This window comes from Camelus dromedarius, chromosome 5 (assembly GCF_036321535.1).
Source record: "Camelus dromedarius isolate mCamDro1 chromosome 5, mCamDro1.pat, whole genome shotgun sequence".
In the NCBI taxonomy this organism is placed as follows: domain Eukaryota; kingdom Metazoa; phylum Chordata; class Mammalia; order Artiodactyla; family Camelidae; genus Camelus; species Camelus dromedarius.
The window spans coordinates 6,358-149,863 of NC_087440.1; the positions used below are offsets into that span (position 1 = coordinate 6,358).

General features: G+C 45.0%; 3 protein-coding genes across 7 annotated transcripts in view; 2 read left to right on the forward strand and 1 right to left on the reverse strand.

Moving 5' to 3' along the window:
- Positions 1 to 11,835, forward strand: part of RAB8B (RAB8B, member RAS oncogene family) — a gene marked incomplete at its 5' end in the record, with an annotated part of 17,496 nt that extends 5,661 nt beyond the window's left edge. Inside the window, 5 exon segments of the mRNA XM_064485443.1 lie at positions 1,980 to 2,057; positions 3,059 to 3,148; positions 4,368 to 4,433; positions 6,710 to 6,760; positions 7,524 to 11,835. Coding sequence (XP_064341513.1) covers positions 1,980 to 2,057; positions 3,059 to 3,148; positions 4,368 to 4,433; positions 6,710 to 6,760; positions 7,524 to 7,616 — 378 coding nt within the window.
- Positions 11,836 to 18,162: 6,327 nt separating this feature from the next.
- APH1B (aph-1 homolog B, gamma-secretase subunit) lies at positions 18,163 to 49,465 on the forward strand. Of its 2 annotated transcripts, XM_031452924.2 has the most exons (7): positions 18,163 to 18,343; positions 19,797 to 19,967; positions 24,552 to 24,622; positions 25,457 to 25,579; positions 36,147 to 36,274; positions 40,243 to 40,437; positions 43,963 to 49,465. In XM_031452924.2, the coding sequence occupies exons 1-6, from the start codon at positions 18,231 to 18,233 to the stop codon at positions 40,408 to 40,410; spliced, it is 774 nt and encodes a 257-aa protein (XP_031308784.1). In that variant the 5' UTR covers positions 18,163 to 18,230; the 3' UTR covers positions 40,411 to 40,437; positions 43,963 to 49,465. The 2 variants fall into 2 exon arrangements, with proteins under 2 accessions (XP_031308784.1, XP_031308782.1); XM_031452922.2 differs by lacking the exon at positions 43,963 to 49,465 and having other exon boundaries at positions 40,243 to 43,719.
- A 5,022-nt stretch (positions 49,466 to 54,487) lies between these two features.
- Positions 54,488 to 111,992, reverse strand: CA12 (carbonic anhydrase 12). Of its 4 annotated transcripts, none has more exons than XM_010995029.3 (11): positions 111,662 to 111,866; positions 104,093 to 104,113; positions 73,175 to 73,354; positions 72,191 to 72,333; positions 69,343 to 69,438; positions 68,440 to 68,503; positions 68,089 to 68,246; positions 66,623 to 66,749; positions 57,366 to 57,398; positions 56,411 to 56,498; positions 54,488 to 55,690 (listed from the first exon to the last, which is right to left on the reverse strand). In XM_010995029.3, exons 1-11 carry the CDS (start codon positions 111,744 to 111,746, stop codon positions 55,621 to 55,623), a joined length of 1,065 nt encoding a protein of 354 aa, XP_010993331.1. In that variant the 5' UTR covers positions 111,747 to 111,866; the 3' UTR covers positions 54,488 to 55,620. The 4 variants fall into 4 exon arrangements, with proteins under 4 accessions (XP_010993331.1, XP_031308781.1, XP_010993333.1 ...); XM_031452921.2 differs by having other exon boundaries at positions 54,488 to 55,693; positions 111,662 to 111,861; XM_010995031.3 differs by lacking the exon at positions 57,366 to 57,398 and having other exon boundaries at positions 111,662 to 111,992.
- Positions 111,993 to 143,506: the final 31,514 nt, after the last annotated feature.

The window sequence follows — 143,506 nt, forward strand, 5'->3', positions numbered from 1 at the left end:
TAAAAATCTTCTTTACAGTGTAGCCAAAGTTAAACATTTGCATTTGAGGCTAGGAGGAGGGAGACAGAGAAGAATACTGTTTGTCACTTAAATTTAAATAAGAACATATATTTTTCTGGGTGTCAGAAGGTTACCTGTAATATAGAAAGCTTTGAGGAATACCACGAAATCACCCAAAATCCCACCACCATAAGAGTTGGCTTCTGTTAACATTCTGCTATGCTTCTTGGATTCTTTTATCTGTGTGTACATGTGTGTTTTATATGATTTATGTTTATGTACATTTATATTTTATATTTATTTACAAAGTTGGAAGCAAGACCCTGAAGGACTTTGCCTACCATTTAAGGAATTTTCATTGAATTATAAGTACCATGGAGAGATACTAAAGGGTTTTAAGCAATGAGGAGGTAACTCTGCTGCCCTTAAGGATAGTGGATTAGAGAGGTGGAGGTTAAGATTGAAAGCAGGGAGACCAGTTAAAGACTGTGACAGGAATCCAGGTAAAGGCTAATGGGTGAGATATGAATAAGGCCATGCGGAAGGGGGTAGCGGGTTAGGGGTATCAGATTGTGGCATTGTTGAGGTGGTTGGGTCTGTGGGACTTGGTGACTGACTGGCGATGGTGGAGATGACTCTCAGCAGTCTGCTTGAGCTGGCTGGCAGGGTTGCATTGCCTTTCCTCAACAAGGAGGAAGAGAGGATTTGGAAGGGACGAAGACATCCTCAGATTTCACTTAGTTGAGTTTTCGGTGACCACAGGAGACATCAGGGAGGCGATGTCCAGGCAGTGGTCTCCAAGGCGCATCTGACCCGGCTAGCTCTTCGGCCTCACCTGGTGCCCCTCTCCAGCTGGATATGGGGACTCTTGCCAAGCTGACATGCTTTGACTCAGTCTAGTGGGTTCTGGGCCTTCCTGGTTAGCAAGATTTTTATCCCATTTCTGCTGTGTCCCAGGCACTAAGGGCTTCCCTTCTTCATCCCAGCCCCTACCCCCTTGCCCATTTCATTTGCTCAGTCCTCAGGCCTTGGCTTTAATGTCATTTTCTCCGGGAACCCTTCCCTGATCACCCAGCCCCTCAGCCAGATCAGGTTACTGTCTTTACTCAGAGCTCCTTGTGCGTCTTCATCGCAGTCATCAAAATTATAATTAATTGTATTACTATTGATTCATTGTTTTCTTTGCTAGCTATCCGTGAGAGGAAGGGGCCTTGTCTATCTTACTGCTGGTCGCATTTAGTGTCAGGCACATAATAGGTGCTCAGTAAATATTTGTTGCATGAATGGACACATGGGTGGATCTCACACTTAATACAGAAGTATGGCCTCATGGTATAGATTTTAGAATAGGCAGCCTACAGGTGTCAGTTGAAACATTTAGAAGATAAACCATTTACAAATATCAGACATGAAGTCTTTTAAAATATGATGACGATGCTTTTCATTAAACCTGTATAACAAATGCATTATATTTTGAATGTCTGTGATTTACTTAGATAGTAACATTTTGATCAATCCGTATAAAAAATAATTTTAAAGTAGTATGGTTATAATCTTAGTATAAGAATAAGAAGCAAGATAATTTCTACTTAGAAAAAACAAGTGCACCACAGAAGTGATAACCTCTTACTCTCATTGTTATCTCTGTTTTGCTTAAACACCCTTCCAACTTTAGTTGGTGCCAAGTCTTATCATATGAGGTCAGGTAGAAGGGTGTATCACCTTTACCATAATCACTAATTCATTAAAGGTTAACAGTGAAAATGTTAACAGTGTATTTGTTTACATGGTGAGACAGTGGAAGATTTTATTTATTTATTTTCGTTCCTCTGTACTTTAAAAAATTTTTTTAGATTCCTTTCATAAAGACAAAAAAGAGGACCAGCAAAGGGTTTCTGGAGGAGAGGAGTACATTGACCTTATATTCTATAGCTTTAAATATATGTAGTACTAAACAAAGATCTTTTTTCCTCTTCTAGGGAATTCTGCTGGTGTATGACATCACAAACGAAAAGTCCTTTGACAATATTAAAAATTGGATCAGAAACATTGAAGAGGTGCGTATGGAAGGAGAATGGACGCTAGAGGAGGGCCCTGCTGGGTGATGGCGAAGGGCTCCTCCTGTCTCGCCAGCGCGCAGCAGAGCTGCCGGGAAGCAGGGCAGGGCCGGCCCTCGCTCTGCGCGGCGCCACGGAGGGCAGCGTCTCCGGTAGCGTCTCCGGTGCCGGTGCCGCCAGTCTGCCTGCTCTGCTGGGCGGGGCGGGGCGGGGGGATGCAGACAGAGGAGCAGTTTCACAGAATTTTAAACTCGGCCCCGATCTTGAAAATAATTTAATCCAAGTCCCCATTTTACACATAAGAAGACAGAGGCCAGAAAGAAGTGACTTGCATGTGCTCATAGAGCCTTTAAAAAGGAGAACCAGGATTAAAACATCTGGTTCCCGATGCTGTCTGTCCCTCCATGCTGTTTGACTGGCAAAAATATATCTTTATCCCAGCAACTTATCATTTTGCCCACCCCCCCAACAGTTTCTTCATCTTAGACATTGAAAATTTGACCTAGTTCCAGATTGATTGGTATTAAAATTTTTTAACATGTTTGATATTTCCGAAAGAAATCTGACTTTGAAATAATGTCGTACGTGTTTCGGTTAACCTACATGAATTTATTGTTTACATAGTTCAAAATCCGAAATGCCTTCCTCACTGACTCACTCGGTACTGAGGTTTTTTTCCCTTCTTTGACCCAAACTGATATTTGGAAGTCTTGTTGTTAGATAACTAGAAGTTTTGTTTCTGTTTGTTCATGTGCAAAAAAGGACATGAGATGACTTTAAGTCTTTGGGAAGAAAAGGCTTTGCACAGACTCTTATGCTGTAGCTTTCCCCCTCCTCCCATCTGTTAATTTTTTTTCTCTGAATCAGGACTTGTGTTGAGTGAAAGATTATTTGTCTTATTATTAAATTTATGGGTATGTTTCTGACAGGTTAGGATTTGTCTATTGAGCAACTGTGTTTTTCTCAGGCTGTTTTTATAACACACAGTTTTCTCCCGGCAGCACGCCTCTTCAGATGTGGAAAGAATGATCCTGGGTAACAAATGTGATATGAATGACAAAAGACAAGTGTCAAAAGAAAGAGGGGAGAAGGTAAATGGGAACTGAATGCGGAAAGATTGGAAATCTACTCATGCTAAACATTTAATTATTGATTTAAGTTTGAAAAATTTGTATATTTTAATCTGTTAAAAACAACAACAAAAAGATGTAATCCGTACTTGAACGGTATGAATTAGTATTTGAGATCTAGCTCCATATTCTGTGTAGTCATGACTCATTCCAAAAGAATTTGCTGTTTTCTGGGAGATAGAAGTTGGTCCTTTTTCAGACTCCTGCAGCTTAGCGTTCAGGCTATTTCTTCGCTATCTATGTGAAAATGCCCAGTTTTGAAGTTAAAATAATTCATTCTCTTTGAAAAAAAATAAGAGGAGAGGTGAAGTTTCAACAGTAATCATTTTCCAGTTCATTATTTTTTTTCTAAGAATATTTTACTACACATTAGATTTAAGCCATTATGGATAAACTCTCTGTAAACTTATCACACTGTGGTTATCATTTAAAGGTCATTTATAGGCGTTTCTCTATTTTGTGCCCTGCAAGACAAGAGTTTATTATATGTACATACTCATTTCTATGACATTTTCCAAATTGACTTAGAGGCTTCAATTTCTCAGTCTTGGAATTTTGCTTTAGCCTTTTTTTAGTGATACATGCAAAATGCATTTTGCTTTTCAATCTGACTGCAAACATTTTTCCTCTAAAAACAGTCCCTTAATCTTGGTGTTGTAAATGAAGTGGAAACTCTTTGAGGGTATTGGAAATGTGCGGGAGTTCACAATTTGCCACGATCAACAGAAACCCAAGAAATGAGTACTCAGTATTTTAAGCTTTTGTTCTGTAATGCACCAATTTATTTTAAAAAATAACGAAAAGTTGTATGATAATAAGTGTTGGAGGCTTATACTTTGGGAGCAGATGAAAGGGGCAAATGAATCTCAAATTAAGGGTAGAGGTACGCTTCTCAGTTTTTATAGTAAGTGTATTAGAAAACTAAAAGTATAATAGAAAAAAGAGAAGTACTTCAATTGTGTTTTGAGTGGAAGTGGTGCCATTTTACTTAACACTGAACAAAAAGGAAAAAATAAATAAATAAAAAGAAAAAATACTTTTGATGATGAAGTTAGATACCTAAATTTTAAACACAATAGAAAAAAGCAAAGAAATTTGAGAACCACAGGAGTTCTGAACTAAGTACTCTCTATGTTTAAAAAACTTGCACTGAATTTAAATGTTTCTGTTTGTCTTTCAGTTAGCAATTGACTATGGGATTAAATTCTTGGAGACAAGTGCAAAATCCAGTACGAATGTAGAAGAGGTAAGAAAGGATGCTTGGTGGTTTGTTATATAGTAGCAGTAGTGTCTTAAGGGCCCGTGTTCAAGCAAGTCTCCCAGCCTTGCCATTTTCTGACTTAGGGAATGTCTTGTGGGAACCCCACTTCCGTTTGTAAACTGCTTCTGACTTTCAGGCGGACCCTGGTTGTTGAATTTCAGCACCCATCCTCCACATGCACTGTATTAGATTGCTCAGTTAAGAGTCACTGAACGGAAGATGGAAGTTCAGTTTAAGTTCAGCTTTGCCCTTTGTGTGGGAAGCTGGAAATCCTGCTCTAGCCGACCGAGCACAGTGTTGTCTGCTCATTTATCATCGCTCGTGTCATCCTGTAGTAGCCGGGAGCCGGGAGCCTTAATTACGTTCATGTCTGCACTCTCTCAAGAGAGAGTTAAACTGTTAGCTTATTGAGCAGATTCCCTCAGTGTACATATTTGAAGTTGATTAAGCCTGATACATTTTAACACAACGCATTAAGCAGAAATAAGAAAGCATGTTTATCAGAGAGCAGTTTTAATAAATTTTCATTAAGTTAACTGTTAAAACCAAATTATCTAAAGTATTCGAAGAACAGATTTTCTTTACCAAGGGCAGAGTTGTTGATAATATTTTCTTTTTCAAAAACATTTTTTTAAGCTGACCATAAAAATAATACATGTACTATGTGTTAATACAGGTAATTAACAATAATACTGATTGTTTCATAAACATTTAGTTTCTCAGGCTATTCACTGTTCACCCGGACATCACGGTTAAAAATTGAGGGGGAGGGTATAGCTCTGTGGTAGAGTGAATGCCTAGCATGCACAGGGTCCTGGGTTCAAGCCCCAGTACCTCCATTAAAAATAAGTAAAGACCTAATTTCCTTCCCCCCAAAAATAATTTTTTTTAATTGAGACTTAGATGACTTTATGGACTAGTAGACACTGATCAGAACGTCGTCTTTGTTTTAAATAACCAATACGCAGTTTTTCAGGTTGGCTAATGGGTGTTAGGAAACAGGCAGCCTCTACTGACTTACTTACTCAAGCATAGATAAGCAGAAAAATGCTTCCATCTGCCTGCCATGGAAGGATTTCCTTCCATCAGAAAGAGAGGAGCCTCTTCAGTCAGCTTTACTAGTGGAGACAGGATCAAAGCTTGCTCACTGAGATGGCCCGTGTAGGTTTGTTCCCACAGGATGGACTCCATACCCTGGCTTCATCGAGAGTCTTCGGTCTCTGTTAGTCCTACCCTGATCACACCTGTGGCTTAGGGAGAACGTTGAACTCTGGAAATACAGAGCTGGGAATTGCCCGAACTGCTTATTCTGGCCAGGTATCCTGCAGAAGTTAGCGGTTTTCCCAGAGCTTTAACTTAGCCTGATGAAACTAGGATGGGCTAACTTAGAAACTTAGACTTGCAGGTGAACGGTGTGACAGTGCGACAGACTGCGAGTGCTAACAGTAGTTACCGTATTGCTTGTTTGACTTGATTGGGAGTAGTCCTTTGGCTCGACATTTTTGAGGGCATCAGGAGCGATTGGGAGGCAAGAGACCAAGATAACAGTGGGTTTAGCACGGAGACAACTGAAGAAGCTTTAAGAGTCTTGGCTATGTAGAAACTCAGTAAGGATGATAGGTTCTCTAAATGTTTGGTTTGGCTTTGGGTCAATAAACACCAGGCATTAAATGTCACTGAGATTCGTCCTGCTTCTATTTGAACTGATTTCCACAGTGGGGAATTTAGCTGAGCTGTGAGAACTGTTGGGATTTTGGAGTGTTAAGACGTGGAAGATTATATATTCTCAGGTATAAGAGTGAAAGCAATTTGAAAGAGAGGAGGTTGGGAGGAGAAGGTAGAGAGTTTTGAGAAAACAGATTTTAGGGCTACTGGGTAATAACCAGCATCTCTCAGGCCAGGGACTGTGCCCCATCATGGGGACGAGCAGATGTCCCAGAACCTGTTCCTCGCAAGCGCTCCTGGTCAGCTGAGAAAACTACCCATGACTCAACAGGTTCATGTTAGAAACTTGTGCCAGATAGTATGTGCAGAAAATATTTGATGAATTGAAAGAATGACAGTTCGATAACATTGGAAAACGTTAATGATACAATTGAAAAATAAGATACAGTGTTCATGTGTTTACTGTAGTTGCAATTATGTTCTTTTCTCAATTCAGAACTTTAATATAATTATATTTTACAGTGAAATAATAAACATTTCTACATTTCTGTTTAAAAATATAAATATATAATAACGAGATTTTTGTTTACTTCTAGGCATTTTTTACACTTGCACGAGATATAATGACAAAACTCAACAGAAAAATGGTTTGTATGACATATAATTTTGTTTTCTTATTTACATTGTTAATTTATTTGATTAAAGGGATAGGCCTGATTATAATATGTTCCCATTAACTCATTTTTTTCCTGACTTCCATTTTCCCCTGGTTAAACTCTGATTCTTATTTCTGTTTCTTCACTTTTCTTATTTCTGAACTGCAGCTGTTTCAGCTAACTCTTTAAGTGGTCTTTAATTGAATTTTGATCAGAATAATTAAAATAATAATAGCACAAATTAAATTTGTAATCTCTCTATATCCGTATATATTTGATCTTGAAGTTGCTGAAGTTAGCTTAAATTTGAAACAATCTCAGTGATGAATCATTAGGACAACCTTGAAAGTTTGGTTTAAGCAGAATCTTGAGTATAATTGTCTGCCTTATGTTACCAGCTCTTCTTACCTCTAACAACAGGATTGCCTCTACCAGTATCTTAACATTGTTTCCATCATTACCCTTGAAACTTCACATTCTTTTGGTTATAATTTCTTTGAACTGGAAATAGAAACTTTCTAACCAATACATTGTTAATATAGTAGGTACTGTCTTAATTTTTTTTTCTTATTTTAATCCACAATTTCCAAAGAAACAGACAACATCAGAGCTTAACTGTTTCCCTTCCTAAATAAACATTCTACTCAGTACACATTTATGGCATGATTTGATATATATATACATTTTTTTTAGATAATTGGGGTCACACCATGAAACTTTTATTTCCTTGTTAACTTTATCTTCTGTTTTCTAGAATGACAGCAATTCATCAGGGGCAGGTGGACCAGTGAAAATAACAGAAAACCGATCAAAGAAGACCAGTTTCTTCCGTTGCTCGCTACTTTGATGGACTCTTTCTGAGAGACTGCAGCACACCTAGAGGACCCTTTCCTGCTTCTCTGAAAGCACAGGTCACCAAGCCTCAGAATCGTCCCGCCCAGCTGCTACTGAGAGCACTGTTGAACCTAGACCTCCCGACACAGAACGTGCAGTGGATTCCAGCCTCACGGCCCATCAAGACAACTGGCTTCTTTTTTCAAATGTGGAAGCAATGAAGTGGAGACACGTGCCGGACTTAACTTGTTTTTCCTTTGTTTTATTGTGTGTTGCAGAAGCTGCTGTCTTTCTTTTTCTCACTTTGCACATCAGTGTTAGCCTTCCCGTGTTACAGCACAATCTGAGATTCATATCTGCACACTTTTGTCTGGTGAGGTTCTAGACAAATTTGTGCGTTTGGGGACGTTTAAAAAAAAGAGTGGAACGTTTAAAGCAGAGGATAATATGCTAAAATTAAAGGACGTTTGGTCTGGTTCATATGGCCAAATGTTATTGCATTGATAGCATTCATTTAAGGGCTTTGATTTTTCTTAAGTAAGAGTCATTAAATTCGGATAAAATTTATCTTCAAAATTCATGAAGATACCCATCTATTCATCAAAGACCACAGTGTCTTTGTTCAGATTGTTTAGAGTTTTGCTTCATTCCTGCCCTTTCTGCCTGAGTCTGGGTAGCTGAGTAAATCACTTTTTCAGTTGATTACCTCTGCCTAATCTCCTGAAACTGTGTTTGGAAATGACCTTAATGTCACTTTTCTTGAGGTTTGTTTTTGCTCTTCTTTCCTGTGTTTGACCTGTTGTAATCACTCAGTTATCTAAAACATAACATTTGAACTTTGTTGTCTAAATGTCAACTTCATGAACTGAAATTTTACATATGCAGAGAGATGGACCATTTAAGGTTTTATTTCAACATCTAATAGTTCTGTCACATCAGGCTACATAATTTGTTTTTTCTTAGATTCACTCCTTCCCTTGCTGGGTTAGTAGTAATTCTTAACAGAATCCCTGTCGGCAAGAGTTAACAGGTTAGACTGAGATTTCGTTCACAGAAAGCTTACCTACAGGGAGAGAGGTTGACCTGCGGACATCAGTTTCATAGAGATAGCTCTTGGTATGGTGAAAGTAATGATTTTTGTTCTGTTTTTATTTGGGCCTTTTTTTTTTTTTTTTTTTTTTTTTCAGTGTGAGTAATTAGACCTAGTGCAGCCTCTAGGAAAAGTCTTGCCTTTTCATTTGAGAAATTATGAGCACAGTTTCAGTTTTACAGCAGCTGTTGTTGAATGTGTAGAACCCAGTTCCATCTGTTCAGGTTTGTTGTTACAGAACTTGGTCCAGCCATTTGGGCCAAAGCCAACCAAAAGCTTAGCTGCCTTTCTCACCGCACACTGGTACTGGCATGCTTTCTATAGATGAAACCGTCACATAAGGAAAAAAGGTATTTAGTGATAACTTATGTGCCAAATTCCTTGCTGTTATTCTAGCCTTCAGTGTCATAACACAGAATGGAGTAATAAAGAGGTAATTCAGGAATAATAATTCTGCTTCCTGTTAGGCCTGTTTCGTTTCACAAAGGCTACCACCATGCTTGATAGTTAAGACTGGGAGAGGAACGTGGAAATGGCTTGCTCGTTACCACAGAGAATTCTGCTCCAGGTTAAGGTGTATCACGAGAACGCTTGGACCAGTCAACCTTTCCTGCTTGTTTGAAAACTTTCGTACAATTTCCCGGCGGGAAATATACCAGAGCTGTTTTTGATGGGTACACTAAACGTATTGTTCACAAATTCCAGCCTTCTTGATTTTTTTTTTTTTTTTTTTTTTTGGTACTTACCTATAGGCCTAAAGGCACCTGTTGGTGTCTCAGTATAATCAGTAGTTCCTTGATTGAAAGTTGACTGTAAGTCTACCATCTTAAAATTAGATATCTTTCTGGAATGAAAAAAATAGTTTCTTAAAAACATCTTGTATTCACTAATTTTCTGAAAAAGATCTCAGCAGTTAAGCTTTCTGGATGGTAACGAAGTGATTTCTAGAAGGCAAGTGCTATGACACCATGTATGAATGTAATTTTCTTAGTAATTTACCTCTGACTCTTTGGTGTCTTAACACTTTGGTTTATATCTCAGGGGTTGTCTGCAAACCAAAACTGACATATTCTGTGGTTAGCCTTTTTTTTTTTTTTTTCCCCTCAACAGAATGCTTTGCTTTTTTTTTTTTTTTTCTTCTTCTCTCTTCTCTTGTCTTCTATGTCTTAATACCTAGTCTCCATGAACTTCCCTTTGAGAGAGCCCTATACAGATTAGATGAGTCTAGAAGTGCTCTTTGAAGTAGCAGCGAACCGGGGGTATATACTCTGTTATATAGAAATAAATCGTCCTTGCTATTTTCTTATATTTAGCTTTGCTACATTGTATATAATTTGAGCTAAGACTGTAGGAAATTCACTTTTCTGCATGGTAAAACGCCCCAATAAATATTCCCCTTTGCTTAATAATGTACATATAGTGCATTATTTTTTCTATTTGTAGATGAATTTAGTGACAGATAATTGTCTGTTCCCTGCTGAAACTGAAGAAACCTAGTTTTGTGTGAACCTTTTTCTGTGGTCTTATGGATAAGGTACATGAAGATTTTTTGCAGCAGTGTTAGTGGTTCGGGGGCTGCATTTTATTATCAGCGTGCTAATTTTTGACAGGAACGGGACTACACCTTTTCAAGTAAGCGTCTGAGGGTATCAGACGATGAAAATGTGCTGTAACTAAGTAGCATGTAAGTCAGTTGATTGTAAACCGTTTCACTGGGAACTGATTTTAGCTATATTTTACTTCAGACAGATGATGAGAAAATAACCCACCTGTGCATCAGTTAGAAGGTGCTCAGGGTTTCTTACTCTTCACATGAACATTCTGTGCAGTCTTTGTTATAAATTTCCAGAAGACTATACTCTTTACTTTGAAGGACTATTTTTTAATTATACCTCATTTAGCTAACTAGTATTCTAATACCTGGTAGAAAAACAGTGAGCCAGTCTTTAAGCATCCGGCATAATTTAGACTGTTTTGAACTAAAGGCATCATTGGAAAAGGTAGGAGGTAGTTTAGTTTAGGATAGAACATACATGTCATATCCAGTAGTGCAAAAGAAGTATTATCTTCCTGTCTCCATTAACAAACTTAGCTGTGCAATATAGATAAATGTTTGCAGAAATTTCTAAATAAGAGATTATAACTCCACTGTACAGGTTCTGAATGCTGAGAATCTGTATTAAGGCTTATACAGTTTTCCCTGTGAACAGTGATACATGGAAGCAGACTTTTCTAGCTCATGTCTTAGATTTCTTTATAAATTTAGTTCCTAATCTTTAAAGATGAGCTTCTAAGCTTGACATTTTAAAACAGCATTTCATTATGTTGGTTTACTTATCTCAAATTTTAAGCACCATTTCTGCTGTCAGGTTTTTAAGAATTTTTCTTGTAACAGGACGTTCCTTTCTCCTTCTTGTTATATCCAAAGAAGGGGGTGAGAGAATGTCTAAAAATGAAATTCTTGTCCTAGAGGGACCCCGAGGGACAAGATAATGCTAATAAAATGTCAAATGCTAGCACAATTTTACAGTAGAATCAGTCTTTTTTCAGACTAATAAATTTAATGGCTGTCATGTTTACTATGAAAAAAATCGAAGTGACTGAAATTTACAGAAATGAAAATTAGCAAACAATTATTTTAGGGATATTTTCAAATTTTACTTCATTTTTTGAAATGCTTGTGTCATACGCAATTGCATTTCTTATTGCCAAGAACTAATAGAACTTCTTGTTTTATTTCTTAGCTTTTTTTAAAATGTGAATTTAATTATTATAATTCATTCCTATGGCCTTACAGATGGGTTTTATTTTGTTTGCGGCTGACACTGTTCCTTTAATGCAAAATACTATAATCTATTTGACTAAAATCATGCCCCTAGTGGGAAATACCTAGTTTTTCCATATAATTATCCTACTGTGTATGTTTCAGCATATTTCACTTTTGCTCCAATGGCTTAATGTGAAAAAGTTCCCGCAGATGAAGTGGACCTGTCATGTGCTTAATCTTCTTTAAGCCAGTTCATCAATTGTGTACTGATACTGATGCTGTGTTTTCTTTTTTAAAGAAAAAATGGATTTTATTCCAGGTGAACTTTTTTTTACAATAATGTTCGTCTAAAATAAAAACTACATGATGAAAATAGTCATGTCTCTCTGAAATGGATTACACAGTTTTAAAATGTTTCTTCTAACTTGCTAGATAAGTGTCTTGAACCACGGTAGACTTGAGATAATTTAGCAAACTTCCCTTCTGACTTAAAAAAAAATGGCCAGTGCGTCTGCTCATTCTTAGTTCAGAATACATGGGGGTTATTCTGTTACAGAACTGCAGACTTAAATTGAACGTCCTTCCCTCTTAGCCCTTGCAAGTTTGGTTTCTATTGTTCTCACGTCCAGTAACACAATTTGATGTCGGTGTTCTGTGGATGTCCCACCCCGGTGCTGGCACATGTTCCCAGTCCTAGCCTTTGTCATTCATCGTTCATCCCTTCAACCATTTGGAACACTTTCACTGTTCTTCTCCAGCTTCTTTCTCTGTTCCTTTTCCCACTCTTGATAGATCTTTCATCTGTCTCACGCAGAGAAGCATCGATCTACAACCACCTCTGCCTCCTGAACCTACAGCCTCCCGTGGGCTGGCTGCACTCTCTCTCCCCTCATCCTCACCTCATGTAGCACAGAAATTCCTCCTATTCCGTGCTTTCTCTCCGCCTCTGTGGGTTCATCTTTCCACCTCTTTGCTGCTTCTCAGGGAACTCACAGCTCTCTTATACCTTCAAACTCTTATCCTGTGTTACCTTGTTTCCCTAAGCGTCTTTAACCCTCCCACCCCGTGGCCTCATGTTGCTCTCACCCACTGCTGTTTCCTCTTCCTGTCAGAGCCAAGCTTCTTCAAAGAGTCACCCATAGCTACTGGGTTCACTTTTTTATTTTCTATCTATTTCTCAACCTCCTCCAGTTTGACTTCCACCCCCATCGTGTCACTGACATCATGCCAACTGTGGCCGAGTTGCTAAATAGCAGATGATTTTCAGTCCTTATCTCAGTTAACCTCTTGGCAGCATTTAACAAGAAATGTTCTCTTCCCTTAGTTTCCTTCCCTTGGTGACAATATTCTCCTGATTAACCACTTATCCAAAATCATTTCATCCTTTTTCATAGTTCTTAAATAGCTCGTGACTTCTGTGGTAGACTGAATAATGGCTCCCAAGGATGCCAGCGTCCTAACCCCTGGCACCTGTCAGTGTTACTTTCCAAAAGGGAGTTTGCAGATGTGATCAAGTTAAGGATCTTGAGGTAGGAGGGTATCCAGGTGGGCCCTGTATAATCCCAAGGGTCTTGATGAGAGAGACACAGGAGGAATCAGAAGAAAACTGCGGTGATGGCAACAGGTAGAAAAGGTGATGTGATGCAGGGCCGTGAGCCCAGGAATGCGGGTAGCCTCTAGGATTTGGAAAAGGAGGGGGAAGAGATTTCCCCCTATAGCCTCCAGAAGGAAATCAGCCTGGCCCTGACACCTTGATTTTAGCCTGCTAAGACTCATTTCGTAATTCTTACTTCCAGAACTGTAAGGGAATAAATTTCTGTTGCTTGAAGCCTTAAATTTGTGTTAATTTGTTTACGGCAACAATCGGACACTAATACAGTTTTCAGTTTTGTATCTTTAGTCCCAACCCTTTTCCAGAGAGCCACTGTCATCTACCCAGATCCCCAAACAGGTAATCAACCTCCAAGTCTTACACGTCCTAACTCCTTACTCTGTTTCTAACCCATCCACTTGATTTCTGCCTCTGTCTTTATTCAGGCCTCCTCATCTTTGCCTAGATTTCTGCTACCTCTCCTTACCAGTCTTCTAGTTCCTAATCTTATTTTCCTCCAATCCTGCTTTCACAGTGCTGACAGGTCATTAAAACTGGAGTCTTAATGTTATGGCCACATTTAATCCTTCAGTGGTACCTCGTACCCTTGGGGGAAAAAGAACCTCAACTCTTTAGCCTGATGAATGAAGTCCTTTGCCATCCACACATCTTTGTGTCCCGGCTTAGATTTTGTCACACCTTCACTCATACACATCTTTTGAGCCTCAGCAGTAACTGTGGTTCCCCAAACATAACGTGCTTTGTCATTCCTTTCCTTCCGCTGCTCCTTCTGCTGACTTCCTGCCCTTTGTCCAGCTAACTTCTCTTTTGAGTTTCAGGAAGGGTTTCTCTGGGAAGACTTCAGCCACAACCCATCCTCAGTTAGAAGCCCCCTCCTGTGTTTACGCAAAGCATCACTCACTGCACTGGATTCAAATTGTCCATTTACTTTCCTTCCTCCACTGGACTCTAAGCTCCTGCAGGAGGGGACATCAATCCATCAGCCACCGCAGCATCCTAGACTGTGCACCCTGAGGGGACTCAGGATGGAGGAAAGCTGGATACTGGCTGTAGATAGTTAAGGCGCACATCAAAGGAATGATTTCAAAAAGCCCAGACTCTTGCATCTTCCCATATATAGAAAAGCACTAAATTCATTAACTTAAGACATCTGGTTTTTCTTTAATTAACAGTAGTCTTTTGATGTTCCAACCACTTGTTTCTGTTTTTGTTTTGCAAAAACTATATATCCTGGCTCCTCCCTTACCTCTTTGGAGCTGTCTGAGAAGCTGTCTTCCCGGCTTGCGTCCTTAGCAAATCTGCCAAATAAAACATAATTCTCAACTTTTAGGTTGTGCTTTTTTTTTTCAATTGACACAAGTAAAATTAACTGATATTAATTAACCTTAAAAACTTGTGTGTGTGTGTGTGTGTATACACCTTTCTAGAAGCCATCTTTAGTTTGCACCATTCCTAACCTCTTCAATTTGTCTGCTTCTCTCCAGACTCCTGCTAGTCTCCCTGATTCATGCCTGCAGATGGCAAAGACCTCTTATCTGGAATCCCATTTTCCATTTTATTTACACGGGAGATCTGATCCTGTCCACTCCCCTAGAGAAACGAAGGACCTGAAGGAAACTCGAAGCTGCCGGCTTTTTCTGTCTTTTGTCCCTCTCCTAACACTCCTAGGACAGCCTGAACTACTTTCTGTCCCTCAGAAATGCCCTGCTCTCTTTCACTTTGAGGCCTTTCCATTTGTCCTTCCATTTCTTCCCTACTTCCTAGCTTTGCTGACTCCTAAGCCAAGACCTGAAAAAGTGGGTGTTACCTTCTTTAGCAACACCTCACCAGTCTGGATTGGCTGTCCTCCCCCTTCCTGTGTATCCTCAGCCACTGCACTTCTTGTCTGGCTTCCCCACGAGACTGCAAGCTCCAGGGTGACAGGAGGTACGCTCCCACTGCCTAGCTTTGTGCCTGATACTTAGCAAGAATTTAACATGCATTTTGAATGAATGAATAAGTGGTTGAGTGGAAATCTTTCAGCACCAAAAAACACCAAAAAACAAAGCTCAAGTGTTAGTTTATTGTCAATCATTGGTAGGTATTTCAAAGCTTTACTGGATGATCTGCTAATGTGTGGTATTGCTTTTTGCACCCTCCCACCCCTCTAGGTGCACACCCAACAATCTAGCCTTATCTATATAGTGTGTGTCAGGCTCCTTAGCCCAGGAGACTTTAAGGGTTTTAATTCCCAGCATCCCTTAGTAAGTTTCTATGTTTTGAAGTCTTTGGAGAAAACTCAGAGTAAGTTCATAAAAACTTAATGAGTCAATAGCACTGCTACTCAGCCTCACATTCCTCACTTGTAAATAGAATTGTTGAAATCAGTGTAAGAGTGCTGTTTAAGCAGCAATGCATTGGATAAATGTAAGGTGCCATCATTCAGAGAGAACTTGAAATAAGTGTAGCTAGTGAATAACTATGAATGCTGCAGAAGACTGTCTCATTGGTGATTTTCACAGTTTGGTCTAGTTACTTTCTTTTCTATTCCAACAGACATCAGTTAAAGATTTTTCTTCGTAGATACGGGAGTAGAGTCATTAGGCATTTTCATTGCCTTCCCATTTTTTAACTGGGCTTGGGGACTAAGACTGACCTGAAATATGGTCAAGATACCATAAGTATAAATTCCCCCAACTTATAGCTTTGCATGTTGAGTTGCCTACTTCTAAAGAATTGGAGGCAGCTTTAACCAACACACAGAGATCTTGCTTAAAATTGGGGTCACTGAAACATCAAAATCGGGATAAAAGAATAAGCCATATTCTGAAGTCATGGCAGTAATTGTAATTTAAAAAGAAGAAGAAGTATAGTTGCTGTAAACTATTAAATTTAGCACCAAGCTTCCTGGGAGTCAAGATAAAGCCTGAATATGATGAGTTAGCTCTCAAGCTGAACATATATGCATTTGTCAGGAGAAACAAAACTTTTTTCTAGACCTGAACTCAAATAGTAAATCCTGGATCTATTAGAGATATAGAATAATGATAATGAAACAGTTTTATGAGCTATGCAAGAAAAAATGTAGATGGCCATTTTGTTATCCGAAAAGCTGGGTTCTCCTCTTGTTGGGTGTTGAGGCAAAAGACATGACCAAGCCAAAGATCCGGAGAAGGAAGGATTTATTACTTGCAACAATTAGGAGAACACTGGAGATCTTTCCCAAAGCATTACCTCCAGAACAGCAAAACTGGTCAAGTTTTAACTACGGGCATATGCATATGCATGAAGGGGATTGGGTGGTGAGCAGAGGAGAGTTCAGCATGGAATTGGGGCAAAGGTTGACAAGAATCCAAGCTTTCATTGATTGAAGTCAGTCATGAGGGTCAGAAAAGGTCAAAGATCATCATCCCTCAGGTTCCAGTTGATATGGTGGTTGAGGATTTAGGCTGGTCTTCACCCCTGAAATAGAACTGGAAGTCTTCACTACTGATACAGTATCTTTGTTATAGTTACTTCTCTTGCTTGATAATAGTTGTTTGTTTCTGCATTCTTTTGTTCCTTTAAGATTATTAATTACTGAGTCCTGTTCTAGGACAGGTATTGTGGCCAGGCTTAGATCACAAAATGAGTTAGACCAAAAGTGGCTTCTTTTAGGTCAAGAAAGCCATGCCTGGTTCTTTTCCTCTGGGGACCTCCTATCCTATCTGCTTATAATTTCTTTTATTAAAAAATCCCTTAATTTACACCAAGGACATGAGTACATTATGCTTCTGTGAAGGCATCTCTGCATGGAGCTGAAGTAATGTAATTGTACTTGACAACTTTGATTCAGGACAGAACCAAAAGAACCTATCTAATGTTGAGTCACTCTATCACTTTCAATTGTTGTCCCAAGACATTTCAAAATGAAGAAATATTCTGTGGAGTAAAAGGAAAATATACATGTCTGTTTTAAATGGATAAAGGTGACATTTTACCATAAAAAATTAAACACGTATCATTTGAAGGCCCATTTTCAGAGGGGAGCCGCAGAACATCTTCAGTCAGGTTCCAACTTTTGCCATTTCAATGTTGATTTCCAAGAGCTTTATTCATGACAGACATTAAGGAATGAGTGGGAGTGGCTAACACTTACATAGCACTTACTATGCAGGCACAATACTCAAAATAACCCAGTATGTATTATTATTATCTCCATTAGGCATGGAGATATATCTGAGATGTGAATGATCAGAGAAATTAACCTTCCGGTTTTAATTTGTAAACCTCTCAGAAATTGTTAATATAAAATAGCAAATGTTGGTAAGTTCCACTCTTTAAATTACTTCATTCATTGAACACATGTGAGCCCCTTCTAGGTGCTGCGTTCGAAACAAAGAACAAAACAAAAGACCCTCACCTCCAAAAGTTTATATTTTAATGGGGGAGACAAATGAGCAAGTAAAAACCAAGCAGGGAAATGTTACTGTTACTACAGGGTGATCAGAGAATGCCTTCAAAAACAACTTTTTTAAAGACATGGCAGGAGTGGGGAACAAATAAAACCAGCTCGCCAAAACAACCCTCAGACGGACAGCTTCCGTCTGTGAGTTATCGCCTGGGTCATCACTATCCCAGTCTGTGTTCTGCACATAGTTGCACGAAGTTCCCGCGACTATACAAATGGCAAGTCGTGCTTTAAAAAAGGCTCCTTTGTTTAGAAATGAAATCCTGCCTACGTCCTGTGCAGCGTTTTTCTTTAGTTGATCTGGAATCTTCCCGCGTCTACGCCCCAAAGCGGGTTGGGGACTTGCCCTCCTCTTGGGCACCTCGCGGCCCTTGGCCTGATGGATGTGCTCCCGTGGTGGTGGCGGGGGCCGGGGATCTACGGCTGCGACCTTAGAATCGCAAGCCAACTGCGCATCTGGATCGGGAGCTGCTCCGCCTCCCCTGTCCGCCCGAACATGAGGCGCGCCCCGCGCCGCGCGCCTCCGCCTCTCTCCTCCTCACCCCGCCCCGCCGCCTGGCCCCGCCCCCCCGCGCCCCGGCCCGGCCCCGCCCCCGGTCCTTCCGCGCGCCCCGCCTCCCGCCCCTCCGCCCGCCTCTCGCTTTCCCCGCTCCGCCCCGCGCTCAAGTCTGTCAGGGCTCGGCGCCCGGCCGTCCCCGCCAGGCCCCTGGGCCGGCTTCCGCGGTCGCCATGACGGCGGCCGTGTTCTTCGGCTGCGCGTTCATTGCCTTCGGGCCTGCGCTCGCCCTCTACATCTTCACCATCGCCACCGAGCCGTTGCGCGTCATCTTCCTCATCATTGGGTAAGGCGGTTGCGCGGGGAAACCCAGACCGGGGCTCCCCTCCCCCGCCGGTGGTACCGGCGGTCCCCGGCGTCCCTACCGGACTGCTCGACCGCGCTGGGCTTTGGAGGGGAGAAGGTCAGGGACGGGGAGGGCGGAGACCCCGCTTCCCTGGGACTGCTCGCCCTCCTCCGAGGGTCGGCGGGAGAAGAGCGAGAGCCCCGCGACCCCAGAGTGCGGGCTCTGGGGAAGGAGCCCACACCGTGGGTCACGGAAAACCCTGGCGCTTGACTGCCGAGCTTTTGCCTAGGGTCCGTAGATGGGCTTTAGTGAGTCACACGTTAAAGCCGAATGGAAATTTTTGTGGATAAATTCATATATGCATCTTTTATTTTTTTGGAGAAGGGGGGTTACCTAATTTCCCTCAGATTCTGACAGGCATTTTTAATCCCAAGCGGGTTAAAAGCCATTAAGCACCTAGGGATCAGGTGCTTTAAAACATATAGGTGCCCAATCGACTGTGTCTAGCGGAGTGGGATTCAGACTAGGGAATGTTTTAAAGTGTCCCAGGTGATTCAGGCGAGCAGCCAAAGGGTAGAAAAACCTGTGAAAACCCCGCAACAGCTGTAGTGCATCTTTTTGCAGGAGCTTGGTAAATACCGAACTCCCGTGGCGAATGTGGTCATAGTCCCAGCAGTCATCTGTCTGGGAGCTCTTACTGGGGCTCCCCTCGACTCTCTCCACCACTGAGTTTCACTTGGCACCAGGAGAAGCAGTCAGGCGAGGCCAGTGATTTCCACTTTTCCTGAACTTTTTCACCTCTCACAACTGTATTGAAAGTGCTGCGTCACACGTGTCGTTTTAAAAATAGAGATCTGGGCACAAATTCTGTAAAGCTTGTTATAATCATTAAAACTCACAGGAATGTTGTGAAAGCCTGGCCTGGAAAACTGACCTAGATCAGAGCCCAGGCTTCCAACCTCTGGATTTTATACCAGTCATTCTGTTAATAGAGATGTAGACATTTTCCTGGAAAAGACATTTGCACATCAATGGGCAAAGCATTAATTAGAAAGCATAGCTAATAATCAAGTTTTCAGCCAGACCGTCCTTGGCAGGTAGTCTGCAGATGTACTTACAAATAGCAGGGTCACGGGGGAAAAAAAAGTTGATTTTTAGGAAAAATCTCAAATTCCTCTTGGACTGTATGTTTTTTGTTTGTTTGTTTTTTAATGGATTGAACCCAGGATCTCATGCACGCTAAGCACGTGCTCTGCCACTGAGCTGTACCCTCCCAGACTGTTGATTTCACCAGGAATACTGCACCATTGATTAAGAACAGTTGATTCATGAATACTTTTTTTGTTAGGAAATCTGTTCCTTCTCAGGCAGGATTTGTTTGTTTGTTTTTCTGCTTTTAAATCATTATTAATCTTGCTCACTTGTAACTTTTTTTTTTCCTCCTAATGTTTAGAGCTTTCTTCTGGTTGGTGTCTCTGCTGCTTTCTTCCTTTGTTTGGTTCATGGCATCAACCATTGCTGACAACAAAGATGGACCGGTACAGAAATATCTGTTGATCTTTGGAGTGTTAGCCTCGGTCCTTATCCAAGAAATGTTCCGGTTTGCATATTATAAACTTTTAAAGTAAGTTAAATGTTTGCTTTACCTTTTTTTAAAACCATTTTTATTTGAATTATGATTTAGTAGTTTGAAACATTAATATGCCGTTGTATTTGAGGTGCCATGTTTTCCTACATAGTTTGACACCAAGGGATTGTACATTTCCAGCCTGAAAATAATTGAGTGCTTTAACTTTTGGATATTCACTTCTTCCTTCACTCATTCAAAAAAGATTTCTTGAAAATTTGCTCAATACCATGCAGTACCCAAGGTACTGGGGATACATCATGATTAAAAAACAGTCTCATAGAGGTAAAATTATAGTGGAAATAGAGACAGCCAATGAATGAACAAGAAAATACTTATATCTTAAAAGGTAATGAGTCCCATGGAGAAAAATAAGCCAGAGAAATAGTCATTGAAACAACAAAACTGTTCCAGTTTAGAATTTACACGTGTTTCTCCTTGACACCACCAAAAGTAATTAATTCTATGGCTATTGTGCCTTCCATTATTTTGACTGTATTCGACGGAAGTGTGTTCATTTTGTGATATGTCATGTGATTTCACGTACATAATAGAAAAATACATTTAAAAAGTTTTTTTTTTTAAAGCATGAGTTCCCTTTGTAGGCCAGAAAGTAGGTTATCTGTAGGATCCCATGAGGATCTCACATGAAACCACCGATTTGAAACACAGCTTGACCATGGAACCATATTTTCTTTCAGGCAGTCATGAGTTTGGCTTTGATTACGTCCTAAGGCTTAGTAGAGTGATAAATGTGCTATGTCTCTTTACTTCTGCAAATGAGGTAATTAAAGCACTTTATGAATTTCATGGATGTAACCAAGACAGAACCTCAACAACATGTCTTACAATAATAGATGATGATTTGTTCTTGCCAATAAGCCAAGCCCTTCTCTATTTTTGACTTGTTGCTTTTAGTAACATATTGAGACTTAATCATGAAGCAGTTTAAATCACAAGTAGAAAACCAGGAAGTCACTGCTTAGAAGCCAAAGTCAGATCTTAGACAGATCTTAGATCTTAGACAAGGTTTAAAAATGAAATTTCCATTAGTTCCTGGAAATATTAGAGATCAACGAACAAAAATCAAAGATAACATTTTAGTTCCCACAAGAATAAAGTATCCTTAACAGATGGGCATTCAGCTGTGGTTGAATGTTTCTGGTTTGACAGTAACTGCTCTCTGCCCTACTTCGACCATAGCCGGGTACCAGTTAAAATTAAATTTTGGAAATGTAGTAACTGTTGAATATATTAAGGTAATCAAAATCTCCCTCTTTCTGACCTTTTCTTTGCACAGACGAATGAAATCTGTCACACAGTTGTCATCTTGTCTCTTTCAAGGCTATTTAAATAGTCCTCATTCACCTGACCCTCAGAAGACATGCATGTGGGTTCCAGACCTTTTTCAGTCTCTGTTTTTTGATGTCAACGGACACACTGCTTTTTGTGGGTGCCCGGGGTTTACCTGTGCTGTAGTGCAGAGAGCAGAGCCCCTCCCACCCTTGACCAGGCACCGTTCTCCTAACAACTCAGCCTCCGCTTTCACTGGATTTTCCTGTCAGCAACATCATTGGCTCGTGTTGGTTCTGCATTTTCACATGTGATGGTTCTAATTTGAAACAAACTTAATTTCAACAGATTCTGCACAGATTAGGGCAGGGGTTTAGGAACCCCTTAGGACTCGAGGTTCTAGAACCTCACTCACCTGGACTGGCTGGATGGGTACCTGCTGTTTCTCATTACCGTGTTTCTTCACTGTTTCCACCTGAAAAGCAGCCTTTTATTGTCACTAACCTAAGGTTCCAAAGGATGACAATTTGAACCTGGGTTGTCATTTTTAAGGAGGGCAGTGAGGGTGTAGGGCCACATGCAGAAGGAATTGTGGCTGTCAGTCCGTGGGTTCTCATGCCAGCAAGTTCAGAGAAGCCTCTTTGGCCTTCTGGGAAAACCAGGTTTGCTCCCCTGAAAGGACTTTAGGGGATTTGCAAGCAGATAGTAGGACAAGCCTGTATTAACAAGTGCCTTTGTTTGCCTTTACAAATGATCGGCAGCAAGCCTATGGAATATGGTACCGTATTTTCCTAGCGAACTTTAGAAATGTTGGGTGTTATATAGTTATGTGTTAAAACAAGTTTGAGAATTATGATACTTTATTCATGACCAACATTTATACAGATCCATTTAAGGTGCTCTCATAGGCTACCCTACATTCAAATATAGGAATTTGGGGCTAATCAATACTTTAATTGTCTCCACTGCCAGAGTAGGTTTTGAACTTTTAAGGTCAAAATTCTGCCTCAATCAAATTTTTGCTATCTGAATTTGGTACCAACATTAAAATGTGGAGAGCTTGCACCAGTCTTTTTACATACATGGAACTGAATAAAAAGTATTTATCATTGCAGCCTAATATAAATATATTTCATGGGTTAGGCCTTAGGAACAGTGCTCCATCTTGAATGAATGAATTGTAACTTTCAGTCTAGCAAAGACACGCACCGAGAGAAATTGGTGTGTGGCCACAGGTGATAGCCCTTTCTATGTTAATTAAAAAATTCCAAATTATGGTCCTGCACATTGCCTAAAACATGCATTAGAACTTTTTTGGCTTGAATTGAAGCTTTGGTAATTTAATTCAGTTGTCTTATAATGTTGATACCATAAATATTTGGTGACTTTAGAAAATCATTTGTAGAAACAGTGTTAAGTCATTGCTATAATTTTTTAAAAGGCATGTCTATTAAAAATTTCTAAAATAGTAGATTTACTTTATATGCATGTTTCTTGGTAATTTTCCTCTACACACACATACAAAATGAGTCAGAACACGTGGGAAAGCTGGTATTATTGATCAGTAGTTTTTCAAAGTTTGTATTTTAAAAATTGAGGTTTTTTTTGTTCTTGGAAACAATGACAAATGCAAAAAAGAATTTTCCATTTCAGTAAGACAGTTAAATTAAGAACACTGTCCCTTACATCATCAGTTGTGTGTTCTATCCATCAGGAATGTGGAAATTGATGGTGTTTTATGCTTTTTCACTTCCTAATGTCAGCTTTGAGAATTGTTGGTGCCACAGACCTTTCTGTAATATATTTGTGATAGCAGTACTTTGTTATACTAAATAGCAAAACCCTTTTTTTTCATTACTGAGCAATTTATATAAAACAGAAATCCTCTAGAATTTATTGATTCTATTGTACCGTTATATCTATTGATGGAGCTTATTGCTGTTATATTGATCTCTAGGCATTCATTAGCCTTTAACAACATTCATTCCTCTGACAGGTAAGTTTATTTTATTTAAGATAAAAATTGGACATTTTAGTTGCTTACTGCTCTGGAGAAGATGTCAGTCACTTAAGTTTTGACTCATGTCCTTGCTACCAAATGATGCTTCCGAATGGACAGCACTGAAGTGGCAAATTGAGTCTAGAATAGTGAAAGATCTTTTTCATTATGCTTATTACTATTCTGGTTGAATTCTGCGTTGCCTTAATTTAATGTGATCACTATTTATATTTCTGTGATGAATAGGCCCACTGTAATGAACATGCATACTTTGAAATTTAAATTAACACAATACCCAGAATATAAGTACTATGTTCTGGTTAATTTCTTAGAGTTAATCTAACTCATTTTTGTTTCAGCACTTGCTGAAAAATCATTCTAAGATGTTTGGTTCCTTCATTGCTTTAATGAATATACTTTACAGTAAATATAATTTAAGTATCCTTTGAGTCAGGATCATTGTTGCAGAGTTTCTCGCCAACAAGGGTTAGTAATAGTGACAAAAATGGAACCGACCAGCTGCACCTTGCATGCCTAACACATTTGCATGGGGACAGAGGGTTATGGTAAGTTTGCCAATTGTCCACGACAGAAGTGTGGATATGATCATTCTGAAGATCATTTCATACTGAGCAGTAGTCTAATATTTCATTCCGGTGTTCATTTATCTCCTTTTCTGACGGTCAGATTTTATTTTCCCCGATTATTTCTTCCCTGAAGCTTGATTGGGACTATGAAACAGTATTTTAGAATTAGAAGACCATATGATTAAGTATCCATGTGACAGTTCAGACCGTCAGTATTGTAGGATTTAAGACCAAGGAGAGTTGAGTGGTTATCAATCATTGGTAAAGGTGGATTCTTTGAGAATTTGTTGCCTGAACTAGACTTTGAAGAACGAGTACATTTTAGATTCTATGAAGTGGAAGCTAGAAGGGAGGGTGTCAGAATGAGTATAACTCAGGTGGAAGATACAACAAAGTACCAACAAAGTGGGATTAAAGATAAATTACTTTGGGAAGAAGAAAGTATTGTGCTTTTTTCCTTATTAAACTCAGTCCCTGATGGTTGTAATTTTTTTCTCTTTGTGAATATCAGATAAAAGGCAAAAGTTGGTTGGAAATTTTGGTTGATTTCAGTTAATTGAAAATTTGCTGGATTTAAATGGATTTTATTTAGATTTAGAGTATAACCTGATCAAAATCTGCATTAAGTATCTGGGTTTTAAAATGTCTTATGTAGTTTTCTGATAAACTACTTCAAGAAATTTTCTGTGTGGTTTTACTTAGAAAAGCCAGTGAGGGCTTGAAGAGTATAAACCCAGATGAGACAGCACCATCTATGCGATTGCTGGCTTATGGTAAGTTAGAACTGCATACTGTCGTTAAGAAAACAAAATCAGACTTGACGTTAAAGCCATTTTTATCTTTTATATCTTTGTAGATTTCAAATAGAATATTACTACTGTTTTGGCCTATTGGTGTACGTTGTTTATTTTTCTAGCTTTTCAGGGCCCATTGTTAATTTTTCTAGCTTTCCATGTAAAGGAAAGTGATTGCAGGTGACCCTTACCTGTGTATCTATTAAGTATTAACCATATTTGACAGATTTTTTTAACATGTATACACTCTAGTTAACAATTTCTAAGTGGTGTTACTTTTACCTTCTCTGGGTTGTTATCATGACTTTGGCTGTACTGGAAGAGGACTCTTCCTTTTAGTACACTTAAAGTTAATACCTCTGTATATTTTTCTTTTGGAATTATGATTTAAAGGTTGGATCCAGGTCCCTATCTTGAGTCACCCAGCCTGACCCAGGGATCACTGTTTAAAATACACTGTCACCCCCTCATGCTTAGTTCCATCAAACTTGACTCTAGACTCTGTTATTATAAATTAAAGCCACAGCTTCAGTATCGGATCCTTCTGTCTCATCTGTCGCTTCTGAACCTTTCTAATCTTTTCTTTGCTACATTTCACTGTTCATTTCCTTTCCTAACCCCTCGCCCCCGCCCCTTTTCTCTCAGTTCATCACTTAAACAAGCACTTACCTTTTCTGAGCTTTCCCCTGCTTCTCCAACAGTACATCCACCCTTTCCCCTTCGTTAAGATAGTGTTCCCTAGTTCTTGGGAATTTGACTTGAAGAGAAATCACATCACAGATAGGGTTTAACAGTGTTTTTCTTCCTCTTTAGTTTCTGGCTTGGGGTTTGGAATCATGAGTGGAGTCTTTTCCTTTGTAAATACCCTGTCTGACTCCTTGGGACCCGGCACAGTGGGCATTCATGGAGACCCTCCCCAGTTCTTCCTAAATTCAGGTATGTGTCTGGTAGCTGTGAATGTTCAGACTTCTGGTCTAAATGATAATTCTTAGTGGCGTTCCCTGGCTTAGAAATTCAAGTGAATAGAAATTTATGTTACACCTTATAAAGGCACGACACTATGAAGGCAAGGACCTAGGAAGATAAAAATTATGGTAAGAGTGTTTTAGAATTTTAGAGTGGAATTTAGCTTGCATGAAATTTATTTTTCTGTTACTGTACTGACAGTGTTACTGTGTAGTTCTGTGATTTGGCTATATGCTTTTTTGGTTTTCTATAAGTTTATTTTTATCTTCAGTATAAGCCCTAATCTTTAGTTTATTTGTCATCTTGGCCACTTTTGGGGTAGGAAGTATAATTTAATCTTGAAATTGAGAGAGGAAGAAATAATTTTTATTTAATGTGAGGTATTGTCCTGTATCTAAAAATGTGTATTTAAAGAATAACAACCCATTTTTCATGTTCCTTAAGAACTGGGACATTAACATTAACAGGAACTTAGAGTCCCTTGTTCCTCATCACTTCTCCCTGACAGGTAACTGTTTTTGTGTTATTAAGTCCCTGGGTTAACCAGGTCTGAAAGTTAGGTTTTTAACATGTATAGATGTTTTGCTTTGAATGTATGTATCCGAAAAAAAAATTCAGTTTTCCTGCTTTTGAACATTAAAAAAAATCATATATTCTTTTAAAAAAGAAATTGAGAGGAAAAAAATAATAGATGAGTTGACCTTTTTAAACCAAAGATGTAAGTAAAAGAACCAACTCATTTCAAACTGCTTTATCATTTACCAGATAAAAATTGTTCTCATGATGCCGTGATCACACATTTGAGAGCTGGTAATATACATAATTAACATAATGTCTCCTAAATTCTGTAAGAATCTTTTAAAAAATAGTTTTAAAAAAACCACTGTGTGTTTTGTCTTCACAAGTTGCATTGTTGAAATAAGTGACCCCATGCACATATTTTTTAAATTAAATTACCATTAATTTAGCATCTGTGCTGAAGTAATTTCTGTCTTCAGGGAGTTAGTCATCTTGTAGGGGGCATAAGACTAGAAAATGATTGTTTGAGTGCAGTTTAAGAGAATAATAGAAAAGATTAAGGCAGTGTGACCAAATCAAAAAACTGCTACAGTAGCTGAGAGTTACATACAGTGCATGTTGTTAGTGACCCCCAAGCCCAGCGGACACCTGCTCACCATTTCAGGTGAGCCTCCTGTCTGGATTACTGCCATGAACCCCCAAATGGCTCATCTTTCCTCAACACATTTTCCATGTGAATCCATCCTGTATGCAGCCCCCAAATGAAATCTTCCCTATACAGAAGTGTGTCACGGCCTACAGGATGAAGCCAAGTCCCTTCACATCTGGCTACAAGTTAGAGCACAGGGAAGTATGTTAATGGGTTGTTCTTATTTAGTGATGCCTCCAACGTAGCAAATTATCTTCCTTTTAAATATTCCATAATTAGAATATTTCTGACAATTTAAAAAAATGATTATAATAATGAGTATTAGGTTCTTACAACAACTGTAATATTAATAGCTGAAATGTATTAGCATCCAATATAAATTAACAAAACAAACAAGAGAGGGTACAGTTACTGCTACAGTTTCCCCTGTTTTCTTAAATCAGTCTTTTGACAACTGCGCATAAGCAGTTGTCTTCCTGTTCTCGAGGGCAGTCTCCTAATGGAACTCATTTTTCTACCAGCTTCTTTCGCTAGGTGGTGCTAATTCCCTTTGGTGAGCTAGACTGTTTTCATAAGATTGGCTTAAAATGATTCTTTGGGAAGAAAGTAAAAAGTGTGCTAACTATTTTAGGATTATATTTGTAATTTCTGTAAATTCAAGGGAAAATTTAAAGAAAATAAAATATTCTAATGTCTTTAGCTAGGTTAGGACGGCAGGCTGATCCCACTGTGAATGTGTACCTATAAAGACTGTGCCATTACTGTGTCTTGTGCTGGAGTTTATTTGTTAAAACATCAGTTTTTGGAGCATAAACTTTGAATTACACATTTAAGTAATTACTTATTACATTTAAAAACAACCCTAAATTTGTATATATTTGTTTGTCGTATATATTACTTATAACTGCTGCTATCACCATTTAAGCGTGAACTCGTTTTTAATTCTTCTGTTAAATAGTTTAACATACTCCCTTACAAATGCATAAATAGTAATCAGAATAAAGAAAATGGGTTCTAATTAGTATATCTGTGTTAGTGTAAGATACATACTATCTGATACCTGTATTACATAGGTTTTCATGTGACAAGTAGGCATAGCTTATAAATTAAATGCATTATAAGTTAATTCTATTTGTAATTGTATAGTACGCTAGCATTAACTTTATTAGAATCATTACCGTGTCTTGGTATGCTGTATAGAGGCAAAGTATGGAAATTGGAGTCTTAAGTTCAAGTGTTACCCTGGCTCATTAATTTAGTATTTTGGGCAAGTCCATTTGATCATTTAATCACTCACTCCACAAATAATTAAGTATTTTTATTCAACAGCCCAGTTAATGTCTAAACCTCCCACTCACAGTGGGGAATAAAGACAAAGAGCTAATTACAACAAAGCGTGACAGACACTGTGATGAGGAGGAGCCACGGGCACACAGAAAACAAGCTTGAACCCGCGCCGGGGTGGGGTCGTGCTTCTCCTTTGCAGTGTTCAGCGCGTTTGTGATTAAGTGGTCAGCTGTGTAGTTCTTCGTTTATGTCTCTCCCCAGCCGGATGCTAAGCCATGTGAGTGCAAGGACTGTCTGTCCTGCTCACTGCAGGATCCCCGCACCTTGTGAGGTCCTTTGTTGCTAGATGAACTCGCAAATATTTGCTGAAAAAAATGAAAGCTAGGCACGGCTTACAGAGGAAGTGCTGTTTGAGTAGAGACTTAAAGGATGAATAGTAGCTAGGCAGGCAAAGCAAGGGGGTTGTCAGGGAGAAATGTTCCAGGTGCAGAGAGGAGGTCTCTTCCTTGTAGGCCTGGAGGTAAGAAAGACATTGTTCACAGAGCAAAGGAAGTGCTGAACTTCCATCTAACCCTCAATTTCCTCATCTTTCAGGAAGGGCAAAAATAATTAGTTCAGAGTTGTAAAAAATTAAATGAAATTAGAGAGCATGTATTTAAGTGCTTTATAAACTGTGAAATGGCCTGAGGGTAGAAATTTTGGTTCTTGAAGTGAAAAACTAAATTTAGAAAGAGGCTAATTTCTCTAATTTATGTGGAACCTAGGTTTATCACTCTGAATTGCCTCCCTTTTGCTTTAGAAGAAAGATGTCTCTAACTAGTACTCAGTAAGAAGGACAGCTGATACTTTTAAGACTTTTCTCAGACCTTTTCATTTATATTATATTTTCTTGGCAGTGCTCTTATCTAGTAAGGTTTTAAACTTGTTAGCCACTAAACCTTTCAGTAGGAGACACCCGTATGGGTCCGACGACATGTGGAGCGTCATGTTCACTTCTGAGCATTGTTAATTAACAAGATTGCTGAAGAACTCAAGTTAGTATAGAAGAACGTTGTCAGGTGAAAGATCTAGAAGCTGTGCTCTATGGAGTATGATTGAAGGAAAGAGGAATATTGAGCTTGAAGAAACGTAAAAGTAAGGGGAGTGGGGGAGGTTCCATTTTTGTCCCCATTTGGCTTTCCACTGTAATAGAGCATCCACACCCTTCCACGGCCTCACAGTGACCCGAATGTGCTTCCCTGCCTCTGACTGAGCTCAGTCTGGTGACACTAACTGGCCAAAATAATCTTGTTTTCAATTTTTGGGATCAGCCTGGCCTTCCTCAGCAAGGCCAGTTCCCTGCAGTTCCCTGGCTGGGCTGGGAGGACGTGCTGGTGGCATTTACTGACCTGCTCCTCGCCCACTTCTCACCAAGGATGCCCTTCACTCCTGGGACCGCTTGCACCAGGTCACTCTTCTGCCTCTCCACAGCACTTCTGAAGAGAATCAGAATGTTTACATCTGGGCTTCTGCACTGCAGCTTCTGGGGAAATCATTCATGTTGTAACATGTTTCATTAGTGTACTCTGAAGTTTCCCAATGTGATTCCGGGAATAGGTTTTAGCCAAATTTCCCAGAACCAGACTTTCCTTATACACATACATGTTTGGAAATCTTTATGGTTCTTTTAAGAAATTAATCAATCCTGAGGTTTATTTTAAGAGTTAGATCTATTGGATTTTATCATCTTTTCCATTATTCAAAAGTTCTTCACCAAACATTTACTTGAATATTTCAGTCTTGAGATGACATTACCTGTTTCAGATGGTAGGCTGCTTCTCCCTCTCTCGGGGAACTTTCTTCTTACACCGAGTGGAACAATGATTTGAAATACTGCTGACTTATCATTTCTGGAGGACTGAAGACAGGTGAACATTGTCTTTAAAGTGGGGTTCCTCTGCACTCTTTCTCATCTCAGATGGAAGCACTTCCATCCTTCTTGTTGCTCAGGCCAAAAACCTTGGAGTAACTCCTGATTCTTCTGTTTTTCTTGTAACTCGCATCCAATCCAACTGCAAATTTCATCTCCAACTTCCAGTTACGTTTTATATATGCTTTATATATGATGTCAGGAGTAGATGGTTTGAGAGCTGGTTTGGAGCAAACATTTAAAGAAAAAGGTAAACGATGGTGCTGAAATTATTCCAGGGCAGAGGCAAACATGGAAAGGTCTGAGTTAATTTCATAAAGTCAATGAAACAGTAATACAGAGTAATAGAATCCTGGGAGCCCACACTCACTGCTTTCTGCCAGAAGGCGGGTCCCCATTAGGAAATGACACCCCACGTTCCTGTGAGCACTGCCTCAGACCCCGTGCCCCCAGTGGCAGCCCCAGCCAGTGAGTATTGGCAAGGTTTGTTACGCAGCGCTTTTTTGACAATAGTTGACCTATATAGACAGTTTAAAATATTTAAAAAATTTTTTCCACATATGGAAAAAGAAGAGTTGACTTGCGCTTCTTCAAAGAGCCTTCCCGGGCTTAACAAGCAGGAGTTGGAGCAGGGTTTCCCAGCCTTGGTGCTGTTGACATTTGGGGTCAGATAATTCTTCATTGGTAGTGGTAAGGGGGTGGCTTGTGTGTTACACGGTGTTCAGCAGCGTCCCTGGCTTCTATCCGCTAGATCCCAGAAGCACCGCACCCCCCAGTTGTGGCGACCAAGAATGTCTGCAGACACTGACAAGTGCCCTCTGGGGCAAAATCACCCCATGTGAGAATCATTGAGTTAAAAGGCAGGCTTGCCTTTGGTTTGAGAAGGAACTTTCCCCCATTGACTGTTTTAATGAAGTAAGGCCCTAAACTGGAAGTATTTGAAGTGGACATTGTGGGATCTGCTTTTTCACTGCACTGGGGACTCAGCGAGGCAGCTTCTGAGGGGCCTCCCAGCACTGACTCTCCGCACTGATGGGCTAATTCAAGGAGAGAATTTCATCGTTCTCCAGCATCTCCCAGGGGGACTACAAACATAACATCATATCCTTGGCAGTCTGTTCAGCTGACCGACACCCTTCAGGAGCATTTTCTTAAGTATGAAATGATAGCTCATATCCTTATTCAGTTATATTCAGATGGCTTTCAGGACATCTCCTTTCTGATCTGGTATTAAAGGATAGTCCTACACCTTTCTTATGGCTTTGTAGTGTAAAATGATTTTCAGAATGTCCTTTTTTAATCTTGGAGAGTGTTATTTGATTCGTGATATATGTACATTTATATTACAATAAACTAGGTCCCAGAATTGTCTTACATTTTTTTTTAAAGCAAAAATTTTAAGTTAAATTTCTATTACAGAAAAGGCATTTTCAAAAACATCAGTCCTCTGGCCTGACCCCTACCCAAGCTAGGTCACTGGAGATCTCTCAAGGATCTGGAGAGTTTCTGCCACCAAGAGGGGTGGAGGAGAGTCTCTCCAGAATCTTGACACCCCAGGCCCTTCTCTTATTTGGAAAAGAAATCAGAAGCCCAGTGGTAATCACGTCCTGCCTCTGGGCAGCTGAGTCTGGGCCTTGGCTTTGGGAAGTCCTCCTCTGCTGTTGCCATCACCCAGCAGCAGCCCTTGGCTCTCTCTGGTCTGGTTCTAGAGATGCTCTGAGTTGTCAGGGGAAGTCAGGTAGTAACAGTGTCCTTGCTGGCTGGATCCAGTATTAGAATCAGTTGCTATATTAGGCTGTTGTCTTTGCAAGGACAGAAAAGTAGATATCAGGAATGAGGGAGAGAGGGACAAGTGGGAAAAGAGAGATATTTATGAATCTGTGTGCTGGAGTGTTTGGGGTATGTTCAGGAAGGATTGAAGAACCAAATAGCAAGTGTAGCCTCTTAAAGATAACACTGAAACATTTTGCTTAGAAATAGATTAGGCTGAAACATTCTCTACCTAGAGATATTTGACTTAAAAGATTATTAGAAGAGGGAGTCCGTTATCACACTAGACAGCTCCAGTTTCACAAAGATGTACAATACTTGTTAGAACTTTTCAGCTTTGTGATTAATATTCCAAAACATTAGGAAGCTCTTCTCATCTGGATTGTAAAAGGATATAATTTTGATATTCTTGGAATTGACTTAGAATCGTTTTTTTTTTCTCCCCTACTTTTAAGAATATTCGGATAAAGCAAATTTTAGAGTAGATTCACTGAAGGACTTCTTAGAATTTTTTATTTAGGAACACAAAGTGAGAAAGATTTAGTTATTAAAAGATAGTACCCTAGAGATACTGTTAGCAAATCCTCGTATCTATTAGGAGTTAATTCCGTTTGCTAGAGGGAAGTATCAAAATGATATGTATGTAGCTCTAGCTACTTGCAAGTGGCGGAACAGCTTAAAAACCCAGGTCTGAGTTTCTAGCCAATGGCAGAGGGAACAAACTGGGATAAATCCCAGTACTCTAAGTAGCACTTTGTAATAGTAAAGGCTTATGGCCGCAGAAGCCAGCCAGAAACTAGTGCCAGCTGAGTAAATCAGCAGTCAAGTAGGAAGATACAACGTTTTAATCAATGCCTGAGAGATCCCCTTTAGACACTGTTAATGAAACAGTAAACTGAAAAGATGGGCAGAGTTCCACGAGACTGTGCTTTGTACACAGTGACAGCCCCAGTGCTTGGACCACAGTGGGCACGGAGTAAATCCCCATGAGGATTAATGAAAGAGCAGAGGAAGAAAGTAAATAAATGTAGGAATAATATAATGTCAGAGGGAAAAATAATCTACAAGAGTGAAGAAGAGTGCATTTTAAAACACAGGAAACTGGATGATTGGACAGGTGTGGTCACTGCTTGCTGCTTTGCCTCACTTTCCCACCTGTTAGTACAACTCACTGAAGGTCCTGGCTTATTCATCTTTGAATCTGGGCACATAGTAGTTATCGTTTATTGAAAAGCTAGGGTTTGCAAAGCACTGTTCTTCCCTGCACATTATTCATCCCTGGGATGTGATTCACATTTCAGAAATAAAAGAAACAGAAGCTCAGAGAGGTTAAATCGCTTGCTCAAAGCCACACTGTGTGACTCTAGTTCTTACACGCCTCATCTTCAGACCAGACTCTAGGTGCTCAGTCAGTGTGTATGCAGTGTTTAAAAAAAGAAGAGTAGGTATCAGAATGAATTCACCAAGGAATGGCATTGAGCTTAAATAAAAGTAAGATTTGGATTTGGTGAAATGGGCAGCGTTGGTGATGAGAGATAGAGTATTAAGGCAAAAGGGACAATCAGTTTAAAAAAAGTAAAAACACAAAGACATAGACAGAGTATAAGAGTTCTGGTTTTCTGCCACAGAGGATATATTTAAAGATTAATAAAGGATAGTAATTTGGGTCTAGCTTGCAGAGGGCCTTGGATGCTAACCTGAGATGCTTGGATTTTGCTTTGGAGACAGGATCAATTCATCAAAGATATTTTTTTTAGCAAGAAAGAACCTTGCAAACAGAAATATTGACCTAGAATTTGGAAGAAAGTTCAGGACTAATGATATCTTGAGCATACTTACCTGAAACTCAGAGAGTAATACTTTTTTGGTTGAGAATGAACGGAAGAGTCCGTAAGTAAGAGCATTTTCCAAGTAGCTGAACTGTAGGACTTGATCATAGAAGGATGATTGGCTGGTTTCAGTATTCATGGTAACACATGCAAATACTGCTATCAAACAAAAAATAATGCAGGAGGCTGCAAATAAGAAAAGAGTTTACTTGGGGTCTTAAGAATTACAATTCGGGAGACACAGATTCGGTAACCTCAAAAGAGTGTTCCAAGGAAGAGAAAGAGTCGGGGGCTTATAAAGACAAAAAGCCACGAGGTTGTTAAAAGTTGCCTGATGAGAATTATGATTGACACTGACACGTCAGAAAATATTTGTCACACATTGATTTAGGGTAGGGGCCTGATGAGTGCATAGACTGTCATGAGTTATTTTAAGGCAAGGCTTCGATAAATATCTTGAGTTTCTGGCAGGTATCCTGGATGACTAAATCAGGTCAAAGGTCAGATGCCATCCCGGCTGAGATATGCCTAAGTAGCACTTCCTTCATGGCCTCCTGGCTCCAGTTTTGAGAGCTCCCTTAGCAATACCGACTCGATTTCAATTTTCATTTCGCGTAGCTGACAAATAGATGACATGTTTATGGTGTCATTGCTTTCTCTTGGCATTTGATTGACATATGGGCTTTAGAAAAACCTTAGAATGTGAGTGTTTGTGTCTATGTAGTTTACAATTTCTACTCTGGTTTTTCCTGACATAGTACTAACTGCTGGGTGTTTTCAAGTCAGCTCATCTCTACACCATCACATAAGCAGGCACCTATCTTTGGGGTAACTTTTCTTTCCAGGGTCATCACTGGGGTTAACGTACATCATTTTAGTTTAGTCTACCATAGTCCTGAAGTTTTTTTTTTTTTTTTAAAACATCCCTTTTGTACTTTATTTATGCTATCACTAGATACAATGACTTGCTTTCCTCCATCACAAGTTGTCTTTTTAATAGTTTGCTTTTGGCTTTGTATAACTGAAGTAATGGACATTTTCCCCACAATATGCTTTCCCCCCACTCAACATTATATTCTTGAGATCATTTATATTGTAGATCACATATTATTCCATTGTGTGAATACACTGCAATTTACCCATTCTGGTAATGATGGGCATTTTTTGTTATTATGAACAGTGCTGATCCACATACATACATATATATATCTTCTCATGCAAATAGACGAGGGTTTCTCTAGAGCAGTGGTTCTCAAACTTGATCGTGCATCAGAATCACTTGGAGGGCTGTTTAAAAACAGATTGCTGGGCTTATTTTGTCAGATTCAGGAGGCCTGGAGTGGGTCCCCATTTCTAAAAAGTTGCCAGTGATCTGTTAATTCGAAAACCAACTGCTTCAGTGTACAGTCAGCCTTCCATATCCGTGGGTTTAGTATCCACAGATTCAACCAACCATGGATCAAAAATACTGAGGAAAAGATAATCCCAGAAAGTTCCAAAAAACAAAACTTGTATTTGCCTGGCTCCAGCAACTTACTTACATAGAATTTACATTGCATTTATAACTATTTATACATTTACATTATATGAAGTATTATAAGTAACCTTGAGGTGATTTAAAGTATTCAGTGGAGGCTGTGCTAGGTTATATGCAAGTATTATGCCGTTTTATGTAACAGACTTGAGCATCTGCAGATTTTGGTATCTGTGGAGGCTCCTGGAACTAATCCTCCAAGGATACCAAGGAACAGCTGTATGGATCTAGCTGCAGGATTGCTGGAGTGAAATAGAGAATGCAAATATTCACCTTCACTAGGTAATCCTAGATTGCTCGCCTGCCCGCAGTGTGAAAGACAACTGTCAGGCTTGCATTTTTGCCAGGCTATGGGTGTTAATGGTATCTTATTATGTGGCCTGAAAAGGAAATCTGTATGCCTTTTTTTTTTTTTTAAATATGAGAACTTTCAGAATATGTAAAACTTGCCCATTTTAAGTAAAGAATGTGATCCAGGACACAGGACACACATACACAGAGTATTCCGTAGAGAAACCTGTGTGTGCTGATTCAGTTCAGTTTCAGTCCCTTAAGAAGAATCTCAGATAATTATTGAAATTTCTTACATTTTTATTCTTCCACTGGCCTTAAAAAGAAATCCAAGGAGGAATTCCACTGTAGTGAGAAGACTTGTTTAAATCAAACATGCTCCTTTTAATTGAGAAATGTTTCTCCTAATTAGTGCAGAAGGCTAACTGGGAAAAGCTGATTAGATACCACAGTAGTTTTATTGCATTCCTCAGAGAAACTCCTTGGACGCCAGATCCAAGCTGACTTTTTGGTTCCACAGTTCACATTCTAGATGAGCAGTTACTGCAGAGTTGACCCCGTCATTTAGAAATGTTGCTTTCAAGTTACCATTCAAGCAAATATGCGTCAGGGTCCTGCGTGTCAGGTGGTGGCTGAGCTCTCACCGACGTGTGGAGCACCCAAGAGCCTGCGTCCCAGGACTCGGGGTTCACTGGGGTTTGGCGTCTGTTGTCTGTGTCCCTGGGTGCTGATGGCTGCCTGTCTTTCAGCTTTCATGACGCTGGTGATCATACTGCTGCACGTGTTCTGGGGCATTGTGTTTTTTGATGGCTGTGAGAAGAAAAAGTGGTACTCCCTTCTCGTGGTTTTTCTGACCCACCTGCTGGTGTCAGCCCTGGTGAGTATTGCCGCTGTGCTCAGACTGTGTTTTGGAGCTCAAGTCTGCATATCTAAAGTGGTAGATTCCACTCTAAATGAGATATGTGTTCCTGGGAAAATGAGGAAATTCAAAACAGTCATTGAAGAGAATGAATAAGTTATCAATAGATAAATCACCTAGGTCTTACCATAGAAAGACAACTATTAATTTGTTGGTTGATCTCACACAAGTTTTTTTTTTTTTTTTTTTTTTTTTTGGTATATGTCTTCTAATGGGTATGGTCAAACCTGAGGTAGTCTTACATTATATTTTGCTTATGTTGTGTAATATGTCTTAGGCAATTTCTGTGTCATTATAAATCCTTATAATATTTAAATTTTAATGACTTTATATCATTACATAAAAATTATATTACAGTTTGCTTAACAAGTGATTGGTCACTTGTTTTTCTACTTTTCGCATTTCATGTATTTTCTAAGCACTATTTAATGTTTTGGTCTGACTTTAATTGTAACTAGTCCTGTATTTACATCAGAACTATCCCTGCCACTGCCTAGTGCAGACCTCTGTCATTTCTCACCTTTCGTATGAAAAGTCTCCTTCTGAGGTGTCCTGCCTCATATTTCCCTCCTCTCCATCCATTTAGAGTTTATATCAGGTTTTCTTATACTGGGTTCTTGTCCTCTGATGCATCTAAAATACAATCTTGTTGCCTTCACTACCTAAAATCTTTTGGTGGTACAGGATACCAAAGTTACCCTTAGTATGAGGTCAACTATATAAAGCCAGATCTTCATGGAAGAAAGACTGGAGAGAGAATGCATTAAAATATTAACAGCATTTATCTCTCGGTAGATTCTTTTATTCTTCATAGTTTTTGGCACGTTCCAAATTTCCTACTACGTGCGCTTTTATAATAAGAAAGGAAGTTACAAGAAAAAGCACATGTCCTTCTTAGGGATCCAGTTGACTACTCATTCATTCGGCAAGTATTGAGTGCCTTCTAAGTTCCAGGCACTGTTCCAGGTGAGCAAGACAATTTGGTGAACAAAACAAAGATCCCTGCTTTTACAATCTAGTGGAGAGAGAAAGGCAATAAGCAATAGACATAATAAATAAAAAACTGTGTAGTATGTTAGAAATTGATAGGTGCTGTGGGAAAACAGGAGAAGTAGAGCAGGTTAAGGGGGATCCAGAGTGTGGGGGCTGGGGATGTTGAGTTTTTGAACTAGGTAGTCAAAGTAGGCTTTATTGTGAGGGTGACATTTGAGCAATGAACTGAAGTAAAGTTGGTCATGTGGCTGTCTGGGGAAAGAGCATCATGGACTAATCAGCCAGTGGCAAATTCCTAAGACTAGAGAACATGCTTGGCATGTTTACGGAAGCAAGGGTGGCCAGAATAGAGTGCGCAGGGGAAGCTAGTAGGAGATGCTGTCACACATTTGAAGTTGGAGAGGGCAGTAGAGATTGGGGGTGAGAACCACGTCTAGATAATGCAGGACTTGGGCTTTTAACTCTTCAAGAAATGGGAGTTATTGTAAGGTATCAGCCCTGGTGAGTAGAGGGAAGTGATTTGAATCCTGTTTTAAAGGGATCGCTTTGCCGTGTTCAGAGTAGACTGTAAAAGGGGAAGAGATTACAGTCATCAAGAGAAGGATGGTGACAACTCAGGTGAGACAGCAGTGGAGGTAATGAGAAATGATCAGATTCAGGACTTATTTTTGAAAGAGCCAATGGTATTTCCTGATGGACTGGATAAGGCATGAGAGAGAAAGAAGAGGAGCCAAGGGTGTCTCCAAAGTTCTTGGCCTGGACAGCTAGACGGATGGACTTGTCATCAGCTGGGATGGGCAGGCCTGTGAGGGAGATCAGGAGTTCTCTCTGGGCACAGTACCTTGCAGGGCCTACTGCGCATCCAAGTGGGGATGTCAGTTAGGTGGCTGGATGAGAAAGTCTGGAGTTAGGGAGAGAAATCCAGGCTAGAAAAGATGATTACAAAGAGTAAGTATAAGCAGACAAGAGAAGAGGCCCGAGGACTAAGCCCTGGGACATTCCAACCTTGAGGCTGGGGAAAGAGGAGGAGACTGTGAAGGAGCAGCTGAGTGAAGTGGGGCGGAAACCAGGAGCCAGGTGTCCTGAAGCCCAGTGCTCCGGGGGGAAAGAGTGGTCAGCTGTAGCAGACGCCGGTGGAATAAACTTCCAGACTTTTTAGACTTTAGCCTATTACTGATCTTACTGGTGAGATCACAGAGGAGCTCCCTTTCCCCACATCTGATGGACATTTTTCTTTTTTCATCTCCGCAGCCTGTAGAAAGAGTTGGCCACCCCTCTTTGAAACATTTCCTCTTCTGACTTGTGAATCAAGCCGTCCTGGTTCCCTCTTCTCTCACTGTTTCCTCTTCTCAGACCTCTTTGCTGACTCTTTTTCAATTAGAGTCAAACCAGTGGGGTGGTGTTGACAGTTTTAATTTGCTCCTTGATGCTAAACAGGATAGTTTATAAATGTCCTCAGAGCTTGGGCTCTACCCCTCTTTTCCCTTCTCTTTCCAGTAGCACCCTGGGTAATCACACTCATAGCCATGGCTTTAATGCCGTTTATGGACTGTGCTTCCATGCTCGTATCTTACTGCTTACCTGACATCTACTTTTTGAAATCTCACAGGCGTGTTATTCTTAGCATTTCCTCTTCAGACGCAAATCTCGCCCATCACTCCAAGCTTACTCTTTCCCCATGGTGAGATAGCATCACCATTTACCTAAGGCCAGAAACATGGAAGTCATTCTTGACCTTCCCTTTCTCCACATTCCATCCATCAGCAAGTCCTCTCAGTTCACATCATCCACTCTCTCCACCTCTCCCACCACCACCCTGGTCTAAGTCACCATCCTGTACTCTCCTGTTCGAGTGCAAAATCATCCTAACTAGCCTCTCTGCTTTCACCAGATCCTCCTTTAATCCATTCTCTGCAGTTTTAAAAATCTAAAATCATTCAGCTTCCTGACCTAAAACACCCTTCTGTGACCTTCCATTGCACTGGGGATAAAACCCACTCTCCCTGCCAACGTGCTACTAGTCCCAACGTGCTGGCCCCTGCCTTCCTCTCTTGTCTCATCTCTGGTGCTTCCTCTCCATCTAGATACATTGTTAATATGGACGCTCAGGCTCTCAGCTGCACTGAACTCCTTGCCCACCATTGGTTCCCTCCCTCAGTCTACACAGGCTGGCTCACTCCTCCTGCATGTCTCAGTTTCAGTGAACCTTCCTTGACCACCCTAAGTGGATCATGTTGTTCTTACCTATGCTGGCACCATCTCAGTTACAGTTATTCTGTCCTAGCATTCATCACAATTTGTAACTATTTATTTGTTGCTTCATTCATTACCTGTCTCCCTTACTAGCGTGTAAGCTCCTTTAGCACGTTGATCAGCTCTGCGGATCAGGTGTCCCTGGGGAAACCCAACTGTCACCCAGATTTGGATGACATGACGATCAGCGCATTAGGATAGGCACTGTGGTCTGCACTGGTACCTCTTGGCATCTCGCCAGTGTTTTTTAAATGAACTTTTGGAACCCACAGCAATTGAAAAAGGGATGCCCTTTCCTCACGCTCCCTTGAATACTAAGGATTTATACTGAAGTATCTTGTCTCACTTGTTTTACAAATTCTAAGAGCCAGTTAACAGAGAAATGCTATAAACTGGGCCCAGGTTATGTAGCATGTGTCTTCTGTTGGGTATTTCATTAGGTCTGGCTTTTGATTACCTTCTAGAGTTGCCATTTGAACATAGCAAAGCAGAGATCTCCGGGCTAGTGTCTGTTGACGAGGTTAGTCGTCTGTCTGTGGGTCCTGGCGCTCTTCAGCACATGTTTCGTGAAGCACACCTCAGCTATTGAAAGTGTTTCCTATTTTCCCTAATCTTTAGTTATTCCACATGTTTAATAAGCTTGCTGTTACTACTCGAGCTGACTTACTTTCCCTCTGCAGACCTTCATAAGTCCACATCATGGCTTAAACCTGGTGTCAGCGTACATCATCATGGTGCTCACGGGCACTTGGGCATTCTTTGTTTCTGGAGGCAGCTGCCGAAGCCTGAAGCTCTGCTTGCTTTGCCAGGACAAGGACTTCCTCCTTTTCAACCAGCGCTCCAGATAACCTCCGAGGACCAGCCCTTCACAAACAGTAAGCTGCGTCTTTAGAGGAAGCACAACTGTGCCTTTTTCTAAAAATCCCTTTTCCTGGTGAAATTTAGAAAAGACAAATACGATGTGGCTTTCATGCAGTGGCTTTCTGAAAGGGATGCACGAGTGGTGTGCAGCTGGCTGAATTTAAGAATCACCTGGGGAGACGGAAGGTAAACTGATTTCTGGGCTCCACCCTCCAGATTTAATTGTCTGGACATATGGTAATTTTTTTAAAGCTTCTTAGATGACTCCGATGTGCAGCCAAGTTGAGAACCATCGGTGTCCAAATAGGAACTTCCTGAGAATACCGTAAGTAAGAAAGAACGGTATGTTTAGCCGTCTCCTCACTCAGCTTGTGTTGAGCAAGTAAATATTTGAATGTCAAATCCTAGTTAGCGTTTGTCTTTTTCAGTTCTGAAGTCTCCCGATGCTAAAGGGCTGTCATCTCTGTGAGCTGTTCTCACGTACTCCGCCAGTGCTGTGTTTTATGAGAGCACGGCGGGCTGTGCTTCTAACTACAGTAATAAGTTGCACTGACTTACTGTGGTATTTCAGCCAAAGTCAGCTACTGCTTATTAAACTACATTTTTCTGTAGTTTTTCCATTCTTGATTTTGCTTTTTGGAGGCATTACATTGTTTTTGAGCATAGATTTGAGCATAAACAATTATTTCCTGACTTCCTGGGAAGATATTATAAAACCAAGAATTTTTGTGCATCTTCTGTTAGTCTTTCCTGGGTTTAAAGCTTCTCATGGGCTCTGCCCCAAGGCGGTGTTTACCAGCTGAGTTCCAGCTGCCAGACCAGTTGGGCTGAAGCCCGTTGTTCTATCGCTGAGCGGCTCTGCAGGTTGCTGAGTGGTGTGCCCTGGGACCGGCTTCACTGGAGCCGGCACAAGTTTACTAAAAGCAGGAGGAAAACGAGCCAGGGTGGGGTTGACACTTCCAGTTAGCTCCTGGAATACTAACTAGCACTTCCCCCCAAAATGGTATAATGGAAAATTGGAAATGTGTCTTAAATTGCCAAATTCATGCTTTTACATAATCCGTATAATCTTTAGACGTAGTAAATGTCTCTGGGTTTTGGCCATAGCATTCCCTCTACAGGAGTATCTAAGGTGTTTGTTCAGCTTCTGATCAACCCTTTTGGTTCCCTTCATAAAGAATTGTGCCTTTACTGACTAGAAATTGTTCTCGTTGGTGGTTTAGTTAGTGGTTTTTAGGGAGCTGGTGGTGTGAAATGGAAATTGCCTACACATTAAAGTGAGAACCTCAGTGAATCCCATATGTACAGCAGAACAGCCAAAAGAAACAGAAGCAGCGGTGAGGGGGCTCACCAGTGGCTGGACAGATGGAAGCGTTTGACAGGACTGTGGTGGGAAGCGTAATGGGCACGCTGCAAATGGAAACGCGGCCAGTCTTTTGGGCTAGCCACATGTCATTCCAGGGACCAGAACCTTCCATGTGAACTAGACCTTTATGAATGAAATCCCCTCTCATGTTTAAATTATTAGAATTTTTCAATTTAGGGGTTTAAGAAGGGTTTCTAGCAAGGCTGTAACAGTCCCATAAGCAAGGCTGTAAACAGTTCCACAAACAATTATAGTTACTCCCCTAAAGTTTACTTTAGCACTAACAGTAATGCTTCCATTGGGGTCTGAGATTTTCCACCTTTATACAAGATTTTCTTTAGACTAGATGAGTCGTAGGTAGAGTCAAGGACATAGCAACTAAATAGTGAAATTGTGCAGAGTTGAAGGGGGACAAGATACCCATTGAACTGGTCCTTGTTCCTTTTGGAGCATGGTGTTCTTTGATGCACAGGATAAGAAAAGTAGAGTTGGTTATTACTGTTGACTTACACATCTCTTAAATGGATAGTCTCATGAAATAGCTGCTGATCTGTACAGTGTAGAAAAATCTGAGAATATTAATATTACTCATACTTGAGCTCAGAGGATGTCCTTGGAGCATTAGTTTAATATTAAGTAAAGAACCCGGGATATTGTGAAATCTCATTTATAAAAACATCTCGGGGAAGAAGAAAACTTTCTTGGATGGTGAGACTGTTATCTGAGTTCAGGAAATTATTTAATAATCCTTGACTACCCAGAAATAAAGGAGCTTTGTATCCTTACTTGTGAGCATTGCCGTAGTCAGCTTAAGCACTATTGTTGCCAGTAGCCTTGCTTTGCCTGGTGCCAAGGAAGCCCAGCAGGAGAATAGTCTTCCTCTGTCGCTGTGTATATATTGAGATGTGCTTTTTTTTTTAATTTTTATTTTTTGCATTTGTTATCTATAATGAGCTTTCTGAGCCGTGATAGCATTTGGAGGGGAGGCGGTGGTGGTAATCTTGTGTGTTCTCCACAAAGGGCCTTCTCAGTTTGGAGGGAATATGGCTGTATTCCAAATTAACCCTGGAACGTGGAGATTGTTGCAGCACTTGACTATCTTGCCATGTGAATAATAGAGACTGATTTTGGCTCTCTAATAAACTTGTATTTATTTTTGACTCATTTGAGTTGGTAGTTGTAACTGGAGTTCTGTTACCTGGATCCTGGCCTACCTGACTGGCAGCTTTGTAGTAACAGCCTCTGAGCATCTTAGTGAAAGCACGACTGAAAGGAATAAATGGTATCTGTAGACTGAACAGAAAGTGACTTTTGTTCCCAATGTTAATATTTTTCTTCTCCAGCACATTCAGTGTTTGCTGAGAGTGACAGCTAACACATCAAAAATGCTAGGCGACCTTATCCGTAGAGTTGGTGCAGCATAAGCAGTCGTGGCAGAAGCGCCCTCCTACCTGGTACTCTCGCCTCAAACTAGCCCCGAGCCAGGGACTGGTGGTCAGAGTGGGCCTGAGGGCTCCAGGGACACCAGGCTGGCAGCCCGCCTTGGGCTTCGGCAGCCTGCTTCCTGGCAAGAGCTCCTTGTGAGTGCTAGCTTTTTGTTGGCTGCATCCTGGGCCCCAGCATTCCTAACTCCAGGTAGACAAAGTAGATGTCACAACAAAATGATTTTAAAGTTCTTTGCTTAGGCACTTTGTTTATGATTGCAATGTTTACATTTCTCATTTAATGAAAGGCTTTACTTCATTCCATTAAATTTTAGTGTTCAGAGGCATGGGCACTGTCTCTCTGCACCGTATGAATCATTTTATTTGAGTTACACTGTTATGTCTTATATGTTTGCAATGTCAGACTTTGCATTCAATACTCAATGCAATAGACTCTTTCCAGACCTGTGTTTTTCAGCGAACAATAAAAAGATTGTTTGTCACTACTTGTTTCTCATGTTTCCTCTTGTTTGGAATAGCGTATCCTTCAGTATCCTTCTCCGGGTTTGTGTTAACTGTGTTAATTGGGTGAAATATCTTCAGGAACCAAGGACTCTTTGGTCCAACTGGTAAGGTAACGGAAAAAGTGCACGCTCCTCAGGTAACAGCCCAGATTCATGTACATTTTCTTTGGTGCCTCCACACTGACATTGTGGCTCCAGTTTAATTGTGAACTGTTTGGTATTTAGTTGGAGCAGGAATTTCTCGGTGACCAGCCTCAACACATGGAAACCTCCAATGGAAAGAACTGCAAATTTTATCTTCATCTCATTGAAAACGCTGAATAGAAGGAACCACTCAACTGGCGTATGGTCTCAGCCTCGGCAAAAGAATTGGGGACTTGACACATTCTAAGGTGACGACGGTAGATTATGAGCCCTGAGCAGGTGCTGGCTTTAAGGTCCAGTAATTTGTAGGTGGCACTTGTAGCTTGTGTGGGTCACTGTAAATTCTGCTTCTACCTAATAGTAAAACTGTACATACTTTCAGTGCTTGAGCAAAATCAGAGGTGGGGTCTACAGTGTTTAATCAGGGCTTATCATGCGCAGAACATTGTGTTAGATATTGAATGAATGGAAAAGAACCAGATGGTAGAGATCTTTGTTCCCAGGGAATATATAATCTAACTGCTGAGATTAAAACATACAAATATTACTTTAAGGCAACTACAAAATACACTACAAATTATGATATAATATAAATAGTGCGAATACGTAAGGTGATACTTACAAAGTTTTAGGAGTGGATGAAGGGCACCAGGGTAACGGATGTACATCAAAAGGCGGGGACTGAGGACGGCTCGCTGGGGCACTCCAGTTGACAGGTTGGAAAGGGCAGGGAGAGTCGTCACTGAGGAAAGGAGGAAAACCAGGAGGATGAGAGCCAAGAGGAAGCATGTCAAATGCTGCTGAGCAGTGAGGAAGGTGGGGAGTAAGAATTGGTCGTTACATGTGGGGAGGTGGAATTTTCTGGTGACCTTGAGAAGAGCAGTTTCACTGTATGGGTAAACACCTAAATGGAGTAGATTGTAGAGACCGGGAGATAAGGAAGTAGGCGCAGCATATGGCGTATAGATAGCCATGTAATTTTAGTTGGGGAACGGGATGATAGCCTGAGGAGGATGTAGGGGCAAGAGAGGGCATTTCCTCCCTTCCCCTCCTCTCCCCTTTTGTATTGCTTTTTCCCCTATAATGTATAATATATTATAATATATCATATGATACTGTAACAGCATGTTTATATGAAGAGGGGATGATTCAGTGGAAAGGGAGAAGCTGATGCTGCAGGAGAGGGGATAGTTGCCAAAGCAAAGGCCCTGAGAGGGAATAGAGTGGAAAGTTTTTAGTTTTAAATGCTTATAGATAAAGCTAAAATGTTTAAAAACAAGCGCTTAAGCTTCTACCTAAGAAACTACAAAAAGAGGAGCAAACTAAAGCTAAAATAAGCAGAAGAAAGGAAGTAATGAAGAAAACAGCAGAAATCAAATAGAAGGCAGAAATGGAGAAATCAATAAAACAAAAATCTGGTTCTTAGAGAAAATCAATGGAATTGATAAAGCTCTGGCCAGATTGATAAGGAAAAAAAAGGAAGAGGGCACAAATTATGAATATCAGGAATAAGAGGAGACATGACTACAGACTCTACATTAATAAATAAAAAGGGAATGTTATGGACAACTTAATGCCAGTAAATTACAAACTTGGACAAAATAGATTCCTTTAAAAAAAAAAAAGGCCTCACTCAAGAAGAAATCGAAAATCTGAATATCCCTGTAGTTCTTCAGACTGTGTTCTTTCTTGCCTCTTAAACATGCCTTGCAATGATTTATTGAAAGCTGGGCATCATGTAGTAGGTAATGGGAAGTGAAGTAAATAGGCCTTTGGTGGAAGTTTTGTGTTAGTCTGGGCCAGAACTGGGCTATATTTAATGTTTGCTGCAGCTCTCAGTACCAGAGCTTTCAGAGTCCCTTAGTGCCCTTGTTTTTGTCTCTCCTCTTGACTTTGGGCTTCCCCACATGCTTCTCCTCGAAGTGAGTCTACGTCTTGCAGCTCTTTAAGCTGAAGTCACTGTTCTTACGTTGGAGCCCTGTTGGTGTGGCAGTAGAGGGGATGTAACCTGTAATCTTAATAGTAAATTTCAGTTTTTTGGTGGAACTACGTCCCTCACCAAGTCTCTCTTAGCTCTTTTCCTCCCCTTAGGGGAGACAGGCAGGCTAAAGGGGGATGGAGTGGGAGAGATGCCCTTCTCCCAGGGGAAGTAAGGCTGTTCCAAGGGCCTTGCTGTCTTTTTTGCTGGAGACAAAAGGCCTTTATTATGGAGAACACTCCGTGCATATTTGTCAATGATTAGCCTAACCCTTTCCCTGCCAGGGCTATGGAAGGCTCTCCACTCTAAGAATCTGGTGGAGTCCTGGAGATAAAATCCCCAAAATTGTGGGGCTCCTAAGACTGTCTGCTAGTCTTAGGAATTTCTCACTTTTATGCTATTCCATCCTCAGACTCTAACAATTTGTCAAAATCAGCATTTAAGTGTCCCTGCCAGCTTATGGCTCCAACAGCTTCTGCTCTAGCTAAGCACACCCAGCTGTTACTCTCTGGATTCACCAGTCTCTCCAGATTTCAGGATGACGGCTTGTCCTGAGACCTCAGTTCTCTGATGGGGTCAAGAAAAGCGATTTTCAGTTTGTTTAATGTTTTCTTATTGTAAGTGTGGGAGTGCCAGCTTTCAAGCTCTTTACATGTTGGAGCTAACCAGAAGTCCCCTATATCTATTAAGGACATTGAATTTGTAGTTTACATAAAGAAATTCCTAGAAGGCTTCAATGAAGAATTTTACCAAACATTAAAAAGAGAGAGAGAGCTGTTATAAGACTGTAGTAATCAAAACAGTGTAGTGTTGGCATGAAAACAGACACATAAAACCATCAAATGTCTAGAAGAAAACGTAGGCAGGACTCTTTGACATCGGTCTTAGTAATATTGTTTTTGGTATGTCTCAGGGGAAACAAAAGCAAAAATAAATGGAGCTGTGTCAAACTAAAAAGCTTTTGCACAGTGATGGAAACTGTCAACAACACAAAAAGGCCACCTGTTGAATGGTGGAAGATATTTGCAAGCAATATATCTGATAAGAGGTTAACACCCAAAATATACAAAGAATGCATAAATCTCAACATCAAAGAAAAAAACATCCCAAATAAAAACTGGGCCGAGGATCTGAATAGACATTTTTCCAAGGAAGACAGGCAGATGGCCAACAGGCACATGAAAAAGATGCTGAGTATCACTAATCATCAGGGAAGTGCAAATCAAAACCACGAGATACCACCTCACACCTGCCAGAATGGCTGCCGTCAAAAGGATCGCAAATAACAAGTGTTGGCAGGGTTGCGGAGAAAAGAAATCCTTATACACTGTTGGTGGGAATGTAAATTGGTGCAGCCACTGTGGAAAATAGTACGGAGATACCTCAAAAAGTTAAAAATAGAAATGTGAAATAAGTCCTGGGTATTATCCAAAGAGAACAAAAACACTGATTAGAAAAGATACGTGCACCCCTATGTTCATTGCAGCATTACTTACAATAGCCAAGATGTGGAAGCAACCCAAGTGCCTATCAACAGATGACTGGATAAAGAAGGTATGCTGTATATATGCCATGGAGTATTACTCAGCCATAAAAAAGAATGAAATCTTGCCATTTGTAACAACATGGATGGACCTAGAGGTTATTATACTATGTGAAATAAGTCAGTAGAGAAAGTCAAATACTGTGTGATTTCGCTTATATATGTGGAATCTGAAAAACAGATGAGCAAACATAACGAAACAAAATGGAGTTATAGATGCTGAGAACAAACAGGTGGTAACCAGAGGAGAGGAGGGTGGGGAAAAGAAAGAAATAGGTGAGGGGGATTAAGAGGTACAAACTTCCAGTTGCAAAATAAGTGCCATGGGTATGAAATGCACAGTTTGGGGAATATAGTCAGTAACTATGTAATATCTTTGGATGGGGACACATTGTAACTAGCTTTATCATGGTGATCATTTTGAAATGTATAGGAATACTAAATCACTATGTGTTGTAGGTCAGTTACACTTCAAAAACAAACATACATACAAACTCAGAAAAAGATCAGATTTATGGTTACCATTGGTAGGGAGTGGGAGAAGGGGGAATTAGGTGAAAGCCATCAAAAGGTACAACGAACTTCCAGTTATAAGATGAATGAGTACTAGGGATGAATATAATTAATGAATGAATATAATTAACATGAATATAATTAACACTGCTCTGTGTTCTATATGAAAGTTGGTAAGAGAGTAAATCCTAAATTCTCATCTCACACACACACAAACTTTTTTTCTATTTGATTATGTATCTATATGAGATGATGCTTGTTCACTAAACTTACTGTGATAATCATTTCATGATGCATGTAAGTCAAATCATACTCTGCACCTTAAATTTATATAATGCCATATGTCAGTTATATCTCAACGCAATGAAAAAAATTGTTGAGAATATGGTGGAAACAGCATTTTGTGAGAAAACAAATCAGTACAATTCTTCTGGGTGGTAATTTAACAAAATCTATTATATCTATAAAATTTTGAGATGGGCTTTTTTTTTTTTTTTTTGTGAGATGGGCATTTTTCAAACCAGCAGTTCCTTTTCCAGGAAGTAATCCTATAGAAGTACATCCAGCTACCTGAGGATCTTGTAATTGTCTTGTAACCATAAGGAATTTGCAATGAATGTCTGTCAGAGCTTTACCTCAAATTACAGAGTACTTGACAGCCATTAGAAAGAAAGAGGATATTTAGAATATACTGGAAAACAAAAGCGAGGTATAGACCATTCTTCCATTTAATGATTTTTCTTTTGCCAGATGTTGTGCTAGGTACCAAGGATGCAATAGTGAAAGTAGGTGGGATCCATTTTATTAAAAATTTTAAAATGAATGTTAAAATATGCACAAGCATATATAAAGTCTGGAAAGATTAAATTAAATTATTAGCTCTGACTATTTTGGGAGTTAGGATTCTGGGGGGCTTTGACTTTTTCCATAGTTAAATATTTGTATGTTTTTAAGTGAGCATATGTTATTTATGTAATCAGACAAAACCATAATCTAAGCACTTCCATGATTTCTTTTTGTTTTGATTAGAAGGTGTGTATCATGCAAGGTCTTTCACACTCTGATCCCAGCCATTTTCCTGCCCCCTACCTGTCCCTGTCCTCCCCTCCCACACATTCTCAAACATATCCCTGAGGGAGGCCTCTCTCTACTTACCTAGCTGCAACCAGAAAACATCTTAGTCCCCCTTCAAGGTCCTGCTCAAGTGTCACCCTTTGTGAAGTCTTTCCTGACTAGACTCAAAAAAGCAAGTGGCTTTCTCCACCGTGATTCCTTAACACTTACTTTTTTTAAATCAAGGAATAATTTACATACAGTAAGATGCACAAGTCTGAAGCGTACAGTTGGATGAGTTTTGACAAAAGTGTATGCCTGTAACACCACCACCCCAGTCAAACTCTAGAACGTTTCCTGTCCCCACGTGGTTCCCTCATGTTCCTTTCTAGCCACCCTGTCCCCTTCCACAGAGGCAACCACTGGCTCCAACGCCATCACTGTAGGTTGGTTTCACTTGTCTTAAACTTCATATAAATGGCATAACACAGAATGTACTCTTATGTCTGACTTCTTTCCTCAACATAATTTACTGAGTTTCATCCATGTCTTGGGATATGTCAATAATCTGCAACTTTTCCTGAATGGTATTCCATCTTATGGATACACAGTTTGTTTAGCCGTTCTTCCGTTGATAGACACATGGCATCTTTTCTTACTACTCTTCTTTATATGATGATCCGTGATTTCTGTTTGTCTCCTCAAATGAGATGGTGACACCAGTTATTATTGAGTATCGGTACTCTATCTAAATCATGATTGAATCACTGTCGCTTTATCTGTGCTTAGCAGACAGTCATTGCTCATTAAATCTCTGCTTTTGAATAAGGAGGGATGAGAAAGTCAGCTGGAAATTACTTTGAATGATAGGAGAGAAGTGAAGTAAAGAAAAAGACCATTTCCTTTACTTACAGCACTTCTGACACCACCTGTGTGGGTTTTTCCACACCAAGCAATTCTCCAGTTCTTGGTGGACACCAGCTGCGTGTTCTACAGTTTAACTCAATTCTGCCATCAACTGCCAGAGTTAAATTGTAGAACAACCCCATAAGACTGCCCCAACTTTAGACACCAGTTGCAAGTCCCAGGTTGTCATCTATACCACTGACTATAAATTGTAGGTTCCCATGACTGCTTCCTCAGGTCTAATAATTTGCTAGAACAGCTCACAAAACTCAGGGAAACATTTACTTACAATTACCAATTTATTATAAAGATATTACAAATGATACAGATGACCAGCCAGATAAAGAGGTACATAGGTCCAGGTATAGAGAGGGCACAGAGCTTCCGTGCCCTCTGGGTGCACCACCATCCCAGCACCTCCATGTGTTGTAAGCACTTTGAACCCCATTGCTCATGGTTTTTGTGGAGGTTCCATTAAGTAGGTGTGCTTGATCAAATCATTCACCATTGGTGATTGAGCTCAATTCCCAGCCCCTCTCCCCTCCCTGGAGTCTGGGGGTGGGGCTGAGTTCCAGCCCTCTGGTCACGCGGTTGGTTCCTCTGGCAGCCAGCCCCCATCTTCCAAGCTTCATCACCTCCTTAGCATAAACTTAGGTGTGGCTTGGAGGGGCTTATTGTGAATGACACGTAGGAGCTTCTGGCCAGGAAACAAGGATAAAGACCAAGTACGTGTTTCTTACTAAACCCTAATATCACAGGAGATTAATCACATTTCACCCCGAAGTTAAGAGGGAACGATGAACTCCTGACCATGCTTGTTCTCCATGGAAAGGATGTTCCATATTCAGGAAAACTCTTCAGATGGTTATGTTTGGAAGGAGAGAAACGAAGATGCATGAGATCTGTCGCTGGACATCTAGGTAGCTTGGGAAGCTAATCTGAGCCGATGACCTAACTGGTAACATTACCCGCCTCACCAGCAGGGTCTTTGCTGCTTTCAGAGACGCTGGTCAACTCTGTTGTCACTGACCCAGCGTTGCTCTAGAGGTCCCAGTGTGCCCTTGATCCCGTAGGCCCTGTGTTTGTTGTCTTCATTGCAGGTAATTAAAAGTTAATATTTGAAACGAATAAACTCAAGCAGAAATAATGACTTTGACTTACCGTGTGGCGAGGTCACGGCCTGCCACGTGAGTGGAGATCACACTCCTTCCCGGGCTCCCCCCACAGGGCGGGCCCCAGGGGAGTGTGCCAGGCCCGGCCAGCCTTCTCCGAGGAGGAGCAAGGGACAAGCTCTGGATGGAAGTGCCAGCGTGGGGCAGGGTGTCATCTGGCTGTGCAGAGTGCTTTCTTCTCTTATGGTTTTATTGAGGTATAATTAATGTAACATAAAATCTGAGCAGTTTTGATATATGTAGAGAAATCATCCCACAGTCAAGACACCGTACGTGTCTGTCACCTCAGCCATTTTTCGTACCCCTTGGTAATGCCCTCATCCCTCACCTCATCCCCAGGCAACCACCACTGTGCTGTCACTCGAGTTTGGTTTGCAGTTTTTAGAATTTTATACAGCTGGAATTGATATATGTGTTTATTTATATTTGTGTGTATTTATTCCTTCTCTTTAGTTCAGTTTTAGCGCAAAAGACAAAGTTTAGTCAACGTGTCCTTGGGAATTTGAACTGGAGGTGAGGGTAACTCACACCCCAGGAGTTAAGCTGACCCCTTTGCGGGCTGGCAGGTGGCAGACCTTGGCCAGGCTTTTTCTGAGCGCAGGCCAGAGTGTCATGTTACCAAGCAGACTGGAGGCAGGAGTTTGTTGTTGACAATCCAGAAATTGTTGGCACTAGTGCCATTAGTGCCTTTCTCCTGTGGGGTTTTATGAGGTTGTGGTGTGACTGGGATAAGTGTGGTAAATTCTGTTACAAGAAGGCATTTCCTTGTCACTGCACCGTGGAGGGTGGACCCTGCTCCGTCACTGAAGAGCCTGGTGCCGCAGGAACCGGTGGCCTTGGCTCAGACCAGTGCCAGAGCCCTTGTTTCCTTTTCCACTTGCAAGGTGGGGCAGTGCTCCATCTTCCCCGGGGCTGTTGGATAAGGGCGTGAAGCTGCATTGAAACAGTCAGGGGCGTACAGGTGGGAGGCATCACTGAATCCCTGGTTGGCCTGTGGCCAAAATGATATTCTGACCTGCAGTAATTTTTTTATAGTGCACAGTTCCGTACCAAAAAGCACTTTGGCCCATATTTCTGCCCAGTCATTCTAAAGTGAAAGGGCACGGGTGGGGCACAGGGAGCCTCCTCTGCGACATTGTCCCAGCCTCACACCTTCTCAGTGACACCCTGTGACAGTGGCCATGGGGGACCAGGCGTGCTGCCTGCCAAGTCCAATGTGGACATCGGTGGTGACATCAAAATCATACCCATCGCCCAGATGGCACCTCTGCTGGCCTGCAGGCGGCCCTGGGGGGGTCTCGTTTCCTGTTGTAAGTGGATCTCAAGCTTCTCCACCCTGAAGGAAGGTGACTCCTGTCATGAGGGAAGGGGCACAGCTAACAATTCAAGAGAATCTGGTGTCAGGCGTCCGCCCCCTTTGGGATGGCTGGCTCCAGAAGAGGGGAGTCACCTTGTCTGGTGTGGAAATGTTGTGATTCCAAGGAGTTCAGGAGGGAGTATTGGGCCGGGTGGGGAGAAAAGAGGGCAGATGGAAAATCAGGCAGAGGCAAAGCTCCTTGCAGCTCTTCCCCTCGCTCCCTCCAGGGTCCCCAGCCCTCCCTGCCCTGGCCACGCCCCTTGGCCATGCCCTGGGGTCCAGGTGCTCAGTAGTGACCTGGCCTAGGGCATGGTTTTCTGTCTGCCCTCTTTTCTCCCGTCCTCCACATCAACCTCCCTGGATTCCCCCATCCTCTGTGTCCTGTCCCCCATCCTCATTTCCCAAAGCTTGCTTCCAGTTTATTTTTGTGTGAAAGTCCTAGGTTTCACCTCACCTCCAAGAAATCACTGTGACGTGAAAAACATTTTATTTATAATTTCTCGTATTTACAGTGTATGTCTTCATTATAATCATTCTTACAATAAATACAGAAGTGCTAAACAGACCATCATCACAGTGGCCTGTGGTCCACCCAAGGCACAGGGACTGAAGGTGCTGTGATTTCCGTGTTTCCCAAGGGCCAGTCAGGAAGCCTCAGAGTTGAGTGCAGGGGAGAAGACTTTAAGATGGAACTTAAATGGGATTAATATTCAATGTGGCAAAATCCTAGAATGTCCATTACAGAAACAGGTAGAGGTTTTTACTGGGGTTATTTTATTGCTGTTTTGTTTTGTTTTTTTGTTTGTGTGTGTGTTTTTTCATCCAGTTGCTGGGGATTCAACCCAGAACCTCGTGCCTGCCAAGCACATGCTCTACCACTGAGCTATACCCTCCCTCCCCTCTGGTTTTTATTGTTTTTATTAGTTGATACTAAAGAAACGGAGACGAGACTGATGAGCTCCTGTTAGTGAGAGGCAGAGAAGCCAGGGCCTTCCCTGAGTCCCTGCCAAGGCCCGGCCTCGTTTCTGTTACCCTCACCTGCCGTGCAGCCAGCACAGCGCCTGGGACCCCAGGGTGGGTGTGAGGCAGGGGGGCTTCAGCACCACCGCACTGGTTTCCTTGACTGGCAGCTGGTGTCGTAGGAGTGAGTGAGACCCTGAGGAAAGGTTTCCCAGTTCCAGAGCGGGACCCGCAGGAGTCCCCTACGGGTTAGCAGGGCAGTGGACAGTGTTGATTTCGGAGCCTTCTGCCTCCCCAGTTTGTTTGGTCTCAGCCAAGAGGGCCAAGAGCCTGGGCTGCACGGAGGGGGAAGAGGGCAGGGGAAGTGTCACTGTCCCACTGGCCCAGTAGCTGTCCCTTTTTATGAACAGCCATTGTGCCAGGTACAGTGGTCTCTCTGCTCACAGAATTTGCCCACAAAAGCTGTAGAGGGCTGTTTGAAAGGCAGCCCCACGGCTCTGGAGTGGTTTAGGTTGGTTTCTGACTGGCAGCTTTGGGCTGAGGCCAAGGAGGCATCATCTCCCGCACGCTGCTCCGTCCCGAGGGTGGTCCCTGCTGTCACCTGACCAGCATCAGGCTAGAGTGCGAATGGCAACGCCGGGAGGCCACCGCAGGCTGCAGGCCATCAGCGGCCTCATGCACCCACACATCTGAGTCCCCATGGGGTCACCTGCAACTCTGTCTAGCAGACAAGCTGCAAAGACACAGGGCTTGCTGTCACTACAGAAAGTAGAGAAGGGGGAAGACTTCTCAGAGTCGGAGGGAGGAGTAGAGGGGAAAAGATGTTCTAAAGAAACCTATGCTTCAAGAGGACATTCTGTGTCATCAGGATGAGAGTGGGGATCAGAAGTTTCTCTGAACCACGAGGTGCCAGGCGGGAGAGGTTGATGGCGGGGCCCCTCAGCCGAGGAACAGACGGATCTCCACAGGGCTCACACATCGATGGGAGGAGGACGAAGGAGTGAAGTCTTCTCAGAAACTGCCTTTGTGACGTGGGGGGAAGACCAGGAAGCATCCTTGAAACATTCCACTCTCTCTGGTCCCTAAATACCATGGTGCCAGCCCCTGCACAGATAACTTCCTGCTTTTACAGCTTGAAAATATATTTTAACTCAGCCACGACTTGACATCCTCCAGGTCAGAGAAGTAGGTAAGTCCCAGTTTCGGGATGACAGTAGGGACACAGCAGAGGTGGCAGAAATGAAATTTGGGCAGAAGAGATGAGACTCTTCAATCCTTTCGCTTCTGCCTGCTGCCTCCAGATTCAGAAGCAGTTGGGGTCCTCTCAGAGTTCACGTCCACTCTGGGAGACAGAAAGCAACAACATGTTTTCAAGAATAGCCTAGTTATTCAAAAATCTGTGGAGTATAAAACATAACTGCTCTGCTGACAGGAGATTGGGTTGCACTTAATAAGTCTGTCCTTCTGACACTTGTGGCCTGACAAGCGACTTCTGACTCCACTTCTGATTCCAAAGTGAGACTCTTGCAGATCTTACATGTCTTCTCACTCTAAGATCCATTCAGTGCGTCTGAGCCAAAGGACAGGACTCCGGGAGGGGGTGGAGCTCAGTGGCAGAGCATTTGACTGCAAAGGACAGGACTCGGAAAATGCCTCTGCTGTATTTCTGAGAATATCTCTTGCTTGCTTTTTGTCTCTGACACCTTGACCTTTCCTGTTCCCACCTCCCCCTGCATCCCCCCACCTCCTCCCCAACCCCCAGTTGTAAGGTCAGGCTGAAAGTTTTGTCACAGCAGAAGAAAATCAGACCATACGCCCTTCCCTGAGGAAAGAAACTGAGTCTCAAAAGCAAAGCCTGAGCAGAGAGAGCACATTCTGGTCTGAAAACGTGGAGAAGAAGCACAATTCCCATGAACCCCTGGATGCAAATGTTTTCCAGCCAGTCACAGCCCCCGGCAGGCGACGTGGTTTGTGCCCCCAGATGGCAGACCCCTGAGTGGTCTCACACAGAGGAAGCAGACAGCGCAGAGTCCTCGCCTCCCTGGCGAGCTCTTCCCATCCGTGATCCCACAGAGGGTGGCGGGGCAGCGAGATGGCGGGGCGCTCTGCTGGGCACCCCCCAGGGGTCTGGGGTCTTTGTGGGCTGAGCTCCAGAGAACCCTCAGGTATTTGAAGCATCCAGGGAGCCATAGCATGTAGCGTCCAAAGCCGAGTCCTTCCCTGGACATGCCTGGACGTGCCTGGATGCGCCGGGGCCTCAGGCATGGGCCTCGGACTCCTGCGTGGTGGCCGGTTTGTAGATGACACCTTTGTTATCACTTTTTTTGCTACTAGAACAAGAACACACGAGTCTTGTTAGTCAAAGAGGACAGAGAAGCAAGAGCAGCCTGACTCGGCTAGATTTTAGGGGTCAGATTCCTCACTTGGGGAAATGCCCCCTCCAGTAAAGCCTTAACCCGAATGGAACCTATTCATTTTTCAGCTGTTCCCTTTTATCACTTGACAATACTAGACCTGCATTTTGACGAAGGCCTCATTCCCGCCCCATTTCAAATACCTGATTCCAACAGGGTTTGTGACCACCCTTTTTTTCATACCAGCCAAAATAGGCTTTAGGAAAAACTAAATGTGACAATAAAAACACGAGCAAAGGGCATTAATGTGAGTGAGAAGTCAGGTTTTCCCTTGTTTTTCTTTTTGGGTTCAGAGAAGAAAAACCAGGTGTAAAGATCTTAGAAAGGCAGCCTCGTTGCTTGTGTGGAGGCAGGTGGGGCCTCCCCTCCAAATCACGGGGCTCGTGCAAGGGTTTAGCTGCGGCAGCCAGGCTGGCAGACGCACCTCCAACTCTGGGCACAGTGACCCTTGACCCCCAGCACCAGCGTCTCATGCGGAGCCCGGGGTCAGTGGTGTTTGGGAGACGGCGCTCCTGGGATAATTGTTGGTACAGGTGACAGGGGCCCTTCTGTCTGCGGGCTGCCTTCCCAGACAGATCAATCCTCATGGACACATGGGCCACCCACTCCCATCTCAAACCCAAACCGGCTCACCTCTTCTTCCTTCTGAAAAGCCAAACAGATACTGCCAGGACAATACAGATGCCAAGAACGCCGGCCAGGGCCACGGAAAGGGCGATGCCTGGTGAGGAGGCAGGGCACATGCACGTTACAACCCTCCCTCCTGCTTTGTCTCCCGCCACAGCACGTGTGTGTGCAGTCAGTGACAGCTGCACAGCCCGCCACGGGCAGGCGTAACTCCCCCACCTCTGCTCTCAGGTTCTGGCCTTTGGCTTATCAGGACTGGCTGGAGGACTTAGAGGGGTCCATCTGCAAAACGGCAGCGATTCTCCAATAAGGGCTCTCAAACGTGCACCAGGATCATCTAAAGAGCTTGTTTCAAATGTAGACTTTTCTTTAGCCCAACCCTCAGAGACTCTGATTCAGGCTGGAGCTTGGCCCAGGAATCTGCATTTTTACCAGACACCTCTAGCTGATGCTGGTGTGCGTGGTCCATGAGCCACGCTTTGAGAAACCCTGGGCCATGGGGTAAGAGCTCGTTCCGTCTTTGCTTGCTGGGTTTAAGGCCTGTTGGGATGCCTCCTTCTCAGTTTTGCCCTCAGGCTCCATTGCACAGTCCTAAGCAGTCCAAAGCTACCAGGACCCATTGCCACGGTCACTTGGCTGGTCACCCAGCCTCAATACTGGGCCGAGGCCGGGTTTTTAGGCAATAGCTTCCCGCCATGGCCAACAGAAGGTCTTGGATAGGTCTTTGAATGTCCACATGCTATAAAGTGATTAGCTCTTTCATTAGGGGAGCATTTGATTGGCAGTTCATTTCTGAAACAGAGTGACTGGAGGGTAAGACACACAGTGAGGCGGGGGTCAGGAGTCAGAGTGACAGCACAGAGAAGCAGAGAGGATGGGCTGGAAGTATCACAGGCCCAAATCACACCAAGAATCACAGTGATCACCCAGCTCCAGCATGCACGGCCGGCCGGCCACATACCCAGACTCAGTCCTGCGTAGGTAAGGTCTTGTACTTCAAAGGAGAGAGGAAAAGATGGGAAATTAACGAAGTCAAACCATGGCGGATGTGACCAGTGCACTGAGCTCGACCTTTTGTTGGGTTGGAGGTACAGGGCTGATGCAGCCCTTCTGGGGGTGTTCACTGTTGCCTCAGGTGCTTGATGGGACAGAGGGCGTTGCCCACCCAGGGAATTCACACCATGATCCCTCCCCCCATGCTCCTTTATCACAGCCGTCTCTGCTCGGGTGAGACTTCAGTTTTTAGTACAACGTGGTCAGTGGGGAAAGTGAGGAAGTGGGGAGAATCAGAGTCTAGCTGGGTGGGCTGTTACTGCTTCTCTAGGACCTGCGCCTGCTTCTCAGCAAGGAGCCTAGTAGGTTCTGGCTGGCTGGGGCTGGCAGAGCTTAGTTGGTATCTGTCACCTGTCTTCTGCCCCATCCCCATCCAGTGCTGCTGTCACGGTTTGGTTCTATTTGCTTTGGCCCCAGTGGACAAACTGGAGCAACCCCTCCACTACCAGCCTCCCTTCCCTGCTGCCTGGAACCAGGGCTTCTCAGCAAGTTCTTGTTGGGGATGAATGGTAGTGAGTTAGGGGTCCTCAGTGGGGCTGAAATAGTGCCCAGCGATCTAAGGTGAAATCCCATAGTCAGCCTAGTGGAGACCCCCCCGGGGAGGGTAGTGGGTGAGTCCCCCCTCTCGGGTGACACAGAGGAGCCCCGTCATGAAGCCCCCAGGGCACCCCCGCTGCTGCTTCAAGCACCTCAGAACTGCTCCCCTTTCTCCCAGTCAGGTCCTCCATCTAAAGAAAGTCTGCTTACACACTCTCTTGTCTGGCGGTTTTCTGACCTCAGTAGATACTTCTAGCTTGTGTGTGTGTGTGTGTGTGTGTGATTGTTGCCGGCGGTGGGGGGGGGGGTGTTCCAGTTCACACAGAAATCCAGAGTTGTGCAGATGGTGGCCACCCAGCCCAACTCAGGAGAGCCTGTGCCCAGAGTCCACTGTGGTGACTGAGACCCTGGGAGAGCCCTGCTGAGTGTGAGATGCCCGCAGAGGGCCAGAGACACCCCTCTCCCTGGGGTACTTGACACCCCCGGGAACCAGACCTGAGAGCAGGGCGAGGTTGTGCTCACCCCCTTCTCCTACCATATGGCCTGAGTCTGGCTGATTCCCCGGAGCCATCAGCCCTTTGTCCTTTCCCTACTATCCTCTTCCTGGTCCAAGGCTGGCCCGAGTCCCCGGTCTGGCTTCCCCAGGTGGCCCTGGGCTGTTGTAAGGACAAGCAGAACAATCAGGGAGAGGAGCCATCCACGAAGGACAGGGTAGCCTGTTCTTTTGGCCCTTGCTGGCCTCCACCAGCAGCCCATGGCCTCCCAGGTGATGGACAGCGTGGCTCTCCTGGCCTGATTCCCTGGCCCCAGCATATTGTAACCTGATACAAGGACCAGTCTGTGGCTTGGGGAGACGCGCAGGACGTGAGCCTCCCCCTGAGGAGACTGTCAAGTGTTTGTACAACACATGCTCTGTTTCCTGCATGGCCTGTGGCCTCTGCACACTATAATTTGGTATTTTAGGTTTTTTTTTTTTTCAGGGTACCTAGAGGCAACCAAGTCCTCTAGGATCTTAGAAACAACAACCAAAGGAAAAAAACCCCAACTAGTCGTGTTTTCTTTTCCAAGCCTTTTTGATGAAATGCACTTTAGTTCCAAATGCACAAGCTCCAAATGCTTGTGGTCCTAAACTGGTTCTCCCCACATGGACTGTTTACTAGTAAGCCTAACCACTTGGTTACGCCATCCAAACTGGACAGTTTCTAAAGTTGTGGCTTTCAGTCACCCCAAACACCCTGAAAGCCACACAGGCCCCCAGACAGCTGAGAGCCCCAGTCCGGGCCTGGAGGAGGTGCCCGTAAGCCTGATCCTAGGGAGCTGAGCGAAGGCTCCGGGAGCAAGGCCCCAGGCATGAGACTTTTCTCAAGAGCATGTGGGCCAGCTGGGTGGCTTATCCGGAGGGAGAGCTCCCCTGGGTCACTGAGCAGTGTCCTTGGCTGATCAGGAGCCATAAACAAGAGCCTAATTTAATCCAGGGCTCTAACCTAGCTTCCTTGCTCCTGGACGATGACTTCCTAGGGCCCAAGCTGCCTCTCCTTGGAAACAATGAAACGAGACCAAGCAAGTCCCAAGACAAGGAGATCCCCAGACACCGAAACAAGTGCTTTTCAGCCAAGAGTCTGATGTAGCAAAAACAAAGCAGCTTGACTGAGCAAGCCAAGAGCAGAAGCCACTCGGCGAGAGGAATGGCGCTGAGGGGGGTGCCTTGTAAGAATTCTACCCTCCAGGAAATCCAAAGCAGGAAGATGATGTCGGGGTGCTACCCCCCACCTGGGAGACAGCACTGAGCATCAAGGAGCAGGGCTTCCCTGCAGAGCTGGATGAAGCACAGGGCTTAGGTCTCCTTGGAGCCAGGTGCCAGAGCATCTGCTAACTGAAGGGACAGGGAAAGTGACAGAAGGCACAGGGGGAACTGTGGGGACGACTGGAGAACCAGCGCCCAGAGAGAGAAGCCAAAGCCCGCATCCCCGCACAGCCTCCGGGATGGTGCAGAGAACAGGCATCAGAGATGGTGCAGGGAGCGGCAGAGGCAGAGAGAGTCACCTGCAGAGAAAACAAAGACGGTTTCTGAGTGGCAAATGAGACAGGCAGTCCCCACGGAAGAACAGTGGGACAGACGGGAGAAATGAGACAGACTGGCTGACGGAGATGGCCCATGAGAGCCACGGATGAGAACGCAAAGAAGGGGCTCCTGAGCTGGCAGGTAGGAGGGTGTGTGCTACACGGACGTGGGAGAGCTGCCTGCTCGCCAAAAAGTGCTCCAGGATGAGTCAGGACGGGCAGAGGTAGGGCAGGACGACACACAGAAGGACATCACACAGACACAGAAGAACTCCAACGCCACACGCCTCACCCAGGAAGGTACAGGCCCCCGAGAAGATGGGCAGGCTGCTCACCACCGGGCGCTGCTGCCTGTCCTGGCTGGCTCGGGAGCTGCGTCTTCCACCGGCATCTTGCTGGGCTGAGACTTGCTGTGTGTTTGCTGTGTTTGAGGTCTTCTGAAGCCTCAAGTGCAAACACAGGAAAGTCCAGCGGGAGGAACCAGCACCTCATTTACACAGCTTGTGGTTCCTGGAACACGGCTGGCATTCTCTAGGTCTATTGGCAGTTCTGTTTATTCAAACAGCATTTTGAATAAACAAGAATATAGTCCTTTTCCTTTCAAAGTATTGTTTTAAAGTAGGGACTGTTTTGTAGGGACTGTTTTGCAGTGATTAGATTTGTATACAGATATGAATACGCGTGCGCAGTCTCCAGTCTTATCGAAGAGGCAGTTTGGGTTTAGCAGGGATTTGAGAGTTTATAAAATCAGTTTCAGATGGTAAAACTCTTATTATGCTTAATACAAGTCATAGACTCAAGTGTCTGAAATGCTAGTCCTCTCTTTGGTTGCTGCTTTGGTCCGAAAAGCAAGGAAGGTGCCCTCAGAGCCACACAGCATAACTGTCTTTGGAGGGCATACTTAACTGGAGTTTTCTTAACACCGTGGAAGCCAGTATAGAAATAATTTCTATAGACAAGTCTGCGCAAAAGACACAACCAGATTACGTGAGGGAGCTGGGTTTTCACAGCCTTGATTGGAGCTGAGGGCTTTGCCTTCCCGATTGCAGGCATGCAGGCCCAGAAGTGAGAGCCGTGTTGCTCTGAGGGGCCTGAACCCAGGGGCAGTGGGCTCAGGTGACAGTGCAGCGCTGGGTGCTTCCTGCTTTCAGCTCCCTCCGGGGGCCAGGCTGGCTGTGCTGCAGGAAGGATGCGTGCTGGGACCAGGGCTCTAACCCCCGTCAGGCCAGAGGACAGAAGGCCTGACGGCATCCCTCGGTGACTCCCTCCCAGACCTTCCACACTCGATAGCTACATTCTGGTCTTTAAGTTTTCCTAGACAAAAAGATTGATTTTCATGCTGTTGGCATGTTGATGCCAAAGCAAGATAAGACTTAATAAAATTCAGGCTTGCCAACTGGTCAGGCTTCTGTTTAGATAACTTTGCAGAGAAGACCCTGGGGAGGTGGGGGTGGGACACGGGCCCTTTTCATTCTCTCAAACTGGTAATGAACACCAGGCGCAGTGCCAGGGACAGAACGTAAGATCTCATCGCCTGCTTTCAGGGGCTTGTGGTGTATGGATGATAGAGGCATATTTTTTGTTTTTCTGCATGGTAATAATTCATTCCCCTGTGGTACACTAAGGGCTGTGACAGATGAATCAGTTGTCCAGCTGCACTGAGGCAGGGGACTGTAAGTCACCTTCAGGGGTTTGGGGAAGACTTCTGGCAGGATACGATCAGAGTTGAGTCTTGAAAGAACTTTCCAGGTGGAAGAGGTGAAGGGCATCCCAGATAAAGGGACTGGTGTGTGCAAAAGTCAATACTGTGCACACATGAAAGCACCTGCCATGTGGAGGGAGGCCCCACGGGGCAGGATGGGAGCCCGGGGGAGACACGTTGGACGGGTCAGCCGGTGCTGAACCACGAACAGTGGTCCCAGCTTTCTGTTTGACCCCTTTCCCCGCTGTCTGTCCTCAACATGGGCTGCTCTGTGCCAGAGGCTAGTTGTTGGGAGCCAGGGAGCATCCATGGTAGCGATGCTCACATGGGGCATGCTCAGGAACCACGTGGCGTGCTGACCTGCATTAGATGAAGGGACAGGACTTCCCTTCTTAGCACATGTGACCATCACTGCTGACTGTTCAGCCCCTGTATCCAGGGGGAATTTGAAGGTGGGAAGTGTTCTTTCATTTGGATGCTTTGGAAGAATTGATACTTTCCTATCCCATAGAATTTATTTATAAATAGGAACTCTTAGAAACACAAGGTCAATAACCACAGAGCATACATTCTAATGTCAAAGAATCAGGTAATTAGCCATCTTAGCTTGGTCAAATTTTTTTTCTATCTCTTTTGCAAAGGTTTCATGAAACTACCCAAGCAGATTCTAATCATGCTACTCCACAAACTGGCTGAGGGAGACAGCCTTCCCCTCTACTGCCCAGCGCTCTAGCCTAAGTGTCGCCTCAGCTGGCTCCGGGCTCCGCGTGTGACTTGCACGTGCTCGGAGCAGGCCCACTAAAGACATGATTATAGAAACTTTGGCTTCCTTGTGTCCTTCAAGTTTCCTTTGCCCTGATGTGTTGACAGGAGAACTTGATAGCATTAGTACTTAGGTTTGATGGGTCTGGCTTTATTACCCTTTGCCATCTGGCCCCAGCATTGGTGTCTTTGGCTAGGAAGAGGTCAACTTCAAGAAACCAAGAACTGGGCCCCTGGACTCTGTAAATCTGCCTCTGCCATCTTCTTCCTTCCCTGCATCAGGCTTCTGAGTCCTGTGAGATCTGGACTGGTCCTGGGAGGTGTTCCTCTACCCCACCCCCCACCCCGCCCTCCTGGAGGACAACGAGCCTTGCTTCCCCTCCTCAGCTCCAGACTTCCCTTGTGCTGCTGGGAAGAGGCACCTTGTAAGAGCTGAAAAAAGTGCTCGGCATGACTTTCACCTCTTTTAAAGAGCGGGCATTTTAACCAAAGGCAACAAGAAACAACAGAGATGAAAGACAAAATTGTACAACAGGGAGGGAGGGGCAGAATGATGAGGGGAGTCTGAAGAAAGTTCCAGTCTCAGAGGCACCTAGACCCCGGTGAAGGGATATGTCCACTGTCCTTGGGGTGAATAGTTCTGTCTCCACTTCGCTTTGGGTCTACCCAGTTATATGTGAAGAATATATACCCCAATTCTACAGGAAGATGGAGAACACGGTTCCTCTTGAATTTGGGTGTTCTACCTTAGTAACTCCATCCTTGTTGTTTCAGCGGTGACCACCACCAGACTGAAGACATCATGCCATAATGGAGTAAAGACCAGGGCATGTGATGTAAAACCCTAGAATCCTGCAATATGAGTGGAAGAGAAGGTTCTGGGCTGAGGAAAGTCATTGTACAATCCCTGGGGCAGGGGTTCTCAATCGGGGCAACTTTGCCCCTCCTCCCACTGAGGCATTTGACAAAGTCTGGAGATATTTTGGCTGTCACTAGAGGCGGTGCTGCTGGCATGTAGTGGGCAGAGGCCAAGGATGCACAGGTCAGCCCTCACAAGAATTACCAGCTCCAAATGCCAATACTATCTGGGGGAGGGTATAGCTCAGTGGTAGAGCACATGCTTAGCATGCATGAGGTCCTGGGTTCAATCCCCAGTACCACCATTAAAATAAACAAACAAAAATCTAATTACCACCCCGCCCCCCCAAAAAACCCTACATAAAATCTAAAAAAAAAAACAAAACACAAAAACCCAAATGTCAATATTGACATGCCAATGCCAAGGCTGAGAAGCCCTGCCCTGGGGCTGTCATAGACCATACACCTGTCAAGGACAGAAGCCAAGTTCTGTGTTCCTTTTCTAGCACAGCTGAGGAAAAAGCAGGGTCCAGTTAAGTGATTCAGTCCCAGTTGTCCCAGTCTGATTAAACCCCAGGTCCCCGTCTCAAAGTCCATGCACTTTGTCTCCTAGAGGATTTCCTAACATTACTTTTCTCCTAGCAGAAAACTCCAGAGTTTTCATTTTCCAACTCCACAGTTGCTATTAACTTCCAGAGAAGACCCTGAATAAAGTAGCCCTAATTACAGGCATGACTCGGTGGAAGAGCGTGCAAACATCTGAGTCCCAGTTGCTCAAGGTTCACGCTGACACAGGCTCGCTGCATCAGCCTGAAGCGGTACATTGCAGCCTGAGACACGCTCCAGGTTGGTGTGAGAGGGCCTTCGGGGGATGACATTTGGGGCTTCGCTCCTTTGGAGCTGCCCCATCCTTGCTCCTTGGGAAACAATCCCATTTGCTGCCTGAGTTTTTGGGAAATGAGAGGGAAATGAGAATTCTGGCCAAGTTTCTATAATCAGCCTCCAAATGAACAGGTTTGCCTCAGTCTGCCACGGATTCTCATTCCACGGAGACAGCCTGGCCCGGCCTGGGCTCTTGGAAGCAGCAGCTTTGGCTGAGTCACGCAGAAGGGGCAGCAGCAAAGCTGCATTTGGGCTGTGACCTCCGTGTCCTAAGCTGGAGCTGGTCTGGGACCTTCTGCTTACAGGCCCCCCCAAGCTCCCCAGCCAGACAAGGAGGGTCTAATGAAGCGCTCTGCTACAAGCCTGACTGCACTGCCCGTTCTAGGCGCCAGCTTAGACCTGAGCCGGTCTAAGAAGATGGCTAATTATCCCCAAGGCCACAGTCCATGGTGCACGAAGTGCACATTACTTTTGGATGTCAAGTTCCTGCATGGTTTCTTCTGATCCTCTGTAACTGCCCTCACACACTGTCCCTGCAATGTAAAGGCGGGATGGGCAGTCGTTAGTGTCCACTTAGAATCAGACCATGTTCGCACCGTCAGGATGTTAGCTCACCTAGTCCAGCCCCTCATTTTATGGCTGAGGAAACCAAGACCAGAGAAGGGGCATGATTTGCCTGCATTGTACAGCCAGGAGGAACCAAAGTGAGGCCTTGAACTTTGGTCTCCTGACTGTGGGGGAGTACCTGTCACCCCACCCCCTGTGACCTGTAGAGACTGGCCCAGAGAACCAGAGCTGATCATTATCCTTGAATCACAAGCAAAATTCTACCTGATCCGTGTGAGCAGAGTCCCTGATCTCCAGGCAGAGTTTTTTCTGTTTTTTTATGTTAAGAGTTGAAGTATTTCTGTTTAACCCTTGATTACTACAGACTTAATTTAGAAGGATAGGAAAAAAGGAAGTTATATCCACAAGAGGGTAATTCTGTGCGTTTGAGGCATTTCCTAGAAAAGAAGCTTGTAGTCATCATCTTATGCATCCTCAATTTTTAGGAGGGGCTGTTGTTTATAGATTCCGTTTTCAGACCAGGAAACTGGGGGAAGGAGGGAACTTACCTTAACTAATAGTATCTGGAGAGACGAACACAAAAGATAAATTCTTGGGCAGTTCTTGATTAAGTAACTGACAGAGAAAGACAGAATTCTGACCATATGCGTGAGTCACTTCAGAAGAGCATGTTTCTAAAGCTGTCTGGCAAGGGCCTTGAAATACAATCTTCATATGTTCAACTAAGCTGAGCAGGTGGTGGTTATAATCTCACACAATATGAAAGGAACAGCAACAGAACAAGGCGCCCCAGGGCAGCCGAGGAGAGCTGATTCTTTGACACGTGGGAAAATGGGGTCATCTGGAAATGGGAACCCCTGGCCCAGTTCGGTCACAAGTGATGCAGGATAAAGTAGAACTTCACGGACCGGCCCTTCCCCTGACCATTCGAGAGTCCCGAGCTGGGAGCACAGCTCAAGAATTGACAGTGAGAAAGTGAACTTGGAGATTTGGAGAATGTAGCCCCAAGAGTGCCCCCTTACCCCTTTCCCCGGGCCCCCGGCTTCCGCAGTCTGGATGTCGGTAACAAGCAAGTCAAGATCTTAAATGTTCATCTGGGGAGTTACGGTTACAGATCTAAAAGGAAGCACTGAGCTTCCATAGCTCAGGAAGAAACCGGACTATGAAGCGTCATTCAGCATCGACCCGGGGCGCCTGTGCTCTTGCATCAAGGAGATGAGACAAAAGACAGTTCTGCGGATGCTTTCTTGTCTGACGGGCCCTGCTACGTAAGACCGTGAGCTGCTTGAGGCTCAGACTTGAGTTGCACCCACTTCCCAGAACCTTACAGAGGAGCATCCCTGGACCTTGGTGATGCTGGTGATGCCATGAATCACCTGACAAGGCTGAAGGTGGGCCTTGATGCCAAGAAAGCCTAGAGTAAGAAGTTGGAAGTTTGATCTCATGAAAAGGGTCCTATCATGTGTCTTAGGAGAAGAGGTGGTTCTCCAGAGCAGAGGCCCCCAGAACATCCTCTCTTCCCCACCTGTGGGAGACTCTCAGACTTAGTGAGGGTTCTGGTCCATGCCCCTGGAGGCCTGTGCTTCCCTGCAAGGGCTCAGGGAAGTCAAGGTCTGTGATGGGAGACCTCAGTAAATCCACACACGGTAGCAATTCACGCACCTGGTTCCTTTGGCAGCCAGAGTACTTTTAACCCACTTCCTAGGGCATTGGCAACAAAGCCCACAGGCAGGGCTCCCAGCTTCATACAAAAGGATGCCTTGGCACCACGCTCCCCACACACTGCATCTCCTTACCTTGTTGGAAGGAGACGTACACCAGCCTCTCATCAAACTTCTGGACCTGCCGGAAGTTGTTGACCATCTCTATGGGGGACGGGTCATCCACATTTGTGCAGTACAGGCCTTCTTCTAACTTCACCAGCTGTGGGAAAAGAGCAGAAACACCCACCATGGACGTAGTGACGCCCCCTTGCCTGACCTCCAGGGGAGGGACTGGGGGACCTCACCTCCTCCGGGACCCGGTGGGAGACCCCTAGGAAAGCAGTGGGAAACCCAGAAACTGCCCCCTCCCCTGCAGGTGTCTAAGTGACTGGGCAGGGGGTGAGCCCATGTGACCTCCCGCTGTCTTCCCACCTCCTGGGCCACCAGGAGGGTTCGTGCTGTCTGCCCCAGATTGTGCCAGGAATCTGCTCTGCAGGGAGGGAAACCTGGGCTGGTGAGGGGCTCCTCAGCCTCTCAGAGGCTGCATTCCTCTGAGCCTCACTGGGAACCCAGCTCTAAGTCAGTGGCGCTTTTCTGATGGTTCCATCCAAAGGAACAAAAAGAGGGAAGCAGGAGTTTCACAGGTCATCTGACTACCAGTTCCATGGAACTTTCATACACCCACATAGACTGTAGAACTGTTTCCAAGGCAGTATCTGGGTTAGGGTGTTTCTGCCTCCCCACCCATTTTATCTCTTGGTTCATCACGTCTTTATTCCTGTCTGCCCACTTGCTGCCATTTATCGAGATTACTCAGATCCGTAGCTCATAGTAAAAAAAAAAAAAAGGAGCAGCAGTGAGGCTGTACTGGGCTCGTGAAGGGGGCGGGGGGTCGTGAGCCAGTGTGCAGCGCCCCCCGGCCCCGTCTCCGGACAGGCATGTTTCTCCTGATGAATTTCAGCTGCAGGGTGGAGACACAGGCGGTGACTGTGAGCTCGCTCGCTCGCTCTGGGGCTTAGCCCTGTCGCTAAGCGGCTGGTGATCCCGCAAGGCCCCTCAGCTCGCTAACCCTCACTTTCATCACCTGAAAAGTGAGAGGATTAGAGATGATTGCCAAGGACCGTGTCCCCCAGTTTTGCACTAGGCTGTGAGCTTCTTGAGGGCAGAGCCCCTCACTTCCTCACTGCTGCAATCCCCGCCCCACGCCGGGTTTGTTAAACCATCTAAACTGGTCCTATCCTTAGGGCCCCTGTAGAGGAGCCATGCTCTTTCCTGCCTGGGAGGTGAACACTGTCCACTGAGGGACACACTAGGAAGCACAGCTCAACAACTCTTTTTTAAAGAACCGTGGAGGTAGATTCATTTTCCCCATTTGACTTGATGGCTCCGCCTTTGAAGCTCAGCCTGTAACGTCTGCAGCGCTTCCAGGCTGGAGAGGCTTTGAACAGCTGCCAGTGAAACTCTAAGTGAGAAACTCAAGCCATTGATTGTGATGATTCGAGTGATGGGAGGGTCCGAGGTACCATGTGGTCTGTGCCAAGGAAGAGCAGGACAGTTACCTGAGCCCGGGAAACTTGCACAGGGTTCCGGAAGACTGTCCAGAGCACGGAGGGGTGGCAAGGCGGTGTGGTCAGGGACCCTTTGTAGCGGTAGTACTGCTCAGGCCTCTCCGGCAGCAGCTCCTCAATGCTGAAACCCGGGATGTGCACCTCTTGGCCTGGGGACACACGTTGGGGAGGTGATGTTGCCTTGCTCCCCAGAGCAGAGGTGCAGCCGAGCATATGACTGAGCCTGGAAACGTGAGCTAGCCCTGTTCTGAGCCATCTGATTCAAGGGCCTGGTCACAGTGCCCCTCTGTGCACTGCTCTTCAGCTCATACAAGGGCAAATGAGCATCCAAGGAGCCCTCACCTTTGTACTTTACATCTGGAAGGTGACTGAAGATCTTGTCATATGATGGATTGGAGGAGCCCATCTGCAACAGAGATGGAGCAGGTTGAATGGGGACAGAATTCCATAGGCTGAGCCTGGCTCGACAACTCCTGATGGAAGGGCTCTGCTGTCGGTGTGGGGTTAGCACTGTGAGGTCCCCTCCAGAGGGTACACTTTCCCGGGACAAGTATGATGGACTACTAGGCTGTTAGGGGGTGGTTGTCATGGGAAGAGGGAAGGCCCTCTTGCATCTCAGGATGTCCTATTTGCAGCTGAAGGCTTCAGTGCTCCTAATTATCCGGCTATGAGCCTGAAGGCCACACCTAGCATGTTCTCTAACCAGAACTTAAGGGAGCTTGAGTTCATGCAGGCCAAGACAGGCAAGTAAGTACGTTGAGAAATGGTGTACATGCTGTTTCATTGGGGAAAAATGCAAGCGAATCAGGAGATATGTCCATTTTCTGGAATTAAGGAAAGAACTCATTCTGGGATCTATATAAAGGATGGAGCGTGGATGCTGGGAATTGTATCAAGAAAGAGTTCAGGCATCTGATGGGACAGCAGTGAATGATCCCACCCCCCAGCCAGGTCCTATTCAACTGGGCGATTCCATGTTTATGCAATGGGGCTGGGGACTAGGACTAATTTTTCCAGTGTCACATAGGACATGCCCATTTCTACTATGGAGCCACAGAAAGTGCTGGCTCCTGGCTAAGAGGGAAGGAACCCTATGGGGAATAACCCCTGTGCTAGAGACAAGACAGAGCTGAAACGAAAGTGAGCCATGCACATCCAACACACAGGTGTGCATGGAACCAGAGGTCGAGTCTGATATTACCCTGACCTCAAATGTCACATAAGACCCTTGTCAACATCTCTTACCTCTATGAGAACAGCTAGGACAGCGAGGCCTTCTGGCTTGTCACTGGCGATGCTGGCGTTGGGGTACAGGTCTGAGTTGTAATAGACAATATGCAGCTGCCGTGGGAAAGATGAGGTGAGTTGCTGTCCATCGGGGGAGAGCAACTCGGGGGAAACTTTCACTTTTGCAGGAGACTGGAGTCCAATGGGAAGGACAGACCACCCCCACCCCCAGCTGGATTGGGCCTCTCAGACCCCTGGCTCACGGCCTCCCCAGTTCTCCCTGCTCTCTCCGTCCTCTAGGCTGCAAACTCCCCTCGGGCAGTCGATCCGTCTTATTCTCTCATTGTATCCCAGTATCTGCTATGGTCCTTGAAAAGGACCAGGCACACAGCAGATACTGAGTGAATGAATGAACACATGGGTTTCTGTACTAGCCGTGAGAAAGCCTGGATACTCTGGAGCACTGCTCCCTTCTGATTTCTCGTACTTATCCTGGAGCCTGGGGCAAAATGGCCCCATGTGGCTTGCTTCCTCAGCCTGGCCACTCTGTACTTGGTCTGGAAGCCCTGGGGGCTGAGGCAGTGAGCCTCCAACTGTGACTTAATTGTAACTGTACCCAGAGTGGGGAACCTACTTATCTCTCAGGTGGAAAAAATCACTACATGGCTTTTATAAAGGTTTTATCAGTCGTATTTTGAGACCCCCAAACCAAAAAATGTAGACTTTTACTTTTTCAAAACACCATTCTAAACTCATTTTTTCCCCCAAAGCAGAAATTACTTCTCATTATTAAAGTGAGGAAAAGAGAAGTTTTGGAGGAATTTTTGGGTTTAAAAAGTCTAGGTAAACTCTGATGAGTGATGTTGAGAATGAGGGAGGCTATACATGTGTTGGGGCAAAGGGTACACGGGAAATCTCTGTTCCTTCCTCTCAATTTTGCTGTGAACCTAAAATGCTTTAAAAAAAAGTCTTAAAAATTAAAAAAAATGTATAGGTAAGCATTAAAACATTCTTATGACAAACTCTAACAATATTTAACCTAATTTTTTAATCCTAAAAAATATATTTGATATATATTATTTTATATATTATATATATTATTTATATATATATTATATATATGATATGTATGTAAAATGTATTACCTGTCCTCCAAAACACTATATTGGTAGATAAATATACATATACATACATACATATACATATATATATATATAAAATCACATGTATTTTTGTTGATTCTTTGCTTCTTGGGACTATGACACATTGAGTTTTTTGTCTCTTGTTTTTCTTCATTAATCTCTTTTTCCATCTTATGTGGTTATAAATAGAATTCAAGCATATTTTAATGAATACAGGTCAGTGTTTCCTACTTTTCAAGTGGCCCCTTCTAATTTTTACAAATTGTATCAAATCGTTTCTTCTTTTAAACGGTCCTCTGTTAAGGGTTTCTTAGGGGCTCCTACTACAGCGTCCTTCTCCCCAAAGGATGTAGCCTGCCGCGTGGCCACACACCATCTTGGCCTGGCACTGACGTGCTTTGAGAGATGGTGCAGAAGTCTATGTGGCTAAAACCCCAAAAGTCCTAGAACCTCATTTCTTTTTATAGCTGACCTTTGAGCTGGTGTTCTCTTTTAGCACCTTTCTCACTGTGTTCAGATGAAGTCAAGAGGAAGACTAACACAACCAGAAGGGAATTCCTTCCTGAGAGGATTAAGAGAGTCTTCATATATAGACTCAATCCAGAGGAACTGCTACCCTTTCCAGCATCCTCCACAGAGCATCTGACACTAGGGCCACCTTGATGTATTTGCTCTATTATTGACATTTGCAGTCCTTCATCACCAAGCTCTGGGTCTGATGATGTGGTTTAATAGCAGAAAATACAATAACTAGAAATATTTTTAAATGTCCAAACCCTCTCAGCCTCCACACCCTAACTCCTTTACTCCTCATGGGGAAATAGAGGCCACCTCATTGCAGTTAGGCTGAAAGGAATTGTAGACTTGGAGGTTCAGAGAGGGTCCTGCTGTCTGAAATATGTGTACCCCCAGTAGGGCCATCCTACCAGGCCAGGATGATCGCCCCTCCTCACTGGTAACTCGATCTCTAATTAGCCTGAGACATTAAGCAATTATCAGTTAAGAACAGCGGAGAATGGTCATGTCATTATTTACCATGGGCTCCGCTGGCTGATCAGCAGCATCTATCTCCTTGTATTTATTGCCCTGTAAATGTTTAAAACCACCCCCCACCAAGTTCAGTCCCTTGGGAGCTCTGAAATGGAGCAGTTGAACCCCTGCCTGCCACTGCACACTTACAGTGCAGGGACAAAGCTCTGCTCCTCTTCCTGTCTCCTTTGGTATTTGCCATAGCACCTTAGGTGTTATAATGCTGTCATCCCTTGGTTTGCGGCCAAGTAGAAGAGTGACCCTGGACCCAGATCCCTAAGTTCCAAGCGTAACCCATGCCCAGGGAAAGGAAAGATGGGGTGGGAAATACCTATGCAAACAGCATGGTGTGTGGAGAGACTGAGGATTCAGGGGAGCCATTAGCCCAGTATGATCCGGCAGTGGGATGGGCCAGCCAGGCAAGCTTGGTGGGATGTTAATCTGCGCAGGCAGAAGGGTGACGTCTAGAAATGGGGAGTGTGTGTCCCACTGTGCCACCCTGCGAGCTCTGCCTTTGGAGCAGCATCACTCAGTAAGGACATAAACTCAGCACGTCCAGGGGAGGAAGGGGACCAGGACACACAGAAGACACCACCCCGCCCCATGCCCTGATCTTATCTGCACACCAGCCAAGGGGAAGGACACCAGACCACCCACCGCCGGGGAGCCTCGGCAAGCCGGGCCACCCCACTCACCTCGGCGGCAAAGTGCTTCCCACCAATAGTGTGCTCGGAGCCGTGGGGGTCGTTCCGGTCCCCCCAGTGCAGGTGCAGCTGTGAGGCGTTGTAGCGGGCCCCGAGGCCCTGGATTTGCATGTCCTTGGGCAATTTCAGCTTCACTGCAGGGTGCAGAAAGGCAGTCTTCAGATCCCTGGCCAGCTGAGTGATGCCTGAGAGCAGTCAAGCAGGCATCACCTGCCCAGGGCCCACAGGGGGCAGGTGAATGCAGCGAGGTGGGGACCAGGGAGATGCAGCCTGCAGGTCGGAAACCTGGGCTCTTTCCCTAAGAATATCCCCCTTTCACTAAAGCAATTCCAGCACCTTCTTGGTTCCCCTTGGAACCAGTGATGGCAGGAACTAATATAGACCAATGGATGAATGTTTATTTACATATCCATATATTACACGCTTGGCTGTAAAGTGAAGCTGTAATGAAGTGTCTGCCAAGCATCTACTCTGTTCTGGATCCCAGTATACATCATCTGTCTTCACAGTACCCATCAGTGTGCCCATTTTCCAGGGGAAACCTCAAGGAGGTTAAAATTCTTATCCAGGATCTCATGACTCCTAAGTGGTCAAACCAGGATTCAAATTCAGGTTGATGTGGCCCCACAGCCTGGGCAAGCCCCCCAATGAACGGTGTGGCCCCTTGAGTCATTCATGATGCCCCAGAATCCACTCCCGCACCACATCCGATGGGCCAAGGGGCTCAGGTCTGTCCCCTCTCCCATCGCAAGAGGTGTGCTTCTTCTGAGATGTACTCCCCTGGCATGACTGCCTGAGCCCAGGGCCTGCAGTGAGCATCCCCGGAGAGAGTGGTCTGAGCACCCCTCGAGGGCTCCCCTTGTGCCCCTTCCTGGGGGCCTCAGCCGCGCCCCCTGCGCTCCCAGCAGACGGCGGAGGCTGGGGCGCTGAGGGGAGCTCAGACACCCTGGCAGCTCTCAGAGGTCTCTCCCCCACCTGAATGGCCATTGTTGGTCAGGATGAACGGCTGGTTGGCAGACGCGTTGTAGCCCTGGAAGGCGAGGGGCCCAAGGCTGGCGTTGTACTGGAGGATGTCGCCGTGCAGGTCTATGGGGGACTGCAGCAGGCCCCCGCACGACGGGTAGTTCTTGGACCAGTTCTTCTCCCCGTCGGGACCTGGAAGGGGAGATTCAAGTCCATGACTTTATCAGGTTTCCACCAAAGTTTCTTCCTCCCCTCTAATTCTGTGTGCAATACAGTTACTCCTTTTCTGTTCTGTTCTTCATCCCCAGAGGTATATTCTGCAGGGCCCAAAGATCTCAGCCTACAGAATCAGGTCACGCAAAGGCCTCCAGACCATTTGCTCTTGAAGTGATGTGGGGGTAGGAGGGCCAGAGCGGCCCCATGGCAGGGACTCTGCTTTATACTGTACGTTGTTCGTATTTCGCCCAGTGCACACCCACTCTACGTGAAGAACCCGTGCCTTTCAGCAATTTAGTACCTGTTTACACAACACCTACACGAGCAGGTATTTCTCTGGGTCTTGGGGCTGCCAGATCGCCCCCAACAATAGTGTCCTGGCTTGCCCAAACTTGCATGCTAGTGGGAAAGAATTTTTTTTTAATTACAAAACATTTTTTTTCAGAGGCTAAGGAAAACTTTGTTTTATTATGATGTTCAAGCTCAGTATAAAACCTACGGCTCTCTTTCCTTTGGTGCTTTTTAAAATTGAAATATAGTTGTATACAATATTATATAATGATTTATAACTTTTAAAGGTTATGCTCCATTTATAGTTATTATAAAATATGGGCTATATTCCTTGTGTTGTACAATATATCCTTGTAGCTTATTTTATACCTAACAGTTTGCACCTTTTGCCCCCTTCCCCTATATATTGCTCTCCCCTCTTCCCTCTCCTGGTGGGGAAGAATTTAATTAATCCGCTGGGACGTCCCACATTGGAAAAATTGTGTCTGACTGACTGCAGCTCCAGGTGGGTCTTTGAGGCTGGTGGTTTACAGATAAGATCTTCCTGACAGGAAAGCCTTAAAGACATTGACTCTGAATACCTTCATTTAGGGTAGGTATAGATCCCCCAACCTGATAGGGATGCTTGAAAAATATCAACTAATTACAGGCCCAGAGTCACAGATCTAAATGCAGTGTTTATGCTGGGGGAAAGTATGACAATATTACAAATGAATCATTACAATCTAATTGACAAACTAGCAGTGAGGAGGAGCCGTCTTAAAAAAAAAATCCTCCAGGGCTCAGGCTTCTTGCTAACTACCAGGTAATAGTCCTTCCTCTGGAAATGAAAATAAACAATCCATTCCTGTGTTCGGATGAACTTTCTTACTCCCACAGGGAAAAGTCTTCAAAGAATGTAAAGCTATGTTTAAAAGATTATCTCCCATGGTAATTAAATGGATTTTCAAGCTGAGGTTTCTCCAGAAAAGCAAATAATTGGCCTGTTGTGGCTTGTTAGAGTAGAGCATGGTGCCCTGTGGGCTCTCTTGGAGTTAGGAACCAAGGTTTGCCACCTGGACTTCATTCATCAGCATTTCAACAGGAGGAGAGGTGTTGACTGGAGCAGGGGGAAGGAACCCCACTTTTTCCAGGCGCCCTCCCGCAGCCCACAGCACTGTTTCACAAGAGTGTGTGTTGTGTGCACTGACTCCCCGGAATCCCCATTCCCTGCACCCTGTTCTCTAACTAGGGGACCTCACCTGAGAGTCGCGAGAGTCAGAGGCAAAACTTGGTGCCCACATTCATTTAAAATGCTGTGAGGAGCTGGTCCTAGGTCTGGACACACACAGTAGAACCCTACTGATTTTTCAGGCTGTCAACCTTTGGATATCCCTTTTTTAAAAAAGTTGAAGTATAGTCGATTTACAATGTTGTGTTAGTTTCTGGTGTACAGCATGGGGATGCAGTTGCGTGCGCGCGCGCGCACACACACACACACACACACACACACACACAGATTCTCTGTCATTATAGGTTAACTATAAGATTTTAAATATAGTTCCCTATGCTATATAGGAGGACTTCGTTGTTCGTCTGTTTTATCTATAGTAGTTAGTATCTGCAAATCCCAACCTCTCAATTTATCCCTCCCCTGCTTTGTTCCCTTGGCTATACCTTTTCAGAAATGTTGGAGCTTAAAGGGAATTTCCAAATCTCTGGTCCAACCCCTCCCTGGACACCAATTTTCTCAACTCCCCCATGTCAGGGTTTCCACTGAACTATATTGTTTTTATTTCCACGGCCTCAAAGCCCTGGGCCCAAGACAACTAAACTCACTACACCAAGACGGCGTCCGGGGGAGAGGGAAGCTGGAGGACACCCAAGCAGTCACTCCAGGAGACAAACTGGAGTAGGACAGTCACTTAGCTGAGGGGGCAAAACTGAATTCCTTAGAGACAGCAGGGAGCAGAGGTGAAGCAGGCAGGAGGTACCATGCAAACCCGGAGGGTCTGGAAGAGGCACAGCTGCCAGGTGGCAAGGCTTCCACAGTGAGGCTGTCAGCATTTTCTCAACTCACAACACTGCCTCGGCGCGCAGCCAGGGTGGCAGAGGCTGCCAGTCAGGTGCGAATGGAAAAACTCAGGAAGCGAAGAGGGGTGACCAAGAGGAGAGTTCCCCTTGCACACAAGGCTAAAGGGAATTGAGCAAGAAGAGTTTTCTTTTCCCAAAGCATGGGTTCCAAAAGGTTTCATGAAGAGGGGCCTGGGACATCCCATTTTCATCTCTGTGAGCCCACGTGGTGATAAGGGTCACACACATGATCGGCATTTAGTAAACTTTTCCCCAAAGAATGAAAGACTCCAAAGAACAGAGAGCTTGGGAAAAGGTTATCAGAAGGAATTTTTCTTTTTCTCTTTTGTCCTAAATACTCTTTCTTGGAAGTTGGTCAGATTAGGTATTTGGGAGCAGGAAAGATTAACGATACAAAAAGCAAACAGATCAGAGGTGGTAAAACCTTCCTAGCAAAGGGAAGCAGCTGTATCGGACCCGAGAGCCCGGGGCCCCAGATGCGGGCACCAGCCGTCCCACCACCACCTCCGTGAGTGACCTCAGGCAGGCCACATTCCCTGCCCGGGTCTCCTTTGCCCTTAGCCAAAAAAAAAAAAGGAAGGGTTGGACACTATGTTCTGGAAGAACCCTTCCAACTTTCAAACTCAGATTTATTAAGAGTCCCAGGACAAGCATTTTCACCTCTGCATCAGGCGAGCTGGAAGGAGTTGGAGAGAATCACTCATGCCGGGGCAGCTCCTGGGCATGCGCCGGGGTGCCCAGTGGGAACCAGCTGGCGGGAGAGTGGGCCGCCCAGGGCATCCGGAGCCTGCTGCCTGTCCTGGCCGCCGACCACCGGGGGCGCCATCTTCCTCCTCCTCCTCCTCATTACTATCACTATTACTACTTTAGGAGTTTGGGTCCTTACAACTCTACAACTCTGCGGGGTCAAGGCAAGAATTGCCCCATTTTGTAGATGCAAAATTGAGATTAAGTGATTTGCCCTAAGATGGATTTGGACTTATTTACAGAGTTACTTGCCTGGGTCACGGGACTTCCATGCCTCCTGTTTCAGTGTTTATCCCGGAGATTTTGTGCAGCCTGTATCCTCCCTCTCCCATCATCTCCTTGAAGGCAAAGACCACGTCTCATTCATCCCTGCTTTGCCCACCGTGCCTGGCAGGGAGCAGGCCCTCACACGTTTACTGCGCTGGGTTCTCCTGCTAACTGTGGGCTCGTTTCCTCTCCAGGGAGGCACACCTCAGTTAATCCCCCTCATCTCTCTATTCCCTCACGTGATTTTTGTTTTCTCCTATCAAAAAAGAAAAATGATGTCCCTTGCTCAAGTTCAAAATCGACCCTCCGAGCTCTCCAGCATCCCTACAGGAGGTTTTGTTCTGTTTGGGACCACTCATTGCAAAAGAAATCCAGTGGCTGGCCTGTAGTCCCGGGGGACAGCCTGCCTATAGGGGGCTCCACTGCCCTTCACGGGCCCGTCCACCAGTGTGTGATGGCTGTGTCCCCTTCTTGCACGGCTGGAGACATTGTCAGGGCAGCCACCTGTCTCTGTGGCTTGTGAGTGAGGGAGAGAGGTGCCATATGTGTGGGCACCAGGATGCCCCAGATCAGGGGTGTCGGCCACGGGCTCCTCTCTGCCCCCCATCCTCTGCGTGGGCAACATGGGGCTCGATGCTGCGATGACACTGCCCTCTCACTGGCGGCTACAACCCAGGCTGTAACTTTTTTCCAACTCATTCTCTGCTTTCACACTTAAGCCAAGTGCTCTGATGCCAGAAAACCTCTCCTGGGACGGACTCTTTCTGAAGAAGCATTTATTTCCAGCTACAGTGAAAATGTGACTTTTCTCTTGAGTTATGACTTTGCCTTTTCTGTGGATTGGCTCCCTCCCACAATCATGATAAAAGAGATCATGTTTATCTTCTAGTTTGTTTTTCCAACTAAAATCAAGGCATTATTTCTTTCCAGTTCATGAATTTCTCTGTTTTAGGCAAAACAGGAGTGGACCAAATTTCTGTTTTGAATTGTAACAAGAGACGAACATGGCACAGTTCAGAATGCCTCTCGTGACTTCCACCTGGGCATCACTGAGACCCAAGAGTGCAAGACTGACGCTACCTGAGGACTTGACTTTTTCGGGGAAAATGTCTAATGCACGCAAAGGTAGAGAAAAGAGCAAAATGAACCCCACGTCCCCCAGCTTTGCTAACTAACAGTTCACAGCCAACCCGGCCTCATCTCTGCCGCACCCACTCTCCCCCGTCCCTGGATAATTCTGTAACAAATCCGGATATACTTCATCTGTATATATTTCAGTATGTCTCTAAATCATAAGGACCCTTAAAACAAAAGCACGTTACCATTACCACACTTAAAAAGTTAACAAGTCCCTAATAGTATCAAATCCAGTCAGAATTCAGATTTTTCCAGTTATCTCATGTCTTTTTAATGGTTATTTGTGAAATTCAGGATTCAGAGAAGGTCCACAGGGTGCAGTTGGTTGCTATGTTATGGACTAGATCTCAGTCTGGGGGGTGGGAGGCTAAGCCTCGTCGGAGGACAACTGGCCCCACTCTTTTTAAAATCTTTAAAAAATTTTTTTTTATCTAAATATAGTTGATTCCCAATATTGTATTAATTTCAAGTGTATAGCAAAGTGATTCAGTTATACATGTATATATATATTCCTTTTCAGATTCTTTTCCATTATAGGTTATTAGAAGATATTGGATATAGTTCCCTGTGCTCTACAGTAGGACCTTGTTGTTCATCTCTTTTATATATAGCAGCGTGTATGTTAATCCCAAACTCCTAATTTATCCCTCCCCCCCAACCCCCTTCCCCTTTGGTAACCATAGTTTGTTTTCTATGTCTGTGAGTCTGTTTCTGTTTTATAAATGTTCATTTGTGTCCTTTTAGATTCCACATCGTGTGGTATTTTTCTTTCTCTTTCTGGCTTCACTTAGTCTGACAATCTCCAGGTCCATCCATGTTGCACAAATGGCATTATTCTATTCTTTCTCTATGGCTGAGTGGTATTCCATTGTGCAAATATACCACAACTTCTTTATCCAGTCATCTGTCCATAGACATTTAGGTTGCTTCCATGTCTTGTTTACTGTAAACAGTGCTTCTATGAACATGGGGTGCAGGTGTCTTTTCAAGTTAGAGTTTTCTCTAGGTGTAACTGGCCCCACTCTCCCAAGGCTCAAAATCTCCAAGCCAGCCCAGCTCAGTCCATCCTTTGCCCTCAGGGTGGATCACTGAGCCTCAAGTTTCCATCACCACCACCACCCTGGGTTGGCCCTCCCCATATCACAGTGCAGAGGCTCCCCAAGGGTCCCTGCCCCAGCCTTTCCTATTGCCTGCCAGGCCCCTTTCTTGTTGCAATCAGATTTAACCAGGAGTAGGCCGGCTCCCGTGACACCACCCATCCTTTCTCCATAGCATGCCTTGCCTGGCCCCCTGCCGCACCCCCCCCCCCCAATACAACAAAGCAAAGCCACAGCCATCTTCCACAGCATCCGCCTGTCAAGGCCTTCAAAAGCCCTCACACCCTCCCCGATTCACCCCCCTGGTCAGGCCGGCTCCCCCATCCTCAGGGCAGGCTGTGCCCACCAACTTTCACAGATGCTCTTAGGCTAAAATTTTGCTTAAAATGCCTTCTTCTTTCCTCTTCACCTTCCCAAATCTTTTTTACCTTCAAAGTCCAGCTCCAGTCCTGGGAAAGCTACCAGCTTTCCGCCTGCCTTGAACTCCAAGGCTTACCTCTCCAGCTTCCCACAGTGCCTTGATTTGTCATTTAACCACCTCACCTGTGACTGTCATCATAAACTTGCTCCAGACCAGAACTCTGTCTGCAAGTTTAGAAGGGCTTTGGAAGACAAGAACTTTTTGTCACATTCCTCCCTCATGTCTGAGCACATAGTGGTACTTACTAAACACTTAATGAATTGATTTGGAGGGTTTCTTAAGCTCATTTCAGAAATCTAAGCATAAGGAGATGAGAGAAGAGTGCGCGCGCGCTTCTGCATGTGTATGTATGTGTGCATCGCGTGTGTATGCGTGCATGTGCATGTGTGTGTGCGCACGTGTGTGGTGGTGGTTTTAGGAAGATGAAGTGACAGAACTATTTTCTGTTTTTTAATGGAGAGACTTGAGCACACTTCCATGCAGGAGGAAAGGGGAGTGGAGAGGAAGGATGATTCCAGGAGAAGGAGGGGCTGGTGCATGGGGTGTGGCCCCAGGTGGGGAGGCGAGGACCCGGCCAGCAGAGATAGGAATTCACTCTGGGCTGAAGGTGGCATTCAGTAAATGTTTGATGACTGGATCAGACAAGACTGCTGAAGCCTTCCTGGAAAGGAAACCCATCGAGTGAAACACCCAGTCAGAAATCCTGGAACTCAGCAGGCCTGCAAATGTGATCAAAGAGGATTGGCCATGGGAAGACAGGCTGTCTGAGATGCACGCAGCCAGGGTACACCCATGAGCCTAAAAATGTCAGTGTGATTTTTAACAAATGAACTTATATTTGCCTATTTTCTTAATACACCTTGTATCTTTTTTTTTAATTGAAGTATAGTCGGTTTAAAATGTGTCAGTTTTTGATGTACAGCATAATGTTTTAGTCATACATGTACATACATATATTCCTTTTCATATTCTTTTCCATTATAAGTTACTGCAAGATATTGGCTATATTTCCCTGTGCTATACAGTAGAAAGTTGTTGTTTATCTATTTTATATATAGTAGTTTGTATCAGCAAATCTTGAACTCCCAGTTTATTCCTTCTACCCCTCCCCCCTGGTAACCGTAAGTTTGTTTTCTAGGTCTGTGAGTCTCTCTGTTTTATAAATAAGTTCATTTGTGTCATTTTTTAGATTCCACGTGAGTAATATCATATGGTATTTTTCTTTCTCTTTCTGGCTTACTTCACTTAGAATGATGATCCCTAGGTCCATCCACATTGCTGCAAATGGCATTATTTTATTCTTTTTTCTGGCTGAGTAGTATTCCATTGTGTGTGTGTGTGTGTGTGTGTGTGTGTGTGTGTGTGTACCACAGCTTCTTTATCCAATCATCTGTCAATGCACATTTAGGTTGCTTCCATGTCTTGGCTATTGTATATAGTGCTGCTGTGAACATTGGGGTGCTTGTATCTTTTCAAATTAGAGTTCCCTCAGATATATGCTCAGGAGTGAGGTTGCTGAATTACATGGTAAGTCTTATTTTTAGTTTTTTCAGGAATCTCCATACTGTTTTCCATAATGGCTGCACCAAACTACATTCCCACCAGTAGTGTAGGAGGGTTCTCTTGTCTGTACACCCTCTCTAGCATTTATCATTTGTGGATTTTTTAACGATGGCCATTCCGACCGGTGTGAGGTGAATACACCTTGTGTCTTGTTTTAAAGTTTAATTACAGAAAGTTTCAAAGTAAGTACAAAAATAAAGAGTATAATATAATGCCCCCAGGTACCCAGCTATTCATGACTAATTTAGTTTCATCCATGCCCCGACTCCATCCATTCCCACTCTGCTGGATTACTTTGAAGAAAATCTATGGATGCTTATATATAACTAAAGGTAAGAACTCTTTACAAATAACCACAATATCATCTTCACGTCTAAAAACTCTTAACAATAATTTCTTGATGTCATCAAATATCCAGTGCCTGTTCAGATTCCTCCAATTTTCTCACAAGTTTATGTAACAGTTTGTTTGAATCAGGGTCCAGATAAGATCCATGTATCATGACTGGTTAATATTTCCCATAATTGTCTTTTTATCTATGGGCCCTCCTTTTATATCTCTCCAACATGGGTGTATTTACATACGTATGTACAGACTCACTACTGCCTTGGGCAAACAGCAATTTATGCAAGTAAATGAGGGATAATTTTATTATTTTATAACCTGTTTGCAGACATGGCATAAGGGTAAGTAAAAAATTTATGGGCTGAGTCATTTCTTATACATTCAGGTTATGTAAATTACAGCATATATTGTAATAATAAAGGCATATAGAGCTCCTTAGAAGGCAAGACTATGCAAAGCCTGGTTCTGTTTGATTACTGTTTCTCACTGACCACACTTTCTCACTAACTGCATCCTGTGTGCTTAAGAATCACAACAATTTTAATGAAGATAAATATTGTTTGTAACTTGAACTATATTGATGAGTCTGGACCAAAAAAAAGTTCATTCATTATTATCCTGTTTTGAGGTTTGTCTTTTGGGTCCCTCAGACCTACCTGGCAACCCTGACAGTCATGGTAGCCACACGCCTGGGGTAGACCCCTTAGTGTCCGTGTGAACACTCAGGCGGTCAGCCACCTGGGCAGCTGGTCCTGGGACACTGTCTCCAGGGCACGTCTCTTTGGACTGGCTACCAAAATGCAGTCAGATCAAGGTTTACACATTCTAGATGCTGACACATCCTTTTTTCATCCAACAGTCAAAATTTTAGTACGATCAAATTTCTGATTAATCCCCACAGTTTGTTTTGTAAGGGGATCTGTCTATAATAAAAATATCCCTTATCTGGGCATGTATATTGATACGAAAATGATCACAGCTTGTGTATCAACTTTGAATACACATTTAATCAAATAGATTATGTTTGCAATTTTAAAAAATGAGTATTCAAATGTTGAATAAAGGAGGAAATCACTAAATAGCCTCCTTAGACTGCTATTTAATTTTCTTCATTGTGAATTTTTTTTATTAACAGCAACATTATTTATAATTGCCAAGGTATGGAAGCATCCCAAGTGCACATCAATAGATGAATGGATAAAGAAGATATGGCATATATATGCAATGGAATACAACTCACTCATAAGTGAATTTTTTTTAAATCGAAGTATAGTCAGTTTACAATGTTGTGTCAGTTTCTGGTGTATGGCATAATGCTTCAGTCATACAGATACAGATGTATATTCCTTTTCGTATTTTTTTGTTATAGGTTACTACAAGATATTGAATATAGTTCCCAGTGCTATACAGTAGAAACTCATTGTTGAATGCTATTTAATTTTGAAGTTAATTCATTCATTTCTTCAACAAACGTGCCTACCATGGGCCAGGCACTGTATTAGGTGTTGAAGATACAATGGAGAACACAACAGATCTGGTCTCTGGAACCACAGAGCTTACATCCCAGTGGAAAAGACTGATCATAACCACAAATAAGCAAATCAATACATACGTAAAATAAATACAGTCTGCAGCCAGTGCTATGAAGGAGATAAACAAGGGCTGTGATGGAGAAAAACGGAGGGACCACTGTGGACCAGGTGGTGCAGGCAGGCTTCTCAGAGGAGGTGCCATTGAAGTTGAGACTTAAAGAATGAGATTGAGGCCACCTGAGTCAAAGCTGAGGAAGGGCACTCCAAGGGGCCGGCACAGAGCACTCAGAGGCCTGCAGCAGCAGAGAGCTTTTGGGTGTGTGTGTGTGTGTGTGTGTGTGCGCACGCGTGTGTGTGCCGTAAAGACTCAGAAAGAACCTAGGTGTCATCTGGCTTCCCCTTGGCCAGGCTAGGTGATGCCCTGTGGCAAGGCTGAGTGGGAGTCATTCAGCACGGGCTCAGGTACACTCCTCTGTTCATTAAAAGGTCCTCCTTTTTGGGGGGCTGGGGCCCACCTCTCCTTGGGGGTCACCCATCCTCCGTGGTCCTTTGGCTGGAACCACAGAGAACACGAATAAGCCATAGGACCCCATTCAGAAGGGAAGGCGGCCTTTGTGTCCTCTCTAAATCCTCAGTACCACACATTCCCAGGATATTGTTAAGATGTAGCAATCACATTTAAAAATATGTAAAATATATACTTTACAGCCCCTGCAGTTCACTTCTGATTAGAAGATACATGGCTTCTTATAAAAGTCCAGTGGGTTCAGCCTGTCGGCAGTAAGGGGTTCCCACAGCAACTACCTTGGCTGGATTCTCGCCCCCTGAGCCGAAGGCCGCGTTCTGCTGACTCTGCCTGTTTTCTCGCCCATCAAGTGGAGAAGCATGGCCTCAAAGCCCGAGATCCTGCTTAGCAGGGAAGGAGGCTAGCGGGGGTGTGGGTTAATGATTGATGGATGAAGTCTTATGATTTTATTATAAACAGAGGCCAAGGGGCCAAACTGGCACTGAAGCTTTTTCTTTGTTAATGTTACAGGCGAATCAGAGACAGGGCAGAGAGCAGGAGCTCAAGGGTCGGGGGCTCATTATTTACAAAGCTTAAAGCTGGACTGCCACGGCAGGCCCATTTGTCTTCCTTGGATTTTATGTTACAGATTGGTAGAAATAGAAACGCTGACTGAAGATGCTCTAATCCACACTTGATATTGAATTTTTCTCTTTATTATTTCAACTTTTGTTTGGATCAGCTTGGGAGGGAGGAGACTGGGACTGAGTGAAGTCCTCCCAGGCCACCCTTTGGCATCCTTTCAGGTTTAGCCATGGCAGTGGGGCCAGTAATGCAGGCTGCACGTGAGAAGAGGCGAGCCGCTAGGCGGGACCACCGAGCCAGCCCTCTGCCAGCCCTGGGAAGGCCTTGCACTCCGCCTTGCCGTGTCTAGAGGGCCCCTCCCTCTCTGATAATCTCTCCAGTATTGCTGAGGTTGGGGGCGGGGGTATCAGTGTAGGTTAGGAGGAAAGGCTTTGGAGTCATTTACACTTTGGTGTCCAGGCATCTGGCAGGCTCCTTCCGGAGGGAAGGCTTCTAGAGGGAGGAGGCTGGGGCTTCCAGGCTGCCAAAGGTAACTGGTGACCGCTACTCACTTCTTCTCCTGAGTCTCTGCCCCCTCTTAGGTTCCGTTGCCTTAGAGTGTGTCTGTTGCGGGGAAGCCCTGCCCACCTCTCTGGGCTTCTCTGAGCCTGCTCTCCCCTCTCCTTTTCTTTTGCAGCAATGCTGAGACACAGCAAGCTGCTTCCCATCTCCTAGAAACACCATCTCCCTGCCCCTCTTACCCCCTAAGGCAGGATCAAGTGTTCCCCCTCCTCAGTGCTCCCGTGGAGCCATTTACATTTCTCGTTCCTACAGTTAGAAAAATAATGTTTCACATCTTTACACCCCCGTAGACCAGTGGTTCTCAAAGTGTAGTCCCTGGAGAAGCATCACCATCATCATCACCTGGGAGCTTGTTAGCAATGCAGATTCCTGGGCCCCACCCACCGCAGACAATCTGACCCTGACCCTCCGGGGGTGGCGCCCGGCCTCTGCCATTGAACGAGCCCAGCGGGTGATTCTGATGCTCGCTGACAGTTGCAAACCATCGCAATGGGCTCTCAGCTCTCACCTCACTCATTCTTGTATCCCTGACTCCTCCCACTGAGCCTGGCACATCAGACTGCTCAACACATGGTTGAACAACAAACCACTAAGAAGTTAGACTAGTTGCTCGGGTGCTAGCAGCCTGGGCCCGATGGGGAAGCCTTCCAGGCCCACCGCCCGACAGTGCTCAGGGCGCGTGACTCTCTTTCCTCCTCTTTGACTGGTTCACAAAGGAATTGTGGTCCGTGTAAACACGCTGAGTCCCCAGTAGAGCCAGACATCCGGCCCTACCCTCCTAAAAAAAAAGAATATTAAAAATATTCTTTCTTCAGACTCAGGCAAGGACTGATAACCACCTCTGAACAGGAAGGACTGCAGACACCATCTTTTTAATGCACTGTTATGTGTGTAATTATGGAAACAATTACAGCATTTAAGGTCATCTTTATTCATTGTTGACCATTAGGAACATCACTGCCTTTTTCTAAATCTGTTTTCATGGCTCATTTCACACCTTTCATCTTTTGTGTGTGTGTGGTAAAATATACATAAAGCAAAATTTACCTTTTTTTTTTTTTTTTTACCATTTTAAAAAGTGAATCCAATGGTATTAATTCTATTCACACTATTGTGCACCCATCATTACCAGTCATTTCCAGAACTCTTTCCATCATCCCAAATGAACATTCCTGGTGGGAATGTAAAATCGTGCAGCCATTGTGGAAAACAGTTTGGTGATTCCTTAAAAAGTTGAACATAGAATTGTCATATGATCTGGCAATTCTACTCTTAGGTACACACTCAAAGGAATTGAAATCAGGGACTCAAACAGATACTATGTGTGCTATGTACACCAAGGTTCATAGCAGAATTATTCACAATAGCCAAAAGGCATAAATAACCCAAATGCCCACCAACAGATGAATGGATAAACAAAATGTGGTACATACAATGGAATACTGTTCAGCCATAAAAAGGTTCATCTCATTTTAATGTACAACTTCCTCTCCAAGAATCTAACCAACTAAATGTCTGAGGAGTGGGTGGGAAGGGATAAATTGGGAGTTCGAGATTTGCGGATACTAACTAAACAACAGGTTCATACTGTGTAGCACAGGGAACAATATTCAATATCTTGTAGTAACTTACGGTGAAAAAGAATATGAAAAAGAATATGTATCTGTTCATGTATGACTGAAGCATTAAGCTGTACACCAGAAATTGACACAACATTGTAAACTGACTATACTTCAGTAAAATATATATATTCCCCAAAAATGTCTAAGGAGAGCCGACAGGTTTCTGTATTTTCATAACATTTATCACAGAAGCAAATTTATGTAAGATGCTCAGTAAACACTCACTGGTTGAGGGACACTCTGTATGTCACGTGGTCTAGACTGAGAAGAGTTGGTGTCAGACTTTGGTGCGCATCAGAATCCCCTGGAAGGTGTGTTAAAACACAGCTTTCTGGGCCCCACGCTCAGGGTTTCTGACTCAGAAGGTTTTGGGCGCAGTCCCAGAACCTGCATTTCTAACCAGTGCCCTCCCAGGTGATGGTGGTCCTTCTGGTCTGGGACCACACTTGGAGAACCACGTGTCTAGCACAGTACTTCTCAGCCCTGACTGCACACTTGGAGTCTCCCAGAGCTTCTAAGTTTGCCCCTGGCCCCAGCCTCTGAGATCTGGTTTAATTGATCTTGGGTGGGGTCCAGATACAGGAGGCTTTAAACAGCTGCCCAGGTGATTCTAATCGAGAGCCAAATTTAAGAAGAACTTGAGGAACGCCCTCAGCAGATTGCCGGCGCTGGGGTCGGAGCTGCAGCTTTCCACTCTCCGTGTCCAGGTAGGATTGCTTTTTTAAAAATTAATTTTTATTGTAAAATATATAGAACATAAATTTATCATTAGTGACATTTAGCGTATTCACCATGTTGTACAGCCATGGTGAAGTGTTTAATAATTCTGTTTAAAACAGAAGTAAACCCACTGTTTAATTCCAGAACATTTTCACTGCCCAAAAGGAAACCCCATACCCACTAAGGGGTCATTTCCCACTTCCCTTTCTCCCCCTCAGCCCTTGGCAACCCCTAATCTACTTTCTGTCGCTATGGACTTGCCTCTGCTGGATATTTCATATCAATGGAATCATACAATTTGTGTCTGGCTTCTTGGTATAACATGGCATAGTGTTTCCACGCTTCATCCATGTTGTAGCACGTAGCAGGATTTCATTCATTTTTGTGGCTGAGGAATATTCCATTGTATGGCTATACCATAATTTGTCTCTCCATTCGTAGGGTTGCTTTTTGTTGTAGGTTAAATATTTGACTCTGGGTAGCTTCTGTAAAATAAGTTGTTGAGCGAAATAAAGCATTGGAGTTTCTCCTGTACAGGTTTTAGAAAATTAACTGTGAACTGAGCTGGTGTGAGAGGAAGTTGGAGATGATACAGCCTGGTTTCCTGGAAACGAGGGTCTGGGGGCAAACGAGGCTATGATTTGTAATAAGCTTCTGAACAGAAAGGGAAAACTTCAAATGATCGTGATAATAAAGGCATGTTCTGTACAAGGTGAAGAAGCAATGTTCCCTGGGACCGACAGAAAATTGGTGGGAGAGCAAATAATGTGAGCAGGGCTGCCTCGGTGACAGGCTCCTTTCCTGGCAGAGGGAGAGGCTGGAAAATGTCACAGGTGCTTCTCATTGTCGGCGTGGCTGCCGCCTCCAGCCGGCAAAAAGCTGCTCTTGTCTCCCGCCCTCTCCCCATCCACCCTCTCAGCGCTCGTCTTTGCTGAAAGTATGAGGCTGTGGGTGAGGAGCTGTGGTTTGATTTGGCGGATAGACGGTAGGTCAGGGACTGGCCTGGAATCTAAGTTGAATGCCGCCCTGAACAGGGCTTCTAGTTGTGGACTTTCGATATCTGTTTACTAGGACAAGTACCTCCCCTTCCCTCCTGCTCTCATTCCTTGCCTCCCCTTGGCAGCCAAGCATCTATAAGGATTGTCTACAGCGCTCACTTCGGCATCTCCACTTCCCGCTCAGACCTCGTTGCTCGGGGGCTCTGATTTCCAGACCCACATCCCACTGAATTCAAATAGACTCTTCAGCCCTCTTTCTTCTTGCAGCCCTCGTTCCCAGTCCCCCTACTCTTTCTGAACCCCTCTTCTCCAGGTTTCTGGGGACATTGCTCTGTTTGAGTTGTGCCCCACTCTCTGTAGCTGTCTGCCCTTTAATGTCAGCTGCCCCCGTGGTTTTGTCCTTGGCTCTTTCTTTCTCACTCACACTCCCCTGGAGTGATCCTGCCCCTCCCATGGCTTCAACACCACCCCTGCCCTGCCCGGGGTTTCCTCCTGAGCCCCAGACCCATCGCCTGCTGGACATGCCCACTGGATGCTCCATGGCTTCTTGCAATTGGACGTGGCTGGAGGGGGAGGCAGACGGGGAAACAATTTGAAAAATAATCACATCCACTATCTCGTGCCCTCATCGTCCTCCCTCCAAAACCTCCTCCACCTCCTTTGAGGTTCTCCATCTCAGCTAGGGTACTGCTCACCACACCCAAAGCCGGGAATCACAGTCAACACCTTCCTCGCCTCTTCTTTGGCCTCCATTTCTATGCCTAGAGACATAATTTTACTCTTTTAGGTGTCTTTTAAAAATGTTTACTTAAAAAAACTTAAACACAGGCAATTCCTAAGAATAACATGATGAATTCTCATATACTCTTCACCTAGAATCACTAGTTTGCTCACTTTTTGCCACATCTGCTTTGTTACTCTCTCTATACACGTACATGTATGTTGTCATTATTATTTCTGAACAATGATCAGTCAGGAAATTTAACAATTAATACAATACTCCCGTCTAATATATAATCAATATTCAAATGTTCACACTCAATCTCACAGTATCTTCCACAGATCATCTATGATGTATAAAAGGGGAAATGTAACAGTAAAATGGAGCGCTATCTGGAGCTATAAGATACTATCGTCACCATGTGACCAAAATTATCACCAACAGTGGGACAACTGATGTCTCACGTGCCCCTGATGCAGAGCCCGGTGAAGGACGCACCACTTCCGGGCTCTTCGTGCCCAGAACAGACAACGTGAATCTCATGAGAAACCCTCTGACCAACCCAGATGGAGAGACAGTCTGTGTGATATCTGGTCTACAAGCTTCAGGAACGCCAAGGGCATGAGGGGGCTAACGAGGTGCCACAAGTAAATGCAATGGGTTATCTGAATTGACTCCCAGATAGGGGGAAAAATGCTATCAAGGACCATATACATTTCTTTTAAACTTGGCCTTCATCTGCCCCTACTGGCATAGCTCTGCTCAAATGCATAGCCGCCTTCAGCCTGCAGCCCTCCCCTCCCCACACGAATGCACCCCCGAGCCAGACATTTCTTTGCTGAAAGTTCTTCAGTGACTCCTGGAAACTTCAGGATTAATCCCAAGGTCTGGGGTGCAGCCCACAAGCCCCTCGTCATCCCACCCCACTCTCCAGCCTTCGCTCTCCCCGCTTCCATCTGTCAGAAACTGGGGGGGGGGGGGCTAAGACTTCACCCAGCCTAACAAGTTATCCTGCCTCTGCTTCATGGGGGCTGAAGACACGAGACTCCTGAGTCGGAGACAAAGGACAGTTTAACACAGCGCTAGCATAGTGACATTAGTGCCTGTTTCCCGAGCCCCAGTTCCACAGCGTTATGAAATGAGAGCCTTGTAACACTGCACTTGCAAACTGCCCAGCGTAATGCACGTTCCTTCCAGCTTAGCAAACCCCAGTGTTTACAGGGGGCAGTTAGCAAATTTGCCCAACCTCTGCCTCCAAGAGAGACATTATTTTACTGGACAGCAAACAGATCTGCTCTCTGCCCTGGAGGGAGACACCATCTCGATCTTATAAGACGATCTGCTACATAAATATGCTTGAAAAGATAGTCTGGAACAAAAGCTGTCAGAGCCTCTGCTCACAGACCCAGGGAGAATGTTTTCCCTGCACCACTCCACCCACTAGGTTACTGCCAGACTCTCTAACTGCACCCCGCACTCTCATCTGGTTCGGGACCCCTGTTGCCTGCAGTGGAATGCCATCGTCATCCCTAAAATGCACCCTACCCGTGCGTGTAAGCACTCACGCACTCTCCTTGTCCTGCTAGCCCCTTTATCTTTAAAGAATCAACTCCTCGGGCAGCCCCGGCAGCCACCCTCGCCCCCAAAGGTAGAATTCCTGCCCCCGCCCCGTTTCCACAGCACCAGCGCACATGATCATAGCACCTAACCTGCTCCACTGTGATGACCCGTTTACACGTCTGCTTGCCCCTCAGCTTTTGGTGCAGGGGCCGTGTCCTGCTTGCCCCTCATCCCCAGTGACCAGCCCACAAAGGGCATTATCAAGGACTGGTGGAAAGAGGAAGGGAATCAGTGAATAAACTGTTACTTTAAAGCTGCCAGCAGTTTCTTCCTGTCGCTTGAGGGGGAGTAGGATGTCAAACCCCACAAAGCTGGAAAATGTGCACGTGGTAACGGGCAGCCAGGTAGGGGGTTCGTAAGTGGTTTCTGCATTCTGGGGGAGGGACCAGAAATTTGTCCTTGACGAGGGTGGGACGGAGCACTTTGATAAGCCCTCTTGGTGACACAGCCATGAGGCAGGTAACTAGCCAGCGTTTCTGAGAAAGCACAGCCCCGGCTGTAAGAGTCCGAGTGCTGGCGCTTCAGGCTGAGATGCCAAGCCGCCTCTGTAGCGATCCCGTGATACAAATTAGATGCACCTTGAAGCGGTCTGTGCCCTGGCCCAGAAGACTGTTTTTCTAAATACGGATTTAGCTGTCTGCCTGGGACGCAGTTGCCCTACCTGTGATGCTGTTTCAGACTAAGCCAGTGGTTCCCAACAGGAGTGATTTTGCCCCCTGGGGACATCTGGCAACATCTGGAGGCATTTTTGGCAACACAACAAGGGATGCTCTTGGCATCTAGCAGGCAGACGAGATGGTCAGGGATGCTGCAGAACATCCGACACAGCCCAGGACAGTCCCCCACAAAGAACCATCCTGCCCCAGATGTCAGCAGGGCAGAGGCTGAGAAGCCCTGAACCACACTGTTGTGATTGCCTTGTCTGGGCCACGCAGAAGGAAGGAGCAGATCACACGTTGCAGGGAAGGTTTCTCTGGAAAAGAATTAGGTGCTGTCACTGTCAGTCATCCTGGGGCAGGAAAGAGGAATTGAGGCTTGGCCTCAAGGAAGCAGAAAAACAGGACTCCAGGCCGGGAGAGCATGCCGGGTGCCTACCACATGATGGTAGGACGTTTCCCGGGAGAAGGGATGATGGTTGCCCTCGGGGAGGACTGAAGACAGAGGTACCTGTGTCAGATTTTCATTTCCTACTGTAGTTGCCTGTATCATCGCAGGACTCAACCAAATTTTGTTAAACTCCAAGGCCCCATGAGCTGCTGTTCTCTTAAAACTACCACTCAACGAGCACTTACTACATGCCGGGCGTCCTTCCATATCAGAGGTTGGCTAACATTTCCTGCAGAACGCCAGATAGTAAATGTTTTCAGCTTTGTGAGCTGTGTGGTCCCTGTAACACTACCCACCTCTGCTGTTGTCAAAACAAAACACCAGCCATAGAGAATATACAGATGAGTATAGCTGTGTTCCAAGAAAATGTTACTTACAAAAACAGCTGTCGGACTGGGTTTGGCCCATGGGCCATAGTTCACCAGTCCTCATTCTGTGTGCTTAACAGGTGCTGATTAACCCCCACAGCAGAGGTCCTATGTTCTCATTAAGCAGATGAGGTGCTGAAGCACAGAGGCTGGGTGGCCTCCCCAAAGTCAGAGGGCCAGGAAGCAGCAAGGCTGGGCTCCGGCCCTGACCCCCCCGGTCTCCCCCACAGCAGCCTTTGGAGGGTCGGGAGCCTGAGCAGTGGCAGCGGTTCTGAGGTGGCGAGAGGGGCCCAGCAGATGAGCCCCGGCAATGGTCCCAAGCTAGAGGGGAGAAGCAGCAATGGGGGGATTGACCTCGTAAACATTCCTGGGGGGTCTGGAAATAACAAAAAGAGGAAATCTGATGAAAGACGTGGAATTCTGCAGTTACCCAGGGGGGACCCTGAACTCAAGAGAAGGCTGACTGGCCCCTAAACGTTGACCTGATGTTGAGCCAATTCTTCACTCACCAGCTTTCACAATGAGGAAGTCCTTTCTGATATCTAACCTACAGCACTCTTGCTGTTATTTAAAGCCGCTCCCTCGGTTTTCCTTTTTAAGGAGAAAACTTATTATTTCTTTTGCTTCTTCTCACACCTGAAGAGCTTCACCCAGGCTACTTCTGCCTCCCTTCCAGACGGGCACAAAGTGCAGCGGGAAGGTCAAGGGTTTTGGAGCTGTGGGCTAAGCTGCCAATCATAGCTCTGCCGCCCACTGGCTGTTTGACCTTGACTGTATCTCTTAGATCCCCTGAGCTTCGCTTACAAAATGGAAGTGGCAGTACCCAGCAGCAGTACCCAGGGCTGCAGGGAAGAATAAACGTGGTAGGGTAAGATCAGTGTCTATTCACGATGAACTCCCATGACATGCTGGCTCCCAGGCCCTTCTAGGACTGGTCTCAGTTCCTCCTTTTTTTCTTAAGGGCTGTTTTCCAACCTTGTAGACCAAGTCCTACCTTTCATCTCACCAAAAAACAAATCTAGGGCTCCCTGTGTGTCTCCTTTTACTTCTCATGAGATACGTATGGTGGTGGTGGCATTTCGTTTCAGTCTGGCTTCATCTCTGAAATCCTACCATCCCAGATCAAGCACCTTCCCTGGTGCCTTCCCTGACTCCCAGAGCCAAAAGCAAATAGAGGAACCAACCGTTCTTCCCTCATTCACTCAACAGAATTTTCCCGAGCGAGTTTGTAAACCCAAGACAAACATCTCAGCACCTGATAAGTTTCCAAGAAAATCTGTAGTATCTGTTGGGCGGTGGATAGATGCTCAGTTCAGTTTCCTAGACCCCTTTTCTTTAGTCTTTGACCGAAACATAAAAGCATGTGGCATGCAATTCCTTTAATAGCTGAGAGCCAGCTGAGAGTTGAAATCCAAAGGAAGCAAGTGCAAAAGCCTGAAAAGAAATACCATCACCCTTATCATTCTGTGTCTGAGTTCTAAAGACCCATGGGAGAAACTTCCTTCAGACCGCTGTACCAGGAAAAGCTGTACTTCCTTGGCGCACCTGGCTTGTTTTGTACCTTAAGACAGTTTAACATAGATCCTGTAACTAACTGAAAAAAAAATCAACAAACGTTTCCTGAGCACCTCCCCTGGGGAGGCTCTGTGCCTCTGCCCAGGCAGCCCCTTTGGGGAGGGGGTCCCTCTGCACACGCTGTGCCTTATGTCCGCCTTCTAGATAACTCTCCTTGAGGGTAGAAAGGGCACCTGCTCACCCCAGCGCCCCTCGGAGGCCCTAGAACACTGCCCTGCTTGCAGCAAGCTCGTGCTCAAAAACCACCACGGAGGGAAAACGTTCTCCAATGGCAACTGGCAAGTTAGCCTTAGCTGGAGAGCGAGCGCTTGGTTATTAATCCAAGAGGGACCGGTGGTTCTTGAGGCAGTTATGTGAAGGGAGAGCATTTAATTCTGCAGTTCTCAATGTTTTTTTTCTAGGGTGTAATGAGTTTTCTGACCAGGCATCTTTGCACACACAGTCTTCCCTGCACACATTTCATGCTCGGCTTTACTCAGTGTAGGGGGGCATTCCCTGCTCCATCCTGCCGGTGGAAACGTGTAAGCATTACATCAAAAGGCTCTTCAAGAGCTAGGAGACTCTTGGGGAGCTGCCAAAAGGAAGTACAGAGGGGCAGCTTTAAGATCTCACCCTGGCATCCTGCAAGCAGTGAGACGCAAACACACATTCCCGTAGCTCAGAAACCAGCAGGGCGGCTCACTCCAAGTTCAAGGTGTAGGAGATGGAGGCGTGAGTGTGTGTGGGTATGGGCACATCTAAGAATGTAGGTACCCGTGAACATGGATGTGGGCGTGCACCCCCATGTGAGCGTGTGTAAATGCACATGCATCTCTTTCCTGAATCTCCGGGCTCCAGTCTTGCAGTGCGCTGAGCTCACACAGTGTCCTCACTAGGGGCTGCTTCCTGCCCCCTCCACCCTCGACCCCTGGGGCCACCCACTCTGATCTACTTTTCTTCTTCATTTTCACGTGTCGTCCATTCCCTGTTCTTCCTTCTAACTCTGATCTTCCCGATTCCAACCAGCACACTCCTTCAGCTGTCCATCCTACCTCCAAGAATCCGAAAAGGGTATTGATTCATTACTGTCCCTGGAGGACCCCTGACATCTCTCCCAGCCGTGTGCTGCCAACAGAAACAGTGATTGGATTCTATTGATTTTTTTTTCCTAGCAACCCTGCTGGTCTTTGATCTACGTTTCCCATGAGTGTGTCACAAGGAACCATATCAAATGTTTATGTCAACAGATATGAAGTCCATTGTGTTTTCTTTAACCACTAAGCCTTTCACGCTGATGCAGGGAAGTAAAGCAAGTTCATTTGGCATAATTTCTTTCTGGCAAATCTGTATTATTTAGTTAAAAAGAAATCACTTCATTTCCTCAGTGGCTTTTACACAATGCGCTGACATGTCGTGTTGGATACACACTGTGTGGCATAAAATGAGCATCCACCAAATGGCGGGGCAAATGCACAAAAGGGCAACCGGGAGACAGCAGTTCAGCCCCCACTTGGCTCCTCAGCCCTAGGGCACTTGACATCTCTGAGTTTTCCACGCCTCCTTTGTGAATGGGGGTGGGGCTTGGCTGCAGCAGCTCTCCCCACTGGGGTCCCACCTGGGCAACAGTGGCAGTCTGGATGCTGATTTCAGTACCGCCCGGAGCCCAGCAGAGATGGGCACTCACCCACCATCAGGCTGTTCCGGCCAATTACATTGTTAGGTGTTCACGTTTCAGGCTGAGTTACATCAACAGGGCAGGACCCCTACTCCATCTCTGCACCCCTCTGGTCCCCCTTCCTACAGTGTTTCACACTCAATTCACTCTCCATTCTGCAGCCAGGATAATCTTTCTAAAATGCTTATCTGATTGCCTCAGTTTGCTACTTAGAACGCTCCAGATACACACTACAATATATAAAATAAACAACAAGGTCCTACTGTAGAGCACAGGGAGCTATATTCAATATCTTGTAATAACCTATAATGAAAAAATATGAAAAAGAATATATATATGTGTACCTGAATCACTATGCTGTACACCAGAAACTAACACTACATTGTAAATCAACTACACTTCAATTAAAAAAAAAACCAAAAATGCTCCATCAGTCCCCTGCTGCCTCCAGAATGAGGTCCCACCTCCTCAGCTGGATCATTAGCTCCTCGCTCTCTGGCCCTGGCCCACCTCCCCAGCCCCTTCCCTCCTCACTGACATCCCTGGTAGTCCCCAGAATCTACCAGCCTAGGTGACCATTGCACAATCTGTCCCTTTACCCTAAAGGCCCTTGCAACTCCTACCTTTTGCCTGGCTAGCTTTATGTATCCTGCAGGTCTCAGCTTGGACATCACCTCCTCCAGGAAGCCCTGTCTAATCCTTTCCTGAAGCACTAAGTGGCGTCTCTTCCGTGCTTCATCTCTCTGCATCGTCAGGCCCTGACTAATTCACTGTCTCCTCCCAGATTCCCAGTCCCAGTGGTAGGGACCACGCCTTATTCATCATTTCCTTAGCGCAGAGTCTAATACTTGGCACTGAGTATTTACAGAGTAAATATGGAATAAATGTTATCTTGGGCTAACTGAAACTTTGATTGATTTTTATAGCTGTCTTTGATTAGTAACAAGTGGAGAAAACAATTTCATTAAAGATTTATTTGTTAAAACTTTTAAACAATGGTATCCAGGGAGGAAGGCAGAATAAAAGACTGATGAACACATAGGGTTCCATTACTTTCAGGTCCCCTCTAGATAATAATCCCAGACATTTATTTGTATAACATTTTGGCTCAGGATCAGGAAAAATACCTATAAACTAAAAGGGCACTGGTAATGAAGACTCCAGATTTGCAGGTCAAAGAAGAGACAGTTAAGTTAGAATCACTACTTTGCCTCTGGGCTTCCTGGTGGCCAAAGCCAAAAGGGGAAGCAGACATTTGCATGACTGCCTCAGACTTGCTACAAAACATCTTTGTTCCACAACCTTCAGAGTCACCTTTTCTCCTTTCTCTACTTCTCACGCAGTTCGTAGAAGATGGGGCACACAGGAGGGGCCTCCCAACAAAAGCACCAGGCACCATTTGCCAATGTCACGGTTGCCTGCTAGAAGTAAATCTCACTCTCATCATAATAACGGAGCCCTTTCTGAGGCAACTGTCCCAGAAGGTGGGGGCAACGTGACCATTTGCCCTGAAACTAACCGCAGGCATCTTTACAAGATCTGGGTGGGTCTCCTCCAATTCGCCCAAAAGTCACACAACTGACCTAGTCACAAGTTAATGATTGCAAAATCATCTAAAAAACTAAATGAACCATTTTAGTTAGAGTTATGATGCCAGTTCTGAGTCAACCTTTATAGACACAAGGAGGTGGCAGCTCGTATTTGTTCCTTCCTGGTTGGTATAAATCAACTGCTTGCCAGGTAATTGGAAAGCTTGATTCTCAAAAAAACTTCTGTAAACTAAAATAAGCTAACTTGTTTCCAAATACTGATAATACTGACCCAACACCACTAAAAAGTGTAAGTGAACTGTGAACTGCAGCTTGACTGAAAATTGGAAAAAGTTACAGTTCAAAATCTAACGAGTCCCCATCATTCCTATGTGCTTTGTCGAACGGCGTGCAGATTAGCCATTATTTTTACACTTTTTTTGCTGCCACCATTTTCACTATTTAACTGTTGAAATCAAATCATTTCCGCTCCTTGCTTCGTGTTCTTGGCATCTAACAGGGTGCTTCTTGGTGAGCATTTGTGGAACGGGTACCGTATTTCATTGATTCCAGATGCCACTGATTATGACATATCCCAATTACAGAGATGTGTGAAATAAAATTCATATTTTAAGGCAAGACAAGAGAATTTAAATATAAAAAATTCTTTGCTGCCCTTCGGCCCCCTCTTTCCCCCAACCGTACATTGCGTATGTGCATCATGGATCCCCCATCGGCAGGAGTGCCTGCTCAACCATAAGGAGCAATTTTTCTCCTGGTATTAACAAGAGGACTCCTTAAAGGATAGCGTTTCTACTTGAGCTTGTAAGGAGTGGCATGGCCCATCAGGTGGACGCTTAGATCTCCGTTATGTCAACTGTCAGTAACACGTCATTTGATGTACAGCCCTGTCTCAAAAAACTTACAAAACTCTGCCTTGATTTCTAACCGGCAGAACAGTTCTCAGAGCTTTTTGAGATGCTCTTTCTGGGTTATAATCCTCAAATTTGGCTCAAATAAAATTTTCCATTTCTTTCTTAGGTCAACTGATTAACTTTTCATCGACAGATGCTAAATGTAAAAAAAGAAAAGTTGCATCTGAGAATCAGTGAAATGTGGTCTTTGTCCACAGCAGGTGCTGGATCTCTTTCTTGGCCCCTGGAAGAGTCTGGCTGTGCTCCTGAGCGGGCACCCTTTACCCCCGGGGCTGCTCCTGAAGAGGAAGGCAGGAACTGACTGGGAAAGAGGGCCCTTGCTCCCTCTGAGGAGATGGTAGGAGCCTGCTGAGGCAATCTCCCATCCATTCTTTTCATGGAAAAACAGACTTTCTAGTGTCTGCCTGGGGCGCCTTCTCACACGTGCTCTGATTTCAGCCTTTTTGCTTTCAGTCTTTCTTGTGAGCTGGTTTATGCCTCGGGCTCCTCTCTCCCGGTGCTGGAGATGGGCTGCCAAGAGCTTTAACTGGCTCCTGGAGGGCTGGGCCCTGCCCTCATCTGAATGCCTGGGGCTTGAGACCAGCCGAGGGGGCAAGTTTGAGCACAGCCAGAGGCCTGATGGAGGACCCGGCCAGACCTGCTGCTAGCTCTCCCCTGCCAGTGCCCACCCTGCAGTGCCAGGGCTTGTCGCTGCCCCGGTGGGTCAGGGTCCCCGCCTGGCGCTGGGCTTAGGTAGCTCAGAGCCCCAGCCGCCCAGCCCCCACTGTCTTCCCAGCTCCACTTCTGGCTCAGCCCAGAAGCAAAGGGGCGAGTGGGGCCCAGGCTCCACGGGTGGGGCAGGAGGCACGGGATGCTCCAGTGACTTCCGCTGCACGGCCACGGCTGTGGAACCGGATGTCTGGTCCCCAGGCGCCAGGGAAGTGCCAGGGTGACTGGCTCCAACCCCACCCTGGCCTGAAGGACAAAGCGAGGAAGAGCTTTCTGGCCTGCGAGGCTCTTTGGACAAGAGCTTGGAGCCCTTGTGTTTGGGGCTCTATCTCTTTTTTGCTCACAAAGGAAACTCCTTTTATTTGTTCAGGATATAAAAAGAATACATCCTCGCTGCTAAAACCTCAAGCAATTCAGAAAAGCACGAAGCAGATCCTTTCTAACAAAACTCAACGTTTGTTTGGTAGTGTAGCGCTTGTAAGCCTTTCCCCACACACTAGCTAATGTAACTCCACCGTAAGTCTGCGAGGCGAAGGGAAAGAAGGTGCTTAGCTACACCGAGTGCTGACTATGCACCAGGCGCTGCGAGCCTCTTGCTTGACCGTATTTAACCCTCACCAGGGCTCAATCACTGGTTGGAAGGAGGGTGTAGCTCAGTGGTAGAGCACATGCTTAGCATGCACAAGGTCCTGGGGTCAAGCCCCAGTGCCGCCATTAAAAATTAATAAACCTAATTACCCCTCCCAAAAAAGAATCACCTGGTGGGCTTGTTCAAACAGACTGCTGGGCCCAGCCCCAGAGTTTCTGATTTGTAGGTACCCAAGCATGTGCCTTTCTGACAAAGTCAGCCATGGTGCTTTTCTTGCTGCTGAAGACAGGAAGGGAAGCGTTTGGGTTTTCCCTCCCAGCCCAAGTCCATGTGCTTCACTTGTAGTTCTAGCGCTGGGGAAGGGCGTCCTGAGCCCCAGGTGATGCTGCAGATCCAGGCACCGCTGAGATAGATGCTATTACAACTCCCATTTTGTAGTTGGGAAAACTGAGGTTCTGAGAGGTTACGTGCCTTTCCTGAGGCCACACATCCAGAAAGTGGCCTGGCTGACACTTCCAGGAGGTCTGCCTGGCTCTGGGCTGTGTACACTTTCTCCTTCTTTCTCCTGGTTTTCTGTTTCCCCCACCCCTTACTCTCCTACCCGCCCTCCTGCCCCCCTCACCGGGACACTCTGCCTGCCTTTAGGAACTCACCCGAGCTCCTCTGGCTTTCCCTGCAGCTGGGAAAAGCCAGCTGTGAACACTAAAATGCAGGCAGTTTGGCAGCTGCAGACCAAGATCTTCCAGAACACGCAAACCTCAGTTCTGCGACCCAGGAAAGATGAGTGTGTGGACCACGCCGTATCCAGGCAGACCCTGGATGTCACAACTTCAATTAGCAGTAACTGGAACTGCAGTGCAGATGTCAGAAATCCTAGTGGGTTGGACTGCTAAGCCTCGGGGGAAATCCCCAAGACACAGGGACGTGGATTCAGATCCCTGGTATGAAAAACATGTTCTGGCCTTTCTGGTTCTCCCCCTTCCTCTCCCCCGTAATGCTCCGTGCCTCCTCTCATTCACCCTTAGTATAGCAGCAGGAATGGGGGAGAAGTCGCTGGGGTGTTTTGAGTTGGCCAGCCCTCTACCTTTGGTAGAGACTAGAGCTCCCCTTAATGAAATCAGCCTTTTAATTGCACAAGCTCCCTAACTGCTGTTTTTAGTTCTCCCTTTAGCTCTTAGTCTGCCTTTCATACTGCCTTTGAGTGTGAGGGCACACGGTGCCTAAATCTACTACGAAGAAATAGAAAATAAAAAGGTTTTCCTCCTAGCTTCCTTCCATGTATCCCACGTCTAGTTCTAGCTTGGGAAGGATGTTGCAACCCCCAGGGATGGTTTACTGATATCACCTTAATATTCTAGCAGATTCAGGACAGAAGACGGGTGGAGGCGGGAGCCTGGAGAACCAATGAGGTTTGTCCCAAGGAAGGATCCCTTCCTAATTCCCAAAGGAAATTCTTTAAGACAGAGAATCAATTGTTTGGAAGAAAGGAGAGCAGCTTGGGGAATGCGGTGGCAATGCCTGGTCACAGGGAGTCCGGCCAGAGCCCAGGGCTGTCCAGCTATGACTGAGAAGCTGGGCAGAAGGGCCTCTGAGCCCTGTACTGTGCACCCGAGGCTAAGCTACCAGTTTGCCAGAGCTCCCCGCTCCAGGATGGAGGGGCTGGTCTGCTGGATGCCCTGACTTGGGGACAGGTGGGACTCGCTCACCCTCCAGGAGCGAATCTTGGCTCCCTTTTCCCATCTCCCATGAAGGTTTGTCTTATTTCTCTCTCTAGCAGACAGTGGCATCTGTGTATTTCTGAGCTAGCTCACGCTCAAGGATCACCAGAGCATCGGCTGGCATCCACAAAGCTGTGGCCCGGTGCCCACTCTGCTCACATGACGTGTGCTTGAGTTGTTCGTTTCTTTTGCGGGGGGGTGGGGGTGGGGGGGGAGTAATTAGGTTTACTTATTTATTTTTAGAGGAGGTACTGGGGATTGAACCCAGGATGTCATGCGTGCTAAGCATGTGCTCTACCACGTGAGCTATACCCTCCCCTCCCCTTGGGTCGTTAGCTAGATATAGTCATTCTTTTTGGTTGCTCTGTTGTTTTGGACACAGTGAGGCTTTTTTACTGTTGTTTTTTCTTTGTGGGAGAGCTAAAAACTCAGTCAGGGTAAGGATGACTCTCCCAGCCAGCTGGAGATTTGAAATTCTTTTATTGCATATAATATACATACAGAAAAGTGCATGTATCATCAGTGGTCAGCTTGCTGCATTTTCACCAGCAGAACACAGCACCCACATCAAGGAACTCAACATGACCAGAGTCCCCCTCGTGCCCCCTTCCAGTCACCTCCACACCGTAAGGGCCCCTGCTATCCTGACATCTAACAGCAGAGACTCCTTTAGCAGGCTGGAGTTTAGCCTCAGCTCCCGCGTCAGCCTGACTGGCAGTTACCCTCCATTTCAGAGTTGATGGCTCAGCAGGACTGAACTAGGACTGATTTCCAGAGGGGCACTAACCCATCACAGGCCCAGCTGCTGCTCCAGCCACCCAGAAGGAGTGCGCGGGGCAGGGTCGGCCCCATCCTGGCTATCAGATGGTCCTCCTGTCTCCACGGGGGGCCATCCGGAGGGCAGCCCAGTGACTCAGTGCGGAGGGGGATGGGGCTAGAGTTCTCTTTCTATGGGCTTCTAGAAGTCCTACCATGTGTTCCTGGAAACGGGAGGCCCCTGGAGCAGGATGACTCAGCGGTATCTACGTGCAAAGCAGCTGAGGTCTGCACCCTGGGAAAACCAGCCCATGGCCTTTGGTTGGACTTGCCCCATTCGGTGCAGCCTGTATTGTTTGGAAACCGTTTCTCTCCAGCACCTGTGCCAGGCCCTCTCTTCAGCTGTGTGATGCCAACACGGGTGCCTGCTGCCAGCCTGGGCCTGCCTGCCTCCTTAGCTGTCCTTCACCCAGCCTCCTTCACTGGCCCCCACCGAGGGCTGACCCCACATCACGTACGCTCATTTCACTAATAAAAAGCCTCTGTGCTCACCCCCATGCATGTCATACATCACCAGGCTCTGCCCTCTGCTTCCTCAGCAAACAGCTGCTCTAACTGTACAGAGCAGGAGGGAGAGGGGCTGGCTAACGCTAGTGGGCAGGGAGAAATGCTTCTGGATCGGTCGATGCCCCCCTCCCCCTCGGGGAACACCATGTCATGCCTACGTGGCAGTGAGATTTTCCTCCCACATCTTCTTGACACAGTGTCTCTCTGTGCCCCGGGACCATCTCACTCTGCCCGGGGAGCTGTCACACAGAGGCAGGGAGCCCTGGAGAGACGTGATTTGTGTCTCCACTCTACCCGGGAAGCCAGCAGAAGAGGTGGGGCAAGTTACCGGTGACTCAGGCTGCAAAGGTCCTGGGAACCACCTGGTTAAAGGCTCTCTAACAGAGTGCGCACAAGAAGCACCTGAAACAGACACGTTTTTCAGGTTCCCTCCCTCCCCCCCACCCCAGGTCCAGGCTAAGGCCCTGAAATCTGCATATTTGGAAAGCATTCCGGGTGATTCTGATGTAGCTGATCCAAAGCCACATTTTAGGAACACTGATCTGGAAACCCCTTCCCCAGGTGGGGAGAAAGCGAGACCCCCAGGGACTCACAGCGTTTACTCAAGACCATACGGAATAAGGCCCAGAGCCCGAGTGCCGCCTTCTTTCCACGCCTGCACTGCTTCCCGTCTCCTCCCACACACTGAACCTGCCCAAGGGGCCCCGATGCCCAGACTCCGCCGATCCCTCCTTTGGCAGGTCTCTGGCCCTGCCCTGCCCTCTTACTGCCATCACTGCAAACTGGACGTTAAGGCACAGAATGGGGTTTCTACAAAGCCAAACACCTTCCTGCCTCCCTTGCATCCTCCACCCCCATAACCCTCTCTTCTCCTAAAAACACTGCCCCGCCCCTCCATCCATGGGACAAAGTGGAAGAGCCTGGCCTTTCCCCTCCATGCCACCCCTATTTGACCCAACCTATCTTTCTGACCTTAGAGTCATCCCTCCCCTGTAACAACTTCTCTACATTTTTTTCCCTCAAACGCCATCCTGCTTTTTCTTGCCTCCACTCACTGTGATGCCATCATCAGCTTGGCCAGTAGCACTTGCTTCCCACCATACTGAATCCTCCCCATCCTCCAAGGTCCAGGTGAAAACCCACCTCCTCCAGGAAGCCTTCCTTGACCGTCCAGCCCGAGCACTTTCATCCTCCTTGGAACCAGCAGAGCACTGAACCGTTTACTTGTTACCTGTTATTATTACCTGTTCTATTCTGCTTTGAATTGCGAGTTTTACGTCATTCCCAGCTACAGACCACAGCCTACCCTTCTTTAGTCTTGCTTTTATTTCTATTGCTTGGGTAGACTGTCCTAGGAGAACATTTCTGAGATGTATGTCAGATGATGTTTTACCTACAGCCTACCCTTCTAATCACCCACCCACTCAGCAACGTGCCTCGCACAGAGTAGTATATAAGGGATGTTAGCAGTGATGGAGCGTGAGAGGCTGGAGACAAGGAAATCTTGGGCTGTAGGTGGCTGGTTGATTAGTTCAGGGACTTTTCTATGCCTCTTGGGCGAACAAACATCCAAGGGCTAACTAGCAAATCTAAGTCAGATCTTTCTCTTGATTCTGCTTCCACTGTAGTAATCAACTTCCTGGCCCGTCACCACCCCTCCTGTGCCAATGAGGCCCCTTCCACCCTCCTGCTCACGATAACGATCTCTCTTGCACACCCCTTGTGACTCAGCCCTAAACAAGACATTATTAACATTCCTGCGCTTACCAGTGGACCCTGGTGCTTGGCCCCCACCCCCACTCCAGCTGATGGTCAGATTTCCCATTCACTGCAACCCACCAGCTGAGCCGATTTCAAGCCGCTTGTCTTGAAACCCTTTTGCACACTCGATGTCCCTGTCGCCCCACTTAAGCCAAGCATTCCTCTCTCACTGAGGACTGACCATCACCCCTTGGTTCATTGCTTCCTTACAAACATAATAACAAGAAGTTAATTCTAGACACACTGGCAGCGTAAGTTCTGGAGCCTGAGCCTAGCTTTCAGAAAGGAGGCTTTTACTCTTTGCTTATCATAGGAGACGAGCTGCAAGAGGAGAAAAGCACCCTTCTGCCCAGGGCCCTTGCAGTCTGAAGGTCAGCTGGGCATCCTCACCTGAGAGGTTTGCAGGAATCTGGGCGCCTTAACTCTGTGACTTGCAGTTCGAAGGCACAAATCAGGCTCAGCTGCTCGGAGAAAGAGCTGTACGCAGCCTGTGCGGAGAAGTTCTTTAGAGAGGATTTTGTGCCCTCTTGTAACAAAACCAGAACTGCTCTTCTCCGCCCCCGAAGTAATCGCCACAGATCAAGACATTTCCGGCTAAATACAGCCATCTCTTCAAAAAAGGCATTTAAGATCTCTACTTACCAAAGTAGGTCCACTTGGATCCTGCAAAGAAAAAAACAAAGCAAGTAAGTACAATTGAGCTGGAACAAGTTAGAGAAAACAGTACAGATTTTATTTTTAAATGAGTGAGACTGAAAAAAAGGTGGATACTCAGAACTTAAAACTTTTTCAATGTGGAGAAAAGGGAACCCTCATGTACTATTGGTGGAAATGTAAATTTCTGCAGCCATTATGGAAAACAGTGTAGAAGTTCCTCAAAAAATTAAAAACAGAACTGCCATATGATCCAGCAATTCCACCCCTGGTATTTATCAGAAGAAAAAAAAACACTGTTTAGAAAAGATATATGCACCCCTATGTTCATTGAAGCATTATTCACAATAGCCAAGACATGGAAGCCACCCAAGTGCCCATCAAAAAATGAATGGACAAAAAAAGATGTGATATATATACATACACACACCATGGAATATTACTTGGCAATTAAAAAGAATGAAATCTTGCCATTTGCAACAACATGGATGGACCTAGAGGGTATTATGCTAAGTGAAAGCAGTCAGAGAAAGACAAATATTGTATGACTTCACTTATATGTGGAATCTAAAAACATAAAAGCAAATGAACAAACATAACAAAACAGAAACAGAGTTATAGATACAAAGATGAAGGAGGTGGTTGCCAGAGGACAGGAGGGTGGGGAGAGGAAAGAAATAGGTGAAAGAGATTGAGATACAAACTTCCAGTTGTAAAATAAACGTCATCAATATGAAATGTACAGTGTGGGGAATATAGTCAATAACTATGTAATATCTTCAGATGGTGACATATTTTAAATGTATAGAAAAAATCACTATGTTGTATAATAGGAACTAACATACTGTTGTAGGTCAATTATACTTCAAAAACAAACTCATAGAAGAAAATATATCGTGGTTAACAGGGGCAGAGGTGAGGGGAGGAGGAACTGGATGAAAGCTGTCAAAAGGTACAACCTTTCAGTTATAAGATAAATAAGAAATTGGGATGTGATATACAACATGATAAATATAGTTAACACTGCTGTACATTATATATGAAAGTTATTAAGAGCAAATCCTAAGAATTTTCATCACAAGGAAAAAAATTCTATTCCATTGTGTGTCTATATGAGATGAGGGATATTCACCAGACTTACTGTGGTGAGCATTTCATGATGTTTGTGAGTCAAATCATTAGACTGTACACCTTAAACTTACATGGTGCTGTATCTCAATTATATCTCAATAAAACTGGAAGGAAAAATAAAAATAATAATTTAAAAAGCTTTTTCAAAAATATGAAAACAAATACATGTATGTATGTGCATGACTGGGACATAGTGCTATACACCAGAAATTGACACATTGTAACTGACAGTACTTCAATTAAAGAAAAAGAAATACAGAGGACTGAAAAGTAGAAAATAAAAACCACTTATTAACAACAACAACAACAACAAAATTTTTTTCAGAGTCCCGGTCAGAACATCTGCTTCTCAGAGCAGCTGTGCTCCCAGGGGAGGCAAAGCACAGGGCAGTGATTTTGCGTGGGCGCCCGGGGTGAAGGAGGGGGCTTCTTTTTTTTTGTTTTTATTGAAGTATAGTCGACTTACAACGTTGTGTTAATCTCTGGTATATAGCATAGTGATTCATTTATACATATATATTCCTTTTCAAATTCTTTTTCATTATAGGCCATTGGAAGGTATTGAATATAGTTCCCTGTGCTGTATAGTAGGACCTTGTTGTTTATCTATTTTATATACAGTAGTTAGTATCTGCAAATCCCAAACTCCCAATTTATCCTTCCCCAACTCCCTCTCCTCCCATTAGCAATAAGTTTGTTTTCTACGTCTGTGAGTCTGTCTCTGTTTTGTAAGTAAGTTCATTCGTGTCTTTTTTTCCCTCCAAATGGCATTATTTCATTCTTTGTTATGGCTGAGTAGTATTCCACTGTATAAATATACCACAGCTTCTTTATCCAGTCATCTGTTGATGGACACTTAGTTTGTTTCCACGTCTTGGTTATTGTAAATAGCTGCTGTGAACATTGGGGTGCGTGTGTCTTTTTGAATTAGAGTTTTGGGAGGGAGCTTCTTGATCAGAAGCCTCCCCGACATCTTAGAGAAGCCAAACTGTATTATCTGAATAGGTAATAAATTCACAAGGCTCAAAACCCAAAAGCCACCAAAAGGTATACAGTGAAAGCTCTTCCCATCACCCAACCTCCCTGCTTCCATTAGAGCCTGCCAGTTTCAGCAGCAGATGTGAACCTTCCCCGGTAGGACTGCAGACACCTATTTGTATTCTGTCCCCCAACCCTTTCTTCACACAAATGCTAGCCTACAGGAAAACTTGTTCTGCTTCTTGCTTTTTCCCTCTTAACACAGCCTGGAGAATTGTTCTCGTCAGTACACAAGGAGGAGAAAACTAATCTCAAAAAGAAAGATTTTCTTTGAGGAAGCTTGTCCCCCTCATCTGAGTGAGAATTCCAGGGGCGGTGGCATGTGGAGGAGGGTTCGGCCAGGAGTATAACGAGGTCTCCTCCCACTCCACACCCTTCACACATCAAAGTCCTTGGTGCAGGTAAGTCATCGCAGGACCGTGCTCTCGTTCCCTGGTCTGCACACCTCCTTCTTCACCTCCAGAAGGAGCCTGAGACCCCGAACTGAGACTCAGGGGACACATCACAACAAGGAGACTGCCCAACTCCTATGTCCCTCTCTCCCAGCTTCTCCCAGTGCTGCCAGGATCTCGGCCCCCCAGGGTACAGCTCCCATCTCCTCTCTCTCAGGAATTGATTGGCGGTGAAACGTGCCTGACCAGCAGTCTGGTCCCTTATCACAGCTGGGCATTTCCTACCTGCGCAAATGGTGGTTTTTCAAAGCTAAAAGAGGGTTTTGCTTGTTTCTTCTTTTTAAGCTGGTTTAATCTCATATTTTTTGTTGTTGTTCTGTTTCATTTCTTTGCCTCAGTATTTTTAATTTTGTTTTTAATGTTCAAATTCAATTGGTAATTTTTTTTCAAATTATGCTTGTGCATGGTTTAAAGGGTTAGATGGTTCCATAAGGCTTTTTTTTTAAAATCAAAATATCAATCCCTGACGCTCACTAGCCATTTTCCTGCTCCGTATGGCAACCACTTAGAATTCTTTTAAAATGATTCTTTTCGCATTATCTCCCCATCACTAGAAAACATGCCCATCTTGCTTCTTCATGATTTGCTTTGGCTTAGGCATTATTTATTGCCATCCCCCTCTGGAAGGCAAGGATGGAGGGCTTTTCCACACACCTGCAGCCCATCATCTTGTTTTATAGATGACGAAATGAAAGTCCACGAGGTGACGTGGAAGATCAGTGCCTGCTAAGAAGTGTCTCTCCACATTTCCCATCACTTCTCACAAACTCAGAAAATCTTTGAGTCTCCTTCTTCTCGATCTTTGGGATAGAGGGGGGAGTCCAGACCCTTAGAGTATCTGATAAGTTCTGTGGACCTTTTCCCCATAAAAATGCCCACAAGCTTGGACACACAAAACTTCATGAACACTTAATTTCATAGAACCGTGTCAGGTTTGGTTTTTTTTTTAAACCATAAGCTTCTTTGTCATAAACATCTTTGTCACAAGCATTTTTGCAACAAACCTTTTTGTTGCATAATTAATTGGTAGTAAGACAGTTCCGCCATGAAAGATTGAGTAACTGGCTGACAGTTTTTGGTTGGACAATCTGATTTTCACTCCTTGAAATGCGTTAGCATTTCTTCCAATTCGTGACATTATTGATGGCTTTACCCAGCTGACAGATGACGATGATTTACCCCAAGAGTTGGTTGCTTACTTTGAAGCACGCCACCTTGGAGGAGAAAAAGGCAAAGGGCCTCGAAGGTGCAGAGTTGAGCCAACATTTCCCACAGAACTCTGGAACATCTATCAACAGACATGAGCTCAACAAACATGCACCCTAGCATTTGGAAACTGAAACCTCTTTTAATGAAGGAAGAAATGTTAGCGACAAAGAAAAAGTGTGATGCCAAATGAGGAGATGAATCCACAAGGCAAAAAAGAAAAAAAAGTATAAAATACTATGAACAAAAGACTTGGAAGACCAACGCTGAGGTACAACCCACACGATAAAATCAGTCATTTGCACGGTATTGCTGTGAATCTACACATATCTTAAATGTATTCAAATATTTTGTATTTCCCAATGGTTTTTCAAATTTTGTTATTTTTTAAAGGTTGTTTATCTGTTTTTATTTTTATTTTTTAATGGAGGTACTGGGGATTGAACCCAGGATCTTGTGCATGCTAAGCATGCACTCTGCCACCGAGCTATACCCTCCCCCACCAAAATAATTTTGTTATTTACTTCTTACGTTTCAATGTGTCCTTTTCTGATGTCCTTTTTTTTACTTTTCATTATTTTATTTTCTACTGCAAAATTGCCTTATGGGCCAATTGGTTGTTCAGCAAAAATGCTTGTGGCAAAGATTGTTACAGTGAAAGTACCCAGGACCCACAGAGCCCTGAAACCAGCTATGGACCAGACAGGGATTGACAGTCCCAAAATTAACCTTCCTCAGATTATTGATTGGATGAAGACATTCAGAATCATGGAGAAACCAAATCTGTACGTGACCGCCAAGTTTACGACTAGCCTTTTACTGAGACAGTAGTGAAAAGGGACAAAAAGGCATTGCCTTGGAACCAAGCTACAGAAGACCTCAATCCTCTCTCCTGAACATTTTCCTTCAGCGTTTTGTTTGAAGGGTTCTATTAAAACACAGTTACAGATTTCAGAAGCAGAGGAAGCCGGATTATTGTCACTTAGACTGGCAGAGCACTTGGGGGTCCAGGATGTAAAATTCCATCAGTAACAGGGAAGTTTGTCCCCACTACGTCCCTAGAGAGACACAGGTGTTGCTGGAGGCCACCAGAAAAAACACCCGTTGCCTCTGAGCAGTCCTGCCTCCGCTAGAATTTTAATTGCACCTGAGGCAAAATCAAACATAGCCTTAATATCCTGCATCTTTTGCTATCTTCCCCAAGGCTTGGGAAGCTCTGCTTTCCCCATTGCCGTAGCTCTCCTCCTCAGATAAGGTATCAGAGCTCAGGGACCAAAGTAACAGCGTGGGCATCTGGGGCTGTAAGGCCTCGGGGCGTGACACAGGCCTGGGGACTTGCTCCTGAAGAGCAGCAGAGTCAGAGCAATCTCTCCCACCCTCCTTTCTCTGCGTGAGCCTGCTTGGCCCTCAGGACTTGATGCTTTGGGTGGAAATGGCAGTGTCTGGAGGGGCGCAGAAGCTGGAGGCTGGGGGTGGGGGGAAGCACTGTAAAAGGAAGGGAGGGTAGTCTGAGTCAGGGGGTCTCGTTGGATGACAGTCAGGGCCCAGCCTGGTTTACTGTCCGCTCAGAACTGAAGTCAGGAAGGCTTCATAAAGGACGTGGAGGGGGTGTGTGTTTGCTTTATCTGGAAACGGCCCCTCCCCACCCCTACCTTTAGGAGAAGAGTCTTCACCCCACAGGCAGGCCAGGCCAAGGCCCCTGTGGCTGCACCTCGGCAGGCTCACGTGGCAACTGCTCTCTTTCCAAGAAGGTCACCCTGGGAGGCCCACAGCTGGACGCCTGTTAGGACCTGCAGACCCAGCTTATACTGGGCCAGGAGAACGCCCTGGGTGCTCGCAGAGGAAATGATATTTGCAACGTTCAACGCCCAGCCTGCTTCCTGTCCTAGGTTCTAGAACCTTCCCTGAGTAACTGACATCCGGGGCAGCCCAAGACCACACAGCTCTCCACACCGGGTTCATGCACAGCAAGCACTGCAGAATTCATCAAAATGCCCCCCGCCCCCAGCAGTAAGAATTCCAAGGTTGTCTCTGGAAGATGCTTGACTTCACCTTCCTGAGCCCCCTCCCTCCCTGACCCCCACGTTCACCAGAGCCAACTGCCGGAAGTTTCCGTGTCCTGGCAGAGGGCAGACCACGCTCTCCCTCTCTTGGTGCAGCCAAACCCCCCTGCACCCCCTACCTTGGGTTAATGCTGACACTCTACACCTCAGTGATTTTTGCTTTGACCTTGTCCCCGAGGTAATTGAAAAGCCAAGAAACCTGCCGGGAGGATAACAGAATAAAAGCTGCATTCTCAGAATCAAGGGGGTGAGCAGACTGGCCGCCCAGTGTGGGGCAATGCAGTTTTCACTGCCAAGTTCCCCCAGCCCAGCTGGGAGCACGGGGAGGGGAGGGAGGGCACAGAGGGCGGGGGAAGCGAGAGGAGGGAAGAGGAGCTGCCCCCAGAGCTAGGGGAGGACAGGCTTCCAGGCAAGGGGGCCAGTGTTTGTCTCTCTTGTCTTGGAGCTGCTCTGGAGCTAAAAGGGAGATTTCTGGTGAAACCTCAGGTCTCAGTGCAGCTTTCTTGAGAGGGAGATACATGTCAAAGTCTGCAGTCTTAAAAATTATTTTCCACTTTTATACAACTCCTTTCTCCCCACTACCTTCTATTTCTCCCCGACCAGATGAGGGAGATGCTAGCAAGCATATCACGCCAGCTAGTGGATTCGAATTGGATTAAGAGGAAAGACAAAGTTGCTGACTGCCCGGGTCCTCCTGCCCCATGGGCACGGTGACCTCCGAGAGGAGGGGTCTCTGAGCTGCTAAGCAGGACCAGCTTCCCACCACCACCACCACCACTGCCTAGCCAGAGGGGGTTGATTTTCAGCCATTCTAGTCGCTTTGGGCCCTTCTATAAATGTTTTATCCTAGCCTGGGTCCAGGAATGGTTGCATCTACAAATATCTTACAACTTGGGGCAAACTCTGACAAGGACAGGAGTCACCATCCGTTACTCAAGAATTTTCCAAAAGCGCTCACCCAGCTGTGGGGAGGCAGGCAAAAACCCCGATCTTGGCTGCTCACCACAACTCACTGCCCAGACCTCAGCCTCAATTCAGGCCCCTCGCCTCCTCCTGCCACTGCTCGGCACCACCAGCCTCCAGCCCTTCGGGATTAAAAGCCCTCATTACACTCAAAAATAAGGTGTGTATGCTTGTCTGGGTGCACGTACACACACACGTGTACATTCAGAATAGTAGAGCCCTTCTGGAGAAAAACAATGATTAAGGACGGGATGCATCATCCCCTTGACTTGGAGGTAAAACCTAGGGGCAAAGAGTCTCTCCTCCAAGGAAAAGCACCCACCGTGGTAGAGAGTTCTGCCCTGGGGCCACTGCAAACCCTCCCGCGTAATGACACTGCTCAGAACGCCCCAGTGCCTTCTCCACCATCTGCACGTGGATCAGGTTCTGTTTCTCCTCCCCAGGCAGCAAATTCCCAAGCCACTTCTCCATATTTTAACGCACATATTTTAACGCCGAGACAACCGAGCTCCCCCTCAACCGCAGCAGAGCCTGCATTCCGAAGGAAAAACGAAGCATCCTTTGTAAAAACGTGCTCTTTGAGACCATGCACGTCCTTCCCTGCTCCGCACGAATGATTTTACTTTATCATTAAAGAGCTCTGTGGGGAATCCTATCCTGTGCCGCTGAGCGCTCAGGACTGTTAGAAGAGGCAGAAACTTTACCGTTGAGTGGGGCTGGGCTGGAAGGCTGTTGCTTTAAGATCACCAGCAGGAGGACAGCAGCCGCGTGCAGGCTGCGGCCGGGCATCTTCGGGCGGCTCTTTCGGGAAGGCGGGCGCGGGCGGCCGGCGGCTTGGCTGCTCCGGGGCTGGCGGGGCGCGCACCGGGACCTCGTGCGCGCAGCCGGGGCGCCAGGGCGAGCACGTCTATCCTTTGGGCTCCTGGCTTCTCGCGGGCTGCTTTTATGGAGCGACTCAGCCGCAAACACATGATGTCATCGTGTGGGGTGGGGGTGGAGGGGAGAACGCCCTGCCTACAGGAGGTCCGGCGCCCCAGTTCCAAGGTGAGTTGTAACCCTGACTTGAGCCGCGCTCCGCGGGGCAGTGGCCCGAGCGCTCCTCCGGTCGGGGCTGACCTGGGAAGCCAGTTCTCCGTGGGAGCCGCGGGCAGGCGTGCAAGAGAACCTCCTGCCTCTGCCCGATTGGAAGGGGTGCACGTAGGGACTCGCTTCCGTGGCCACAGCCTTGGTGTGTCACTGCCCTTACTGAAAAGCCCCCTAAGTACAAGGCCATATGGACAGAATCCTCCTTCTGGGCACCGATTGTGTGCCTGCCTGGACTGGGCACACCTTAGCGACTGGACAGGACAGCTGGGCTGGCTGCACTCAAATTTAGAATTTCTGCAGATTGTACAGTGAGTCCTGATAAGGTCATACCTTTGAAATTTAGAGGGAAAGAAATCAGTAGGTAGATATCACAGTGGGCGTATACTGTGAAATAGAAATAGATGTACAGATAGAGTAAGCAGATAAAATAAAACAGCTTTACTAAGCAATTAGACTTTCCCCTCATATAACAGGTACATAGACAAGGCTCATACTAGTTCATAATATCCATCATTCTCTAGGAAGCTGGTGTTTTGAGGGGGTGCCTTCTCTGGGGTAGCAGCAAAAAAAAGGGACTCACATGTTTAGTGAGTGCCTACTCTGTGTCAGGCTCTGTACTAGGCATGTTGCATCTTGGTTTAGATCAGTGTCTGAGTTCTGTTTCCAGTGCATATTATCATTACCTGTTGCTCATTTCTGCCCACTTTCCCCACATAGCAGTATTTTTAATATGTGTGTACAAACATCTAGCCATACACATGTGGCTCTGATCCTCTTAGTATTCAGCTCATACTCGATCGTTAAGTCAAAGGTCTCATTACCCTGCTGCTCCCAGTGCTCACTAAATCTTCCTGCTGCTGCTACTCCCCCTTGCTGTTCCCCCCACCACCCTGGTCATTTGTGTTTCCGGCCTCTCTGGGTCCTCTGAACGTGTCTGCATGGCTCCCGGTCCTGGGCTCTGTTTCCTTCCGGCTCTGCGACCCTGCCTGTTCTCTTGGCCCCCTGCTGCCTACAGGCATTGCTCAGATCACATGGTCTGCTGACTGGTGCCCACCCCCAGCCCTGGTGCATGATGCCTGGTTTGGTGAACTGGCCCATCCTGCCCTCTTCTCTTGGCCACCAGCGGCCTGACCGGCTCTCACCTCTCTCAGGTCTACACTGACCCTCAGCCCAAGTGGACCCTCAGTGACCAGTGAAGCCACTTGTCTATGGTGGCTTTGGAGGTATAGACCAGCTTTTCTGCTGAAAGCCACCAGGAAGCACATGCCACTCACATTTCAAGAGGGGCTACTGTTCTGTCCCTATCTGCTCAGCTATTGTGTGGGTAAATGAAGGGCTTTGAAGTCTTTTTAAGGAAGTAGTTACGAAGACAACCCTGTTACAAGCACTTTCAGACTGCGGTAGGCTTAAGGATGACCTTTTCTGCCTGCAACTCCGGATGAAGAGCCACGCCTCCAGGGTGGTGAGCTCTCGCTTCCCTGTGGCTCTTAAGACACTCGTGTTTAATTTGACATCAAGGGATTTAGAAGAGGAAATATCCTAGAGGAACATGGGAGACTGGGGTGGAGCCACTGCAGGTTGAGGGATGCACACCATGGAGGTGAAGTCACTCACCCCGCCTCTCACGGCTACTTTAAGGGAAACTGAGCCGGGCACACACAGTTCGTTACTCCCACTCCACGTGTTTTCCCTTTATGTCAAGGCCAGTTTCTCCTTGAACATGCACCTCTCCGGATTCCCCAGGGATCCCCAGAGATGGAGAAATGAAAAAACGGGAGAAGGTGGATTTAATAGAGGAGTGAGGCAAGATTGTGAGCTGGGTCTGAAGAAGAGAAAGGAGAGGGTGGGAGTGTTTACTGCATATCATCTTGATCAGAGACCTGGTTAATTAGTAGACAGTGGATAGCAATTCAAAGGGAATTGAGAATATAAATGGAGACACAATTGCCTTAAGTACTTTGAATGAATTTTTTTCCTTCTAGTTTTATTGAGCTATAATTGACATGTAGCACTGTGTAAGTTTAAGGGGCACAGCGTAATGATTTGATTTACACACATCATGCAGTGACTGTCACAGTAAGTTTAGTTGAACATTGTCTGATATATGTACAAAATAAAAAGAAGAAAATATTTTTTCCTCGTGATGAGAACTCTTAAGATTTACTCTAACAACTGTCACATATAATGTTATCATGTTGTACATTACACCCCCGGTACATATCTTATAACTGAAGATTTATGCCTTTTGATTTGCCTTCATCCAATTCCCCCACCCCCACCTCTGACAACCAGAAATCTCTTTTTCTATGAGTTTGTTTGTTTCTTTGTTTGAAGTATAACTGACCTACAGAGTGATTTTTTTTTTTTAATCTTAGGGGATCAGAGGAAGAAGCTGCAAACGAATGGAATGACCAAGTTTCTAAAATATTGAAGCTGAGCATCAAGCCTCCTTCTCCCACCCTCGCAAAAAACAGCACAAACCTAACCAGCCTAAGACCCCAGCTCTGGGAACCCCCCCTTCCAGAGGCTTCCTGAGGCCTGTGTGACTGAATGCATGCGGACTTGCTTTGCCATCGGCAGATGGGGCAGTTGTCAGCCAATGAATAGCCTATTGCTCAATAGATTAGAGTGGAAAGTGGGGCTTCACCGCTCAAAAGGTGGCACCAGGCCACCAAACGGCACGCCCAGATGAAAGGCTCCAGGGAGCAGAGCTCCTCTAAAATGTCACCATCTGGACTGACACGAGGGTGAGGCTGATGAGTCAAAGGGCAGGGGCGTGTGGAGGAGAGGAACGCGGGAATCGGTGTCAGGAGGCCTGGACTGAAGTGCCTGCCCCACTGCTTACTGGATGGCCCTGACAGCGGTGCGACCTCTCTGAACTTCAGCACCCTCATCTGTGAAGTGCAGATGGTCATCTCCGCCCCTGGGACATCCACAGAACTGATATATCGCTGGAATGACATCAGGTGGGTGGAAGCTTCTCTGCTCATTCATTCGTTCACCCTTTACGCACCAGGCACTGTGCGAGGCATAGTCCCTGCTCTTGGAGAGTGTGTACGCAGAAAACAAATAATCTCATAATTAACTGCGTAACTATGACTGTAATGCGTTTGCTGGAAGGCTAATGTCCAACCAGGAGGGACCCACTGGGGCCGTGATGGAAAACGTCCCCGGTGTAAGGAGTAGAGTCTGTGACTTCATGCACCTTTGAAATGCGCACCGAATGCCAGGTTCTTCTTCCTCAAAGCTGGCGCCGCTTGGCAGTATTCTTCCTTTGCATAAGCTAAGCGTTGGCCTTTCAGGTGCAAGGGTTAGAGTATAGATTTTTATTTTTTTATTTTAAAAAAATGTATTATTATTATTATTATTTTGTTAATGAGGGTACTGGAAATTGAACCCAGGACCTGGTGCCTGCTAAGCACATGACCTACCACTGAGCTACACAGCCCACCCCTGAGTTTTTTCTTTTTCAAGGTAAGAATTAACTCTTCAGATAGTGTCACTCAATTGGTAATGCACCTTCATAAGGGGCTAAAGAAAGGGCCAGTGGGAGGACAGCTCACATTGATTAAGTGCCTACTGTTTGCCTGACACTGTGCTTGGCACTTCATTCTTCCAACAGCCCATGGGGGTAATGTTCAGTTTGCCATTTTACAGACGAGGAACCCTTAGCTTGGAAAAGTGAAATCCCTTCCTTGCACAGATTCACGAGGCTTGAGTGGCAGAGAATCAATTGTCAACTAGATGATTCTGTGTCTCCAAGACCCAGGCAGGCTCTTTCCATGGCTATCCCAACAAATGCCTCAAATGGGGACGTTGTATTTCTGGATCCCTCTGAGAGGTGGATTCTCTGGGTTTCCAGATGCTGTGTTTGTTGACTGGTTGGTCAGGGGCTCAGCATGCCACTGCTGGCAATCAAATAACGCTCCGCTCGGGAGACGGCTGTGTCCTTCTCCCCGAGCGCCGTGGGGATACTGAGGGACCGTGAGCTCTGGCCACTGGGTAGAGCATCTTCCCAAATGAGACACAAGGAACTGAGACCACAGAGCTTTGACTCGAATATAAGCCAACCACATAGTTCCTTGTTATACTGAGGAGCTCTGCTTTGACCAGGAAAACCGTGGAGGGAGGGAGAGGGAAGGAAGAAGGAAGGAAAAGGCCAAGGGGTTTCCTTTGCCTGGGTGGTGGCTGAGGGAACGTCTAGGGTATGACTTGCATGGACCCACTGATCCCAGTGCAAATGTCTAGGTCTTTGAAAATACCGTCACTTGTGTAGCTTTCTCACATCTATTTCTTCACTTCTGCAGCCGTGGGTTAGACTCATGACCCCTGTGTGAACCCTAGCTCTCCTGCTCAGTTTCAGGCAGGATCGGGTGGAGGGCAATGTGACCCATGGGAAAGAAAGGCGGACTCATGGCTCTGCCAGGAACCAGCCCTGGGCTCTTAGCAAGTCTCTAGCCTGGTATGTGCCTCTGTTTTCTGATCTGTAAGTCAAAATAAGAATATCAAACCCCACACAGGGTTGAGGGTATAGGGTAAGACCATATATGTGAAAGCACTTTGGAAAACAAAACATTTGCTGTGCACAAGAAATTCCTGAGAGTGTGCTTGAAATAAGAAAGAAAAGAAAAAGAAAGGAAGCCGACTTAATCTCAGCCTTGGTTTACTAACCTAAGAAAGTGAAATCTGGGGTCCAACAAGGGACCGAACATTCTTACGTAGCCCCTGCCATGGTAACTGGTGACTCTGGTCCAATTACTTGTCCACAGACTCCTTCGGCTGCTTCTCCTGTAGAGCTGGGAATAATGGCTTGTCATTGGGACTTTTATAAAGCACTCTGCGTGATCGATTAAAAAATGACAATAAATCAAAACCCTACGCACACGGAAAGGTAGCATTTTAAGTGAAAATGAACCTTGGTGCGATATGTTTTACCTCTTTGCAGGTAAATCATTCTGAAAACCATAGTTAGCTGACACCGAGATCGCTTAGGAGACATAACTAGACCATAATAGCTTAAGGTTTCTCATATCCATCTCTCATTTCACACCGGCCAGTTGGATCCGCTCTCCTCTAACCCCACAGGTTTGGTCCAGATCCTCTTCTTGCTCTCCTGCTGAAGCATTTTCCTCTCTCACCCCTGTCTTTTAAACTAAAGTGCAGGCAGAGACCACATTCCAGCAAGCTCACAGGGGCCAATCTAAAGCTAATAGTCCTGATATCAATTCTGATCTCTCCCGCCCAGGGTTAGGGAGGCCAGACGGTCTAGGGGAAAGAGCTTGGGCATCCTGCAAACCTGGACTTGGAAACTCAGCTCCACCACTCACCACCTGTGTGACCTTGAGCAGGTCACTTGCCCTCTCTGAGTCTTAGTTTCCTACTTTTTAAAGAGATGAAGGCCACAGAGTACGTATACCCTGAAGAGCAGTAGGGAGGAATAAACACCATGAGCTAGGCACGGGAAGGACCTAGCACCGTGGTACATAATAAGCACTGTATAATTGTAGTTCTCTGCTGTAGAAAGGTCTTGACTGGCTGAAGGGGCTCTGTTCCACCCCATAGTTTCTAGTTTGGGCAGCCCCACCAACTTCCCTGGTTTGAGCAATCACACCAAACTCCATGAACCCTAAGAGAAGAATGAGTGATTTTCAAGCATCACTCTCCCCGCAATTCTGAACACTGGCCTCTCAAAGAACGTAGCTTGTGTCATAACAAGCCAGTCTCCCCACTGAAGCAATGATGCCTTCTAAGCCAGTAGACTCAGAACTGCTTGACCACAGGAAATGCCCAATCACTGGAATCCTGGGGCTGGGAGGTTTTCCTGTGCTCAGAGATGCCACATACTATTGGAATAAGCTGGTCATTTCCTCTTGCTTGGATCCTCCAGTTCTCTGCAATTCCGGGAATTCATGAGCTGATCCCTCACTTCAGTTCCTTTCAAAGCAAACTTGCAAGCAACCCCCAGATGCCTGTATTTCAGTTTGCATTCTTCTCCCCTGGTTACGGAGTGCCAGGAACATGCAGTGTGATTCGGTCCCTCGGCCAGCTGGACTTTGCACACTGAGCTGGGTTACCTTGTTTCATCTCCCGTGCATGACAGAGAGCTCAGGAGGCTGGAAGCCTGGGGCAGGTGACACTGCCGGCCTCGTGGCATGGACAGGTGAAGACCAGTGAGCTTCCCCACAGACTATTCAGGTTGAGTTGCCTCTCTGGCCAGAAGCCAACTCTGGCAAGGATCCAGCTTCCTCTCAAGCCCTGAAAAAGAGCTCAGGTGTATCTGGGGACCAGCAGAGCAGGTAGGCAGCCACGGCTTAATAAGTCTCTCCCCTCCAGCATACAGAAGAAGAGAGAGCTCCCTGCGGAGAGGCTGCATGGCCTGCCCATTGAGACGAGTAAAGAAACCTTACCTATGCACTACTTTTTTATGCCCATCCCACTCCCCATCCTTGATATAACTTTGGGGCTCGCTTTGTAGTGCAGGAAATTACAACTAAGTTACTCCTGTCTGCATCCTAGCTCTTTAACACAGAGATGCAAACTTCACTTTGATGTTACACATCTCTGTTCTCGCTACTCGACAGGGTTTTGTGGGTGGTAGAAATGATGACAAGATCCAGTGACAGTCCTTAAAAGACGTTCCAAGAATCGGAAAATGAAAACTCCGAAACTTGGGCTGGCTCTTCAAATTCTGTTTCCTCCGAGGGGATGAGAAGGGGAAATGCCTCCGACACCGGCCATTCCCATTTTTATCGTAGACTGTGGCACTTAATCCCAATGAGAGTTTGTAAAATTCTCTTGAGCTGTTTAGGAAGGGCGCTATCCTCCGAAATTACAAAGTGTGAAGATGCTTGTAACTGCTAAGCTGCTTGTTTTGAGTGGAGGCATCGGGTGTGTCTGTGATACGAAGGGTCCCTGAGCTAATTCCACCTCCAAGAGAAAAAAACAAGTTAACACAGGCCCCGTTCACAGGAGAGAAATCAATTCAGAGGCAGTGAGTAAGAGAAACGCCATCATAACACAGGTCTCCTGTAACTAGCTGTCCACAGAAGGAAGGGAAGTGGGGAGAAGCGGGGAAGAGGGTAGAGAAAAGGCATGGAAGAGTTCTAACTCATGGCCGTCGCCCAGGCAAAAGGGAGATGAAGGACGTGAAAGACGGCGCGGTGGCTTCCACCTGGGGGGTGAGAAGCAGGGTGGTCTTGTGAACGGTCAACGCAGAGGGTCTGATGCTGCACAAAGCATGCCAGCCAAGACTGGAAATGGAACTTTTTAAAAAAAAAATTGAAATATAGTTGATTTACAATATTAGTTTCAGGTGCACAATGCAGGAATTCAATCCTCCACTTAAAGTTGTTATAAAATTTTGGCTCTATTCTCTGTGATGTACAATATATCCTTATAGTTTATTTATTTGATATCTTACTATGTTTGTGTCTCTTAATCCCCTACCCCTATCTTGCCCTTCTCCCCTTACCTTTAAAGTTCCTTGGAAATGGAACCTTAAACATTGAGTTAGGACAGGAAAACATCTCAGCCAGTTGACTTTTATATACAAAGCTATTTAGAGGGAATTTGTAAAGGAAAAAAAATTGCCCACTCCTCCATCCTACCTGACAATAACTTCGTTACTACACATTCCATTTTTATTCTTGTCCATGTCAACAAAAAATATTTACCAATTTACCACCAAGTAAATAGACTGTATTTTGTGTACTCCTTTTACGAAACTAGCATTGGATCATAAGCTTATTTCCCCATTTCTGCATAGTCTTAATAAAATTTTAATGTCAACAACATTCTAAGGCAATGTTAAGTCCTGAAGCTTGGGAAGACTAGCGATTTAAAACAAGGAGTCACGTTTCTTAAGTGACTTCCTCAAGAAGGTCAGGAAACCCCTTGGAAAGCAATAAAGATACAATGTGACAGATTCAGATAAATATGTCAGCGGGTAGATTGTCGATAAGTCAGCAGCTTGACGGCTTTGGGGCCAACGGGGGAGGTGAGTGCATACCGTCTGCTGGCCGTGTGGGGGAAGTGAGCCCCTAGGATGGGTCCAAGTTCGCAGCCCAGGGCAGAGCTGGCCACGGTGCGTGACAGTGAGTCTTCATTCTAAGTTTACTGCTGAATAGTGTTTTATGAGTGGTCCCTCTAAAGAAGCTTCCAGGCCTTGGAGCTCCTAGAAAAGCCCAAGAGCCATGACCAGGTATGAAGATACTCAATGAAGGGAAAGGTCTGGGGAGTCGTCAGAGCTGGACAGCCACGAGGGACATTGCATTCCTTGTCCCACTGCTAGGTGGCTGCCCGCCATCCTCGCACTCACTTTGCTCTGCCTGTGCTCTCTTCTTCTCCATTTTATCTACTCCTTCCCCTTGACCTTTCTCCATCCTTCAGCCTGAAGAATCTCTGGGCGATGCTCTTCCAGCCCCGCAGAGTCAGTGCTGTCCCGGGGAACCTGAGGCCCAGGTCGGGGACGAAGAGGTCAGACCTCGCGGTGGGAGCCACGAGGGCGGAAGGAAGGTTCCAGGAAACAAGATCCCCATTTTACTTGTTACATTTCTGTATTGTTTGCGGTTTTTTTATAGAGCAGTTCTGTGACACATTAAAACAGCTGAATGAGTTAATTTTTTAAAAAATTGAACGAGGCAAATATTTGCTTTTTTAAGAGGAAGAAAAGCGACAGACTTAAGGAGAAGGGGGTTTCAGTGGTGCCAACAGCAGCAGCAGAAAGGTCACAAATAGTGAGTGCAGAGACAAGGTCTCAGACAACAGCTGGTCCTTAGTGCCTCCGAGAAATCTGGTGCCACAAACAGAGAGTGAACAGAAACTAGAGTGAGCCGAGGAAAAGAACTCCGAGAGGAGAGAAAGAGAGAGTGATGAGAAGGCATGAGTCACTTAGAAACGTTAGCAGGGAGGACAGGGAGGGAGAGCAGGAGCAGGAGCCCTGAGGGTTTGGGAAACTTGAGGCGCATGAGAGAACAGGGGGAGCTCCCATCGCTGATGGGAATGCGCCAGATGGAGGAGAGCTGGAAAAGAAGGGACCACGACGAGTGAGGGGAGAGCAGGTAAGGGGCACTGTGGAAAAACACTTAGGATTTTTGAAAACCGTTTATTACGGAAATTTTCCAAATACCTATTAAAGTAGAGAGTATAGTCATGGTGAACCCCCATGTACCCATCATCCAGCTTTAACAATGATCGACTCGTGACCCACCTTGTTTCATTTCTACCCATCACCCCTCCTCCAGGTTATGAAACAAATTCAAGCCATCACATTATTTCAGTGGTTGTCATCTAAGTGTGTGACAGAATCCCCGGAGGGGCTTGTTAATATAGATTGCTGAGCCCCACCCCAGAGTTCTGATTCAGTAGGTCTGGAATGGGGCTGAGAATTTGTATTTTTAATGTTTCCAGGTGATACTGATGCTACAGATCCAGGGGCCACATTTTGAGAACTACTGTGTTAATTCACGAGCACATACTTCTCTTTTGAAAAGAACTCCCTCGGTGGAGGGTAGAGCTTAGTGGTAGAGCACATGCTTAGCATGCACGAGGTGGTGAGTTCAATCCCCGGTACCTCCATTAACCAAGGAAAAAAAAAAAAGTCAAGGCGCACCCAAAAAAGGATTCCCTTACATAAAACATAATCACACTGTTATCATCACTCACAAAAATCAAAAATAATTCCTTAACATCACATTTTCTTTATCGTCTTCTTGATGGTTTTACTAAGCATTTCTTTGAATTAGGCTCCAAACAAGGTCCAGTAGGTTAGGACATCTCTTTAAACTCTTTTGACCTTTCGGTAGAATTTGAAATGGTAGCATGAGGAATCCCTTGAACAGGAGCACAGAGACACGCAGGTGTGTGTTGTGCCAAGAGCACGAACTTTGGGTCTGAATCCCACTCTCCCACTTACTAGCCGAGAGAGGTTGGACCTGTAATCTGAGATGCACTTTCCTTGTTTGTAAAATGAAGGTCATCAGCCTATCTCAAGGAAAACGTGGGAGAATTATATGCAAATTAAGCCTGTGGCGTGGTGTCTGATACACAGTAGAGCAAAGGAATCAGCAGACATGGGTTTGTAGAAGCTCCATGACCTTGGGCAAGAACCTAACTTCTCTAAGTTTCAGTTTCCTGATCAATAACAAAATGGAGCTAATGATAGTCCCTATTTTATAAGGTTGTGAATGAGCTAATGGCTGTGAACATCTTACACACAGTATCCAGTGTGCAATAAGCACTCAAATTTTCTGCTATTATGAAAACACCAGTTACTATTAGGAGCACAGTGAATGTTACTTTTCCTCCCCCTGAGTAGGAACGCCTTCTTAGAGTCCTGATTTTCAAAGTGATGGATTGGAAGATCCTAGACCACGAATTTTTGTTTCTTATTTCTTAGTTCATTTAATTGTAACCTCGTCCTCCCAGGTGCCCAAGTTAGAAGCTCTGGGGGTCAGCTTGGACTCCACCCCCATTCAGTGTATCATTCGTTATAAATGGTCCACCTTTGGGGAACTTCTGGGATCCTAAACAGAATCAGAGACCCCAACAGTGCCTGGTCCATAGTAGGTCCTTAATCAGCACGGACTGTCTGTTTTTACTTCCATTGCTTCTGCACTGCTTCTGACCCCTGTCTTCCCCCACCTGTACGGCCCCATCACGTCTCCACCGGCCTCTCCCACCCTGGCCTCTCCTACTCCATCTACCCTGGAAGAGTGACATACTCTCTGTTTTCCCCCCTTATCCTCTCTCCTTCCCGCTTTCCCCCTTTCTCTTCTGGCTGAACTGCAGTGAGTGGAGTTTACGTCTCACACATCATCCAGCTGTTTACCGAGCCGCTCTTGTTTATCTTTCCCCGTCTTTATCCCTGACCCTTCTGTTTCTCTCCTTCCCATGGGCATCTCGCTTCCAGTTGCACCACTGCCTCCTGTCATGAAGCTAGGAGAAGTTGCTTTCTCCCCTGGATAGGCACCAACTGACAAATCCAAGGGGCTCAGTCACATGGACTAGCCCCTCTTAATACCCCTTGGTGCTGTGCTCTTAGCACATCGTTTAAATGCCTTTTGTATCGGGAAGTTGAGTTCAGTTCTCTCTGGACTCGTTTTCCCTATCGCAGTAGTTACTGAGCAAAAGCTGTCCTCGCCGCTTTAACCGGGGTCTGGCTTTGTGTGTATGTGACATGCCCTGGAATAGCTCTACCCATTTACTTTCCCACCAGATGAGCAGAAGCTTGCTTCCCTACCACCTTGCCGAAGCTTCATGTTATCGAATTTTGCCAACCTCATGGGTAAAAAGAGATCTTTCTATTATTTTAATTTCCATTTACCTAATAACTCGTGAAGTTGTGCGTCTATCTATTAACTAGTGGAGCTGAGCGGAATAGTGGGTTATTTTCTTGTGTGAGTCACATACTCATATTCCTTGCCCGTTTCTCTACTGGGCTCTCTGTCTTATTCTGATTGATTTGTAGGATTTTTCTTTTTCTTTTTCTAACACCGTATGGTTCTTGCACGGTAAACTACACATATTGCATATGTACAATTTGATGACTTTTGATAGATGTATACCCCATGACACCGCCACCACAATCAAGACAGCAGACATTTCCATCACTGCCCAAGCGGAGCAATTTTCGAGCTCCCAGTTTGTCCCTTCCCACCCGCTTTCCTCCCGATAACCGTAAGTTCGTTCTCTACATCCATGAGTCTGTTTCTGTTTTGTAGATAAGTTCATTTGTATCCTTTTTTTTACATTCCACGTATAAGTGATGTCATGGCATTTTTCTTTCTCTTTCTTAAATATTCTAGATAACAATCCTTTGCTGACTTTAAAAGTGTCAAATGCTTTTTCTCAGGTTTTCACCTGTCAGTTGATGTTGGTAATGATACCCCTCATTAGCATTATCATTAATTTTTTTGGCCTTTTCGAAAAAAATTGGGGGGGAGGGGTAATTAGGGTTATTTATTGATTTTTTAATGGAGGTCCTGGGGATTGAACCCAGGACCTGGTGCATGCTGAGCACGTGCTCTACCACTGAGCTACACCCTCCCCTCCTCATTATCATTATTTTTGACATAGTCAAATTCCTCAATTTTTTTGGTCTATGGTTGCACTTCTTAGGTCTTTTTTATAATCCTTCCCCACTTTTAAGATCATAAATATACTCTCCTCTATATATTTATATTTATTTGTTCTGTAGGCTTGCCTTTCACATTTATATCTTTAAGGCACCTGAAGTTCACCTTTGCTTGTGGTATTAGAATAACGTAGTGTTTCATTATATGGCATTGTAGTAAAACAGGGCAAGTGCTTCCTCTTTGCTTTTTTCTCAAAATGACCCAACTAATTGTGGACTTTGGTTTTATTGTTCCACATAAATTTTTGAATATGCTTTTTTATTGAAGTATGGTTGATTTACAATGTTGTGTTAGTTTCTGGTGTACAGCATAGTGATTCAATTATATATATATATTCTTTTTCCTTATAGGTTATTACAAGGTATTGAATATAGTTCCCATTGCTATATACCATAGGACCTTGCTGCTTATCTGTTTTTTTATATAGTAGTTTGTATCTGCTAATCCCAAACTCCCAATTTATCCCTCCCCCCACCACCCTTTCCCCTTTGGTAACCATAAGTTTGTTTTCTGGGTCTGTGAGTCTATTTCTGTTTCGTAAATAAGTTCATTTGTGTTATTTGTTAGATTCCACATATAAATGATGTCATATGGTATTTGTCTTTCTCTGTCTGACTTCACTTAGTATGATCATCTAGAGGACCATCTGTGCTGCTACATCCTTTTTTATGGGTGAGCAATAATCCTATATATATATGTGGTGTGTATATATACATACATACCACAACTTCTTTATCCAGTCATCTGTCAATGGATGTTTAGGTTGTTTCCATGTCTTGGCTGTTGTAAATAGCACTGCTATGTACATTGGGGCACGTGTATCTTTTCCAATTAGAGTTTTCTCTGGATATATGCCGGATATATAGGAGTAGGATTGCTGGATCATATAATGACTCTATTTTTAGTTTTTTAAGGAATCCCCATACTGTTTTCCATAGTGGCTGCACCAAATTACATTCCCACCAGCAGTATAGGAAGGTTCCCTTTTCTCCGCACCATCTCCAGCATTTATTGTTTGTGGACTTTTTAGTCATGGCCATGCTGAGCTAGTGTGAGGTGATACCTCATTGTAGTTTTGATTTGAGTTTCTCTGATAAAGAGTGATATTGAGCATCTTTTCATGTGCCTGTTGCCCATTTGTATGTCTTCACTGGAGAAATGTCTGTTTGAATATGCTTTTTTTTCCCCCTCAAAAAAATGTGTTGAAGGATAAATATAGTTAACACTGCTGTATGTTATATATGAAAGTTGTTAAGATAGTAAATCCTGAGTTCTCATCACAAGGAAAATTTTTTTTTCTATTTCTTCAATGTTTTATCTGTATGAGATGACAGATGTTCACTAAACTTACTGTGATCATCAGTTCATGATGTGTGTAAGTCAAATCACTATGCTATTACACCTTAAACTTACACAGTGCTGTATGACAATTATATCTCAATAAAACTGGAAGAAAAATGAATTAAAATAAAACAGTAACACTAAAAACAATGTGTTGGAAATGTATTGAAATTGCCTTGAATTTTTAAATTAACTTTGGGAGAATTGGTATCTTTACAAGGAAGGAGTCTTGTCCACCAATACAGCATACCTCTTTGCTTATTCAAGTTTTTTGTCCTTTAATAGTTCTACATTTCTCTCCCAAAATTTATTTTGAACTTTCTGCTAAGTTGATTTTAAGGTACTTTATAGTTTCATTGCCTTTGTGAAAGGTATCTTATTTTCTGTTATATTTTCTGGTTGAATATTGCTGATGTAGAAAATGCCACTGAATTTTGTAAGCAAGTCTTGTTCCTGACATCCTTGCAGACCATATGCAGTAGTTCTAAAGATTTTTCTATTATTTCTTTGAGATTTTCTATGTAGATAATCAGATCACCTGTAAATAATGACAGCTTTGTCACTTTTCAAGTCCTTCTACCTGTTACTTCTTTTCATGTCTTATCACATTGGCCAAGAGCAAGTGCTCTGCTGAGTAGTAGCAGTTACTGTTCTTAGAAGGAATATCAGCCTTTCTGTGCCTGTTATCTTCTTCCTGTCCCCGTGGGTTGAGCCTTCCCTAATACAGCAGCCTCACAAGCTGCTGCAGGACTGGTGATTCTGTTTTGTCTTACAGTGGAGCTGGGGCAGACAATGATCTGCCCGTGAAAATATGAGGGAGAAAAAGAGCCCCACATAAAAGCTTCCCCATCTGTGGCATCTTTGCTCTTCCTCTGTAAACCGCAGTCACAGACATACATACCCTGGAACCCAACTATCTGCTGTTCTTCGAGAGGCTTCTCACAGTTTTTACATTAATCACTCAGATCCACCAACTGCCCCATTTCTGAGGCACTCCCAAATTTGGGTTGAGGGGGATGGCAGTCTTAAATGGGCTGCTATTTTGTCAGGATCCAGAAACCATACTGATATTTCTAGAATAGTTACGATCATGAGAACGTTCTGATCATGGGCCATTTGAAGGCCCTCATCGTAAGCTCTTTAATAAGTGCATTCAAAGGTCTTTGGCAAGCTGGCCTTATTTCCTTTTCCGCTTACCATAACGTATCCCACATTCAGACCATTTCCTGGCCATGTGTGCTTTACGCCTAATCTATTTCCCATACAATTACCGTAAGTAGAGCTCCCTTACCCTTTCTCCTCGTTGAGAAATCCTACGCATTCATCAAGGCTCAGAACAACTCATTAAGAAGACTTCTCAAATTCATCCCATGGGGGGATGTCATGTCTTCCCCAGTGCTCCCCACAGCACTTCTCTGTCAGATTTGCCCTATAGTTTATTGTTAGTTCTCTGAATATGCCACTAGACAGTGACCTCCAGGAGGTGTTTTATTCATTTCTGCCTTTGCAGCAGTTTTTCACACGTAGTAGATGCTCAATGAATTTTAATTCATCAAACAAAATGATAGAGGTCACAAATTATAGGAAAAGGTAGTCATTAGTAAGGATGAAGTAAAGCTCTTCCCTAACCTTGCTCTTACCCGTAGGATTGAATGTGAATTTTTGCAGAAGTGTCATTGTCTTAAGCAATACTCAGCAACATGTGAATAGGAATGAGAACAGATGGTGTAAACTCCTAGTCATTCTCTTTGTTATCTGATAAATCTTTTGAGTGCTGCAGAAACAAGTGTTCGATCTGTGCAGTGTTGAGCAACTATTTAAAACAAAATGTACCTGCAAAGTCTAACGTCTAGGGGCAACTGTGGAAGTCAGCATGTGCAGAGACGTTCCTGAGTCTCTGTTCCTGAATAATACTCTCACAGCCCTTGAACTGCATCTATTTACAGGTGAATATTATGAGACAAATGGACATTTATTTTGAACATATTACCTTTGGTAGGAATTTCCACTAAGCGGGTTATCCTAGTCATGTTATGGAGGAGACATGAAAAACGTAAATGAAGAAACAAGTAAAATTAATAATGTTTATATAGTTCCTTTTCTTTGAATGATATACAGCAGTGTCTTCTGTGTGTTTATTCTTTTTGCATCCCTGGACAATGGGTCAAGAAGGTATTATCATCATTTTGGTGAAAACGGAGATAAAGAGAAATTAAATTAATTTTCTTCAGTGGACTGTTGCAGCAATGGCCCTCAATTTTTTCATACCTTCCTGGGCCCATCTCCTTGAGTCATACGTTTCCCGCTGACTCAGGCTTGGCTATGTAACTTGCTCTGGCCAATGAGACAAGAGTAAATATGACACACGCAGAAAATGTTAAATGCTTGCATATTGGAGCTAGCCCTTTCTTACTGCTCCTCGGTGCCCTGAGGCCACCGTGGTGAGACCACCATGTGCGTTAGCCTGCTGGAAGATGAGTGATCACATGGAGCAGAGATGCGTCATCCTAGCTGTGTCCCCTTTGACCAACCAGCCTGTCAATCTCCAAGTATGTGAGAGAGGCCAGCCACCTCCAGATGAGTCATTACAGACCTCAGAGGCCCACCACACTGACCTAGACCAGAAAAACTCTCCAAAGGACTTACAGAATCTTGAGAAATAATGAACATTTGCTGTTTTAAGCCACGAGGGTTCCGGGAGGCTTGTGACACAGCAAAACCTAACTGGTCCATTTCCCAGGAAAGTGTACCCTGGCTAGATCTCGAGGGCCTGGTCCCTAGGTTCCTGTTCAGTTGCTGCTACTCCTGTTCTGTTCAAGGTCAGGTTGAGAGATGCAAAACTTGAGGATGTTATTTCATGTCTTAGATGTGAACAAGCCTCTTCTTGAATTCCTTGAGGGCAAAGATCATGCCTTGATTTTTCTGGTACGTTGCTTTAGTCATAAAATATGCTCAGTGAGGGGTAAGTCTGTTCTTTAAAAAAAAAAGTGAAAATTTAGTTCTTATGAGGCTGGAAGTTGTAAAGCTACATGTGGTGTATTTAACTCTCAAAATATATATAGGGCACAGATATTTCTAGTTACAAAGAAGATTTTAGACTAACAGTCTTCCCTACAAGAGAAAACAGGAAGGGGAACAGAGGGACCATCGTTTTGTCCCCAAGCCCAGACCAGAGTTTTGCAGATTTTCTGGGCTGAACAGCTTCAGAAAACACCTTCACATTGACATCTGTGTGAACAGTGGCCCCCAGGATTTGTGCAGTGCACAACTGATGTAGCTGTACATGAGAGCCCTGCTTGGCACATAGTAAATCTTTAATGAATGAACAAACAAGCAACTGAGTGTGTATGCACATCATGTTTCTAGTATTTAACAGTTTCAACTGGAAAGAAAAATAAACCAAATTCGAATGAGTATTCCTGTTCAGTGGGCTCCCAGAGCACAAACCCCTTTGCTTTTGGTGTGGAGAAAGCAGCCAAATAAATTGTGTAGATCAGTTACAGACTCAAAGAAGAAACTTTGACCAAATTTTGCAGGGCAAAAAATGAAAACTCATTTTGGTTAATGGTGACACCTAGCGGTGTATCACAACTGTGGGTTTTCCGTGGAGTAAAGTATTTGACCTTACATGTTAGGGTGAAGGAGCCCTTGCACTCAATCCTGGACCCCTCTCCCCTCACAGATTGAGTAGTTAAGGCCCCAGGCCTCCCAAGGTCAGTGCAGGTGGGATGTTGCTCCAGAATTTAACCCTCCAGAGGCCATTCCAGCGCTGCTGTCACGGAGACCTCAGAATAAATGCCAGAGGCTGGGGATGGCAGGCTCCCTTCTAGTAGAACAGGGTTACTATTGTCACTTAAGACCGTTGTTCTCAGCTGTCTGCCTTTTCACTGCATCTCACTGTTTTCCCATCTCCTTCCCTGGCTCCGTCCGCTTGCCCTTTTCTTCTCCTCCCTTCTCCTGCTCCTCTGGCAAGACCCAGCGGTTTCTCTTTCTCCTCCCTCTTCCTCTCCCCTCCCTTCTTTCTTTCCACGCCTGCTTTTACTTTCCCCACATTTATTCTCTCCCCCTTTTTCATTCTGCTCTCTCTGTGTGCACTGATGCCTCCCAAAGATGCTGCAGACCTCAGAGGTGCCCTGTCTGGTATGGTGACCACTAACCCATGTGGCTACTTAAGTTCAAATGAATTAAAGCTAAAGAATTAAAAATCCAACCCCTCCGTCACACTAGTCACATTTCAGGTGCTCAGTGGCTGCCATACTGGACGTTGCAGAACGAATCACTTCCACTGTTGCAGAATGTCTTCTAGAAAGGTGCTGACCCCGAGCTTGGCTGACCTGCCTCTCCAGTCTCTCGTCCCTTTTCCCTCTCAGCACCTCTTTTCTAGGAGGAGGCAGTTCTCCAACAGTCTGCAATCTGCTCTCTTCCCCTCCCTCCCTGCTCACTCCACTTTATTTGGTGGCTTTCTGTTCTCTGTATATTATTGTATAAACTTGTTAGGGTGACCTTGCCAAGCGAACACAAAAATATATAATCATATCGGACAGTTTATTCGGGGCAGTGAATGATTCACAGCATTTTGTTTTCCGTGCATTGGGACACATCAAAATATTTTTAAACTCAACACATCAACACATCATTTAAAACAATTATACCTCAGACCTTTTCTTCTTTTTTTAATCCACAGGTTTCTACCTTTCTACCATGTCTTGAGTTAAAGCAGCTTGAAAAGTAAACAGTCCAGTTTTTTTAATGCCCCCAAAAATACGTCTTCTGCTTAGAATAGCTTTGGAATCGTACACAGGAAACTGTTTATGGATTGGCGTTTGGCTGGGCTGGAATGAACATTTACTTTTTGTTGAATATCCTTTTATAGTATTTGAATTTTTACCAAATTGTGTGTGTGTTCATGACTTATTAAATTGAATTCTGAATTACTTTTGAAATTCAAAATGATATCTGAAAATGTCAACACTTGAGGAGACCAAACAAAAGACAGTTCAGGAAAATGAGCTCTCAGGAAAGGTAATTTCTGAACGATCCTGCAAGGTTTGGGTGGTGATGTGTCTCTTTAAGAGATTTATGTCCAGTGATAATTTGCCAAGAATCAGGATGCCCTGACAAGTGTCCCTTCCTGATTGTTGACAGAGGTTTATATTAGAAAAAGAGCCTTCATTTCCCTTCCCTCCCATCGCTGAGATCCTGTGCCCTTGGTGCCCACCTCCAAAGGGATGGAAAATGTTAACAGCCATCAAGCCTCCTTTCCGGGGTCCACTCACCCGCCTCTCTTTCAGAAAGATCTTGATGAACAAAATGCAAATTACCATTTCTCTGCCTTTTCCTTGGCTCTCCCAGGCTAATCACGGCCACATGGCCTCCTTAGTACCACTGGGTCTTCAGGGAAGAAAAGGGCTTGGAGCCCGAGGTCTCACCTGATTTCAAAGCCAATTTTAACCCAAAGGTACTTCAAAACTTGGAGTTATGTAGCATTTTCAGTAAACGCCTGGATTTCTTTAAAAAGGGATTTGGTGACCAGGATAGAACTGTCATACCTACAAGATAAGTGACAGCTATGCTGCCAATGTGAGAAAAAGGGAAACTGAGGCAGGGCACGGTATATTTGGTGCAAACTGGCATTCCCAGTCAGTGCCCTTGACTCCTTGTAAGACCACAGGGCGTCCAAACCATATAATCATATGTCCAGACGGAACTGTAGCATCTCTGTGTGCATTCATATAAATAAAGCGCCACCCAGACCATGCCACCCAGGGGAGTTGGTTTGTGGTTCTGTCTGACTCTGGACTTCTCTGGTGCCAGCCTGGCCTCAGGCAGAATCATGGCTCCCCTAAAAGAACAAAGGTTTATGTTCAGGCTCTGTGGGACATGCGGGAGTCAGTTTCTAGTGAAAGGCTCTGGTGCTCTATGTTGGGAAGACAGACAGCGGCACATCCCTTCAGCAGAGAACCAGCCACTGTCCTTATTCCAAGGAAGACTGGCCGTGGGAGATGGAAAGCTCAGGATCATCAGTTCTGCTGGGGCCCTTAAAAGGCTTCCGTTCCAACGTCGCATTTGGTAGAGAGGGGAAACTGAGGCCCCAGAACGTTGGGAGGTCAAGTGACTTTCCTAAGATTATGTAAGGGGCTCATAGGGCTGGAGTCTGCCTCCAGGCTCCCAGCCCAGTGTCTGCTGCTCCCCTGCACCATCCCAGCAGCCTTAAAGAGCCCTGTGCAAGGGCTCTTCCTCTAGTCTCACAGAAAGACACAGACACCTTCACAAGGGGCGTTCACTCGTATGAAGATTGGCACACCAAGGGTTGCTCAGTGTGTGTTTTCCCATCCGATTTTGAAGGTACATCTGGGCTGTCTAATACAGTAGCTACTAGCCACGTGTGACTACTGAGCTCTTGAAATGTGGCTGGTGAAAATGAGCATGTGCTGTAACTGTGAAATACACGTCAGATTTTGAATACTTGGTATGAAAAAGGGGGAACTGTTTCATTGATTTTTTTACACTGATTACATATTGAAATGATAGTATTTTAGATATATCAGGTTAAATATGTTATTAAAATTATCTGCTTTTTTTTAAAAAGTGTGTGTATGTATGTGTGTGTGTGTATATATATATATATTTTTTTTTTTTAATGAAGGTACTGAGGATTGAACCCAGGACCTTGTGCATTCTAAGCATTGCTTTACCACTGAGCTATACCCACCCGCCTAGATTTCATTTTTGTTGGCTGAGTAATGTTCCATTGCATATATATACCACATCTTCTTTATCCCTTCATCTGTTGGTGGACACTTAAGTTGCTTTCATATCTTGGCTATTGTAAATAGTGCTGGTCATTTTTATTTACATTTCTCTGATAATTTGTGATGTTGAGCATCTTTTCACGCACCTGTTGGCCGTCTGCAGGTTTTCTTTGGAAAAAATGTCTATTCAGTTCCTCTGCCCATTTTTTAATTGGATTGTTTGTTTTTTTGATGTTGAGTTTTATGAGTTCTTGGTATATTTTGGATATTAACCCCTTATCAGAGATAGCATTTGTATGTATCTTTCCCCCATTCCGCAGGCTGCTTTTCCATTTTGTTGATAGGTTTTTTCACTGTGCACAAACTTTTTAGTTTGATGTAGTCCCATTTGTTTAACTTTGTTTTTTTTTCCCTTGCCTGAGAAAACAGATCCAAAAACTATTACTAAGACTAATATAGAGCTTACTGCCTATGTTTTCTTCTGAATGTTTTATGCTTTCAGGTCTTACATGTAAGTCTGTAATCCATGTTGAATTTATTTTTGTGTGTGATGTGAGAGAGCAGCCCAGTTTGATTCTTTTGCATGGAGCTGTCCAGTTTTCCCAGCACCATTTATTGAAGAGGCTGTTTTTTCCCTATTGTAGATTCTTGCCTCCTTTGTCATAGACTAATTGCCCATATAAATGTGAGTTCATTTCTTGGCTCTCTATTCTGTTCCATTGATCTATGTATCTGTTTTCTGTGTTGGTACCATACTGTTTTGATGACGATAGCTTTGTGGTGTACTTTGCCATCAGGAAGTGTGACACTTCCAGCTTTCTTCTTTCTCAAAATTGCCTTGACTATTCAGGGTCTTTTGTGTCTCCATACAAATTTTAGAATTTTTTGTTCTAGTTCTGTGGAAAATGAGATTGATATTTTCATAGAGGTTGCATTAAATTTGTAGACTGCCTTGGGTAGTATGGTTATTTTAACCACTGATTCCTCCAACCCATAAGTAGATCTTTCCATTTGTGTCATCTTCAATTTCTTTTATTAATGTCTTATAGCTTTCTGAGTACAGGTTTTTTTACCTCCTTGGTTAGATTTTATCCTAGGTATTTTATTCTTTTTGATGCAGATGTAAATAGGATTGTTTTCATAATTTCTCTTTATGATAGTTTGTTATCAGTGCATAGAAATGCAACAGATTTCTGTATATTAATTTTGTGTCATGTAACTGTACTGGATTCATGGATTAGTTCTAATAGCTTTTTGGTGGCATCTTTAGGATTTTCTATACATGGTGTCATGGCATCTGCAAACAGTGACAGTTTTACTTCTTCCTTTCTAACTGGATTCCTTTTCTTTCTTTTTCTTCTCTCCTGTGGGTACGACTTCCAATACTGTGCTGAACAAAAGTGGTCAGAGTGAGCATCCTTGTCTTATTCCTGATCTTTAAGGAAAAGCGTTAGCTTTTCACCATTAAGTATGTTTGCCGGCTGTGGGCTTGTCATATGTGACCTTTATTATATTGAGTTATGTTCCCTCTCATTTTGTTGTGAGTTTTTATCATAAATGGATGTTAGTTAAAAAGCCCTTTTCTAATATGCACTCTGCATGGGGAGGACATCCAAAGGGGACAGTTGGCTTTAAGGTCTAAGCAATTACTTCTTTAAAAATACACATATATGGATTTACACGTGCATGCACACACACACACACACACACTCCCTCTCCCTCCCTCGCTCTCTCTCTCTCTCTCTCAGTGACTTGGGGATGCCACGTCCTTTCACTTATCTGTTGCTATTTAACAAATCACCCCCAAAACCTAGTGGCTTAAAACAAAATGATTTATTATTTTTCACAATATTGTGGACTAGCTGGGCGGTGGTTCTGCTGGTCTCACCTGGGCTCATGCATGCAGCTGTCTTCACCCGGAGTTCAGCTGAGCTGAAAGGTGCAAAATAGCCTGAGTCGTGTCTGGCAGTTGGTGTCTGGTTCTCCGCCAGGTGCCTCTCCCCCTCCAGCAGGGTAGGCTGGCTCCTTTGATGGACGGTCTCAGGGTAGCATTCCCAGTGGCAAAGGCAGAAGCCACAAGTCCTCTTGAGGTCTGTGCGCCTGAGCTCTCAGGATGCCACTTCAGAAACCTGTTATCGGTCAAAGCGAGTCACAAGGCCAGACCAGATTCAAAGGGTAAGAAAAGAGACTCCACTTCTTGGTGGGAGGAACTGCAAAGAATCTGTGGCTTTATTTCATTCACAACACACATATATTAAAATATTCATTTAATATAGAAATACATATAATACACAGCAAACCTGGAAAACATAATCTCAGTTTCCACGATTTCCCTTATCTGGGTAAAAGAAAAAGCATCTGTCACTAAACTATCCTTCCAAATGTAGAATTTTAGCTCTTTTCAAACCTAGATAATGTTCTTTTTTTTAATGCAAGAACAAAAGGGGAAAACAAAAAGACTGTTTTTTAGAGGTAATGATGAAGCTGTCCTAGAAATTGAGTCTCCTGCAGGGAACATCTGTTACCGCTTAATGCTTAACCGTACAAGCCCCAGATGATGAGAACGGGTGGGATCTTGTAGTTGGGACTAAGTACCATCTATCTCTAAATTAATTTTTAGTTGATGCAGAATTTTGTGCTTGAGGAAGACAATTTAAAGGGCACAAAATAAAGCCGAGAGGGATGTAAGTGAGCAAAATGGGAGGCAGCTCTAACAGGAAAGCAGGCAGAGGATTTCACCTCCACCTGAGTGTAGTTGAGTATTAACGCGGTGACATTGTTACTCTCATTAAGGGAGACTGAAAAAAAAGATGTCAGTTTCGCACTGCAAACAAAATACACGGAAGCGGGGAGGTGTAGCTCAGTGGTAGAGCGCATGCATGGCATGCACGAGGTCCTGGGCTCCATCCCCAGTGCCTCCGTTAAATAAATAAATGAGTGAATGAACCTCCCTGCCCACTCCCCAAAAAAGCCTCAGCAGACTTGCACGTGTTGCCTGTGTTGCTGCTTCTGTGTTTCACTCCAGACGTAAAATGCTAACTTTTCCAATGGGAATTTTCCTTCCCAGGAAGCCTTTGCAAATAACATCGATATCGCAGTGCTTTTTGCCAGGAGACAAGGAGGGGGGGGGGGGTGAATGATCAGTTGAGTTTTATTTTTAAACGTAATATAATATAATCCTTGGGGTGGTTGAATTCACTTGATAAATATTTATTGAACATTTACTATGTGCCAGGCAAATACAAGTGCTCAGGTGAGACAAAGTAAAGTAAAACATAGTCCTTACCCCTGAGGAGTTTATGGTCCACAGGGGGCTAAAATTAGTACATTTTAATAGTCACCTCAGGGCACAATGTAATAAGGACCAAAAACCAGGTAGGGACAGAGTGAATCAGGAGTTTGAAAGGAAGGGTAGCAATTTCTGTAGATTTTTTTTTATTACATCAACAATGTTCTAATAAAAATAATACCCTAATAAGCAGTGATTTTTCTTTCTCTCTGTTGCCTTAGCACATCCTTATTCATACATTTATGTGGTTTTTACAGCATTTTCAGAGAACAGTTTTGTGCTCTCCTAAGCATGATGATGTGGTAAGCGTTTCCTCTTGCTGTTAGTTTTTGTCATAATTTCCATCTGGCGGTGAATATAATTTCCTTTACAGTCCCCTGGTGAGGGAGAGTTGGGCTATTTCTCCAGTTCCTTCACAGTTAAAAATTATGATGCAAGGGAAGTCTTTATTATGCAAGTAGCTTTTTTCTTCTTTCGTATCATTTTCTTTAGCTTAGCTGTGCAAAGTCAGCTTCGTGGGGTTCAACAGGCATGGACATTTCTGTCTCTCTTGAAATATATTGCTGCATCGTTTCCCCCAAAAGGTTGGACCCGTCTACAACGTCACCGGCAGTAGGTGTCCCTGCTTCACCAAAGCTGTGTCAGCGTGGGGTGGCTTTGTTGTGTTTTTAATCTGCTGCTGTCATAGCTATGCTGGGATGCCTTGTCACAAATCCTAGTTCCTATTTCTCCGATAGTTATGTTTCCCTCTCCTTCCTGGCTGTAATGTTACAATGTTACAATATCGTGTCAATTTCTGACGTGCAGCCCTGGCTGTAACTCTTACATGACTTGCTTGTTTGGGTGAGATGAGCAGAGAGCCAGTGACTGCACCCTATGAGGAGGGAAAGGGGCTTAGTCGGGCAGAGAGGTAGGCGGGAGCCGCACTGGACTTTTTTGGCTGGTGGAGGCAAGGCCAGTGTGGGCAGAGGTTTGTTTTGAATCCTGTAGGGTTTTGCGGTGAACTGGTATGTATGCCTCATAGGAGTGGATAGTTGGGACAGCCCATCTCTCTCCTTTAACTCTGATGAATCCGCAGGCCCAGCCACCAGAACAGCCAGCTCCACGTGCCCCTGTCATCTCTAGCCAGCTCCTGCCCCCTCAATTCTTTTCCACCTGGAGTCTGCTGATTCCCATGGCTCCTGCCCGTCCCCCCCGCCTTCAGTTTCACAGCCCTGGACCCGAGGCCCTTCCCCTTCTCACGTGCCGTCCACTCTGAGCACATGGTGTGTCTCAATCGACTTATGATTTGCACACCATCCTCCTGAAGGACCCAGCATCAGTCCCAGACATCGGACCCCCAGTCCTGGACTCCCCCAGCCCCACCTTGGCCCCCTTGGGGATGCGTTCTCTCTGTCTTCCAGGAGGGTTCAAAACCACAGGACTGGAAGGGAGGCATGCGCAGTGTCTTTCCTCCTCTACCGGGAAAGAGCGGGGCAGCCTAAAATAGAACTAAAGAGAGAAGGCTGTTGTCCTTTGAGAAAACACCTAGGCCTTGGTTTCTGAGAGCTGCTACGCCCCAGGGGTGGTTTCTGGCCCACAGAGCTGATACACAGGCCTTTCGGAGAATCATGTTTTTCCTGGCACATCCCCGGCCGGAGTCCCATGTGCTACTGAACGAAGCAGAAGCTGACAAACAGCACCTGGCACTGTCTCAGGCTCAGTCCTGGCAACTGCAGAGAAGCCTCTGGAAGGTGTGGACCGGGAGACCCAGACTGTGGGAGTGAGGCATGCCAGGCTGGACTCTGCCTCCAGGGGCCAGGAGGTTGCCATACTGTGAGTTTTGTGGAATCTTATGTGACAGTGCTTGCAAGTGTGACAATTGTAGAGGTGAACTAAATCTCCCTAGACAATGCCCTGGGAGCACCCTCCGCCCAGGGCTTGCTCTTCGAACTTGGATAGAAAGCCCTTTGTTCCACGACTTCCAGCTGCACGCCTTTGGGAAATTTCTTCATCTCACTAAGCTTCAACTTCCTTACCTGTGAAGTGGAAATAATAAAACTAATGCGAGATGCTGTGTGGATTAAATGAGATACTATACACACGAAGTGCCTGGAGACCCTCCGTAAATGGTAGTTGTGATCATTTGGGTGACTTTGGCTGGCTGCCTGCACCTCTTCTGAGCGTGTCAGCCTGAACACCCACGAGGTGGATGGACATCTGGCCGTAATCCCTGAGAGGTGCCACGTGTCCAGGACCATTCCCTCCACCCAGATCTGCAGACCAGACCTCCCTTCCAGACGTCTGCAGCTCTGAACGTGGGTCTCCCGGTGCCCACCTGTGTTAGGAGCAGCTGTTCCTCAGGGGCAGGCAGAGGAGAGACAAAACCCCGTACCCAAGGGCACAAGCACGACAGTGTCCCCATTAGCTGGGCTCTGATGGGAGGGGCTGCACCCGGGGTCCAGGGGTGACGGTTTCCCTGAAGGCCTTGTGGCTCCTACTCTGGGTAGGGGCCTTGCAGGGGGTGGCACAGCTGAATCCCAGCAGCCTCTGATGGGCACTGAGCATGCCCAGCCCCCAAATGCTCCAAGTGGGAGACTGGGGGATGCCGAAGGTTCCATCCCTGGGTGCTCCGCGTGGCGAGCACTGCTCTGTCTCCAAACAGGGATGTTGGGAAATCCTGTGGAAAAAACAAAGTGCTCTACAAGGGTAAGGGATGACGGCTGTGACTTCTGGCATGAACCACACCACCCCCAGCTCCACCGGCCTTTGAGGACTGTCCACAGGTAGTGTGGTTCGCTGTCTTAGCGGCTTGCGGGGCTCATCAGCGTGGGTTTTCAGCTCTTCATTTCTCTTCAGACAAGACAGATCAAATCACACCCTCATCAAGCTGGACAGATGCCCCCAGCTGGGGTCCAGCGTGAGCCGTGACAATACCGTTCACATTCAAAGCTTGTCTCCTCGCTTACCTGGTGCACACCCCTCAGGGCTTCTGGCAGCTCTGGAAAGTTGAAAAGCTTGCTTTTGATCCTGAACTGCAGTTTGCTCTCATAATGTGAGAGAGCGGTTGTTAGCTTGGCTAACTTGACATTTAAAAACATCCTGGTGTCTGTTTTATTAACTATATCTCACCAGGCAGTATAAGACAAATGAAGGAAAAGATAAGGCTTTGAGCATTACCTTAGGGGCCAGCTGGAGGAAAACAGAGGAAACACCATCATAGCAGCATGTACGAGGCGCCTCCTTCCACTAGACAGGGCCCACATCCTAACGCAGTGCCTCACACTAACGCAGGGACCTGTGGTCACTATTTTTCCAAAGCATGAATCCCAGTGATTGGAATAATCCATTTTTATCTGACTTTTAAAATGAAAAATTAAGCGTTAAGTCCAGGTTTATCCATGCCCTGACTTTTCTCCCTACTCCAAAACAGGAGTTCTGCTAGATGCGTTGGTTTCATGATTTTTGTGTTTTCTCTTGGTGTTTCCCATCTGCTCTTCTTTGGGCAAGCCTCCTCTTAACATCTGCAGAGACCCAAGGCAGGAATTTAAACAAGGGCTCCCTGGCCCACAGCTTCATTTGCAGGCTCCCACCAGAGCCCCCTCGGCCACCTGTTGGGCCCACCTTTGGGAGGATGGGTCTCGGGAAGAGTTCATCAGAGGCCCTAGAAGAGGGCATGGGGTCACTTTAGCCAAGGATTCCAGAGCCCCAGGTACCCAGAGCCTGATCTGGGAGGCCCTCCTTGTCCCTGGTGCCCCTGGCACCTGGTTCTCACTCCATGGGGCAGGGAGGGGGGCCAGCCAGAGGAGAGCCTGAGCAGATGGTCCTGAAAGCAGAGGGTTTAGGACAGGGACCTCAGCTGCCCCGATCTACGGGTAATACTGCCTTTATGTTTAGTGCTGGGTGCCAAGGCCAGCCCGTGTCAACTGGGAAGCCAGGAAGCGGCAGCTGCCTTGGGCCCAGAGGACCAATAAGCACATCCCTGGACCCAGTGAGAGACCTCAAAGCTGAACTCGGAGCGACTGGATGCCCTCTCCACCTGCAAATTCTGCCTCTGGTGCCATAACTTTGTTCTACGTTTTGTTTTCAAGTTGGTTTTTTTAAGTCAGAAATGCCACAGTTCTTGCTTTATATTCACAAAGCAACATTCAGTTGGAAAATCTCAAAGCAACTTGGGCAACTTTACAAACAGACAAATCCACTACAAGAGGCTTTCCAAGCTCAGAGGCTGGGGAGAGGGACAAATGGCCTTGAGGCTGGATGTCCCTGTTTTCAGCCTCCGATGACAAGGCCTCTCACTCCCTGGGAAAGGCAGGGCAGTGTCTTCCATACAGAGGTGCCTGGTGAGCTCTGGGTCTGGAATACCTAAGACCTGAATGAACAAATCGGATCTGGGATTTATAAGGACCAGAATTTCCAAGAGAAGATAAGCCCTTACGTTTTAGGAGAACCAGGGTGTAGACATGGCAGGAAGGCAAAATTTTCTAGACGGAGCAGCCTCAACCTTCATGTCACCTGGGGAAACTGAGGACAGGGTTTCAAAAAGAGGGTGAGAACTCATTTATGTTTTCTGATTTCTCTAGTGAGGGCACCAAATGGCCTTGTACCCAGGAGCCTGACAGCACCACCCAGAGCTACTTGGAGCAAAGGCAAATGTTCCTCCAAGATGTGTGTTTTGAAATGTATTCAAATGGTGCATTCACTTCCATGAAAATCCTAATTTGCTCACTGGAGAACTCTAAGGATCTAGGTTCTTCGGGCAACAGGTGTGAGGCTGGGACCTCTGAAGGGAGCTCAGAGGCAGGCAAGTGATCCAGATCCAATGTTTCTGACCAAGTGTTGTGACTCACTAATAATCTAAAAGGCTGACTTCAGTCAAGGCACACGAGGACAGTGATGGCTGACGGCTGACGTCAGCTTTCCTTTTCCGAGCTGTAATTCTCTTGTTTGCATCCAGCCTCAGTCAGGTCTAGTACGCCTGCTGGCCTTGTCTGAGTAGTAACTTGGCATAAAGAGAGAGTTCACCTTTGTGGGAAAGTGGACCAGGGGAGCATCCCGGGGAAGGAGTTCCAAGGTGACCAGTGGAGAGACGGCAAACCATCACCTGGTAAACAAAAACTGTCCCCAGTACCCTGAGAACTGCTGGAGAGGGAGACAGCTATTGGGGCCAGGCGGGGAGGGAGTGAGAGTGTATCAAGGGTGCCAGGAGCATGTATGGTACCTCTATGCAAACCACAAAACAAGGTCCCCCCTGAGCAATGAATCACAAAAAGGCTGGTACCAGCCCCATTCATCCCCTTGCTTGTGTGCCTTTGTGTATTACACAGCTGCATTTGGAGAAACGGCGCTGGTTGGATGTTAAAGAGAAGGTGACCTTAGAAATAGGAGACCTTGTAAACACTTGGGTAGCAAAAATAACGTTTCCCCCAAATCGTCCAGCGAAATTGGTGCTCTGGATGAGGAGTCAGTGAGCTGTGGTCCTCGGACTAGCTTCATGCCTCTTTTTGTAAATAGATTTTTATTGGAACACAGCCCCACTCGTTCGCTTAGAGGTTGTCCTGGCTGCTTTCATGCTCCACCGAGCACATAGCGAGCAAAGCCTATTTACTGTCTGGTCTGTTATAGAAAGTGTTTGCTGAGCCCTGCTCTAGAGAGAGATGCCGTGTGTTTCCTGTGATTTTTGCTCGTCTATCGGCACACGGCTGAGTACCTTTAAAAAATAACTAACCCCGTTTGAAAAGCTGGTCATCTATCATTGACTCTCAGAGTCAATAAAGGAGACACTAAATGCACTGCTGGAGGACTTCGTCTCCCAAACCAAAGACTGATGACTAGGGAAAGGGTGAGGGAAAGTGTTTGCTATAGTGGGTTTTGCTAGGAAACCATTAACTTCTCATCTTTTCCCTCTCACTCCCTGCCCCTCCCTCCATCCAAAAGTTACAAAGCCTTGAAATGTCTTCCACATCCACCCCGCCATTCTGTTCCCCATCACCAGCCAGGTCAGGCTTTAGCACGGCTCATCCCTGGACCATTTCCACAGCCTCCAAACTCATTTCACCGTCTCCAGGCTTCTTCCTCTCCCTGCCTTCACTGCCAAGTTAATTTCCTAACACGGTGCTATGGCTCCCTTCCTTTGATAACTGCTTTCTGCCTGTGGCAAGAATTTCAACCCTGTCAAGCTTCAGAATGCCCTGCAATTTTAATTTAAATGCACATCCCCAACACCCACAGAATCTGATTTTTGTAGAACTGGCCTTGGACCCAGACTATGTATTTTTAAAAACTTATAGCTGGTCTGGATGCTCAGCCAAGTTTAACAACTACTAGCCTGCAGAAGATAGTCCAAACTCCTTAACCCTGCCTCAGCCCACTCCTCCCAGCTTGTTCCCAGTGGTTTTCATATATACATACACACACATATGTAAAATCTTTTTAATGTATATGAGACAACAGAGCTTATATATATACAAATATCTATATTTGCATTTGTACATGTGTGTATATATATATGTTTTGTGTGTATGTATGAGATGTATATATATGTATTTATGTGTGTCTATATATGAGGTATACTTTGATCACTGAGAGGTGGGAGATGATTATATATACATTATATGATCATCTTCTCTTTGCTCCTCTGTATCTCATAAATATGCTTGTCAATGCATACATTATTTTTGAAAGAACACGTAAGAAACTGGTAAAAATGGTTGCCTCAGAGAGGAGGAGTGGCTGGGGGACAAGGATGAGAGGGAGAATTTTCTGTTTTTCTTTTTGTACCCTTTGTATATTGAATGACGTGGGTTTATTGGCTTTTCTTTTTTTTTTTAAGGTAAGTTTAAAATGTGTTAAAGGCAGTGGCTCAGGAAGACCAGGGGCCCCAGGGAGGACGAGGAGAGTGCAGACTGACTGGTGTAAAACTGTCCTGATGACCAGAGAATAGATGAGGGATGCCATGTCCTGGAAAGTGCCTGCACACTCCGGACCGAAGGCTAGTCAAGATGCATCACATTTCAGGGGGTGAACAAGGGCATGCCTCCCTCCACTGTGGTGATGACATTAAGCCCCTCAGGATGAAGGAGGACAGGCCCCCCACATCCCCCAGGAGAAGAAAAAGAGGGGAAAATAGCTGTCTGAGCTTAAAACTGAAACAACCAAGAAGCAGTCTCAAACATCTGAATTTGCCTGGAATTAACTATTTTCTTAGTTATTATTGTTTGTGTTTAACCACGAGGCAAAATGGAGGCTCAAGATAGTGTTTACAGAAAAATAAATCCGATTTTCTTGTTTAGATACCCAAGGTTGTGTTGCCAGTGGATCCAACCAGTGTTCCAGGTTCTTGTTCTGTCCCAGAAAGAATTCAGAGACAAGATGTAAAGTTTAAAAAAAGTGAAGTGAGGATTTATTAAAGGACGGACAGTGCACTCTCAAGGGGAGAGCGGGCAGGCTCAGTGAGCGGCTGCCCTGAGTTTCTTTGGCAAGTTAGCTACATAGGGTGTAAAAATGAATGGGCGGAATATTCATTGGGGAGGGAAGGGTTTGGGGTCATGTTCCCTGATTATCATCCCAACTCCACCTTCCCAAAGGGAGGAGGGATTTTTGTCCTTATTTAGTCTGGATAGAAAGTGTCATGGCGTTGGTTCATGATGGGGGCTTCTGATCTGCAAGGCTAATTTTATTGAAATGAGGGCATAATGAGCAAAAGGTTACATTCGGACACTGGAAATTCCTGCCTTTTCTCAGCTTTCTTTGTTCGTCTCCAGGCCACTCATCACCCCAAAAGGTGTGACCCCTTTTTAGCCCAAAGGTTCCTGCTTTTCTTTCTCTGCCCAGGGACCCCTGGTGCTTACATAATGTGTGGTTTCCTGCATTTGGCCTGTGCCCCGCCCTTCTGCCCAATTCCTGCCATTTGGTCTGTGTCCCCCTTTCTCTGCTCATATGTAGCTCTCTGCCTGCTCTAACAGTTGT

Bases quoted from the DNA above. Each gene is read 5' to 3' on its own strand.
- APH1B (XM_031452924.2), top strand. From the start codon at position 18,231: ATGACGGCGGCCGTGTTCTTCGGCTGCGCGTTCATTGCCTTCGGGCCT. The intron at 19,968-24,551 runs GTAAGTTAAATG...GGTTTTACTTAG, and splicing joins GCATATTATAAACTTTTAAA to AAAAGCCAGTGAGGGCTTGA. The intron at 24,623-25,456 runs GTAAGTTAGAAC...CTTCCTCTTTAG, and splicing joins TATGCGATTGCTGGCTTATG to TTTCTGGCTTGGGGTTTGGA.
- CA12 (XM_031452921.2), bottom strand. From the start codon at position 111,746: ATGCCCGGCCGCAGCCTGCACGCGGCTGCTGTCCTCCTGCTGGTGATC. The intron at 68,504-69,342 runs GTAAGAGATGTT...TCTCTGTTGCAG, and splicing joins TCCTAGCTGTTCTCATAGAG to ATGGGCTCCTCCAATCCATC. The intron at 57,399-66,622 runs GTAAGGAGATGC...TCTCCTTTGAAG, and splicing joins GTACGTCTCCTTCCAACAAG to TACAAGACCTTACCTACGCA.